The following is a 142,516-nucleotide window of genomic DNA, read 5'->3' as shown; positions in this document are numbered from 1 at the left end:
TCCTCGTGCGCTGCATTCCCAGTCATGAAGGGGAAGCTCAGACAGGAAAACATCCTGCAGATCCCATTTTCCCTCCAAATCTGACAAGAGTGAAAGATTATGCCCTGGCGTACATGTATTTTATTAGGTACACCTAGGAGCCTCTCTTTTACACATTAAATACGGAGAAATTATAATTATTATTATTATTATTTTTGAGAGATGAGGTCTCACTCTGTCACCCAGGCAGGAGTGCAGTGGCCTGATCATAGCTCACTGCAGCCTTGAACTCCTGGCCTCAAGCGATCATCCCACTTCAGCCTCCCAAAGTGCTACAGGTGTGAGCCACTGTGCCCAGCCTGTGATTGATATATCTTAATTACTTTACTCAGACTCCATTATAACCCTGAATAGTATGTTTTAAAAAATACTTAAAATTCAGGAATCAGGTGACTCTCATCAAGTCAAATAAATATCAATGCAGATACACTAACATGTGAATAACATGGCTCTCTCAGTGGGACGTGTACTTAAATGTGTTCCTGTTCATGTCTCGCCACTGTACTTTAGTAGCTCTTTCATGGTGAGAGGAAGCTCAGTTTCTCTGAGCTTCACTTTTATTGTGTATACAATGGGGATTAAAAACAGTATCTACTCCATGGGTAGCACAGAGTAAACAATAGGAGAAGGAAGTAGGCTTCTTGTGACACTTAGCTATTGTCACAACAGTGCTACGTAACAACCATCCCCAAGTCAGTACCGACGGGAGGGGCACTTCTGGAGTGGTGGCCTGAGGGGCTCTGCAGGCTCTCTCCCAACAAGAACAACCATAATTAGTGAAAATTGTTAAAAAAAGAAACAGCTATTGGCCGGGCACGGTGGCTCATGCCTGTAATCCTAGCACTCTGGGAGGCCAAGGCAGGAGGATCGCTCGAGGTCAGGAGTTCGAGACCAGCCTGAGCAAGAGTGAGACCCCGTCTCTACTAAAAATAGAAAGAAATTATCTGGCCAACTAAAAATATATATAGAAAAAATTAGCCAGCCATGGTGGCACATACCTGTAGTCCCAGCTACTCGGGAGGCTGAGGCAGAAGGATCGCTTGAGCCCAGGAGTTTGAGGTTGCTGTGAGCTAGGCTGATGCCACAGCACTCTAGCCTGGGGAACAGAGTCAGACTCTGTCTCAAAAAAAAAAAAAAAAAAGAAAAGAAAAGAAAAAGAAAAAGAAACAGCTATTTAAAGTCTCTGGAAATTCTCCTAAGGGCATACAGCAAATGGAAAAACATTTATTCAAGACTTTTACTAAATGTTGGTAAGAAGAATGCAAGTCTGTGGCACTGATCCATGATCTCCTCTCTTCCCTCCTGAAGCTCGGCTCCAGGTGGATGAGGTCAAGAAATGGCCTCTCTCCCCGCTCAGCTCCTGACCCTGGGCTACGAATTCTCCCTGGGAGGAGAAGACTGCTGGTATCTCTCATCTCTGCCCAGCTCTGTGTTGTAGAGGTTCTATTCCAGGACTGTGTGGCCAGGAGATCCATGGCTCTCTTCCTGTACCTATGAGCACCCACTCATATCGGGCAGAAGCTATACCCCAAGTGTGGCAGCCCAAGAATCCTAGGTGCCAATTACCCTCACCCCAGCTCATTCATTTGACGGAAGTTCCATACCAAGAGAGGCAAGCTGAGAAGACCAGGGGCCACCTCCCTGCCAGTGCCCTGCAGTCGAGCAGGGGTGTCATTTTGAGAGAATGGGGCCACTGTCCCTCCCCCAGAACCAGAGCAGTGGTGCAGAGGTTCTGCAAGGGGGAGAGTAAGGTCAGAACAATGTAGGGCTCTGTAGCTCTTCCCAGGGGGACCAACATTATGAGGAACAGAACATGGAGGAGTTCAAGCTTAAGCACATTGTCAAAAACAATGGATATTCTGGAAGTCAGCAATTAAGAGGAGACTGAAGGCTGGGAGGGGTAGCTCACACCGGTAATCCTAGTACTCCGGGAGGCCAAGGGCGGGTAGATCGTTTGAGCTCAGGAGTTCAAAACCACCTTGAGCAAGAGGGAGACCCCATCTCTACTAAAAAAAATAGAAATAAATTAGCTGGACAACTAAAAATATATAGAAAAAAATTAACTGGGCATGGTGGTGCATGCCTGTAGTCCCAGCTACTTAGGAGGCTGAGGCAGAAGGATCGCTTGAGCCCAGGAGTTTGAGGTTGCTGTGAGCTAGGCTGATGCCATGGCACTCTAGCCCAGGCAACAGAGCGAGACTCTGTCTGAAAAAAAAAAAAAAATAGGAGACTGATAGCAACAAGAGAAATTGTAGACCAGCTACACTTTTAACAGAACTGGGAAAGAGGCAGCTCAGGAGAGCCCGCTGTGCTCAGAGCAAGTGTCAAAGACTGAGCACAAGCATTAGTCCTTTAAAGGGGACCCAGACTTAATTGGACCAGATCATAGAACAATTTGTGCCCCAAGATTTTGTCAAAAATAGTAGAACAGTCAGCTAGTTAAATCTGAAGGTTAAATCTGGCTATGATACCAGTAGAGGCAGATGAGCTGTACACACAACAGGAGGATCGGGGAGAGAGACAGCCAAGGACAGCCCAGCTGAGACCACTGTTAGCCCTGGACAGGGGAGGGGTCAGGCTGACTGTGCAGGCACCAGCCCCTGCACCCTGTGCGGAGTGAGGGGAGGAGCTGCACTGGAGGGAAACGAACATCAACGACACAGTCCAGTCAAGTCTCCACACGAATGAAGGAGCAGCAACAACAAGCCCCGGGGATGGCTGTGGGTGGGCCGTAAGTATCCAGAGTTGCTACACTATATTACCTAAGATGCCTAGTTTTCAACAAAGAATTATGAGTAGTACAAAGAAAAAGGAAAGTGTGACCCATTCACAGGGGGAAAAAACGCAGTGAGTAGAAATTTTTCCTGAGGAAGCCCTGATGTTGGACTCACCAGACAAATATTTTAAATTAGCTAATGTAAACACATTCAAAGAACTAAGTGAAAATATATTTAAAGAATCAAAGGAAAGTATAAGAACAATGTCCCACTAAACAATGTTCTCAATAGTTTGTTGAGAATATCAATAAACAGATGAAAATTGTTTAAAAAGAACCAAATAGAAATCCTAGAGTTGGAAAAGAACAGTAACTGCAATGAGAAATTGCTAGAAGGGCACGGCAGCAGATTTGAATGGATGGAATCAAGAACAGCAAATTTGAAGATAGGTCTATTGAGATTATCCAGTTAGAGGAACAGAAAAAAAAAAAAAGAATAAAGACAAATGAACAGTCTGAGAGGCCCACAGGACACCATCTAGCCTACTACTATAAACATTATAGGAGTCCCAGAAGGAAAGGAGAGTGGCAGAAAGAATATTTGAAGAAATTATGGCCCCAAACTCTCCAAATTTGATGAAAAACACCTGTCTGCACACCCAAGAAGTTTAGCCAACTCCAAAAAGGATCAACTCAAAGAGTTCCACACCAAGGCAAATTATAAGCAAACTGTTGAAAGCCAAAAACAGAATCTTGAAAGCAGTGAGCGAGAAGTGACTTGTCACCTGTAGTGGATTCTCAATGACATTGACAGCTGATTTCTCATCAGATGCCGTGGGGACCAGAAGGCAGTGAGATAGCATAGTATAAAAAGAAAACCCCACAAATTCTACATTCAACAAAACTACCCTTTAAAAGTGAAGGAGAAATCAAGACATTGCCCAATAAACAAAACCTGAGCGAGTTTGTCAGTGGTAGACCTGCAGCACAAGAATGCTAGAGGTCCCTCAGATGGAAATGAAAGGTCACGAGACAATGACTTGAGTCCTCATGAAGAAGAAAAGAACACTGGAAAAAGATAACTATATTGATAAATATAAAAGAGCCTCATGTATGTATTTATTTATTTTTTGGATACAGGTTCTCACTCTATTGTCCAGGCTAGAGTGCTGTGGCATCATCGTAGCTCAATGCAGCCTCAAACTCCTGAGTAGCTGGAACTACAGGTGCATGCCACCATGTCCAGATAATTTTTCTATTTTTTTGTAGAGATGGGTCTCACTATGTTGCTCAGGCTGGTCTTGAATTCCTGGCCTTAAGCGATCCTTCCACCTTAGCCTCTCAAAGTGCTAGGATTATAGGTGTGAACCACCGAGCTCAGCCAGCGTCATGTATTTTTGTTTGTAAGTCTTTCTTATATGATTTAAGACATCTGCATAAAGCAATAATTATAAAAATTATTTACACATATAATTTAATTTAATGATATAATTAAAATGTTATATTTCTAAAACTGTGTTGATGGGTTTTTCCTGTATGAAGATGTAATTTGTATGACAATAGTAGCACAAGAGGGGAGAGGGAACAGAGCAACTTTGGAGCAAAGTTTTTCTATACCATTGAAATTCATTGGCGTTAATGAGAACTAGATGGTTTTAAGTTAATATGTTGGTTGTAATCCCCAGGGAAAATACTAAGAAACCCTCTGAAATATAATCAAAGAAACAGCAAGAGACTTAAATGACATATTAGAAAATTTTAACATGAAAAAGTCAGTAATGGGGGAATAGAAGAATCAAAAAGATATAAAACATGTAGGAAACAAATAAAAAAATGGCACACATAAATCCTACCTTATCAGTAATTACTTTGAGTGTCAATGGACTAAATATCCCAATAAAAAGGCAAAGATTGCCAGGATGGATTAAAAAAATGATGCAAGTGGGCCGGGTACAGGGGCTCACGCCAGGACCCCCAGTGCTTTGGGAGGCCGAGGCAGGAGGATTGCTTCAGCTCAGGAGTTTAAGACCAGCCTAGGCAACACAGTGAGACCCCACATCTCTACAAAAAATTAAAAAATTAAGCAAGTATGGTGGCGCATGCCTGTAGTCCTAGATACTTGGGAGGCTGAGGTGGGAGGATTGATTAAGCCCAGAAGTTTGAAGTTACAGTGAACTATGATCATGTCACTGCATTCTGGCCTGGGTGACAGAGAGAGAGACCCTGTCTCTAAAAACAAATAAACAAACAAACAAAAAACCCCAACTTTATGCTATCTACAAAAGACACAAATAGGTTGAAAAGTAAAGGGTAGCAATAATATACCATGTAAACAGTAACTGAAAGAGATCTAGAGTGGCTACACTAATATCAGACAAAATAGATTTTAAGATAAAAATTTTTAACAAAGAAAGACATTTTATAATAATTACAGGGACAAGCCATCTGGAAGACATAATTATAAACAAATATGCACCTAACCACAGGTAGAAATACATGAAGCAAAACTGAAAAAATTAAATCCAAAACACATGAAGCAAAGCTGAATAATTGAAGGGAGAAATAGAATATTCAACAGTAATAGTTGAAGACTTCAATATCCGACTTTCAGTAATGGATGGAGCACCTAGGCAGATGATCAAGAAGGAGTAAAAGACTTGAACGACACTATAGGTCAAGTAGATTCAAGAAGTATCTATAGAATATTTCACTGAATAATACATAGAACATATTCTTCTCAGGCACATATAGAACATTTTCTATCATTGACCATATGCTAGGCCATAAAGCAAGCCTCAGTAAATTTAAAAGGATTGAAATCATACAAAATATATTTTCTGACTGCAATGGAATGAAATTAGGAATCAGTAAATATGTGGAAATCTAACAACACAATGTTAAGTAACTAATGAGTCAAACAAGAAATCACAAGGGAAATTAGAAATTGAGACGAATGAAAATGAAAACACAGCATACAAAAACTTACAGGATTCTGTTAAAACAGTGCTTAGAGGGAAATTTATAGTTGTAAATGCCTACTTTTTTTTTTTTTTTTTTTGACAAAGTCTCGCTTTGTTGCCCGGGCTAGAGTGAGTGCCATGGCATCAGCCTAGCTCACAGCAATCTCAAACTCCTGGGCTCAGGCAATCCTTCTGTCTCAGCCTCCCGAGTAGCTGGGACTACAGGCATGTGCCACCATGCCCAGCTAATTTTTTCTATATATTTTTAGTTGGCCAGATAATTTCTTTCTATTTTTAGTAGAGATGGGGTCTCACTCTTGCTCAGGCTGGTCTCGAACTCCTGATCTTGAGCGATCCACCAGCCTCGGCCTCCCAGAGTGCTAGGATTACAGGCGTGAGCCACCGTGCCTGGCCCCTACTTTTTTTTTATCAGACAAGGTCTCACTCTGTCGCCCAACCTAGAATGCAGTGACGTCATCACAGCTCACTGCAACCTCGAACTCCTGGGCTCAAGTGATTCTCCTGCCCCAGCCTCCTGAGTAGCTGGGATTACAGGTGTGGTCACCATGCCTAGCTAATTTTTCTATTTTTTGTAAAGATGGGGGTCTCACTCTTGCACAAGGTGGTCCCGAATTCCTGGCCTCCCAAAGTGTGAGGATCACAGGCCTGAGCCACTGCACCCAGCCAATGTCTGTATTTTAAAAGAGGAAAGAACTCAAATAAAAAACTGTCCACCTTAAGAAACTAGGGGAAAAAAGCAAATTAAACTCAAAGCAAGCAAAAGGAAGGAAACAATAAGCATTAGATCAGAAATTAACAAAACAGAGATTAGAAAAACAGAGAAAATCAACAAAACCAAAAGTTTGTTCTTTGAAAGGATCAACAAAATTAGCACACTTTAGCTAGAGTAGCCAAAAAAAAAAAAAAAAGAAAAGAAAAAAGGAGAGAGAGATAATACTCAGATTACACTAAAATTAGGAATGAAAGAAGTATATCACTACCAAACTTATAGAAATGAAAAGGATTATAAGAGAATACTATGAACAACTATATACCACCATATCGACAGTAGAAGGAATGGTGAAATTCCTAGAAAGACACAAACTACCAAAACTGATTTAAGAAGAGACAGAAAACCTGAATAGACTGATAAAAAGTATGGAAATTGAATTAGTAATGAAAAGTAAAGAACGAACAATCATAACAAATAAAACTTCCCATAAAGAAAAGCCCAGGCCCAGATGGCTTCACTGCCAAATATTTAAAGGATTAACAACAATGTTTCACAGTCTCATCCAAAAAAATAGAAGAGGAGAGAACATTTCCCAACTCATTATAAAGGCCCAAACCAGACGATGACATCACAACAAAATAACACCGTAGAATAACATCCCTTATACGTATAGGTGCAAAATCCTCAACAAAATACTAGAAAATCAAATCCAACAACATACAAAAAAGATTATATACTATGACCATGTGGAATTTATCCCAGGAAGGCAAGGTTGGTTGATGTATGAAAATCAATCAATGTAAAACACCATATTAATAAAATAAGAGGCAAAAATTATATGATCATCTTAATAGACACAGAAGCATTTGACCAAATTAAAATACTTTCATGATAAAAACCAGGAGTAAAAGGGAACTTTCTCCCTGCTACACTGACATAAAGGCAGACATGTAGACAAATGGAGTAGAACAGCAAGCTCAGAAATAAACCTTTGCATATATGTCAATGGATTTTCAACAAAAGCGTCAAGAACATTCAATGGGGAAAGGACAGTGTTCAACAAATATTTTTGAGAAAACTGGATACCAACACGTAAAAAAAATGAAGTTGGACCCTGGCCTTACACCAGATACAAAACAACTCAAAAGAGATCAAAGACCTAAATGTAAGAGCTAAAACCATAAAACTCTTAGAAGAAAACACAGGGGAAAAGCTTCCTGGCACTGGATTTGGCAATAATTTCTTTCATAGGACACCAAACACATAGGCAAAAAGAAAAAAATAGGTAAGTTGGTCTACTTCAAAATCAGAAACTTTTGTTCATCAAAGGACACTATCAACAGAGTGAAAAGGCAACCTATGGAATAGGAGAAAATATTCACACACCATTTTCTGTGAAAGGGCCGTATATGCAAAGCGACCCCCATACACAGGAGGAGCTGAGAAACCACAGGAGGAGGCAGACAGATCCAGTGTGTCTGTGTGGAATGATTTATTAGGGAGCTTACTGACAGAGACGTGGCCTTCAGTGGCTGCCAGACAGGCAGATCTCCACACTGCAACCTGCCAGCCCCAGGGCTTACATCTTCGGGAAAAAGTACAGGTGCTCTGGAAGGAATGTGTAGGTGGCTACCTCACAGCCCATGATGCGTGCAGTGACATCAAGGGTTGTTTTAGAGGAAAGGTGACACTTATAATGAATGGGTATCTTTACATAAAGAGGAATACATCAACTATACACTTTGGAGGCATTCCCAGACTTGGGGTTAGTAAGGCAGATTAGCATTTAAAAATAAAGTTACTCGTGTCCTCACACTCCACCTCTCTAATCTGGCTCTTATCATCTCCAGTTTTACGTGCATCGTCCCCGATGGTCCCTGAGCCTTTATAGGGAGGTGTCCGGTGCCAGATGGTGTACAAATTTATTTGACAGTTGTAAGAAAAGACTGCAACAGCCATATGAGCAACAATGAGAAGTGATACCTATGACAAGAACAAGACCAAAAATTAATAACAGCTTTTGTTACGATGAGCCCCCAGAACTAAAGCAAGAGGAAAGCCAGTGGGAGAAAGAAAGGGTGGGGTGAGACATCGTGGGTATCTGGCTCTGCGTGTCCTGCCAGGCTAGAGTGATGTTGCCAGAATTATCTGGACTATATACACAACACTCATGATGGCACAAGGTCCCCCTGTGCAGCAGTTAAGATATCTAATGCCATGTGATTTTGCAAAACAGCCTTCAGAATTTGTTAAAGAAATACTTGGGAGCTGTCACCCAGAGCCCTTTAGTATAGTTACTGAGGGCTTCTACATGCCAGGTCAGATCCTCAATGCCTAAAGCTGGTACAAAGGTTGAAGCTCAATGACCACACCAAGGGAAAACAGCTCTTGCCCAGCTGTTAAACATATGTGGGAGATTAGCAGGTTTGCCGATTGACTGTGTCCATTGTCCTCAGGCCCATGGAAAACCTCAAGCGCATCGTCCTAGCCATCTGGATGGTAACCAAGGCCGGAGGTGGGATCCACATAACCATTCAGTCCTGTTTGGAGCATACCCATTTAAGCTGGAAGCTCGAGACCAGTCTGTGGCTTGCGGGATTATATTAATAACATGCTGGCATTGCTCCTGGGGAGTCCAGCCTGTCCGTCACCTGAGCACAGTTAGGGCATGAGCCATAGGTGTGATTTCGTTGTTCCCAACATTGGAGAACAATTGTCTTAAATGCCCTGAAGTTGGTATCAACCAAATGCAAACATTCCAAATTTGAAGAAAACCCCCTTTATAGTGAGAATTAGAGATTTTTAAAATAGGGACTGATATTTTATGCTCTAGCTGTGGGTGGTTATAGCTTTTATATGCTCTTGTGTGACATTAATTGAAAAGGGCTTTCCATGTCCAGAACTATTAACTGCCTTATTAGTAGGCCGACTAATTACACCATCCCCTGTCACATCAGCTAAGGTTCTACTCCATTGTTGAAGAGCTTTAATGAGTGTGTGTAAATGTCGCCAGTCATTTCCCTGCATAGGTGGTACCCGCCAAGGCAGACCAGAGGTGCTGGAAAAAGGTATCAAGCTGCAAACCCAGCAGAAATCTTTTGCAAGCTGTGGGCATAATGTTGACCCCAATGTAGAAAGAGGTTCATTTCTCCTTTCACAGGGCAGAGCAGCGACAGGAACGGAAGACTATGGTCGGACATACAAATGTTCAGTAGGTACTTGGCAAGGCAGATCTTCCCCATCAAGCAGCGTGACAGTGGTAGCTTCATCCTCGTTAGGACATAGGCAGCCCGGGGATGGTGGGCTTGGGGTGCGTACTACACATGTTGCCCCAGGAGCAAAGGTGGATGTATTATTTGTAAGGTTATGGGGGCAGAAAAAGATCATGTCAGAAGACCAGAATGCCCTTTAAAGGGGGCTGTGTTCCAATGCAGTGATATGTGGACCGTTTCGGCCCAGACTCCAATAGGATCAACAGAGACCACTTTACCTGGCAAGGGAATGCCTCACTCTCTGGCAAGAATACCCTATCCAAGCTGGGGGAAGTTGCCAGTCTAACCCCTATTCAAATGTCCCCTCTCCTGGGTCAAGGTCTTGAGGAGTCCTAAATAATATTTGCCATTGGTCCCTTATCAGCTCAGGTATAAATGCATCTGGTTGGACTTTCTTTGCAACCATGGTTAGTGGACCCTCCTCTATGGTGGTCTTGAGACATTGGTAGGGTGCCAGCCCCGTACGTGTTTCAACCAAATTAAAGTCTTTAATGGCTTCGGCAAAACCTTTGTCCACACATGCAAGGTATTGTATTGTAAAAGTGCTCACAGTTGTGCCTTCAAAATACCATTTTTCCTTTCAGTCCACCCTGCCACTTGGGGAACATAGGGTAAATGAAATCTCCAATCTATGTCCCTGTCATGTGCCAGATCTTGGACATCATGCCCAGTGAAATGTATGCCCTGGCTGCTATCTATGCATTGAGGGTATCCATATGTGACACTGAGTTGTTCCAATCCCTTAATGGCGGCTGTTTGATTTGCCCTGTTGCAAGGGAAGGTCTACAAGCCCGTGGCAGTATCGACACCTGTTAGCGCATACTTTTGTCCCAAGCTTACTGGCTGCAGTCTGATGCAGTCTATCTGCCTGTTGTGGGGAGAAAGTACACTTGCTCTGGAAGAAATGTGTGGGTGGCTATGTGACAGCTATGCTGTATGCAGCAACATCAAGGGTTGTTTCAGACGAAAGGTGAAACTTACAATGCGTAGGTGTTTTTACATAAAGAATAATATATCAACAAGACATTTTAGAGGCATTCTCAGATTCAGGATTTGTCAGATGGATTAGCATTTAAAAACAAAGTTACTCTTGTCCCCACAAGCTAGATATCTGATAAGTGGTTAATATCCAAAATATAAAGGAATCCATAAAGCTAAATAGCAAGAAAACAAATAACATGATTAAAAAATGGGCAAAGAACCTGAATAGGCATTTCTCCAAAGAAGACGTACAAATGGCCAATAGGTATATGAAAAGGTGCTCAGCATCACTAATCATTAGGGAAATGCAAGGCAAAACCACAATGAGATACCACCTCACACCAGTTAGGATAGCTGTTAAAAAAAATAAGTATTGGTGAGGATACGGAGAAAGGGGAACTCTTGTACACTGTTGGTGGGCATGTAAATTGGTATATCCATTATAAAAACAGTATGGAGATTCCTTAAAAAATTAAAAATAGAACTACCATCTGGTCCAGCAATTGCACTTCTGGGTATATATTCAAAAGATTTGAAATCAGGATCTCAAGGAGGTATTTTATAAAATGGCTCTCAGTCTGGGTTCATCTGATGGATTTGGGTTATGTGTTTTTGTTAAGAGCACTGCAGAAGAAATGAGGAGCCCTTTCCGTATATCCTATCAGGGGCACGTGGTGTTGGTTTGGACAATTTCCGGTGGCATTCGTCACCCGGGTGAGGTGGCGTCTGCCAGGTTTCTCTACTGTCAAGTTACTATATTTCCTCTTGAAACGACTAAGTGCCTTGGGAGAGATACTTTGAGACTATGTAAATATCCTCTTACTCCTCAACTTTCCACCCATTAATTTTAGCATCTGTTGTTGACTTTTTTGCCTGAAAAAAACGGGACTCTTACATCATTCCCTAATTCTGTTTTGTTGTTGTTGTTGTTGTTGTTGAGATTGTAATTCTGAGTCAAAAGAATCAAAGAGCTCTGTCTTCTCCAATAAAGTATATGGTCAAGTATTCGCCTGTTCTGAAGTGGCCCATGAGAACAGTCAAATCAGCAAAGCTTAATCTTCCCTATTTGCAGAAAAGAAAATGACATCTTTGTACTCATGGTCTTAAAACCATTTAGATTTTTGGAATTTACACTCTGACACTTTAGACCTGGAGGGGCACATTGATGATTTGGTGATTTAAAAAAAACAGAAAAGAATAGTAAGGTGGTTCTCCCTACCTCACAGAAGTTGCAAGAGGCCTGGACCACTTTTACTTATTGAGGTTCCAGGTATATTAAGATACAAATAGCAAAAATGGGTTATGACTGTGGTAAACAAGATGGATAGTGGTTTCCTATGGGGCTTGTACTGGGGGTGAGTTGGGGGTGGGATGGTATTGACTAGAAGGGGGCCCCAGAACTTTCCAAGGGGACACATTTGTTCAAACTCATCAAAGGATACACTTTAGAGTCAAGCATGACATTATATATATAAGTTTTATTTCCAAATGTTCATAAACACATATGGTTAATGATTTGCATGCTGAAGTGTTTTGGGGTAAAGGATAATAATGTCAGCAAGTTAGTTTGAAATGCATCAAAAAACATGATGGATCGATAGGTGAGCAGTGACATAGATTTGTGATAAGGTAAGTGTAGCCAAATTTTAATTGTATTAATAGAATATAAGTGGTGGCTCCATGAAGATTCACTGGAAATTCTATCAAGTTTTCTATATCTTTGAAATTTTAAAAAATAAAATGTTGGGAAAAAATGGGTTACCAAAAAGTTATGGTATATTTCAGTTTGCTTTTAACAAGTGATGCCTTTAATACACTCAAATACAGTGTAATCAAGTCGTGCCATTTCCAAGATAACTGTAGAGTTTATTAATATTAATTTATCAGTGTAAAGGTATGGTCTAGTAATGGGACACAAGTTTAAAGTTGTATGAAGGACTTTAAAATTTTCAAATCCTGACAGTGCAACTCAGAATTACACTATTTTGTACCAACTGAGACTTTTCTACAAACTTCGGAGATCCCTCCAAAGTGTGAATGTGAGGAGGCCTGAGATAACGTGGCCCTTGTCCTCCATAAGCTCTGACGGCGACAGTTGATTGTCAGCGGGCTCCCCACGTCGTACAGAGGAAAGACATGAACAAGATGCGGTTTGTACCTACAGGACCCCTTCAGCTCTGTGCTGCGCCTGCCAAGAACAAAGCTTTAACATTTACCAAGCAGGAGGTGACAGGTCCTCCCCATCTCTCTCTATTCATGGCTTCAAATTAATAATTAGTGGCCTGAAAAATGAGCCAATCTGTCTCATATAGGGGAGATATGGGCCAAGCCAATTAGCATCTTGGTTCTGGCTGCCTTGGGAATTTAATGTAGTCACACAACCCATTTAAGGTTTCCAAATATTGTTGTCTCCTGAAGAGGGAAGTCATGATTGTTAAATGAGGGGAGCCCCCGGGGACCCATATGCTGAGGACACTCTGCGTCTTTGGCTGGCCTGGGGCACAGGGCTGGGCAGCTTTTGTCGAGCCCACATGCCCGATCTATTCTTCTGCCAGGACTCAGCAGCTGGCTCTGGGCAGCACAGACCTTAACCACCCGCGGAGGGAGTGGCGGCTGCCCCCAAATAGTTGCACACTTGAGCAGGCCTTTTGTCCACTTAGAAGACATTCCAACTGCCCATTAGCAGTTGGCCTCCACACAAAAGAGGGTGGCCACGGAGTGGGGCAATCCGTCTGCACGGCACATTGTTGAGGGGCTGTGAATCCGCGCACCGGCAGTTTGTAAGCTGAGCCCGGTGTGGAGCGTGTGCACGGAATGGATGCTGTGCTGGGGACAGGGCTCAGGGGCGACTCAGGGAGCCCGGATTAAACCAGACAAGTTAATTAGAGAGATTTGAAGAGTCACAGAACCAAAATATGGGGGCTCCAGGGGGAACTTCAGGAACGACCTGGGTCTTTTCTCTTCTCTGTCAGAAAGCACCCAAGCCCAGTGATACGGAATCCTCTTTTAAAGAAATTCCAAGGCCTCCTGAATTTAACAACTGTTGCTGGGAAAAAATTCTTTGACTCATTCTGATTTAAAAGTCTGCTTCTCCTCTCTCAAGTGGCCACCAAGAACAGCTGGTTTTCTGTCTAAGAGGCCTCAGAGATTTGAAAAATGGTCACTGATGGTAACAACAACAGCAGCATTGAGTCCAGACGCTGTCACGGGCCTGGCCTTGCGCTGGACCTGTCTCACCACACGGTCCCCATCTCACGGGGGCCCTGTGGAGTTGATGTTACTACCCACATGTTAGACATGAGGAAACTGAGGCTTTAAAAGGGTTAAGTAAGCAGCCCACTGACACAGGGATCCAAGCCCAGGCTGGCCCCTTTCCAAGCCTCCTCCTCTCCCCCTTCGTAACTGACCTCAGCGGCTGGCTCTCGTCCTTTCTCTGTAGGCCTTGGCTTTTCCCTCCCCTGTCCCCAAGCCATCCCACACCCTGCCTCTGAGCCTCCTCTGGGGGACGGTGCCCTGCCACGGGAGGGCTGGGCGGAGACGCTGTTGACTGCAGGCCTTGCTGTCGTCTACCCAGGTGAACCGCGCCTGGCGTGGGGTCGGCACCCCCGGCACAGAGTGCCGTGCACAAACAGACACCGGGACCTAGGAAGTCAGCACACACTGTTGGGGATGTAATATGAGAACAATTTTGAAAGCCAGACAGAGGTGGGAGAGGGAACTGTCACCAGGAGATTTGGCCTAAGAAGTGTCCTGTCAAAGCACATGAGATGAAGGAGGGGAGGGCTGGGATAATGGCACTGAGAAGCAACAGTCAGAGTCGGAGAGCAAGGCAGAGGTGAGGACAGAGGCCTGAGACAGCAGGCCCCCGGGGGCCCTGCCTGGGCGGAGATGGGGCTGCAAGGTGGAGGTGACAATGGGTACAAGTGCTCTGCCTGGCCAGCCAATGCACCTTTCATGCTGTTATAGAAATAGTCCATGCCCCTGGTGAGTTGTTAGGGAACACTGGACATGATACTTAGACTCGCTGGCCAGTGCTCATGCCCTCCCTTTGGGGACTCATGTCTCCCAGTGGCCTCATCTTTCAATGGCTACGGTACCACTGGTCAGTGCTTGGCCTGGGGAGAGGCTCGGGCTAGCACCCGGATGTGGGACACATGGCAACAGTCTTCAAGGAGTGGGAAATCACAGAGTGGCCTCTCCCAGAACAGTATCAGCACTCTCACCCCCACCATGAATACGTAATTCACTGAGGTCACTTGGAAGTGAGGTGCGAGCCCCACCCATGTGGTCCAAAGGAAGGAGATTCATGGGAACTGCCATGGTCTGACTGTCCAAGCCCTGCCTCACCCTCCCTGGGACGCTGTCTAGGATCCTGGAAAGGGGTTAAGCACAAGCCACAGCTCTCCCAGCAGCGACTGGGGGTTTAGGCCTCACCGTGCCCCATGTCGCTGCACACCCCACCCAACCCCGTGCACGGTCACACTGTAGCCAGCACGTGTGAACTGAGGAGCTCCACAGTAATTTTCCCTTGCGGGAAATAAATGAAGCCACGGAGGGATCTGGGGCCACAGGGGTGGGTGTGTGGCGTGGAAGGTTTGGGAGCAGTTCCTTGGATTTGGAGAAGCAAGGAAGGTGCCCAGTGTCTCTGGTGCCCATTTTGCCAAGGTCTTGTTGGAGCAGGAAACAGGAAGGTGGCTCTAGTAGCTGGGTGGCACGCTGACATCCTGTGGCCATCATGAGGGCCAACACGTCAAGTGGGACCCACGAGTAAACTGAGCACAGTGTCGTGGTTAAATGTTTGGGCCCTGAAACCAGAGAATGCAGGGGTCAAACCCTGGCTTAGTCACTGTTTTAGTTTGGGTTCCCTCGAAGCAGACCCTAGACGAGGATTTGGGTGCAAGTGGTGGATTTGGGATGTGATCCCAGGAATGACAAGTATGGGGGGGTAGTGAGGAGGGACGAGAGCCCAGCCAAGGCGGCAGTGCACCAATGCCAGGTTACACATGCGGCCAGTGGGGCCTGCGCCTGCTGGGGACCTCCTGGGGCGCCCAGTGCAGTCTCACCTGGTGGGCAGGGATGCTGTCATCCACCAACAGGCTGAGGGCTGCCCCTGGGGCACCAGCCCCTCAGCCCTTCCGACTGCCCACATGAGGGCTCGGCCAGCTCGCTGGGCAGAGCCTTGAAGGTGCTCTGTTTGGAAGATGGGGCAGGGGCACTGGACCCGCCCCCACCACTGTCCATCCTCTCGGCCCCTCCTTGAGCCCTCAAGGGTTCTGTGGGTTTTGCCCAGGGCTAATCTGGCCTGGTGTGGCCTCTGCCCGTCTGCCGGGGGCTCCCTGGCTGTGGAGTGTGTGGTGCCTGGGAGGAGCTGGAGCAGTGACACACAGGGGTCCCTGGGCAAGTGCTCCCCATTTCTCCCATAGTGGGGACAGTTCTCAGATGCATCCCCGAAGGCCCCTTTGAAGGCCCCAGACAGACAAAGTGGCCCACCCCCCGTGTCACACCCCAGCCTCACTCTTGCTCCCCGGGGTCCCTCACCAGATGACAGCCTGTATCCAGCCAGGGTCAGGCCCTGCTCTCTGGGACCAGTGGCCATGGCGGTGACTCTGCTGAGCTGTCAGCCTGGACGCTAGACTGAGGGAGACCTCCTAGTTACAGGACAGTGTAGACACACTGATGGTTTTGGTCATTCTGGTACAGGACAGCCAAGGACGCCTGCAGTTCTTTTGGGACATCATGAAATGCTCGAGATTTCAACACCAAATGGAATAGCACTGGTTTCCTCCATATGTGTGCTTTGATGCATTTTTTGTTGGAAGAGTGTGCCTGTGAAGTCCTAGGGTGCTAGTCCTGAGGAGTATTTGGAGACAGTTGTCCCGATGCTTGTGCTTTGGTAGAAAGGGCACGTTTGAGTTCCCGTAGGCCCGCAGCCTCCAGCACGCGATGAGGCTCTCTCCTCTCGCCTCCTGCAGCTGCTGGGCTTGGCACGTCACCCCTCCAGGGAATCCCCTGTTGGCTCATGCTCCCCCCAGCATATGGCGGATTCAGTTGGCTCCAGCCAATCTAGGCTGGGTGTGAAGGTTCCTTTTGGACCTCCTCACCCCCTCCCCACACCACAGGCGCCCAGGCCCACCTGTGTCTCCTGCGTAGACACAGCCCTGTGGCGCTCACCGAGACAGCTCCTTGGATAGCAAGTACAGTTGCAGACTCCAGCCCTCCGGGCTTGTCTCTGCCTTTGTGTGGTTCCCTCAAACAGGCCCCGGAAGTAGAGTAGGGAGCTGGGAGGAGGACAGCCGATTCAGAGGGGCCCTCTGCGGCTGTGCAATTCAGGGTGGTCCCACCAAGGCCAGGGAAGCTGGGTACTTCTCCACGACTTCCTTCCCTCATTGGCGAGGGTGCCCCTGGCACTTCCCAACTTTCCCTGGGCATGGCTGAGAATGTTCCCCAGGTCCCCGGGAAACTCCAAGCAGAGAAGCAGGCTCTGTGGGGAGGCTGGAAGTGCTGTCCCCTAAGGGTAGGCCAAGGCCATATGGGGTGTCAGCCACAGGGCACAGCTAGGCAATTGTCAGGATAATCTGAGAAACCTGTTAGATGAAGGGGTTAAGGTCATTGCGTCTCTCCCTCATGCAGGCGCTGAGCCTTTGGCCCCATAGCAGCCCCACATGCTGGGCCATGTGCTGCAGGGGAGGTGGGAGAGGGTGGGAGCCCCAGGGACATGGTGAGATCGGCAGCCCTAAGAGCAGGCAGGGCCACGCGGCTGAACCTGGTTTGATCCCGTCTGCACCTAGCACTTGTTAGCAACCTGCTCCACGTCATCGTGTCTGTAAAAGGAGATTAATGCCTACTTTATAGCATTGTTATGAGGCTTGAATAAGAATGTGTGTACAAACTGCCAGGCATGCAGAGTGGTGGCACCGTGACTGCTCCTACGGTGTTGCCAGCCCGGCCCTGTGCGCCATCTGTGTGCCGAGGACAGCTGGCTCTCAGGCGAGTCTTCCTGGGTCCTTCCTTGTCAGTTACAGAGCTCAGGGTGAGCCTGGGTCCACCTGGCCTTTCCTGATGATGAGACTCAGCCTGTTTGCGTGGCAGGGACACCTCAGGAAAGAGGCTGCGTTCTTCACCCCAGTGGTGTGTGTGCTGGGGGACAGCCGTTCTCCTCGGAGGGGGCTGGGAGACACATCCCCTGAGGTTTTGCAGGTTGATAACAGTTTATCTGTGACCTTTTTATTTCAAAACAATTTTGCAGGATATAAAATCCTTGGCTCACGTTTTCTTTTCTTGCACCTTAAATATATTATTCCATTTCCTTTTGGAGTAAGTGTTGCTGTCAACAAGGATGGTGTTCGTATTTTCTCTCTCATTTATGCCCCTCATGTTCTTTCCACCCAGAGGAATTACTTACTTCTCTTTAAAGTTCAGTAATTTTACTAGTGTATGTCTTGTTTCTAATCATTCTGGGTTGAGGTTCTTAGGTACATACTGCGCTCTTTCAATACGTAGTTTCAAATCTTTTTTTTTCAATCTATATTTCGGGGAAGTTTTCTGCAATTACAGGTTTCAGTATTTGTTCTGTTCCTTTATTTTAGGTTTTCCCTCCAGGTACTGCTATCAACTGTTCGTAGAATCTTTTTTGTCTACTTGTCACTTTTTTAAAAAATCCTTTTTGTTTCTTCCTTTCTTTTTATATGATTAAAAAAAAATTCCTCTTATCTCTCAAGGCATTAGGTGCTTGTAATTTGCTCTTATAGTCCTGCTAGTTTAGCCTTCATTTCTAAGATGATTTTCTTTCATTTTGAATTCTTTCCCAAGCCCTCTCTTTTCTGGGTTTCTCCAATTACACTCACGTCCTTCTCCCTGCACACACATGTTGTCAGCACACGGGACTGTGGCCATGGCAGTTGTCCCTACTTGCTTGTATTGAGGGTCTAGGGAGCAGGGGAACTCTATCATCTAGTTTTCTTGTAAATTTGTCCATGTGTTTTTGGCTTTGCTATTAATTAACATGTTATTTTTGTGTAGGATCCAAGGGATTCAAAGCCCATGTCACTGCTGCTGTCTTCCCAGACCCCCCTTCAATAAATCCTTATTGATTTGCTGACTTAGGAGGGTCCCGAAAGCACCCCCAGCCTAGGATAATGCAGTGACAGATACAAGGAGAAGCTACTGTGATTTGCATAAATGCACTCACCTCAACATCCTCTCAGCATAACCCCATGGCAAAGATGTGCCGGAGGGAAGTTGGAGGGGCCTCAAATAGCTTCAGTTGCAGTTTACTGCTGCAGATTTTACAAAAGCACGTGACCACTTGAACACATCACAATGGCTCCTCCTAAGACCTGGGGAAGGGCAGGTACCCTTCACTTTGGTAAAGATTAAGTAAACCAGTATATATCCATGAGACGGAATAGTATGCAGCCATGGAAAATAATCGTTTTGAATTTAAAAACAATCTGTTCATAACAATGAATGTGCATTGTGGACAATTAGAAAATATAGACAGTAAAACATACAGAAAATAAGAAGATAACAACATTCCTACCAATCAGAGGTTATGATTAACACTTTAGCATATATCCTTCCAGATTTTGAATTATTTTGATGACAGTTACACTGTTGAATGCAAATAATGCAAAGTGAAAAAAATCAGTACAAGTTGTATCTACAACATGACATTGAGTTGTAAAATTATGCATGTATTGAAAAACATTAAAATGCAATAGCCCTAAAATGTGAACAGGGCCTGTTTGTGGATCATAGGCTTACGGGTGATTATTATTTCTTATTTCCCGTGTTTTCCACAACAGGTATGCGGACTTTTATAATCAGAGAAAAATGAATCATTTTGGAAAGTAATTATAGTTATTTCAAAAGTGAGATTCAATTGTAAGTGTATGTGAAATCGGATAAACAGCTTATTTTGTGTCCGATGATTATGTGGCTGCATTATGTTGTTTCGTGTTCTCCCCCCTCAAAACAAAATCAAATCAGATTGTGATTTTATTCCCTGACATTAACACGTGGCATTGTAGGAGCATGTACGTCACATGGTCACTTCATTGGCACGAGGATTATGTCATCGGGGAATAAATGTGAAATTCTCAAGGTACTTTGCTCCAGTAATCAGGACGTTATCTCTAAGCTAAAAGAGGGATTGAATTCTTTAATGATGATCAGAAAATGCTTTTAGGAAGATTCCTTTCCTATTAAACAATTTCTTAAAGTTGCAGTAAATGCTGTGTGGCCTGTCCCTGCCCAGGGAAGACTGCAGAGGACATTTGCCTTCAAAACCACAGGAAAGACTGTCACAGGAGCCATGGAGGAAAAATAATTTGAAAGAGGCAAAGATTGGATCAAGGGACAGTCAATGTTACTGATGACGTATTGGCAAGGCTTCCTGGCCCCAGTCCCTTCTGGGGGACTTTGGCTTCCCAAGCAAGTGCCACTTGGTGACGAGACTCCCACCATTGGCCACCACAGTGTCCCCTACACTCTTTGGGAAGTTTAGGTCTTAAATTAAAATCAGATGCGTGCAACTTGGTTATATTTGAGCAGTTTGATTTAACTGCAAGTTCTGTGTTTGAAATAAAAGAGTGTGGTTGCTCTTTTAGTGATGTGGATTGGAGGGGCTGGTACCACCTGGTGGCCCAGCCCTGAGGGCCTATAGGCTTCCAGTGAGAAGCCTGGAGACCACACCGCTGGTCCCACTGTCTTTTCTTTGGGGTTGCCTGAGATACCAGGATATTCTCCTCAGCTCATGCCATTGGAACATGATGGTAGAATTGCCTTCCCCTGCCACCCCTCGGAGGAGGGGACCCTGCTTCTCAGAAACAAGCTGCCTCTTCTCCAGGCCAAGGGGCCCTTGTCCATCAGCACGTATCCAGGGGTGCCCTGCACTCTTTCCTCGGCTCCTGGGGAGGCTGGGAGGACCAGGAGCATCCTGGAGATCCTTACCTGGGTCTCTGGATCAAGACCCGCTCACAGGAGAATAAATCTACTCTGGGTTCCATGTTTAGAACTAAAGGGTGCATCTGTACTCAGACCATGACAGTGGACAATCACAACCTTGACTGGAGAAGAAGCCACGGCCTAGGTACTAGTAAGTACGATGCTTGGTTCTTCTCATTTGCAAACGACATGGGAGAAGCTAAGTTGTGAGCCCGGTACCTTACAAATTGCTGTTCTAAATCTTCTTTAACAATTTGCTGGGCACTCCTGAGTATAATCCACCCCTTTCAGGACACAGATAAACTTCAAGACATTAAAGCCTCATGGATGAGAACTAGGTGTCCACTCCTTATGAGAACTGAAGTATCAAGGAATTTCTACACAAATCTCACTGAGTCTTCTGGTGTCCTAGGGACTTGCTCATATATAAGGGACTTTCTGGTAAGAGACTCTCTTTATATTCCTTATAATGTGATACTAGTGGCTTTGTAAGAGAGGTCATGTGGCTGAAAGATCATGCTCTGGGTGTTAGAGTGTCATGTGTTCGAATGCTCTGTGATCTTGGGCAAGTTACTTAGCCTCTCTCAGCCTTAAATGCATCACCTTTAAAAAATAGGGTAGTGAAATGGAGTCACATTATATGACTTTTATAAATATAATTACATGAAGACAGAGAGAGAGAGAGAGAGAGAGAGGAGGAGGACAGAGAGGCAGAGAGAGGGAGACAGAAAGAACCAGAAACAATTCAAAGAGCAGTGGCGATTCAATGAGTGCCCCCAGCCCCAGGAGCACATACCTTAGACTCTCCCTGTGGTTGTTCTTGGCTCCCGTGTTATCCCCCAGTGTGAGCGCGACATTCTTGACGATGTGAAACATGCTGAGTGTAGCCCAGCATTCTCAGGCACGTGATCATCCTCATGGCGGTGTCTGCTGCGCGATCGTTTATCAGTCTTCCACACGGGTTTGCCGGGGCATAGTCAGGGCAGTTTTGACTATATGAATGTTTTCCTTTACTCCAAACCTTGGAACCCCATCAGGTGGAGAGCCATGTCTCCCAGCACTGACTGCACCTCGAAACACGGCTGGGATACATTAGGTGCTCCGTAGCTATGTGTTTTCCCTCCTAGGGTGATTGTATTTTAATGTGAAGTCAAAAGTATCATTAAATAGGACTAGGAGACAACGACTTTGGGCCCCCGTGTGGTGGTAGCCACAGGAGCTGACCACGGGCCCCGCATGACCTGGCATCCCTGCCATGGGGCGTCAACACAGACCTGCGGCCAAGCCCCCACGGCCGCGCTGTTTGTGATGGTCCCAAACGGGAGAGGACTCAATTGCCGGTCCGCAGTGGGTGGATAAATTGTGAAATACTGCACAGCAAAGACAATGAATGAACCTCGACGCGGATGGATCTTACAAACACGATGCAGAGTGAGAGAAGCCAGGAGAAACCGGGAGCGCACATTGTGTGATTCCATTTGTGCGATGTTCAAAACCCGCAAAACTCACCTGCGGTGTTATAAGCCGGGGGCGTGCGGTCCTTGGGTGGTTGGGGAGGGTGCTTCCTCCTCCCTTTGAAAGAATGATCTCTTTTTCCACATATTGGCCCACTATTCAAACTACCCTAATTTCGATTCTACCCCACCCTAGGGTTCTGGTAACTTTCTGTTTCTTGATCTGAGTGTAAACATTTTGTGAAAATTCAATGAGCTGCACATTTATGATTGGTGCATTTATGATTTTGTAGGAATGTCATAATTTCATAAAAACTTAAAAAATATGGTTGTGACCCTTTAGCTTATTTCCTACCAATTAGAACGGAATTGCATGCCGTTTAACGTGTGCGTGTTTGACTTGCTGGCTATACCGTCCTTGAGGCAGAGAGTGTTTTCCGCACTTTGCTGTGACCCAGGCAGGAACCGTGCACACTCGACGAACGTCTGCTGACAGATCACAAACATCTCCAGCTCGTTCCTCAGCAAAATCTCTGTGTGGGGCCTCGGTGAGTTGGAAGAAATAAAATGACAAAGCAGCTGCTTCCCTGCGATCAATCCCGGAGCTTCCTCTCTTTGGCCAAGCCCTCACCTAGTCCTCTCTGACGGGACAGACCAGGGGGCAGAGACGAGTCAAACACAAAGAATTTCCAAGCTGGGTGTTGATAAACACTTGGAGAATTTACCCACGAACACTGTGGAGTCTTCTTTATTTGCCATCACGGGAGGATAAGTGCCCCGTTTGCTTAGAGAGAGATGAAGGGACTGTGCCATTGTGGTGTGGATTTCACACAGAAGGCAGGAGTAATGGTGTGGTTTGAGAAGCTCTAACGACAGGGGTCCCAGTGCTATTTCTTCCACTAAAAAGCCAGGACTCCATGGACCTGCCCAGTGAATTCCGGCCCCACCACAGCTCTTTAAAGCTCTTTCTAAAGCAGGGACACACAGGCAGCAGGGACGTACATGGCCATCCAAGGGCAGCTAGAGCACCGACTCACTCTGCTGTTTCTTGTCACTGTTTCCCACCTGTGCCAGGTGCTGGGACCAGGATGACAAACTGAAATAGACGTGGCTCCTGCCCTTGGGTTGCTGGGTCCAGGTCTTCCATGGTGGCACTCCTGGGTGCTGGTCCTGCCATGGTCATTGTCATGTTTTAGCCTCTCAAAAGGACCCTCAGTGTCCCATGATAACTTTCCACTGTGTTTGAAAAGATTGTATAGATGCAGGCAGCACTTAGGCCTCTGTGCATCAGGGAGTTTGCTTTTCATTTAAGAAGTGGTCGTCTTCCCATTTCTTTCTGCCGATGGCCAGCAGCTGTCTTGCCTCACCCTGCTGTGCTACAGCCGTGTTCTCGGCACACAGGCAGGGAAGGAGAGCAACACAGTGTATTGCACGGTGTATGTCTGCAGTTGCTCAATCATGTGGGCACTCAGCCCTGCTTGTCCTGTGTCTATGGTAGCTGCGGGAAACTCTTATTTACTGATTTTCCATTACATAAATCTATCTTCAGTCAGATTCACTGTTCAGACTCAGACCTAGTGTGTGGTTAGCTGTGAGAGGCTCAGGAGCACAGAACGGAAGTTTAAATCATCAAGAATCCACTTCCCTGATACACCTGGCATAGCTTTCTGGTTATTTCTACAGGTCCAAATTTCAGTGTAGAGGCATAAGATTTAGGTACAGACATCAGACAGGCTGAATAATGAAACTAAAATAAAACTTTAATGTATTTCTAAAATAATTTCCCTTTAGACTTTCAGGTGGAAAACAGTGAAATGCACATTTCATATTGATAAATGTGCCAGCCATGCAGAGGATGTATCATAAACCTTCACGTCTTGAAACACATGCCTGAAACACATATTTGTTGCCTTTTCTAACAGCTGTGAAATTGGGATGTCCATGATCACGATGTCTTTGGGCAGCAGTCTCTGCCTGGGCGCGCACGTACTTGCCTGGGGCCGCAGGTTCCCCACCCCTAGGCTGCTACAAGAGAATACCTTAGACTAGGCAATTTATGAACAACACAAATTTATCGCTCACAGTTTTGGAGACTGGGAAGTCCAGGATCAAGGTGCCAGCAGGTTCACTGCCTGGTGAGGGCGCTGTGTTTCCTCACATGATGGAGGCGCCAGGAGGCTCCTGCCAGCCTCTTTTAAAAGGGCACTAATTGCATTTATGGGGGCAGAGCCCTGGTGACTTAATCACCTCCCAACAGCCCCACTTCCTAATACTATCACAGCGATTATTAGGTTCCAGCATATGAATCTGGGGGGACACCAACATCCAGACCAGAGCACAAGCAAGGGCTTGTCTAGAAACTCCAGCGCCGGAGTCCAGAGGGGCCAGAAGGAGGAAGATTCTGGATAGCAGCATAATCCAGCACGGGAGAGTTTCTCATTCAGTCACTTTGGTAAATATGGAAACGCTGTGTGCAAAGGGTTAATGGGAGTAAGTCACATTTAGTCACACAGTTACTGAGCCCAACACTACTGGAAAATGTTAAATGTTATGAAAGTGGGACAGTTCCAGGGCACACAGAGCCGCTGTGACCGCCTGCGCTGGCGGAGGCTTCCCTGGAGGAACGAGGGCACGATCACAGGAGCAGAGGCCTTGCTGCAGGCTGGGACTCAGGCGGTCTTTAAAACTGTTGCCTACTGACCTTGAAGGCTGGACCGCCAGGTGGAAGGAAGCTGCCGGAGCCAAGGCTCACCCTCGCCCGGCTCCCACACGCGGGCCCTGCCTGGCAGGGAGTCATCTCCTGCAGCCCAGAGCAGCTGGGCACCTTCCCTGGAGACCCCCCCAAAGCCTGAGAGGCCCCCAGGCAGGTGCTGAGGCAACAAGAGGAGCATCCTGCAGGAGCCCAGCTGGTGCAGCGATTGAGACCACGAAACTGTGGGCTTGAGCTCGTGCAAGCTCTGAGCACCTTGAGGAAATCACTCAACTTTCCGAGCTTCAGTTTCCTTCTCTGTAAAACAGAGATGACAAATGTGCTTTTTTAAAAAGCGACGTTGTTGTTAGCATATTAAACACACAATGCCTGGCATAAAAATCAATGACTGATAAACATCATGGAATGGAGTAAAAGCCAGTAAGATACCTAAGCCTTCCATCTTGCAAAAGCTGAAAATATAGACCTGAGAAGAAGGAAGTTGTTAGAAAAGTTTTTCTGGGTACATCTAACTGCAGCTCAGGTAGTTAATCATGTCCTGGCGTCTTAGTCCCTGCACCCCTGACTACCACCCACCCCCTGATTATTTACTGTGGTTTTCACCCTGTGTGGACGATGGCTTCAAAAAGGGAGGGACCTAGAGGGGCAGAATAGAGGCCAAGTTGATGCCCAAAGAGATAAAACTAAGAAGTGGTCAGCAAGGGAGACGGCACCAGAGTCTTCCACATAACAGTGACTTAGCTGGGCCTGGAAGGTGAGTGTCACGGCAAAGAAATGACAACCAGAACGAAATGGCACGAGCTCCAAAGATACCTGTGGAGCGTATCAATCTGAAACCCTCTTAAGAGCACAATTAGATTTACCTCTGCAGATGAAGGCTTTGCTTTGCTTGGGGTTCAGCACTCACCTTTCCGGCTGTCCCTGCTTTTCCACGCACCTCGTCCTCTGTCCCCTCAAGAGCTTTGGGTACACAGGATTCCTTAAGAAGTGCTCTGTTATTGTCTCCAAGGTTTTCTTCCAAGGTGTGCACATCCATTCACATCGACGCTGCTGCTTTCTTGATGTTAGCAAGAAACGCTACCAAAAGGTCTTCAGACAAAGTCCAGGACCCCGTCCCTCCCACATGGCTCGCATGTGGTTCGCGGACAGAGATACAGGGTCGCTGCCATTCATCCGGCCACCAGGCAAGTACGTGTGTGCCCAGACAGAGACTGCTGCCCAAAGACATCGTGATCATGGACATCCTGATTTCACAGCTGTTAGAAAGGGAAACAGATATGTGTTTCAGGCATGTGTTTCAAGACAATGCAGTTCCCCACCCTTTTTTCTTCCTTGGCTTCAACCTTAATCTCCAGTTGCTTCCTCTGAGCCATTTCTTCAGCATCACCCTGGGCCTGTCTCTTTTCTTCCGGAAGGGGTTCCTCTTTACCTAAGACCTGTTCTTCCACTACCTCATGGGTAGGCTCTTTTTTATCTCCTCCATCTTTGGCCACTAATAAGTGACTTTTGTTTCTTTAGCCATGGGGGTATGAACTGAGAAATACTCCTTCTCTTAGATGGCTCCATCTGTCTCTCCTAGCAGTGTACACTGCTTTGGCTTTAAGCTGCAGGAGGTGGCTGGGAACCTTCCTCCTCAGGATCAGATGGCTGATTCTTCTGGTTCGCTGCGCTTTAGGTTGCTCCTTGGATACCTCTGCTAACTGGTCAGAGTCCTTCTTCACTTCAGATGCAGAGCCTACTTTAGTAGTTATGGTTACAGCTTATGCAGGCCCAAGATGTCATTGGAAAATAGAGAAGCACGTGGACCCCAGAAAATTGTCCACTGCAAGACAAACCTCCAAAACAGCCCTTCCTGTGAAGTCACTCTCCGCAGTTCACCTCCTTGTTCTGGAATTCCAGGCAGGCTCTCTAGTTGTGCTCTGGGTAATGGCAGAACCCGGCATGGAGAGAAGGCAAGCTGGCCTTGATGCCCTGACCCAATGCTCCTGATTCTCTCCATGGAACTCCTTGCAGTTCTGCCGAGATGGAGGGAGTGGGGTTGCGGAAGCAAATGGTGTGGGTGGCCAGCATGACCAGCAGTTTCTTGTTCATCCACTGGGGCCAAGTCCAGTAAGGGGCTTCTCCTTGCCTGCCCCTCCCCAGGTGGCCCAGGGGCTCCGCCCACACAACCTGACCATGGGCATCTACAGAAAACCTGCCATTCATTGCACGCCGCTCAGTTGCGGGTCCCTCTCATGCACCTGCTGAGTCCTTCCTTGCCTTCTGCTGTCATGCCCAGGGGCTTGCAGCCACATAGATTTGCAAGGTGCAAAGTGAAGGCCGCGCAGTCCATGAAGGTAGCAGAGACGTGACGTCATCAGGTTGCGCTCCAGGCATGAAAAATCGAGACCTTTTTTTGACAGTTGCTATTGTTTAAGTATGTCCCCTCAAAAATTTGGATGTTGAAAATTAATGGTCAGTGTGATAGTATTAAGAGATGAGGCCTTTAAGAGGTGGTTTGGTGATGAGGGCTCCTTCCCTTGTGAATGGGATTAGGTTCCCTTATAAAAAGGCTTGATAGAGTTTGTCCCTTTCTGCCCTTCCACCTTCCACCATGTGAGGCCACAGCATTCTTCTCTTCCAGAGGGTGCAATGTTTGAGGCACCATCTTGGAGGCAGAGACTGGACCCTCACCAGACAGCGAATCTGCCAGTGCCTTGATCTTAGATTTCCCAGCCTGCAGAACTGTGAGAAATAAATTTCTGTCCTTTGTACATTCCCCGGTCTTAGGTATTCTGTTATAGCGGCACAAAGTGGATAAAGACAAGAGTCTTCCGTAGAAAAAGATCAAGAACTGCATCAGTAGTGAAGAGGCCATTTCTTTTTTCCTCCTATAACTTTCTCTTACTAGAAAGGGGCCAAATCCTGAGAAGGTAAGAATGGGGAAAGAGGAAGAACCACCAAAGAGTTGTCTGGTTTGTAGCTCCCAGTGTCACTATATTGATTTGAAACCTCTTCCTTTCCTCACACACACCCTAACAGGAATGTCCAAGGGAACCAGAGCTGTCCACTGAGCCCACCTTTGTTCCTGAGCCCCCGACAGGCGTGAGGAGGTGGAGGGCAACACCATGGCTGAACCATGAGTTCGGCCAAGGAGGATGAATTTGCGATTCTGTCTACCTGGAATTGCAGGTTCTCAAGGTGTAAAATTCAATCTTTCTATGCTCACCCACTTCTTGGTTTAATACAGTAATCAAATCTTATCTTTATTTAAAATGTTGATGTTTTCTTCCTCATGGATTTTTTTGGTATTAATTTTGATTTTAAGAATTATTTAAAGGCCGGGCACAGTGGCTCACGCCTGTAATCCTAGCACTCTGGGAGGCCGAGGCGGGTGGATCGCTCAAGGTCAGGAGTTTGAGACCAGCCTGAGCAAGAGCGAGACCCCGTCTCTACTAAAAATAGAAAGAAATTATATGGACAACTAAAATATATATAGAAAAAATTAGCTGGGCATGGTGGCGCGTGCCTGTAGTCCCAGCTACTCGGGAGGCTGAGGCAGTAGGATCGCTTGAGCCCAGAAGTTTGAGGTTGCTGTGAGCTAGGCTGACGCCATGGCACTCACTCTAGCCCGGGCAACAAAGTGAGACTCTGTCTCAAAAAAAAAAAAAAGAATTATTTAAGAATTTTAGGATTTTAAGAATAATTTAACAATTGTTGCTATTATTAAAACTGTTATATGTTTTGATTACTGCCTCATTCTAGCGCCTCATCCTCGGCCTGGCGCTGGGTTAAGCAAGTTTGAATGAGGGTGTAAGGAAGGAGAGAAGGAAGAGAGAACAAATGCTGTGCTCTAGTTGAACTCTCAGGATCCTGTTCCTTTTGTTTTAAAAAAAAAATTGTTTTCTCAGATTCAAGTAGACCTACCATTTGACCCAGCAATCCCATTATTGGGCATATACCCAAAGGAAAAAAGGTCATTCTGTAACAAAGACACATGTGCCCGAATGTTTATAGCAGCACAATTCACAATTGCAAAGATGTGGAAACAACCCAAATGCCCATCAATACATGATTGGATTAGTAAGCTGTGGTATGTGTATACCATGGAATATTACTCAGCTATAAGGAATAATGAAGATACGACATCTCTATGGTTCTCCTGGAGAGAGTTGGAACCCATTATATTAAGTGAAGTATCCCAAGAATGGAAAAACAAGCATCACATGTACTCACCAGAAAATTGGCTTCCCTGAACATCACCTAAATACACATCTGGGAATGATACCAATCGGATATCAGACTGAGGTGGGGGGTGGGGGAGGGGATGGGGGTATGCCTACACAATGAGTGCATTGTGCACCGTTTGGGGAATGGTAACGCTTGAAGGTGCTGACTCGGGAAGGGGGGGTGGGGAAGGGAGGGATATATACCTACATGATGGGTGCAACACGCACTACCTGGGGAACAGACACGCCTGGAGCTCTGACTTGGGGGGAAAGGCGGTACATGGGCAACATATGTAACCTGCAATTCTGTATCCCCCATAACAATAAGATGATATAAAATAAAAAAAAATTGTTTTCTTCTTACCTCTTTAATGCTTCAGACTACCTGGTCTTTGAAAAAGATGTCTGATTTCAACGTTTCCAAATTAATCATATTAAAAGCTGTGTTTTGTTCTTCACATCTACTAAACCTATAGGATAGGTATTACTTTCCTCATTTTGTATGTGAAGTAAACAGAGCTGGAGAGAGCGCAAATGACTTGCTAAGGACACACAGCTGGTGGAGTGGATGAACTGGTATTTCCACCAAACCAGACCTCAGAACCTGTGGGGAAAATGCTACCTCTGCCTTCCAAGTGGTGGGCGAGCCACTGTGGTGGAACCTTAGAGAAATCGTCATCAGAGACAGAAGATATTTGCATCATGATGTCATAGAGGCCACGGGGCCCCATGGAAACAGAACCAAACAAAGAGACTGGAGCCCTGGACTGTGGGCTGGGACCCAGGAGAGACAGAGTACAAGGGTGCCCCAGAGGAGCATTCTGGTCTTGTGCTGAGGTGGACCTTTTCTGTTTGTGGAGGACATTTCCCAGAAATGAACACAAAGGATGGAATTAGCATCAGGGCTTTGGTCAGTCCTATAGGGTGAGTCGGCTGGGCCTCCTGTGACTTTGAACATCTGTCAGCTCAGTGACCTAGCTGGGAACAAGTTTGGACCAGACCACAAAGCCATAACAAGGCTAGAGAAGAGGAACCCCAGTCCCCTGAGCAGGGACAGGTCATCTGGGGCTGGCCTGTATGACCAGAGCAGACTCAGAAACTCAGGTTTCAGGCAGGTGAACTAGCTGCCTACTCTGCTTGTTCAGAGCTGCTGGGCTCTAGACCTCATTTCCCAGAAGAGACGGCAGCTCTGGGCCAGTCATCTCCCCTCTACCGAATGCCTGCCTCAGGCCCAATCGAGGAACGGGACGGTACCAGAGGAAGAGGTAAGAAGGGGCTGTATTCTGTATCTATTTTAAAGGTGGAAACTGGCAGGATTTGCCGACTTCCTGGATAGGGTAGAAAGAAAAAGGAATCAGGGATAAGTCTAGGGTATTTGGGGCTGAATAACTGGAAGAGCAGGAACATTAACCAAGATAGGAAGGCCAAGAGAGGAGTAGAGTCATGTGCTACACGATGATGTTTTAGTCAATGATGGACCACATGTATGGTAGTGGTCCCATGGGATTATAATGGGGCTGAAAAATCCCTATCCCTTTGTGATGTCATAGCCATCATAGAGTAGTACCGCAGCACATTACCTTTTCTATGTTTAGATATGTCTAGATTCACAAATACTTGCCATTGTGTTACTGTTGCCTACAGGATTCAGGACAGTAACATACTGTTCAGGTGTAGCCTAGGAGCAGTAGGCTGTACCATGTAGCCTAGCTGTGCAACAGGCTAGACCACCCAGGTCTGTGCAAGTGCACTCTGATGTTTATGCAGTGACGAAGTCACCTAACACACTTCTCAGAACCTATCCCCATCTGTAAGCAATGCATGACTATACACTCATGGAGGTAAGATTGGGTATTTTGTTTGGAATGTGATAATTTGGAAATGTCGGTTAGATATACAAGTGGAAATATTGAGTATCCTGTTCAGGGGAGATGTCTAGGTTAGAATCTCAAATTGAGTGTTTTTATCATATAGCTCTTTTGTATTGCTCTCTTAATGTATCTAGACAAATCAGGCATTTTCCCTTTATCCTGTTGTATTTTGCTTAAAAGTTTTCCGACCCCTAAATTATAAATGTTAGCCTTTATTTTTCCGTAGAATTTTTTTTTTTTTTTCTGTGTCACCCTGGCTGGAGTGCAGTGGTGTTAACCACAGCTCACTGCAGCCTCTAACTCCTGGGCTCAAGCAATCCTCCTGCCTCAGCCTCCCGAATGAGCTACCATACCCGGCTTTTCTGTAGAAACTTATGGGGAATTTTTAAAAATACATTTACTTCAACTTGTTTGGAATATCTGCTGTAAAGTGTGGTGAATCAATGCTAACTGTAAAATTTCTACTTTGAAGACTAAAGTTTTCTTCATGGCAAAAAAAAAAAAAGAAAGAAAGAAAACAGAGTGGAGGCAACTCACAGTCGCTCAGGGGACATGAGCCACCAGCAACTCTGGTGCTAAGGTGATATGTGGCTGGGACAAAACTGTTTCTAGGTGATCTCAGGAAATCCTATCACAGGGAGGGAGGGGACACGTGAGGCCGGGAGGGGAGGAGCCAATACCAGTGCCATCCTTCGAGTTACTGCCTCAGACTACAGGGCTTCATCCCAGCGGGCAGCCCTGGAGACTCTGGAGACTGAGAACACACCTGAGAGGGCGTCCCACCTGGTGGCCAGGAGGCCCGAGCAGCCTCAGGCCTCTCCCTGCCCTCGTGGGTGGAGGGCTGTTTCTAAGGCACTCACTCTCTGGTACTCCCAGCTGCCAGGGGAGCTCTGAGGCCAGACAAAATCTCATTTGCAGGTGTTTGCAGGAATCACTATCAGCGCATACAGGTGCGTGGCGCAGATAGGGCTGAGCCAGACAGTGCCTGCACGGTGAGTGTTACTGGCATGGTGCTGAGTGCACCACCTGTCTTGATTCCTTCAATCCTTTCCGCAACCCTGTGGGATACACACTAAAACCATTTCCATTTTACAGATGAGGAAACTGACCAAGTTGGCCAAGTTCATTGCCCAGGGGACGCATGGCTAGCAAGGTGCAGGGGGATCTGAGCCTGGAGTCGGCCTCGCCCAGAGCTCTTGTCCTACCACTACCGAGCTGCTTGGCATCTAAATCGGAGCATCCCCCGTGTTATGAAGCCAAGGGCAGGCCCCGACTTCTGTGCACTGTGATTACAGACAATGCGTCCCGGGGCCCGTGTGGCTGTGCTCTATGCTGACCCAGCCACCCCTCCAGCCCCAGGGCCTTTCTAACCCCTCTCTTGGGCAGCAGGCAGATGCAGACTGTGTACTCCCCACACCTGGCGCCAGCAGGCCTTGGTTACTCACTGCACTCCACAAAGTGCTGTGAATCTCCACCTGGGAGGAGAGGCAGGTGACCGATTCAAATTCACATATATACGGGAGTGTGATGAAATTCCCCATCTAGCAACCTTCCACCTGATCTGAGAAAGGGAAGGCCACGAAAGGGTTAAACACTTTATTTAGATGGCTTTGCTTGTTCTGGAGAATTAATGGAAGATAAGCTAAAAGTTCATTTATAAGAGTATTAAAGGATAATTATGATGGAGTAAGTGCAGAGGGTCAGGAGGCATTATGATGAACAGACTTATAACACAGCCGGGAAAATAGGCTGAATAGATTCAATAGTGCAGGACCCGACATTTCCCCCCCAGATTCCGCTATATGTGAAAATCCACCCCCCCCCACTCTCTTTCTCTCTCCCTTTTGTATTTTAATTAAAAGTACAGCAATTGCATCCTTGGTTAGGTCATCTGTGAACTTATAATTATAAATTGATCCCAGGAACTTAGACTTGAAGGCAGATCCAAACAGGCGACCTTTTAATAGCAACAAAATAAAAAAAAAAATGATTTTGTAGAAAATCTGCTTCAATCAGATTAGATGGAAAGTGGGTAAAGCTGATTACAATCCTACTAAAGACAGTATTTGGGCAGTATTTGTTCTAAAACAATAGCATTAATTCTTCTTTAACAAGTATTCTCTGGAGCAAAATCAATAATTAATGGGAACTCAGTTTCAACTCACAGCTGAACACCCGAACACCACGCGGCATGTGAGGAAGAAAAGGTGTGAGCCGTGATCAGGGTTGGAAGGAGCCTGAGGTCCTGAAGTTTTGGGTTAGATCTGAGCATGTTTTTGCCTTAAAAAACAACAACAACAACAACAACAACAGCTTAATTGAGGTATAATTTACATGCCATAAAATTCACCCTTTGTAAGTGTTCCGTGGTTTCCAGTAAGGGAGGCTGTCTTGTCACAGATGACGCTCCCGCAATATTTGGAGCTTCTGGACACTGACTCTGAGGAAACAGTGGGACGCTGCTGTGACTTTCAGTGGATGAGTCTGTGTCTCTGCACCAGGGGGGGAGGGGCACAAGTGGAGCAGGATGACTTGTCACCTTGTCACCTGGTTGGGATGTCTTCTCCTAGAGGTCAAGTGGCAGCCCTCAGGTCTCACCCAGTTTCCAGGAGTGTTTCGTTTGGCCCTAAATGTGCTAAAACAAAACTTCAAACTACATTGAAAACTAGGTAGATTTCACATAAAAACCTGGATTTCTGGTCTTTAATGAGAGATCAAAAAGCTACAGACTCCAGGCCCTTTTTCCCACATGGCTGTGATGAGCTTGTTCACGGAGGGGCGTGGCCCCCTTAGCAGAGGTTGTGTGAGCCCCAGTTCACCCCAGCCCCCACCACTCCCTAAGACCCCCACGATGAGGCTCCTCCATGCCTGTGCACTACCTGCCTAGCAGGACGGGAACGTTGCCTTGCACTCTTGCTTCTCTCAAAGTCAGGTAAAACAGTGATAGCTCAGGAGGGCCCATGGTCAGTCTCACACTCGTTGTGTTGCTCATTTATGTCACCTCCCTGGTCCCTATGCAATTTACTGTTTACCTATCTATCATCATTTTAATTAAAAAATTGGTCCAAATTTAATTGTTTCACATCACACTTGCTTTTGTAACAACCTAAGAAACCGGCAAGCAACCACCACCACCTATAGCAAGACTGGAGTGGGGACTTTATTAGAAGTCTGGGCTGGTTAATTGAGCACTAAACATACTATTTAGATTTAGAAAATGGAAACCCCACAGATGTGGAACTTCCTGTGTAAAACGTGACAACCCCAGCAATTTCAGAGAGAAGTTCTCTGGTGTGGCTGGAGGTGCACCACCAAGATCATCATCTCAAGGAGGGACTAGTGGCCAGCAGGGTCTGGGGCTCCCTCTGCCTCGGTTGCAGAATTGCCTCCTCGCTCTTCCCAGGGCAGCCTGTCTCCGATGACTGACTGAGGTGGGGTATAAAGGCCCAGGCTTTGACCCACTGCGGGACACCCTGGGGCCATCTTTGCTCTAGAGCTCTGATCTCTGGTTGGCTGAGGCATCCTCAGTCTGCATCAGAGTTTACCTCTCCCCTGCCTAATCCTGCTGCCTCCCCCATCTTTTACGGGGGGGGGGGGGTCGTTTACTCCAATAAACATCTTTACCTGAAACTCCATCTCAGAATCCACTTTCAGAGAAGAATCCAACCTGTGATATATGGGTTGCTGCACGAAGACTGGAAATAAGATAATATCCTGTGCTTGTTTCTAACAGCTAAGAGAAACAAATCCTTTATTTGCTCCAGAACTTCTAATTCCAAATGCACAGAATAATTGAGAGTCATACAAGTAATACTTTTATAAATAACTATTTGGATTCACCACTTGATAACATTTTGCCACATTTGCTATCTCTCTCTCTCTTATACTTCAGCATGTATTTTCCAAGAACAGGAACATTCTACAGGACCCCAATATGATTGCTGAACAAATATTATAATATTGCCTATTATTCAGTGCATATTCAGATTTCCTAAATTGTCTCAGTAATGTCTTTGGTAATGATTCTTTTTTTTTGACAATCCAGGATTTAGTCAAGGATCATGCATTTCACTCAGTTGTCTGTGGTGTCTACTTTTGAATTTGCAATCCTTGCTTCACACATTTAGATAATTCTATTGATGTTCAGCCTGGCATTATCTGTGTCATTACTAAGATTTATGTATTTTGACACTGATGACAAATCTTTCAGATGAATGGAATGATTTCCATTTTCCTCTCTGCTTTCTCTGTTCTCTTTCTGGAATTCCTGTTATTGGGTGGTAGAAATATTTGATCTGATCCTCTAATTTTCCTACTATTTCTCTCTGATTTTCCACCTCTTTTTTTCTCCTTTCTGGAGTGAGATTTGCTCATTTTTATCTTCCCAACCCTTGCATTGAGTTTTAAACTTAAACTATCATATTTTCAGATACCAAGAGTTTTGTTTTTGTTCTCTCTGTTCCTTTTTATAGTGCCCCTAATATTAGAATAATATTCATACATATATCAAATTGTTCTTTATGCATTTAGCTGTAGATGGACATTTAGGGTGTTTTCCATATGACTGTACATAATGCTGCAATTAACATGGAAGTGCAGACATCTTTTTGAGATACTAATTTCATTTCCTTTGGATATATATCCAGAAGAGGGATTGCTGGATCATATGGTGGTTCAATTTTTATATACCTACTTTATTTGTAGTTATCATGTGGATTGCATTAAACATCCTAAAATTATAACACTCTGATTTAAATTTATAGCAACTTAACTTCAATATCATATAAAAACTCTGCTCCTTTACAGCTCTGTCCCCTTCCCTTTTGATTGTTGATGTTGCAAAATTATATCTTTATACACTGTGTGCCCCAAAACATAAATTAATAAGTATCTTAAATGTATTATCCTCTTAAATTATGTAGAAATCAAAGCGTGGAGTTACAAACCAAATTTACAATAATATTAGCTTTTAGACCAATAATTGTTTTTTATAAAAATGTATTAGTTTCTTAAATCATATAGAAAAAACTGGAGTTACAAACCACTGTCAAAATAATACTAACTTTTATAATTGCCCATGTATTTACCTTTATTGAGATCTTTTTTTGGTACAGATTCAATTTATCGTCTAGTGTCCTTTCATCTCACCCTGCAGACTCCCTTGAGAATTTGTTGCAGAGCAGGTCTAGTGGTAATGAGCTCCCTTGGCATTTGTTTATCTGGTAATATTTTAATTTCTCCCTCACTCTTGAAGGACAGTTTTGTCAGATATTAAATTCTTGGTTCACAATTTTCTTCTTTCCTGCACTTTGAATATATCAATCTGCCCTCTTTTGACTTCCAAAGTTTCTGTTGAGAAATCTGCTGATAATTCTGTTAAGAATCCTGCTATGTGATGACTCACTATTCTTTTGCTGCTTTCAAGATTCTCTTTTTGTCTTTTAAAAGCTTTACTATAATGTCTTGGTGTGGGTCTCTTTGAGTTCATCTTCCTTGGAGTTTGTTGAGCTTCTGGATATTTATGTCTTCCACCAAATTTGGGAAATTTTCAGTAATTATTTCGTCAGATAGTCTCCCTTTCTCTCTCTGCTCTCCTTCTGGGACTCCCACAATGCGTATGTTGGTCCTCTTGATGGGGTGTACCACAGGTCCTTTAGGCTTTGTTCAATTTTCTTCAATCTTTTCTCTTTTTATTCCTCAGGTTTGATAATTTTCATTGTTCTTTCTTCAAGTTCACTGATTATTTCTTCTGCTTGCTTAGATCTGCCTTTGAATCCCTCTAGTAAGGTTTTCATTTCAGTTATAATTTTCAGCTCTAAAATTTCTTTTTGGTTTCTTTTTAGGTTTTCTATTTCTTTACTAATATTTCCACTTAGTTTATACATCATTTTCTTGATTTCTTCACATCTTCATTTAGTTCTTTGGGCATATGTAGGACAGTTATTTTAAAGTTTTTGTCTGGTAGATCTGCCATTGTGTCTTTTTCAGGGACAATTTCTGTTGATTTATATTTTTCCTATGAATTGACCATACTTTTGTTTCTTTGTATGCCTTGTGATTTTTTTTTTTGTTGTTGAAAACTGGACATTTGAATCTAATAATGTGAATAACTCTGGAAATCAGATTCTTTCCCTTCCCCAGGGTTTGCTGCTTTTTTAAAATAGTTTTTTGGTTTTATTTTTGATAGTTGTAGACTGTCTCTGTGCCAAGGATCTGCCCAAGGTGTAAACTTAAGGTCTTCTCTGGTCCTTTTCTGAGCCTGTGCCTTTCCCTGGACATACATGGTTACTTTCTCATTTTCACCTTATATGCTATTGCTTCTGAATGTCTTAGTTTTTAATATCTGGTTCCCAAAAGGGGAAAAATAGAAAAATGAAGGGTGGGAGGGTGCCAGTCCTTTAAATCCCCAGAAGATGAGGGGCTTGCAACAGTGAAGGGAGGTGTAACAACAATCGCCTCCTACATTTTTGTCTGCATCTTTGTGATCAATAGCAGCCCTCCAATATTTGGAAAACAGGGTCCTTTGTGCCCACTCTGGCTCCCGCAAGCTGTGTGTAGGCTGCTCTAGTAACACTGCCTGCCAGAGGGCTGAGGGGATAGGTAGCTGCTATTGTGCTGAAAGCTAAAATGCACTGCAATTAACCATCCAAGTCTTTCCCTGGAATTTACAAGCTGCCAATAGACTCCAAAGTTCCAGAATAGTTACATCAGACAGATTCTGCTAGTGCAATTGTTATCTACGTGGGGAGACAGATTCCTGGTGCTTTCTCCTCTGTCATTTTCACAGAATCCTCCTCCATCCCTTTACTTTTAACTTAACTGTATCTTTAAAGTGGGTTCTTGTAGACAACATATATTTGGGACTTTTTAAAATCCATTCTGACAATCTCTGTTTCTTAATTGGTATATTTAGGACATTCACATTTACAGTGATTATTGATATAGTTGGTTTAATACTCACTATGTTTGTACCTGTTGTCTATTCATGGCACTTGTTATTTGTTTTTCTCCTTCTTTTTCTACCTCCTTTGATTTTAATTGAGCATTTTACGATTCCATTTTCTCTCCTCCCTCAGCATATCAATCACACTTAAAATGTTTTTTTAGTGGTTGCAATATACATTTGCAAATCTAAGTTCATTATCAAATAATGCTATACTGCTTCATGAGTAGTGAAAGTGCCTTATAACAGAGTATTCCCAATACTCATTCATTTCACTAATCTATATACTGTAATCACCCAATGTATTACCATTATTACTTTGAACAAAGAGCTATCTATTAGATCAATTAAAAATAAGAAAAATAAAATATTTTGTTTTACCTTTATTTGTTCCTTTCCTGATGCTCTTTCTTTCTGTATGTAGCTCCAAGATTCTGACCGATGTCATTTTCCTTCTCGCTGAAGAACTTCTAAAATGTCTTGCAAGGCAGTTCTGCTAACAACGAATTTCCCGGTTTGTTTGAGAAAGTCTTTATTTCCCCTTCACTTTTGATGGATATTTCACTAGATGTAGAATTCTAGGTTGGTGTTTTTCTCTTTTAACACTTTAAATAGCCCTCAGTCCACAGGTCAGGGAACCAATGCGGGGGTTCTGCCAGTTGCTGAGTATGTCTGTTACAACTATCCATTCCATACCTCGAAATAACTGCAGAATGAGTTTGAGGACCCACTGTGCCCACTGTGGGATTGCCCTGAGCTAAAATGCCATTGATCATCTGACTTCCATAAGCCCCTACTCTGAGTTTTGGGCCACAGTGATGTTTTGGGTCTCCTGGAATGTGTCACTTCAGAGCCAGTGTCCAGTGGTCTCCAAAAGATCTAATTATGTCCTGTTCCTCAATGCACCCTGGTAAAAGGTTTTTGAGAAACCATCATACTGATTTTCATGGTGACTGCACCATTTTACATTCCCACAAGCTATGCACAATCATTGCAATTTTTTCACATCTTCACCAACCTTGTTATTTTCTGCTTTCTGTTTATTTTTAGTTTTATTATTTTTAAAATTTTCTGTTAGGACATATGTTCAAAGAAGTTTGCTTTTTTTTTAAGTAGCAGCCATCCTAATGGGTAATTAAATGGTATCTTATTGCAGTTTTAATTTGCATTTCCCTAATGATTAGTGTTTTTGAACATCTTTTCATGTGCTTATTGGCCATTTATATATTGGCCATTTATATATCTTCCTTGGAGAAATAACTACTCAAGTCCTTTGTTATTTTTGAATTGTGTTGCTTGTTTTTTTGTTGTTGAGATATAAAATTTCCTTATATAATAATGATATTAACCCTTTATTGAATATGTGATTTGCAAATATTTCTCCCATTCTGTAGGTTATCTTTTCACTCTGTTGATGGAGTTATTTGATGGGAAAGCATATCAAGTTTTGATGTAATCCAATTTCTCTATTTTTTCTTTTTCCTGTGCTTTTGATGTCATATCCAAGAAATTATCACTAAGTCCAATGTCATGGAGATTTTCTCCGTATTTTCTTCTAAGAGTTTTATAGTCACAGGTCTTATATTTAGATCTTTGTTCCATTTTGAGTTAATTTGTGCATGTGTTGTAAGGAAATTTTGCATATCTTGTGCATGTGGATACCCAGTTTTCTCAGTATCATTTGTTGAAAAGTCTGTCCTTTCCCCATTGAGTGGTCTTGGCACCTTACCAAAAATTACTTCACTATATGTGCAAGGATTTATTTATGGATTTTTTATGCTATCACATTGGTTTATGTTTCTGTCTTTATGCAAGTTCCACGTTGCTTTGATTACTATAATTTTGCAGGAAGTTTGAAATTGGGAAGGCACCTCCAACTTTGTTCTTTTTCAAGATTGTCTTCACTATTCCAGGTCCTTTGAGATTCCATATAAATTTTAGGGTGGACTTTTTTCATTTCTACCATAGATGTCCCTGGAATTTTGATAGGAATTGCACTGGCTTTGTCAATCACTTTGGCTAGTTTGGACATCCTAACGATACTGAGTCTTCCAATGCATGAACACTGGATGCCTTTCTATTTATTGTCGTCTTCTTTCTTTCAGCAATGTTTTGCAGTTTTTAGTGTACAAGTCCTTAGCTTTCTTAGTCAATTCCAAGTATTTTATTCTTTTTGATGCTATTGTAAATGGAAATTTCCTTAATTTCCTTTTCAGATTGTTTATTTTTAGTGTACAGAAATGCAACTGATTTTTTGTGTTGTTTTCATATCATGCTACTTTCTGAATTCATGTGTTATTTCTAATGGTTTTTCTGTATGTGGAATCTTTAGGGTTTTCTATATATAAGATCATGTCATCTGTGAACTAGACCTCATTCTTGAAAAATTATATAGGTTGTATAGAATTCTAGGCTGACAGTTCTTTTCTCTCAGCTTTTGAAAATATTATTCCATTGTCTTCAGGCTTCCATCATCACACTAGAGAGGTCTAGCTCTTGTTTCTTCATAGGTAACTGTATTTTTTACTCTACTTGCTTTTTAAAGTATTCATCTTTTTATAAGCCTGGTTGGTGAATATTGCACTTTTTTTTTTTTTATCTGTGGGATTCAAGTCTTTCCTTAATCCTGAAAAATGCTTAGCATTATTAGAGCAAATATTTCCTCTCCTTTGTTCTCTCTAGTATGTCCTTTAGGAACTCTGAAGAGACACAAGTTAGGTCTTCTGTCTTCCTTATTATCTCTCTCTCATATTTTCTGTCTCATCGTTTTCCTGTGTTACAATCTGCATGTTTTCTTCAGCTCTTTCTTCTTGTTCACTATTTCTGTCGTTAGCCGTTGTGGACCTAGGCAATGAGATTTTTACTTTAGTGACTAAATTTTTTCCCCAGGAGTTCTAATTTTAAACCAAGACTGCTAATTTTTAAAAAATTTATTGTTTATTCAGTTTTGGTAGTAATTTCAGTCTTGCTTTTTTTTTGTCTTTTTTTTTTTTTTGAGACAGAGTCTCGCTTTGTTGCCCGGGCTAGAGTGAGTGCCGTGGCGTCAACCTAGCTCACAGCAACCTCAAACTCCTGGGCTTAAGCGATCCTACTGCCTCAGCCTCCCGGATAGCTGGGACTACAGGCATGCGCCACCATGCCCGGCTAATTTTTTCTATATATATTTTAGTTGGCCAGATAATTTCTTTCTATTTTTAGTAGAGACGGGGGGGGGGGGTCTCCCTCTTGCTCAGGCTGGTCTCGAACTCCTGACCTTGAGCGATCCACCCGCCTCGGCCTCCCAGAGTGCTAGGATTACAGGCGTGAGCCACCGCGCCCGGCCCAGTCTTGCTTATTTTTAAACTTCTTTGTTTATATCTCCAAACTTTTCATTCATAACTATTTTGTAGGCTGTGTTTGATAATTCTAATATTTGATGTCTTGTGGGGAAGAGGTCCAAATCTGACATTCATTTACTTTCTCTGGCTTACTGATAAATTTTTATTTTTTATTTTGAGCTTCCCTTTAGCTCAATTCTTAGGAGACTGGATTGAGAATGTTTTTCTCCATAGAGGATGGGTGTTTTCCAATGCTAGGTACCAGAGAGAGTTACTGACCTAGAAATTCTTTAATTTAATTTGGCTATAATTATTTTATTTGAATCTCTTGTGCTTGGTTAGTGTACTGTGAGAACACTGTATCTGGATGTTCCATTATCAGGAGAGACTGTTTTTTTCCACCCAGAGCAGGGAAGAAAATGGAGGGGTTTTTAGAATATTAATTTACCATACTGCCAGAAGGAGAACTCAAAATAGCTCCTCCAGATTTTTACATTTTCCTCCTAATCTTTTACAGGTGTTTTCCCAACATCTAAGTTAAAAGAAACTGTACTTTTGCATTTCTATCTCATTGGTTTACATAATATTTCTATGTAATGATTTACATATTATTTAACTAGGTTACACAATGCAAACAACTACAACTGGCATAAACAGGTTTGGGAACATTCCTACTGGCAGCTGGTGGGCATACTACTTGATTGGTAGGAACAGAAGTAGGAAGTTGTTTTTGAGAGTAGCCATGAACATTCATTGTGTGAGAGGCACCACACTCACAGAGGGGATACAGGATATCTAACGGTCGACCAGAGGTCATTTTAGAGAGCTTTCATTGTAGTTTAAAAACTCAAAGAATTGTTTATAATGTACAGTAGTGTCTTGGTCCATGTAGCAACACTTTTGCTGGCCCTTTGTGTTATCCACTTTTCCCACCTCAGAGTGTGTCTGAAGTCCCAGTGGACAATTCCCATTTACACTGATGACGTCCTACCTCGAGCACCTTCACCTTTCTGCTTGAGGGTATCCTCTGGCCAGAGGAGTCTGCTTGGCCCCTGCATGGAGCAGGCACAAAGTTCCAGGGAGTTGGTGCTTCCAGGAGCAGCCCTCAGTCAGGAACGTGAGCTGTGACAATTCTGAGGTGTGTTCTACACTGTCTCCCACAGTTCCCAGCAAGATTGAGCCCCAGCTGCCTGCAGTGGCGTCTTGATCATTGACTCACGCTGTACTGGCTCCCCTCCCTCCCCTGTCCCACTGTCCCTTCCTCTGCCAGTGTGTCCTGCCATCATCTCCCAAATAAATGACTTGTATCAAATGCTTGTCTCAGAGTCTGTCTGAGGGGGAACCTGGGATGAGATTCCTTTCTAGTGCTCACTGTTCAGAGGCAACCACTTTCAATCCTTTTAGCTGTTTCTAGAATTTATTTCCTTATTACTAAATAATATTTTATATAGACATTTCTTGACTTAACTATTTTAGAAATTATCTTGTATGAGGACTTCACTATCTTCTTTGTTCTCTATCTCATGTCTTCCTTATAATTTTTGTTAAACTGATATTTACATTATTTTGACTATATAGTTTACCATAATTACTTCATTTCTTGTAGAAGTTTTTTCTTCTGGAGTTAATTATTGCATCCTTTTTCATTTGCTTTGTTTTTTTTTTTTTTGAATCTCTAATGCTTCCCTCACCCTTTGATAGTCTGCTATTACAATTTTTTTATGCTGCTAAGTATATCAGATCATCTTTCTGATTCATTGATCTACTTTCCCTACACACATGTCCCCTGCAGCCCTCCAATCTCCTCCCCAGACTGGGCTCTGCACAGACGTCATTTGGGACTTCCCCTCGGACATTCCAGCAGCTCCTTCAGCTTCTCTCTGGGGGTCCCCTGTCTCCTGGGTCCCCTCTTTCCCTCCTCGGTTTGTGGTCTTCATTTTGGTGGAGCACTCCTTCCAGTGGCTTCCTCCAAGAGGATGATTCAAGATAATGTTTTTGGAAATTATTCTTATTTTCACATTTCCCATCACTTCACAATTTTGATTGACAGTTTGGTTGGGGATAGAATTTTAGATGGAAAAGACTCTCCCCTCAGAACTGTGAACGCGCAGTTCTGCTGGCTTCCAATGTCGTGTTGGAAAGTCCTGCCTGATTCCTCACTCTTGGTATTTGACCTGTTTCTTTCTGAAAACTTTTGGGGTTCTTTGTCCCCAGTGTCCTGCTGTTTCTTGATGATGTTCCTTGAGGTTGGCCTTTAATCATTTGTGTTTCTGGGTATCTGGTGGGAAACAAGTTCTTCTCTTGCGGAAGGAGACATTTTCTGTGTGCCTTGTTTGATAACTCCCTCCTTGTCTCCTGTCCTCTCCACCACTCTTCTCTCCACGTGTCGTGCCTCTGAAGTGATTCCCTACTTTCTTCCCTTTCTTCCCTTACTGTTCATCTTCGCGCCTCTCCCCACTCACTTTCTGAGAGATCTCTTTAACTTTACCTTACACTCTTGCTACTGAATTACTTCTGTTTTGGCTATTACAGTTTTAATTTCCAAGAAGTCACTTGGTCATTCTTTCTAACCGTGCCTTTTTTTTTTTTTTTTAAACAGTTCTGGGTTCTAGTTTCACAGAGACAACAGCTCTCATCTCTCTGAGGATACTTACTATAGTTCTTTCAAAGCTTTCTCCTTTCTGTCACGTGTTTTCTATTTCCACTGGGTTTCCTATTTTTTTGCTTATTTGTTTTAGTCTCTGTCTCCAACATTAAAGAGTTTCCTCAGCAAACTTTCCATGAGTAATGAAAACATAAATGGCGGTTCTGCGTGTGAGGTGTCTGTGCGCATGTGATGTGCACGGGAGTGTGAGCTGGGGCTGCCGGCTGATGGGCGAGTTTCCCTACAGGTCACTGGGCACCAAGCTAGTGACCTGGGCCTGGGTCTCACAAGTTTTCCTCACGTTCGCTACTTTCTGTCTGGTGCCTTAGTCCTGTCCCCACTGCTGGGTGTCCCCACCTTGGAAACGTCTCTGAGTCAATTTCTCTATAGAAAAAGCCCCAGTTTCCAGAGGGCAGGGGGAGACACAGTCCTGGGGCGGAAGGCGTGTCTCCCGGGCACCTGCATGTTCCCCCACAGACTGTCCCCCTTGGGCCCCAGCCGTCATGGCCCCTTCCCTGGGCCTCGGGGAGTGCAGGCCCTGAGCCTTGCCGGGTCCCTGTGCAGGCGTGGCCCGCAGTCACTGGGGCCCCTCCTCGGGCACTCAGCCCTCCCTCCCCTGCCTGGGTGCCAGTCCTGTACACTCTCTTCCACTCTCTGTCAGCCTCCCTTGTTACTGTATTCTTTGTGGATTTATGCATTTTTTCCTTTTACTTTTATCTTGGTAGGATTTGAGGAAGCGATGAAAACAAAAACGGCTGCTCAATTAGCCACGTTTAACAAAGTGTCCCATAATTATTGTTTTAAGGGTCACATCATAACCAATCAAGGGAACTTACCATCATTTATTTACCCACCCATAAAAAGATTTTCAAGTTTATCTTAGTCTTTTGCTATTATAGCAAATGCTTCAGTGAACCTTCATCTAACTAGAGTTTTTTATTCCTGTTAAATTATTTCTCTGGGACAAATTCCCAGGAGGAGACTACGATTCCAGGATCTGCATGAGCTTTTCTCCTACTTCTTTCCTTCCTTGCGGCTGCCCTGGGCTGAGGATGTGTTCATGTGGCTTTTATTATCAGCAGTGGTACTATTTGTTCCCCAGTGTCCTCTGGGACGGGCAAAGAGGGGGCAGGGAGGGGGCGGGGAGGCTGTGGTTGGCGCTCACCTCTGGACAAGGCTGACAATGTGCAGGAAACGTGGGTTTTGTGGCAAGCCGTGACACTATGACTGCAAAAAGAAAGGAACAGGTTGTGTGGACGAGGAGGGGCCACTGCAGTGACATTTAATCACGGAACATTAACAGGGGACATCTGTCACGCCACTCAGCGAGAAGTCCAGGCTCACAGCCCCGGGTGGCAATATGTTCTGGGCCTCATAATCACTTGAAAAATACCACTTTTGCAGAGGGTTCTTCCAGCGTTTGTTGCAAATCCTTCTATTTTATTACAGAAATCCCAGGCAAATCCTTCAGGGAGGGGTCTTTCTATTAACACGCAGCTGGTAAGTGAAAAATAAAACGAATGAGAAAACTCAAGCCGGATCCCAAATGATCACACGCCGGCCCTGTGAACACAGGGTAATCGGGCAGACGAGAGGACAGCGTTTGGCACTCTGGTGACGCTCTTTTGAAAGGCACAACCGAAACCACAGCCTTGGCGCCCAGCTGGGCCCTGGGTCCACTCCTTTCCTACCTGCCCTTCCTGTCCCTGGCTCTTGCTTCCCCTTTTTCAACCAAGAAGGAGACTTTAATCAGTGCTGGCCCTCAGTCACCACCAGCGCACCCTGGAGAGACCCTCCTGTGGCCTGTGGTGTCCTGCGGGCACCAGGAGAGGAATACTGGGAATGCAGGAGAGGCTTTTGCTTTTCTAAAGTTCTTTCTCAGTTAACATGTTACGAACAGAGATTTTTCTCCTAGTAATAGCAGTAACTATTTTTCTAGGAAGGTTCCTCTTTTTTTTTTTTTTTTTTTCTTACAGCAGATTTCTTGAGGTATAATTGAAAAGCAGTGAAATCCTCCCTGTCTATGTACAGTTTCACAAATTATAGTCTGTGCCCACCAGTGTTGGAGGTTCATTCCCTCAGTCGTCACTTGGCTTGGGTTCCCTGGAAGCAGAGCCCGAGGCTGGGATTTGGTGCCTGTGGTTCCTGAGAAGGGAGCGTGAGCCAGGCTGCACGGGCAGGCTAAGGAATGAAGGCAGGGCCCTGAGGAAGGGGCAGGCTTGAGGACCCATTCAGGGTAGGGAGGAGAGAGGGGAAGCTGGGATTGCAGCATTTTGGAGCCAGGTGGCTCTGCCAGCCTCGGGCGGTTCTCCAGGGAAGGCGCCCTGTGAGCCCGCAGCTACCAGAGATCACAGCAGCACCGTCCAGTAAAGGCCTCTGGTCATGCCCGGATCCCACAGCCACACTTGCACAGAGTCACAAACATCCTCCGGGGACACCAAGCTGCTAGGAAGCTTGCCAGCTCTGCCACCCAGCCTTCTCGGAGGCAGGAAGGAGCTTGCTGCGAGCCCAGCCTGGGCGGCTGCTGCACATTTCTGTGTCAAGGCAAAGGAGGTGAACATTTGCACCTTTACCTCTGCACGTGAAACGAATGAGCATGTTGTAAATAAGTTCCTATTTTATGTATTTTTAAATGTTGGTTTAATACTTATAGCAGAAATAATTTCATTGACTTTTGCAAAAAGGGTACTGAAATCTATGAAATATAAAATGTAAAACAGAATTTTAAAACTTGGACAACAAGCCTCCTGCTGCTGTTTCTCCTCGCTTTCCCTCTAGGGGAGCGTCGTGGAATGTCCCGTAAATAAGCACTTAACAGCGGTCATCAACGTCCCTGCTGTAAGCCCGGATTAAAGTGCACTCCTACTAACAGAACATACACTGCATACGTGTGTGGGATAAACATCTTCCTAAAACATAATCTAGGAATCAATTCCCTGAATTTGAGAAAACCGGCTTCATTTGAGTAGGATTAAGTTCTCCCTCTCGGATGTGAAGAGGCTGTACGAAATCTGTGGGCAACATAACCATAAAGTCATTTCCTATATTTATGTGTATATAGGTATATCTGTCTCTCTGTCCATCTGTCATGCATTTTGTTTTTAAGGCACTTTAAAATGACATACAAAATGGAAGTAGATTGACTACCTTAGTTTTTGTTCAGAGCTGCCAGAAAAATTTTTAAAATATTACATTTTCCAATTTTACTTCATTTTTAGTTTCATAGTTTTGTTTCTTAAACAAGGTATCTCTAACAGATCTTAATATATGGTAATAAACAAAGTGCCTCTAAGAGGGAGAAAAATAGGTATAATTCACTGTCATTTGATAGGTTCAAGTAAACCCTTTTTGATTATACCTTCTCAAAAATAATCAGATGGAAGTCTATAAAAACTGGATAAGAAATAACCTTGCATGTCAGGTATTTTCTTATTCTTTGTTTTAACAAATTGAAAGAGCACCTGATTAGGATGTCAGCTGACAGATGATCAACTGAAATGGGATTCGGGGCATCAGGAGGGGCTCACCTGTTTGAGTAATGTTGTTACCAAGAAACTGCTTCTAGTTCCATCTACTTCTTGACTTGAACAGGATCTCTCAGTACCCCATGTGCAAAAATGATGTAAAAGATGAAATGGATGCCACAAACTGCCAGGCTAGCAATAAGCAGGATTCACCCACGCGGGCAAGAACTAATCAAAAGAGATACGGTTTTCCAACAAAACGGACGTTTTTATATTTAATGGTTCTTTAAATTTTAAGTCTATTTAGGATTCATTGCTCGATTGTACATTAACAATAATTGTATGATTCAACCCAGATGACATTTTTATATACATAGAATCATGTGGCTACAGGAAATTTATAAAATTAGAATAAAAATGATATATTTCTGTTACAGAGACATATGACAGTGTTCAATGAAAGATCTTCAAGCATAGTACATATGTAATATTAGGATTAAATTCTTCGGAGGAACTGGAATGAAAACAAATGCAAGCTGAAGGAGTAAAAGGAAAAATGTTAGATTTCTGACAGGTAAAGAAATGCTTGTTGATGTATTTTTTAAAATGCATGATGGTGAGGCACAAGTTGTCTCTCATTCGTCTGACCCGGAAGCAGTTATAGAGGATTATAGCCACGTTGTCTTAGTATATTGATATGCACAGTGTGCTGGAAATATTCTTTGTGACTACTTACACTTTTGATGAAAAAAATTAATTGTGAACTATTTCAGTGGTCTATTTTCTGCATGAAAACCCACTCCAGGCCATGGTGGCTTAAAACAACAACAATACATTGATACCAGGTCCCCACTGTCGAGACTCAGGGGTCTACGACAGCCCCACTGAGGGCTGATCCTCGGACGGGGAGGCTGCAGAGCCACATCCACGCAGCACCCAGCCCCAGGAGGGCAGTAATCCAGAGTCCTGAGGGAGCAGTGCAGCCCCGAGGCACACCTCGCTCACCCGCGGTGGTGGTGGGAGCTTCACTGGGATGATGGGTCCTCCCCAGGTTCCTCTCTCTGAGTCCTCCCTGGCAGGTGCTCTCCCAGAGTAAGCAGCAGCAGCTATAACAGGGAGTGTCAGGGCTCCCTGGTTTCCTGCTAACCCCTGCAGGGCAAGGCTTTTAGTTTCCAGCCTGGTAGACCCTCATGCAGGTGGAGCTCTCGCTGACCCCTGAGGTTGCACAAGGTCCCTAGGCCAATGCCCTTCTGGCCCCATTTGTGCCTGAGCCCCACCCCACACAGGTGCTCCCTAAATGCTCCCCTGACCTTGTCCTATGAGGATACAAAATTCTTCACCCAAGCATCAGAAGGACCTCAGGAGAGCAGCACGTGGTGGGAGGGCAGAGGAGTGGGTCCTGGGCAGGTCCTTCTCTCTCCCATTTTCCTGAAGTCTCCCAAGTCCCTAGCCCACTGTCCACCCATCTTAGAAACATCCATCCTCCCTGGCCCCCAGCTGACAGATGTAATTCCTCCTGTGTCTTGCCGGCCTCCAGTACCAGCTGGAGGTGAAGGAGATGCTATTTGCTCAGGCTTTGCTGACTCCAAGGAGGACAGCCCAGTACAGTTCTCCAGACCCAAGACTGGGGAAGAAGGAGGACGGTGGGCCCTGGCCTGTGGCTGGGGGCTGGGGGAGGCTGGGATCGACCTGGTCCAGCCTAGTTCTGAATCGGGTTCACTGTCCCTCCAGGAGAGCTCCAGTTTCTTTCCTCACTGGTTTCTCTAAGAGGTGTCATTACCAGGTGTCATCACATGGTGTGAACACAGCATTACCCAGTCTTACATCAGGGAGAGAGAGGTACCTCTTCTGCCTGACTCCCGGCCCTGGCAGTGACCCATATCCTTCTGGGACCCCATCTGCAGTCTCTGCCTGCCCAGCGAGGGGGCCACCTGTGTTATCTTCCAGGGACATGTCCTTGGTTCACCGTGTCTTGGTAGAACTACTGATGGAGATGCCGCCCTCAGCCACAGCCCAGAGAGCCCAGCAGGGACAGAGGGTGGGCAGCACAGAGTCCCCCGTGGAGGCTGCCTGGAGCTTTTGAACTGCAGCGGCCCCAGCCTGTCCTACAGCGGCCCCAGCCTCTCCTACACTGGCTCATCCCTCTTCCTTTGGTTTCGCAGCCTCCTGCATTCATCCCTTCAGTGCGCTCCTTCCTGTGTTCTGGCTGCAGCAGTTGGGGTCTGTGGCTGACAACCACAGAGCTCCAGCCAAATCTCTCTCCTTCTCTCCCCCAGAGCAGTTTCATCTCATCCTTCAACAGACAGGAGGCAGAAAAACGTGGAAGCCTGGGCATGGTGTGCTCTGTGCCTGCAATGGCCATCTCATTCTCTAAGCGCTCCAGACGGCCCACAGGGGCGGGTGGGCAGCTGGACGTGTGTGGCCCCAGCTGCATCCTGCCCTGGCACAGAACCCGTGTCGGGCATAGCTCTGCAACTGGGAAGAAGGCGTGCCTTGGTGAAGAAGAGCCCGGGAGCCAGAGGGGCAGGAGTCCCCACAGGTGCACCCTGGCCTTCCCTCAGTTACCACATCTGGTGTCCCATCCACAAGCCAATCAATCCGCATTTTGCCTAAATAGGTCCAATTGGTTTGGACACTTGCAACCAGGAGTACCGTGAACATTTTATCTGAAGGAGAGTATATGGTTTCCATTTTTAACAATAATTGTGAACTGATTAAACTGAAAACCTTTCCTAGAAATGCTGAAAAAATATAACAAATGTCCTTTAAAAATATTTCAGGGGAATTTCCAGGGACCAAAAACGAAGGTGAAAACCAGGGTGGTGAGAACTGAGAGCAGGCTCTTCTTTGTGGGCCCTGCCAGCTCTAGTAACCAGACTTTCTCTTTTTCTTTATTTTTTAAAATTGAGCAGACAGTACAGAGTTCCCCTGTACACCCCTCCTCCTCTGCTGTTTCCCTTATTAACATCTTGCATTCATATGGCACATGTGTTCTAATTGATGACCCAATATTGGTACATTTATTAACCAAAATAAATACATGGTTTACATGGAGGCTCACAGTTTACACTAGGGTTCAAGTGTTGTACATTCTGCAGATTTGGACAAATGCACAGTGTTATGTATCCACCATTACAGTATCATTTACAATAGTTTTATTGCCCTAAAAATCCCCTGTGCTCTGCCTGTCCATCCCTCCCTGCCTCCCCCCACATTCCTGCCAACCGCTGATCTTTTACGGACTCCATAGTTTTACCTCTTCCAGAATGTTGTAAAGTTGGAATCCTATAGCATGTAGCCTTTTCAGATTGGCTTCTTTTACTTACCAACACACATCTGAGGTTCCCCCAAGTCTTTTCATGGCTAGATAACTCACTTCTATTTATCACTGAATGATATTCCATTGTCCTGACATAGCACAGTTTATTTACGTCTTCACCAATTGAAGGACCACCTTGATTGCTTCTAGCTTTGGGCTACTGTGAAAAACCTGCTGTGAATATCCCTCTGCAAGGTTTCTGCGAGGGCATAGATCATCAGCCCCATTGGGTAAATACCAACCAGTGCGATTGTTGGATCGAATGGTAAGACTATATTTAGTTTTGTAAATAAACTGCTAAATTGTCTTCCAAAGTGGCTGTACCATTTTGAAATCTCAGCAATGAGTGAGAATTCCTGTTGCTCCACAGCCTGTCAGCATTTGGTGTTGTGTTTTAGTCATTCTAATAGGTGCGTAGTGTTATCTCATTGTTGTTTTAATTTGCAGTTTCTTAATGACATAAGATGTTGAGCATCATTTCACCTAATTGTTTGCCATCTGAATATCTTCTTTGGTAAGGTGTCTGTTCAGATCTTTTACCTATTTAAAAACTGCTTGCTTGTTTTCTTACTGTTGAGTTTTAAGAGCTCTTTCTATTATAAGCGTTCTTGTATTGAATACAAGTCCCTTAACAGATATGTGCTTTGCAAATATTTTCTCCAAGCCTATGGCTTGTCTTGTCATTATCTTAATAGCGTCTTTCACAGAACAGATGTTTTTAATTTTAATAAAGTCCAACTTATCAGTTTTTTTCCCATGGATCATGCTTTTGGGTGTTGTATCTAAAAAGTCATCACCAAACCCAAGATCATTTGGATTTGTTCCCACATTATCTTCTAGGAGTTTTATAGTTTTCTGTTTTACATTTAGGTCTATGAGTTAACTTTTGGGTAAGGTGTAAAGTCTGTGTTTAGGCTCATTTTTTTGACTGCAGATGTCCAATTATTCTAGTACCATTTGTTGAAAAAACTGTCCTATTTTCCAGTGAGTTGTCTATGTGCTTTTGTCAAGATCAGTTGACTATATTTTTGTAGGTCTATTGTGGGGCTCTCTGTTCTGAACCACTTATACATGTGTCTATTCTTTTATGAATACCATTCTAGCTGATTACTGTAGCTTTATAGTAAGTTTTGAAGTCAGGTAGTATCAGTCTTCTAGCTTTGTTCTTCTTCAGTGTTGTGTTGGCTATTCTATGTCTTTTGCATTTCCATGTAAACTTTAGAATTATTATTATTTTTTTTGTTTTTTGAGACAGAGTCTCTCTCTGTTGCCCAGGCTAGAGTGAGTGCCATGGCGTAAGCCTAGCTCACAGCAACCTCAAACTCCTGGGCTTAAGTGATCCTACTGCCTCAGCCTCACAAGTAGCTGGGACTACAGGCATGCGCCACCATGCCCGGCTAATTTTTTGTATATATATATTTTAGTTGTCCATATAATTTCTTTCTATTTTTAGTAGAGACGGGGTCTCGCTCTTGCTCAGGCTGGTCTCGAACTCCTGACCTCGAGTGATCCACCTGCCTTGGCCTCCCAGAGTGCTAGGATTACAGGCGTGAGCCACCGTGCCTGGCCAGAATTATTTTTTAATATCCACCAAATAACTGGCTGGGATTTTGACTGGGATGGTTTTGAATTTATAGATTAAGTTAGGAAGAATTAACATCTTGACAATATTTAGTCTTCCTATCCATGAGCATAGATATCTCTCCATTTACTTAGATCTTTGATTTCTTTCATCAGTTTTCCTTATATAGATCCTATACATATTTTGTTAGATTTACACCTAAGTATTTCATTTCTTTGTGCTAATGTAAATGGTATTGTATTTTTAATTTCAAATTTCAATTGTTCATTGGTGGTATATAAGAAAGCAATTGAATTTTGTATATTAATCTCGTATCTTGCAGCCTTGCTATAGTAGTGTATTAGCTCCAGTTTATTTTGCTGACTTTTTGGAATTTTCTACACAGATAGTCATTTCATCTGCAACCAAAGATAGTTTTATTTCTTCTTTCTCAATCTGTATATCTTTTATTTCCTTTTCTTGTCTTATTGCACTGACTAGGACTTCTAGTATGATGTTGAATAGGAGTGGTGACAGAGGACATGTTTACCTTTTCCCCCAAATTAAGGTCACAGCATCTAGTTTCTCACTATTAAGTATGATGTTAGCTATAGGTTTTTTGTAGCTACTCTTTATCAAGTTGAGAAAATTATCCTCTATTCCTAGTTTTCTGAGAGTGTTTTTTCTTTATCATGAATGGGTAGCCGGCCGGGCGCGGTGGCTCACGCCTGTAATCCTAGCACTCTGGGAGGCCGAGGTGGGCGGATCGTTTGAGCTCAGGAGTTCGAGACCAGCCTGAGCAAGAGTGAGACCCCATCTCTACTAAAAATAGAAAGAAATTATATGGACAGCTAAAAATATATATATAGAAAAAAAAAAATTAGCCGGGCATGGTGGTGCATGCCTGTAGTCCCAGCTACTCGGGAGGCTGAGACAGGAGGATCACTTGAGCTCAGGAGTTTGAGGTTGCTGTGAGCTAGGCTGACGCCACGGCACTCACTCTAGCCTGGGCAACAGAGTGAGACTCTGTCTCAAAAAAAAAAAAAAAGAAAAAAAAGAAAAAAAAAATGAATGGGTAGTGGATTTTTTCAATTTTTTTACACTTATAGGTATGATAATGGGATTTTTTTCTTTAGCCTGCTGATGTGATGGATTACAATAATTGATTTTTGAGTGTTGAATTAGCCTTGCACACCTGGACAAAGTCCCACTTGATTGTGGCATATATAATTCTTTTTAATCCCGACTTGGGTGGGGCAAGGGCAATATACATTACCTAAACATTTGTACCCCCATAATATGCTAAAATTAAAAAATATACATAATTCTTTTTATACATTGTTGGATTCAATTTGCTAATATTTTGATAAAGATTTTTGCATCTATGTTCATGAGAGATACTGATATGTAGTTTTCCATTCTTGTGATGTCTTTATCTAGTTTTGGTGTTAGGGTAATTCTGGCCTCATAGAATTTGTTGTAGGAAATATTCTTTCTGTTTCTGTCTTCGGGAAGAGATTGTAGAGAACTGGTATCATTTTTTCCTTAAATGTGTAGTGGAAATCACCAGTGAAATAATATGGGCCTAGGGATTTCTTTTTTTGAGGACTATTAATTATTGGTTCAATATATTTAATAGATATAGGTCTATTTAGAGTATCTATTGCTCTTTATGTGAGTTTTGGTAATCTGTGTCTTTCAGGAAATTGGTCCATTTCATGTAGGTTATCAGATTTATGGGCAGAGTTGTTTATAATATTTCCTTATTATATTTTTAATGTCTGTGGGATCAGTAGTGATGGCCCTTCTTTCATTTGTGGTATGAGCAATTTGTGTCTCTTTCCTTTTTTCTTAGTGAGCCTGGCTAGCCTGGCTAGCAGCTGATTGATTTCATTGATCTTTTCAAAGAACCATCTTCTGGCTTCACTGATTTTCCCTATTGATTTCCTACTTTTAATTTCATTGATTCTGCTTCAATTTTTATTATTTCTTTTCCTGTGCTTATTTTGTATTTAGTTTGCCCTATTTTCTCTAGTTTCCTAAGTTGGAAGATTGGATGATTGTTTTTAGGTCTTCCTTCTTCCCTAATATATGCATTTAATGTCACGTATTTCCATCTAAGTGCCGCCTTCACTGTATTCCACACATTGGTAAATTGCATTTTCATTTTCATTTAGTTCAAAATACTTTTAGCTTTTCTGATACTTCTTTTTTGATCTTTGTGTGATGTAGAAGCACATTGTTTAATCTCAAAATAGTTTAAGATTTTCCAGCTACTTTTTTGTTATTGATTTCTAATTTAATTGTAGTCTGAGAGCACTTTGTATGATTTCTGTTCTTTTAAGTTTGTTATGGTGTGTTGTATGGCTCAGAATATGGCCTATGTATGGTCTTGAGAAGAATGTGTATTCTGCTGTTGTTAGATAAAGTGTTCTGTAGATGTCAATTAGATCCAGTTGATTGATAGTGCTGTTCAGTTCAACTATATCCTTACTGATTTTATGCCTACTGGACCTGTCAGTTACTGAGAGGGGAGTGTTGAAGTCTCCAGCTGTAATAGAGGATTTGTCCATTCTCCTTGCATTTCTCTCAGTTTTTATGTCCTGTGTTTTGACACTCTGTTGTTAAGTGCATGCATCTTAAGTATTATCATATCTTCTTGGAAAACTGACCCCATCCCTTTATTATTGTGTAATGCCTTCTTTATTCTTGATAATTGTCCTTGTTCTAATGTTTCATTTGTCTGAAAGCAGATTTCTTTAGATTAGTGTTAGCAAGGTATACCTTTCTTCATCCTTTCATTTTTTAATCTGTGTCTTTATATTTAAAGTAGGTTTCTTAGCCAAGTGTAGTGGCTCACACCTGAGTGCTTTGGGAAGCTGAGGTGGGAGGATCACTTGAGGCCAGGAGTTCAAGACTAGCCTGGGCAACATAGTGAGACCCTGTCTCCACAAAAAAAAAAAAAAAAAAAAAAATTAGCCCAGTGTGGTGGTGCACACCTGTAGTCCCAGTTACTCTGGAGGCTGAGGTGGGAGGATCACTTGAGCCAGGGAGTTGAGGGTTGCAGTGAGTTGTGATCAGAACACTATACTCCAGCCTGGGTGACAGAGAGAGACCTCATCTCAAAATAAATAAATAAAATAAAAACAAAAATAAAAATAAAGTAGCTTCCTTACAGAAACATAATTGGGTCTTATTTTCTTTTAATCCATTCTGACAGTTTCTGTCTTTTAATTGATATTTAAACCATCCCCATGTAAAGTGATTATTGAGTAATTAGGAACTTTTGTTTGTTTGTTGGCTTGTTTGTAAGATTCTCAGGAGAAGAGGAATTTGTCACATCTTGCTTTGAATTTGTGCTCTCCCTAAAATCTTTACATTTTTTATTTAGAAATAATTCTAGACTTACAGAAGACTTGAGAAAATACTATAGAGAGTTTCCATGCACCTTTCACCCATTTTCCCCTAATGTTAGCATCTTACATGACCATGGTACTATTATTAAAACTGAGAAATCAACACTGGTACATTACCGTTAATTAACTACACACTTTATTCAGATTTCCCAAGTTTTTCCTCTAATGCTTTCTCCGCCTCTTCCAGAATTCAAGCCAAGATACCACATTGCATTGAGGCTGTTTTGTTTTGATAGGAAGAAAGAACTTGGGCCTGTGTAAGGCTGTGCAAAGGTAAATGAAAGTGAATAAAGGGGAAAGAAGGTATTTTCTTCTCCTCCCCTTGTTACAGTGTCTCTGGGGAACAAAGTGGGTCTGAGTCCTTTCTATAACCTTTGGAATGTACAATAGATACATATCTCCAGGGACTAGGAAGTCCAGCCCAGTTTTACAATGCAGTTATTCCTCCTGGGTCATAGGCCTCAGAGACCTTTGAAATGTGGAGTTAATGTAAGAGCTTATCTCTAGGTGTAGTCATTGGTTCTTCTGGAGATCAAACAAGTTTTATTATTCTTCTGAAGGAGGTTGATTATCTCAACAAATAGCTACCTCAATTCCCAAATGAACCTTGGACCTGCTTTGCTATATAAATTGGTGGAATTTTATTCTGACACATACGTGTACTCTGTTGTGCTTACCCAATATTTAGCCAGTTATGTTTCTTTCTGTGTTGATGTGGAAAGGTCTCTCCGTGCTGGCAGTATTTTTACTTGCCCAACTGCAGATAGTTAGAACCAAGTCCTCTATTAGAAGTGAAAAGCCCACTCTCTGTGAAAGACCATGAGCGAAGGGAGGACATAGAAGGATTGTCTATCCTGGGCTTGGCTCTGGGTTGGAAACAGCCTCCCCCAAGTGCTATGGTTTAAATGTTGGTGTTACCCTGAAATTCGTATGCTGGAATCTAATACCCAATGTGATAGTGTTAAGACGTGGGGCCTTTTGGGAAGTGATTATCGTGAGGGTTCTGCCCTCATAAATGAGATTAGTGCCCTTGTAAAAGGAGCACTAATAAAAGCAGTTGAAAGGAGCTGTCTTGTCCCTTCTGCCATGTGAGGATACAGCCATGTTAGGATGCAGCAAGAGGTACGTATCATTTGTTAAGCAGAGAGTGAGGCTTCACCAGAAACAAAGTCTATTGTCACCTTGATCTTGGACTTCCCAGCCTCCAGAACTGTGAGAAATAAATTGCTATTATTTATAAATTACCCAGACTAAGGCATTTTGTTATAGCAGCCCGAATGGAACAAGACACTAAGAATCTGTAACTGCAGCCTGCATGGGGTCTGAATTTACACCAACTGGAGTCCAGGAAACTTCAAGCCAAAAATTACCATAGAAAGTGGTCCCCTGCTGATAACAGCTTCTTGTCATCTAGAAGATGTACGCACAAATGGAGAGTCAGATGCCTATAAAAACCTATGTAAGAGACTAGAGATAAAGTCTCATGAAACATGAAGACAGTCCTTGATTATTACAGAGCACATGAAAAATCACCGTTGGCGGAATCATCAGGGACAACAAACGGCAGCATCTGACCTCTGAGTCAAACTCAGATAACTAAAATTGATGTAGACTAAAATGAGTATGTTTAAATCAGACACAAGTGAAAAATATAGCCAATGAACTTAAAAACACAGTAGATGGTTTATAAAGCAGATTTGGCATAGTTTATGAAAGAATTAGAAAATACTAAGTTAGATCTGCAGCATGAGATAAAAAAAAAGTTAGAAAGATGGAAAATATAAAAGAGAGGTTTAAGAGACGTGAAGGGTAGAATGAGAAAGTCCAATCTAAGAATAACTGGGGTCCAATAAAGAGGCATGGAAGGAATGGGGGAGCAGCAATATTTAAAAAGACAACATCTGGTCATTTCGCAGAACAAATGAAAGGCAGGAACCTCAAGCCCAGAAACCACGATGAGCTCCGTGAGCAACATGAGGAGCTCGTGGAAGTTCTGCTCAGCCTGAGAAGATGGAGAACATAAACCACTTCAGAATGCTTGCCCTGTGGCTAGTAAAAGACTGGACGATAATTGTAGCTTTAGGAGTAGCAACGCTAAACCACAGGCAAGTGCAAAGGACTCCAAATGCTGTCACTGCCCCATCATGACTTTGTGGCTTCAAGCCTGACAGGGTTTAGATCCTGACCTCTCCTTGCACCGTTGGGCTAGTTCCAGTTCTGTGCCTCAGTTTCCCCACCCAAAAATGGGGGTAATAACAGGACCTCCCTCATTAGAGTTGTCACGAGTACTCCATGAAGCACTTAGCACAATGTCTGGCAGAGAGAGTGCTCCACTGATGGTGGCTATTAGTTTAATCACTAAAATATTTTTGATATATAACATTTTAAAATAATATTTCCTCTTTTATTTTTCCTTATTTTTTGGTGTCTTGATTTACTGGTTCCCTCAGCTCTTCTGGCCAGTTCCCAGATGATGCTGATGCTGCTGGCCCAGGGACCACACTTTGAGAACCACTGAACTATGGTAAGATGAGTGAACAAGAGAGGGGAAGGAAAGGGGGCCTAACTCGCCCTTCCATTGAGAACCCACTTCCATGATAACTAACCCACTCCTAAGATAATGGTGTGGATCCACTCGTGGGCAGAGCCCTCATGACCTAATCTTCTCTTAAAGGATCCACCTCTTGACAATGCTGCACTGGGCATTAAGTTTCCAACACATGAACTTTGGGGTACACGTTCAACCACAGCAGGCAGGGAGAGAGGAGGGCACCTTTGAGAGGATTTGGAGAGGGACACAGGGTAGCTAGTGGCCCAGAGTCAGGCTGTAGGCTCACACTGTTTGGGTTCAAATCCTGACTCTGCCTCTGGATAGTGGGGTGACCTTGGGCAATTTATGTAGTTATTTGACTACTCTAAACCTTTGTTTCCTCATCTGGAAGATTTGGACAATAATGTTATCTACCCTCAGAGTTGTGGTCAAGGTGACATGTGATCATTTGGATGAGGTGTTGATAATGACAGCTGCCCAGTGTAAGAAGCCAAGAGGGGCAGCTGTCATCACCACCTCAGTCACAGGGTGTGAGCTGGTGGGGAGAGGGAGAAGCGAGGACGGCACTCAGGATTCTGTCTGAGCCCCCAGGGGTGGAGGTAAAGAATGGGGAGGGGCAGACTAGAGGGGAAGATGTTGAATTCAGCTCTGGTGGGCTGCATCTCAATCCTCAAGGGATAATCTGGGACAGATGTGCAGAGGCCATTGGATACAGAGGCCTGGGCTTAAGGAGCACCGCCCAGGCTGGACACAGGTTTGGAGTTCTTCTCAGGAGACAATGATGGCACCGTGGGGTCCATGTGAGAAAGAAAGGTAGGTAGGTAGACTCTGAGCCAAATATTCCAGGATAAGTAGTTCATCTGGAGGTGTCTCCAGGGCGCAAAAGCAACTGAAGAGCAGCGAAGAAGTGGGAGGAAATCAGAAGGAGGGAGCCCTGGGGCTCGTGTGCACAGACGCTCCCACGGTGATACATTCCCCCCCCCCCCCCCCTGCGCATCCCACTCCCATTGTATCTGAGTACTTGACACTCTGAAAAGCCGAAAAAGGATGTCTCCGGAGCCATCCACAGCCAGTCCAGTCTCAGCCGAAGGCGCCCAGGCTGGGTAAGCCCGGAGTAGCGCGTGGCTAGGGGAAGTGGAAGGTACTTTGGTGGTTGGCGACAGAGACGGGCTGGAAACTTTCCCTGGAAGATAATGAGTGGAGAAACCTTTACTGATTAGTTAAATTCCAGATAATCCTGGCTGATGAAGGCAGATTCAGAACCCTTAAGGGATTAGGGTTTCCAAAACGACTCCCCGGGTAGCCCGGGGGCGGGGACTCTGGCGGGGGTCCTACACCTCTGGCTGCAGATTTGCATGTGAGGGAAGGAAGCTGGGAGAGGCCCACTCTGCAGACTGCCAGGGCTCAGAGGTGTCGCTGGAACGCTGCACAGTAGACTCTGCACCTGCCCGGCCACAATGGGGACAGGCGGAGTGTAGTGGGCTCGGAGCCAGCTAGCTTTCTCTTACCCGTGTCTCCTAAATAACAGAAGCTGAGCAAAGGCTTCGCCCCGCTCTCGCTGTCGCGCCCCTGTCCCTTGGTGCCGGGCTCTCGCCGCGGGGCTTTCCTCGCAGCGTAGGGAGCACGAGTGGACCCCAGATCCCCCGCAGCAGCTGGGGTGCGGGTGCAGGCGCGGATTAGTGCAGCGCAGGGTAGGAGGCATTTCTCACCGCAGACGGGGCGATGAAAGTGCTCTCCTGCGCTGCGCTCCCGCGGCCACCACGTTGTGAAACAGGAGGTACCCCAGGATCCAGCTTGCTCGCTGCCGGGATCCTGCGGCGCCTTGCCTGCCAGTGGGGCCCAGAGGAGGCGTTAGGGACGCGCTTGTCCAGGAACTGCAGGGCCCCCTTGGAGGTGCGCCTCTTCTCGGTCTCTGAGTCCCCTTAGAGCCTCAACCTGGGCTCCTTTTCTCGGTTGCTGGCTGTGTTTTGCTCTCCTCATTTCTCTCTCCGTGTCCAATGAGACCTGGTTCATAAGTATCAGTTTCTGTCATCTGCAAAATGGGTTTGGTAAGATGCTTCCCAAGAGGTTGGAAACCAGTGTGCTCTCGCTACTGCGCCGCAGTCACCGTGTGGAGTCGCCGAGGTTAGGCTTCCCTGGCCTGGGCAGCTACTTGGGGTCTGTTTTCTAGGTGATCTCCTGCCTCCCCAGGAAGAGGTAGGGAGAGAGACCCCCAAGACCTGGCCGGGGTGAGGCAGCGTCATCAGGCTGCAGGAACAGCCCGTGCGTCTGCTGAGCCTCTTAGACCCTTCCCTTGCTGGTGACCAAGGTTGAGTCACCTTAGAACCGACTGTCCTGCCTGCCTGCCTGGTCGAGGGCTACAAAATGTGTGGAATTGTAGGTATCTCCCTTAACTGCGACCCAAAATTCGGATTTACAAACACCACGCTGCCTGCCAGGTGTTGAGCCAGAGCACTTGGGCGGGTTCTGTATTCCCGACGCCTCTCCCCAAAACTAGACGTAAATTCGGGGGAAAAGTTCCTGGCTAAGCCAAAACAAACAAACAAACAAAAAAACCAAAAACAAACAAACAAACAAAAAACAACAACAACAACAACAACAAAAAAACCCCACGACGCTGGCATCTAAAGCCACCCCCAACCCTGAGCGATTGATTCAAAGGACAATTATCCCAAAGGAAAGTTATTGTTTTGCTAATCCCGGGAACAGCTTGCCAGGGGAGATTTGGATCTTCCTTTAATAATGGAAAGTTAATGCGCAGCCTCTTGTAATTATCTTTATCGGAAGCCCCTCGTTTAATCTACCCGTTTAGCCAAGGCCCCACTCGAAGGCGCAGCTAGCGGGAGACACACTCTGCAGGGCTGGTGCTCAGGCACAAGCAGTGGCCGCTGCCCGGCAGGGCTCTGGGAGTTGCCCCTCCCTCGCTGGGTGACCTCGGACTGCGGTGGGGCCCTCGGGGAGTGGGACTGAGGAGGTTCTGTTTCCGGGGTTCTGTGATCTGGAAGGGTAGGTTCAGGGCTCCGAGCGAAGAGGGTTGGGTGGGCTCAAAGCATGAGTCAGGAGTGGCTTACCCACGTACTTTGGCGCTGACTTTAGCAAATATAGGAGTTTCACAGGAAAAATGGACCTTCTTTGAATAAGTATAAAATTGGACAATTATTTATTAGAACCCATGAAGTGGGGTGCATTCCCCCAACCAGAGATCCTATTTTATTCCAACTTACTCTCCCTCCCCGCCACCAATTTAGGGTTGCTGGTTGAAATACTGGTACACACTCATACTGAAAAACCCAAACCCAAACCCCCTCTCCTCATTGTTTATTTGCAATCCCAATTTCACTTGGCTTACTGTATTTTTATCCACTCTGGTACCCTGCCCTATCCTGTTAGCCCAGCCCAGTCCACTCCTGCTTCTACTTCTTATCCCTTTCCCGGCTCTCAGAAGTTGTGACCCCACTATATCTCAGAGTACTGGGAGAGAGGGTGGATTTGGCTGGGGGTAGAGTGGCCATGGATTAAGTAAACGTTTTTCGTTTTTCGCTCCTTTTGGGCAAGGCCTTCTTAGAGGAAGGCTTTCTTGGCACCAGCGGTGGAGGTGGAGGGCTGGGGTGGGGTGGGGTGCTATTGGCAGTGGTGGGGGGGGGGCTGTGGCTGGGAATGGAGCCCTAGGTCTTAATGGGCGGTTGGATCGCATCAGGGAGGCTTCAGGGCGGCTGAGAGTGGGGCCTCCACCGGCGAGTCTGGAAGGAAGGAGAAGACCACTCCAGGATGTGGAATTTGCGGCTTTTAGAGGACAGGCAGATAGCCTCCCTCCTTTGGTCCCCTCCACCCCCAGGACCGGGGATGGGGTGGGCTGGAGAGAAGAAAGAAGGAAGTGATTGAGGGGACTGCAGCTGGGAAGGCGGCGACCGAGGGGAGGGGACCTGGTGGCGTCCATATTTCGCGGGTTCCGGAACGGTGACGTGCCCGCCCCCCGCTGATTGGAGCCCTCCGGACCTTCCTCGCCCGACTGGCAGCCCAGTGGTATAAAGCTTCCTCTGAGCTGGGCCCCCTCCGCAAACGTGATCCAGGGAGGGTTGCGCCTCGCCGCCTGAGAAACCATGACCGGCCGGGACGCGCTTTCCGACGGGCGCGCCAGGAGCAGGGCCCTGGTGCCTGGCGGCTCCCCCACGGGCTCGCGTCCCCGGGGCTTCGCCATCACGGACCTGCTGGGCTTGGAGGCCGAGCTGCCGGCGCCCGCTGGCCCCGGGCCGGGATCTGGCTGCGAGGGCCCAGCGGCCGCGCTGTGCTCGGGCCCTGGGCTCAGCGGCTCCAGCGCGGCGCGCGGGGCCCTCCCGCTGGGGCTCAGCCTCCTCTGTGGCTTCGGCGCGCAGCCGCCCGCTGCGGCTCGGGCGCCCTGCCTGCTCCTAGCCGACGTGCCGTTCCTGCCGCCCGGGGGCCCTGAGCCCGCTGCCTCGCAGGCTCCCAGCCGCCCGCCGCCCGCGCTCGGCCGCCAGAAGCGCAGCGAGAGCGTCTCGACGTCCGGTAATCAGGCCCGCGCTTGCCGTTCCCGCCCCTGATCCCCGCGGCTTCGAGCCGCGCGAGGGTAACACACCATCGCCCCACTGCACCCCCACCCCCAGCATCCCAGATCTAAGCGAAGTTGGGAGCCCAGAGCGAGGGCCCATCGGGAGAGGCGTATTCGCGGAGCCGAGCCGCCTGCCCCTTGCTGGATCCCGGTCCCTGCCTCTCCGCCGGGATCTGGTTCCCGAAGCACTGCGGGGACCGCCACCACCGGTTCCGGATGGAACCTTGTGATGAGACCCTGGGGGTCTCGGCGCCCCAGCAGCTGTCTCCGGAGGGCGCCCGGAGCGAGTCTCGGCCTCTGGGAGCGGCGTGGATCGGGAAGGCTGGGGCCTGTCTTGTTCACCAGCAGCGCAGAACCTGGTACCGGGTGGAAACGCTTGCTGAACTGATCCAATGATTGATGGGTCGTGAAGACCACTGGGCCCCAAGCCCAGGAACTGTCCGCCTGTCCGGGTGCTGAAAAGGGAGTCTCGGGTCACCGTCCTCCCAGCTCCCGCACGTGAGAAAGGAAGCAATCCCGCCTATTCCACTGTAGTTACGTTCAGCGTTTTGTTCTGAGCCCATCTGTTTGCTCAAAGAAGTCCAGGCCGGTTGTGGGGAAAGAGAAGGGAGCAATGAAATTCTGCAGAAAACAAGGGTCAATAAATTGAGAGGTTTGGAGTGTGGGGGAAGAAAAGGAAGAATTATACAAGAAAACGTAGACTAGTGAAACTATTTCTACTAGTGGTAGGAACTAGAGCTGAGCATCCAGGCAGCCAAAGCAAAAAGAGTACAGTGGGTTTTCTGATAATAGAAGGAAGCATGTTAGATCCGCAGGCAGGTGAGCGTTCACTCAGCTTTAAAAGGACTTTATTTCATGAGCCTCTATGTAAGACAAAAAGAAACTCAATGTTTGTTGTTTCACTAAAAATTTAAAAACCACCTTCACTGGATGGGTTCTTTCTTCTATGAACACTGATAAAATCAAAGCCAAAATGCAGCTAAGTCCTATGCTGTGTGGGCATTTCTGGACAGTCTAGAGCAGAGCTGTCCAGTGGAAATATCATGTGATTGTGTGCTTGATGGAAATTTCTCACAATTTCATTAAAAGGAAAAAGAAACAAGAGAAATTAATCTAAATGCTATATTTTAATCCAATACACGCAAATATTATAATTTCACATATACGTAATATAAAAATATTTTATATTTTAGGGACACTAAGTCTTATAAATCCACTGAGTATTTTATATTGACAGCAGGTCTTAATCTGACTGGCCACACTTGCTCAATAATCTATGTGTCTAATGGCTACCAGATTGGACAGCACAATATAAAATGTTGTGATTCAAGCACATGGTTTTCTAATGAGCTAATTGATGTAGAAGTAAAACTATTATTATTTAGTAGTTATTTTTGCCTTCATTCATTTTTAAAATATTGTGAAACAACTATGCTTTTTAACAATGAATCTGACAATTGTTTTGTCTACTAACCTTCCTTTCTATCTGGATCTTTTGACATAACGGATATTAAAAGATAAATCACAGTAGAGTGGTTCTTAAATTTTCAAGCACATCTATGAATCATCTGGGCACACTTGTCAAGAATAAGCTTCCTGGACTCCACCTCCACTCCAGAGATTCTAAATTGGAACCTCAGGGCAGGGGTGTAGTTCCCACAAGGATTCTGATGTCACAAACCTCAGCCCTTCCTTTGAGAAATGCTGGTGTACAGGTTAAGATGACAAGATTGGAGGCAGAGGGGGTGAATGAATTTGGAAGCTGTGTGGGGATAGAAAATGCAATTAGTGGCCAAGAAGCTTCAGCTTCACAAGATCTGGGATCTGAATCCCACCTTCACTGTGTACTACCTGTGTGATCTTTGGCAAATTACTTAATCTATCTGTGCCTGAGTTTCCACATCTGTAAAAACAGAATAATAATAGCAGCTACTTTGGAGTTTTTTTATTTTATCAAGAATTATTGAGACAATGCATGGACAATGTTAATTTAAGCACAGTGCTTCAGGTCTAGCAAGTGCTAACAATGTAACTCACATTTCCAACAGGTACATAACCTCAATCTTCACATTAAAATCCAGGAAATAAAGTGGAAAATATGCTCCCTTTTAAAGTCCCATTCTTCTCCTTGTGCTAACAGATGAGGACAGCCCGTCTGAAGACAGGAGTGACCTGAAGGCATCCCCCACCCTGAGCAAGAGGAAGAAGCGGCGGCACAGGTACAGTGCCAGGTTGTCCCCTCTGTCTGCCTTTCCTTGGGACACATCCCCAATATTTATGGCTCCAGCATTTGAGTATTTATAGTCCTGGCTTATGGCAGGGCCAGTGGCCTCCTGGTTGGCAGTGGGAAGGACACAGCAGCCATCTAGAAAGATAAGTCTGCAATGCCCAGGAGCCTGCAGGACAATCTGGGTTGCATTTTAAAGACACAATTTTGTGGGTCTATAAAATGGATCTTGGCAGAATGAGTTGATGGAATTCATTAAGAAAGAGCTAAGGAACTGTTTTGTTTGAAACAAACTTCTGGGCTTTCCAGAGGCTAAGCATTCAGAGGTGGGGTGTCCTATGATGAGGTGGCTTTTCCGGTATGGACTGCAGGGGAGGCAGACACCATGGTCGTTACAGCTGGGAATCCTGGCTGCTCCCTGTGGACACGTGGCCACATTCATGTTTTGGGCTCCCCACAGGACAGTTTTCACTGCCCACCAGCTGGAAGAGCTGGAGAAGGCGTTCAGCGAAGCCCACTACCCTGACGTGTACGCCCGGGAAATGCTGGCTGTGAAAACCGAGCTCCCCGAGGACCGGATACAGGTGTCTGGGGTCCCCTTTCTCCTTCTCAAAGACATCAAAGACAGCATGTTATTCCTACACACAGTGAGCCAACCCCAACCCCTTCTCAACAGCCCAACACGTTCCCCTTTGCACAAAAACTGAGGGTCCCTTAGCTGAAGGCACCACAAGAGGCTATTCCTGTGATCCTCATGCTTTATTATTATTATTTATTATTAAATCATTCTTAAAAATTACACAATAATGTGTGCTGTGCCTAGAAACTATATAAAGATCTATCAAGGAAAGAAATAACTTTCTCTCCACCTCAAACCCTCAAAGAAATCAACATAAACAGCCCGAGGTGACCTTTCCGCTTTCTGCACCTTGTGCTGTCTGCCCATCACATATATATGGCTCTGAATATCTATGTGCATATGCATGTATGTGTGCACCATAGATGCGCTCACATACACCCATGGAATTTTGTTCTTGCTTTTGCCAGAAGATACGTCACTTACTCACTATTTTTAAGTTACACTGTATTCCATAATATTCTTCTATTAACATAATGTTTATCGTGAGAAATATCACCGGCAATCCGATAGCCTATGATCAGACGGGGACATTGCCCAGGGGAACTCTGTCCAATCAAGGAGAAAAGTGAGGCGACACTGTAGTTGATCTCCTTACACAATGTGGGAAAGGCACTTTGATTTTGGTTTTTCATTCCTGACTCTGTGGAAACTTCAGCGGACATGGTCAGGCAGTACCCCACCCGAGTCCCTGTGAGCTCCGAGGTCCCCGGCGCTCCCCCTCCAGCTGGGAGGCCACTTGGCCCTTCTGAGAGGACTCCGCGTTCCGCGACGCCGCCTCCGCCTCGAAGCCCCTCTTCACGGTGTCTCTCCCTGTGTGCCCCTCTGCTTCCCCTCCTGCCTCAAACCAGGTCTGGTTTCAAAACCGCAGGGCCAAGTGGCGCAAGCGGGAGAAGCGCTGGGGCGGCAGCAGCTTGATGGCCGAGTACGGGCTGTACGGGGCCATGGTGCGCCACTGCATCCCGCTGCCCGACTCCGTGCTCAACTCCTACGGTGGCCTGCGCGGCGCCTGCGCGCCCTGGCTGCTGGGTAAGGGGCCCCGCAGGGGCGGCGGGCCGGGGTGTTGGGGGGTCCCCAGGAGGGCCGCCATTTGCGAAGCAAAGTAATGTGAATTTACTCAGCTTCAGGTCCAGAATCTTGCATCTGATTTTTAATTAATTACAAGGCTTGGAATTTCTGGACAATTCCCTTATTTTGGCACTGTGTACACATTGTGTGGGAAGGTTCCAGGGGGCTGTTTACATGGTAAACATGTATTTGGGATTGAAGAGTGAAATGACATACTTTCATTATGTGGACTATGTTTCCCACGTGTTGAATGCTATTAGAACTTTTAGAAACCATACAATGTAGGGCACATGATAATACGAAATAGGGCAGGCCAGGACAGTTAAACCTAGAGTCTGTTTACCCCTTACATTACAGCCAGCTGATCGGGTCCCTGGACCTGGCTCTGCCATTAACAACCTGCCATGTAGGTTTTCTGTCCCTTAGATTTTTGGTGCTTACATAGTCGCTGCTGGTGACGTCCAAACCTTGGGGCTGGGTGTGCTCAGGAGGTTCCACCCTATTGGCCTTTTTCTGTTGCCAGAAATCCGCAGGCAGGGATCACAGATTGGAGGGATGAGTCACACATAAGCACCTCAGGGCGTGGTGGGGATTAGTTAGGAAGCCAGTGGTGGTATTTTAGGTTTGGAAGGAAGAAGTTTCTTTGTTCAGCAAACAGTTTTTGAACGCCTACCAACCCCTATGCTGAGCACTGGAGACTCCAATTGTAAGTCCAGTCTTGACTTTGCCCTCAAGGTCTGAAGAAGCTAGAGAGAATTCTGGGCAGGGAACCAAGCCTACCCGTCTGAAATTGCACAAGCAGGTGGGGAGGTGTGTTTACTGGCATCTGCAGGACAGAGGCTGTAGGAGAAAGTGGGCCCGAAGCCGAGTCACTGTGTCATCCCAACAAAGCACTTTTGCTGGATGTGACCGGCTGGCAGACACCAGCTTTCAACTCCTACAGGTGGGAGTTATCTACCTGCCTCTCCTGTAGGCTCCAGAGACAGGCAGTGACAAGGACAGTTCTAACGGGATTTAAACAACAATAAGGAAGAAATTTACTTAACTGCTGAATTTAAAGACATCCATTTTTATTTTTCCTTTCCCTTTTTGCAAGGAATGCATAAAAAATCCACAGGGATGATAAGGAAGCCAGGAAGTGAAGACAAGTTGGCAGGACTCTGGGGCTCTGACCACCTCAAAGAAGGTTCTAGCCAGAGTCAGGCAGGATCCCAGAGAGGCTCAGACAATGCAAGCCCTGAGAATGGCATGGAAGACGTGGCGATTGATCTCTCCAGCTCTGCCCGGCAGGAGATCAAGAAAGCACACCAGGAGGCGGGTGCCCAAGACTCCTCCAGCTCCTCCTCACGGCTGGAGGGCATCCAGCCCGGGAAGGTGGGAGCCTTATGAAACCCACAGGTCCCACTATCAAAGGCTGAAAATGTGCATATTTCTCACCAGCATTTTTCAAATGTCAAAAATGGTCCAAGACAAATACTCTCAGTTCTATTTTCTTCTTACAACGTCAGGATAAAATGCAATGCCACTTGCTTTAAGAGGACTAATGGGTGACTTAGGGAAAATTCCATTTTGTTCTAGAATGGAAACCATTCCTTAAAGGCACTTGAACCAGTTGAATTGGTATAAAATTTTGATTCTGTTTTGTAGAACTTGAGCAGAGAGAATCTGAAGTTCAAAAAGCATTTTTAGTGCTGCGCATCATTTGAGATGTGATTCAGTACACTGTGTAGAGTAATAGGTTAGATCTGATGTCCCTACTCTGAATTAGAAAATAAAAAATTATTTAACCTCCAGGAGAATCAGATGTCTTTATAGTGAAGACTCCATTTGGACAGATGAATGAATTATAGTATCTTCACCTTAAACTTGATTGGCCTTGGACATTTCAATTTTCTTGTTAGGCAATAATTTTGTGTTTCCTTGAGTGTCATTTAATGGGCTATGCATATTGGAATTCATAAACAAACAACAAAGAAAGCCATATGCCTCCCTTCCCTTCTGAAATAGCTTGGAATCCTGTCAAAACAATTGTTGGATATCTGGAAACAGTGTTTTAAAGTCAGACCAGGCTGCTTGGTCTTTTAAAATTTATGTTTGAAAGCACTTTAGTGACTTGGATTTTGTGAATGTTTCCTTTCCTGTATTTCCTTTGCCATTTATTTTTATTATATTATTTAAAAATAAATATTTTGTGGTGTGTTGGCTGTTCTAGGCAATCCTTCTATTACACACATGCACATCTCCACCATCGTTGATCCCCTCCGGCCTCTCCCCTCTTATCCATTTTCAATCTTGGAGCTTCTAAGACCTTTCATTCTTCAGGCTGCAGCACTTACCGTGTGTTGCTTTGCCAATCCCTCTGGGGCAGCGCCTGTGTCTGATTCACCGTTTGGAGTTCAGGGTCCAGAGATCTAGTTGAGGAGAAAACTCGGAGCTTCCTGAAGAAGGCAGAGCAGTGGAAGGAAAGCGTGGAAGTGCTACTTCTGAGGGCCTTTCTCTGAAAACCAGCACAGTGCTGTCAGGCTGGGCTTGGCGCTGCCGTCTCTGCAAATGAGAAACCAGAGGCTCTCTCCTCTTGGCCTGTTTTTCTCATCCAATGTTAGTTCCATAGTAATGTGAAAATTAAATATGACCAGTTCCTTCCTGTAGAAACAGAACACGATGAGCTCTATCTTCTTTTATTCGTTCTGGCTACTAGAGATCACAGCCGAAGCTTGAGACTGAACCTCGAATGAGCAGTTGGGGTGATGCACTCTAGAAGTTCTCCTCCTACCTTTCCTGTCTAGCAACAGCAGCCCTGGCTCTGACCTCTGCGGCCACGCTGGCTCTGCCTCCCAGAGGGTTGTCACATATTTTTTCATGTTCCTTCCTCAGATTCTTGCTTCCCTTCCTCTTCCTTAGTTTATCCAGGACTGAGTTTGGGAGAGGGAGCCAGTGTGCTGTGCAACTTATATACTAACACATTACACTCCTAAGATATTATGCAGCCACTAACAGTTATAACAAGGCATATTTATTTATGTAGAAAGATGTTCACAAAATGTTGCTGAGTAAAAAGTCTCTAAATAAAAGGGAAAAACGGATAAAATTAGAAATAAGTAAATATGTAAAGAAGAATGAAAATGAAATAAATACTCTTAACAACTGGTCCTGCATAAAAAAGATGGACAAGTAGTGGACAAATCTCTATGCAATTTTATAAAGAAAAAGTAGGAAACAGGAAGTTGTACAAGAAAAAGGGGCTGGAACCACTAACGTAAGACTAGATGGATGCTTTCTTAATATAAGAGAACTTATGGCCGGGCGCGGTGGCTCACGCCTGTAATCCTAGCACTCTGGGAGGCCGAGGTGGGCGGATCGTTTGAGCTCAGGAGTTCGAGACCAGCCTGAGCAAGAGCGAAACCCCATCTCTACTAAAAATAGAAAGAAATTATATGGACAGCTAAAAATATATATAGAAAAAATTAGCCGGGCATGGTGGTGCATGCCTGTAGTCCCAGCTACTCGGGAGGCTGAGGCAGTAGGATCGCTTGAGCTCAGGAGTTTGAGGTTGCTGTGAGCTAGGCTGACGCCACGGCACTCACTCTAGACTGGGCAACAGAGTGAGACTCTGTCTCAAAAAAAAAAAAAAAAAAAAAAAAAAAATAAGAGAACTTATTTTAAAGCAACATCTTAATATTTTACAATTTATATATACACACGTATGTGTTAAGGTACATATGTAATATAGGAGCACAGTATTTAAGGCAGCACTGTCCCCTTCTAGCTATGGGACCTTGGGTGAGTTACACAACCTCTCTAATCTTTCAGTTTTTCAACTGTAAAAAGGGGAATAATAATAGAATACTCATTTTTCTGATGATTAAATGAGATGACATGTTTAATGTACTTGGCTCAGTTTCTGGTGCAACAGAGAAAGGGAAAATAAACATTAGCTATTATTATTATACAGCAAAATGCCACCTTGAGAGCAGGGCCAGGTGTGTTGGGCAGGTTGATCTCTTCTTGGCTGTGTAAGAACCAGGAGCTCAACTAGACAGTCCAGTACAGGAGGACCATTGGCTGTCTTGTATAACTTGAATCTGGAGATGGGGACTTTCAAAGCAGCTCAGGCACATCACTGGGAACCCAGGTAGTTTCTGTCCTTCTGTCTGCCATCCATAGACTTTTCCCCTCAACCTTGTCCCTGCAAGGTCACTGGATGCTCCTAAAGGTTCAGACATCACAGCTGAGAACACTTATCATTCCCACTTCATCACTGAGGAACCCCCCATCCCCAAGCAGGCCTCATCTCACTCCTCATTGGTGAGAACTGCACGTCATGCCCAGGCCTGAACCAATCACCAGCCAACTGGGCCAAATTCCTTGTTTAGTCCAATCAAAATTCACCCCTAGGGCTGGGTTGTGGCCTGGCCTCCCCCAAGCTCTTGTTGCTCAATCACTAAATATATTTAAGTTCCTTCTAGCAAAGAAGAAAGGAATATGACTTGATCAGCCAACCAACAGGTCTGCCGCACGCGGAATCTAAATCAGGGTATGTTATATTAAAAAAGAAGAAAGAAATGTGCAAAAAGACTAGAAAATAGATGAAAATCCTTTAAAATATTCAAAGCATTTATCTTTGGATCATGGATAAATGGATACTTTTAATTTATTACCATATTTTCGGGTTTTGTAAAATTAATATGTAAAAATAAAATAATAACTTCTAATATTAATACTTAAAGTATTAATACAGCTTTCTCAATTTAGGGTCAAGTTCATCACACAGGACAAAAACGCTCTTAAGAATACAGTGGGAAAAGTTTTCATGATCAAGAGTCCATACTTTGCCCATGTCTCTTGCCTGGTTCTGACAGGTTTGAAGATGGCGAGGCTAGCGGGATTTTACACATGGTCCTCTTAAACCCTTATGCAAATCGTCCAGCAGGTCAAACTGGAATCTGGCCACAGACTGACAGCAGGACTGAACCATTTCCAGTTTTCAGAATTGTCTGCCAGCTGAGATGTGGCTGTAAAAGTCCAAAAGGAGATTTTTAAAAAAATCACAAGTTTCGTAAGGCCAATTTGGAAAGATTCCTAATAGGAACCCGTGTAACAGTCCCAGCTGCCCTTTAGCAACAGGAGGCAGCAATCAGGGCATGAGAAACATTTATGAATTAAGGAGGTATTTTCAGAAACAACAGAACAAGATATAGCAATGGATACTTTTTCCTTAGATTTAGCAATATAAGTACAATAAACTAAAACTCAGGCTGTTCTCTGTGGTCTATAAATCATATTTGTATTTATTATCTCTTTCAATTCTCATGGTGAGTGAGGAATTGGGCCGCAGAGAAATTAAGTGAACTTGCTAAGCTGACTGTCGAATGTGTAAGAAACTCAGGCACGATGCATTAAAACACTCCTAAAGAAGAGCAAGGTGGACTTAGTCTGTCACAGATCAATACTTTGATAAAGCTGTACTAGTTTAGGCTGTGTAGCACTGGCTTGGGAGAGACAGATAGAGGCATCGGAATAAGGAGCAGGCATCACACACTCATATGGACACAGAGGTGTCACAGCTGACCACTGAGGGAAGGGTTGACTTTTTGATAAGTTATTGAACAATTACTTATCCATATGGAAAAAAAATGAAATTGGACCTCTGTCTCACACCTTACAGGAAAAAACTTCCAGGTGGATTAAGACATAAGTGTGAAAGGCAAAACTATAAAGCTTTTAGAAGTTTTGGTTTAGAAGATGCTTCAGTTACCCCAAAACTGTTGCTTAAAATAATCATTTTATTTTGCTTAAATTATGTCAGTCTGTTTCAGCGAGGCTCACCAAGCCACAGCCTCTCTCTCTCTTTCCCTCCCCCACTCTCTCTTCCTCTCTCTCTTTTCATTTATATATATGTACATTTTTCCTGAATCATTTGAGAGTAAGTTGTATACATAATCTGCCCCTTTATCTCTTAATACTGTGTGTATGCCCTAAGAATAAGGAAATGCTCTTACACAACCTACATAATTATCAGCTTCAGAAAACCTAAGTACAATACTTTAAGTTAAATCTGAATGCACAATATTCTAAACCTAAACAGATTTCTAAATCTAAATACAACAATTTTATCTACTACAATACAGTGTCAAATACAATATCAATACTGAATTCAATACAGTATTCTAATCTGAATATAACACTTTTACCTAATGTAATAAGTATGGACTGCGACATTCTCAATCTGAATCTGACTTTTATCTAATCCACCATCCACATTCCAAGTTTTCCAATTGATTGAATAATATCCTTTAATAGCAATTTTCTTTTTTCTACACAGGATCCAGTCTAGAATCATATTGCTCTTTTTTTTTTGAGACAGAGTCTCACTCTGTTGCCCGGGCTAGAGTGCCGTGGCGTCAGCCTAGCTCACAGCAACCTCAAACTCCCGGGCTCAAGCAATCCTCCTGCCTCAGCCTCCCGAGTAGCTGGGACTACAGGCATGCGCCACCATGCCCGGCTAATTTTTTCTGTATATATTTTTAGCTGTCCATATAATTTCTTTCTATTTTTAGTAGAGACAGGGGTCTCACTCTTGCTCAGGGTGGTCTCGAACTCCTGAGCTCAAACGATCCGCCCGCCTCGGCCTCCCAGAGTGCTAGGATTACAGGCATGAGCCACTGCGCACAGCCTCATATTGCTCTTAATTGCCATGTCCTTTTAATCTGGAACATTCCTCAGCCTTTCTTTGCCTTTCATGACATAGACATTTTTGAAGAGCACAGACCAATTATTTCATAGAATGTCCCCTCATTTTTGGTCTATCTAATGCTGCTTCATGGTTGGATTTAGGTTACACATTTTTGGAGGGAACACTGGTGAAATGAGGGGCTGAAAGGATTGAAAAGACTGATTAGAAGGAGAGGGCGGGAGTCAGGAAGGCAGGGGCTCGATCATTTGCTATATATCCTTCTGCATTACTTGAGTTTTTAATGGGGGTATATAATTATTTGATACAATTTTTTTAAATCAGGAGAACTTATTGTTGGAAGGTGCATATTTTGGAGGTAAGCAGGCATGCCAGTTGATTTTCAAATCCTTGAAGTAGGACAAGGAGGCTGGAAAGGCTATGTACGACAGAAAGGAAGGAATCATTTATGTCTAGGACAGTAAATCAGTCCCTCTACTTAGGCATTTGCAAACTTTTTCAGTTGGTGTCCTGGGAATCCAAATTTTAAGTGCTTTGAAGGCCTAGAGACTTAGCCTTTCTGCCCTGTATTTCCATATTGCCGAGCTCATGCTGGGTGTGGGAGGACTGCTAATCAACTCTGGGCCATTGATTCTGACGATGCTTTTGAGATTCTTGGAGCCTCCTTTTGGAAGCTGAGTAGGAGGAATGCATAGAGGTTGCAAGCCTTTTCAGAATCCTGGGAATGGGACCAAGGGCTTTGCCATGGCTGCAGTGTTTCCCTGAAGCTCTGGGGAAGCCCTGTCTCAACAAGAGTAGTGAAATATTTCCCCTAGTTTCCGATGTAAAGCTCTGCTCACTGAGGCAGGTATTCACGGGATTTTATCAGAGAGCACAGAGGCTCCGTCACACACCCGCGTGGTGCACGATCACCTTCAGCTAAACCCTCTGATGCTGCTGAAGTTTGCTGCTCTGGAGAACTTCTGTTGCTTTGTTCTGCCTAAGTAAGTGTGCCAGTTTCCCTTTGCTGGCATGGACGACCACTGTCACCAGACTTCCCACTTGTAGTGCTCCTTGATATGCAAAGGGTTCAACAACCTTAGGACTAAAAATGTTGGTCTCCTAAGTTTATTATGTCCTTTCCCATATCTGTTACCTAGCTGAGAATAAAACCATATTCGTGATAACTATGTCCAAGTAACAGATGCAGAGACCTGCTCCTACAGAAACACCTCTTCTTATCCTTGTCTATCATTCCGAATTACTTCTGCACAAGATACCTGTTGAAAGGGAACTGTCCATACCATGCGTTGTTCTGACTTTTCCGGACTTTCTCACCCCAGCTCTTCTTATAAGTCCACCCAAGGGCGGCGGCCTCATCTCCCGGTTCCACCACAAATAGCGCACTGGCGCCACCTGTTGGCAAACGTGGTTGATCTGCCTCCGCTCGGAGCTTAGTATCCATCTAAATCCACATTTGTATGTAGAGAAATGTGTTTTTCTACCCTCGTCCTTTAAATCAAAGGGTTTGTCTTTTCTTTGACCGTTGATCTCAACCCTGGCTTTGAAATGTCTTTGTTCACATAATTTTCCTGTTATGCACCCCTTCCACCGCTGCAGAATTTGCCGTCTCATAATGACATTTTAGGACTTCTCTTTCACTCCTTTCCCCTGAAGATCACCTACATCGGCGGTCTCCAACCTTTTTGGCACCAGGGACCGGTTTCATGAAAGACAATTTTTCCACGGACTGGGGGAGCAGGGGAGGCGGAGCTCAGGTGGTGATTCAGGTATGGGGAGTGGCTGTAAATACAGATAAATACCTGTAATACCTCCTGCTGTGGGTCCCAGTCATGGTCCTGGTCCACAGCTGGGGATTGGGGACCGCAGGTGTACAACATGATGTTTTGAAATATGTGTACATTGTGGAATGGCTTAATCGAGCTAATTAACATAGCATTACTTCACATACTTACAATTTTTTTTTTTGATGTGAACACTTAAAGTCTACTCTCAGAGATTTTCAAGCATACATGTTATCATCATGTTATACAATACATCTCTTGAACTCGTTCCTCACGTGGAATTGAAATTTTGTATCCTTTGACCAGTCACACTACCTCTTTTCTATTTCCCTCTTTAACACACAATTTTGGGCAATGACTAAAGTTTCATTCACTCCTGAGCAAAAGAACTAGGGATGCAGTTGAGTGTGGGATGTGGGGAGATTCTGAGATCTCTTTTATTTTTATTTTATTTTTTTCTTTGAGACAGAGTCTCACTCTGTTGCCCGGGCTAGAGTGCCGTGGCATCAGCCTAGCTCACAGCAATCTCAGACTCCTGGGCTCAAGCAATCCTCCTGCCTCAGCCTTCTGAGTAGCTGGGATTACAGGCATGTGCCACCATGCCCGGCTAATTTTTTCTATATATATTTTTAGATGCCCATATAATTTCTTTCTATTTTTAGTAAAGACGGGGTCTGGCTCTTGCTCAGGCTGGTCTCGAACTCCTGAGTGCAAACCATCCACCCACCTCGGCCTCCCAGAGTGCTAGGATTACAGGCGTGAGCCACCTCGCCTGGCCCCGAGATCTCTTTTAATGTCATGTGTAGGGAACCCCTGGAGGGCCAGGGATTCCATAACAATTACCAGTGTAGCTCAATATTGCAAGGGAGAGTGTGTGTGTGTGTGTGTGTGTGTGCACGTGCTGGGGGCTGGGTTCCTTTCATTTTACCAAGTAATACAGTGAAGAATCCTTCAAGAAATTTCTGACTGGGACACTCCTGTCAAGAATCACATCTTCCTGAACATCTTTTACTTCGGCTGTTGCTGCAGGAACTGGTCTTGCTTCCTGCCCTGGGGCTTCCCTGACTTTGAAGTGTGCAGGCAGTGGGATCCTGCCTGGCATTTCCACCTGTGTGACACAGAAGGACTTCTGCGGGGAAGTCCAAGCACACAAGGCCGCTTGTGAACACTGGGAAGAATCCCTGTGATAAATGCTCCTCTACCACCCCTTTGATGGAGAACCCCGAAGTCATTCTATACAGCAAAGTGAAGGTCTTGGTGGGACCCAGCCCTACTTCCTCTCAAGGTGACAGACTGGAGAAGGAACTTTTGCTGGGCATTTCCTCCTTCCCATCTCATGCTATTCCACCCCGCCCCCCCCCCCCCCCACTCTTTCCTGGATCCCCTCCCAAGCCAAGACACCTGCCCACAAGCCTGGTCTCAGGCAAAGCCTGGGTGGGGTATGGGGAGGGGTGGGAGGACAATAATCCTAGCCATCACAGAAAGTATCACAGAATCAGAAAGAACCAATATGACCTAAAATCCTATCTGCACAGATAAACTGGTTTTACTGAATTCAATTTTGTAAACAAAGTTTGAATCCAATCAAACAACCACTTTTGTGAATACAAATGATATACAGTCACTGTGCCAATTTTTAAAAAATGGTTTTAACAGTGTGTATGCCTGGCTTGAAAATATTATGAGGGTTAGTTTGTCAGTTTCTCCATGTATTTCTGTCAATTTTTTGCTCATATTTTTGGAGTTATTAGGGTATGCAAATTAAGAATTCCTAGATCTTCCTGGTGAACATTTACCATATGTATTATAGTTTCCTTCTTTACCTCTTTTCTTACAGTGCATTTTGTCTGATATTTAATTCATATTTATTTGGTAAATATTTTCTGTCCTTCCATTGTCAACATTCTCAGATATGTTTTAAGTTTAGGTACATCTTTTCAAGAGTATATAGTTGGGACTTTTAAAAATCCATTCCATTAATATTTGCCTTTAAGCAAAGAATCTACTCCATTTACATCGATTATAATTGTTGACATTTTAAAATTTATTTTCACGACTTTAATTTTTGTATGTGTCTAAATTTTTTGCTACCTTTTCTTTTTTCCTTTTAAATTTGTTTCTCCTTTATTTTCATCTTTCAGACTACTCAGAGTTTTCTTACTCAATTCCCCCCTACTAGACTAGAAGTTATATATTCTGCTTTTACTTGTGGTTACTCAAACATGCATAATAAATTTAAACTTAACACTATCCTGAACATTAAAAGAATTATAGGGCCGGGCGCGGTGGCTCACGCCTGTAATCCTAGCACTCTGGGAGGCCGAGGCGGGTGGATCGCTCGAGGTCAGGAGTTCGAGACCAGCCTGAGCAAGAGTGAGACCCCGTCTCTACTAAAAATAGAAAGAAATTATCTGGCCAACTAAAATATATATATACAAAAAAAAAATTAGCCGGGCATGGTGGCGCATGCCTGTAGTCCCAGCTACTCGGGAGGCTGAGGCAGTAGGATCGCTTAAGCCCAGGAGTCTGAGGTTGCTGTGAGCTAGACTGACGCCACGGCACTCACTCTAGCCCGGGCAACAGAGCGAGACTCTGTCTCAAAAAAAAAAAAAAAAAAAAAAAAAAAAAGAATTATAGGATGCTACTTTTGATTCCCTCATCATTTTCCATGCTCCTGTTGTTCAGGATTTTGCCTCTATCTTGTTTCTTTAACCCCATGAAGCAGGCATTATTGCTGTAATTTCATATCACTAATGTTCGTTTAAACTTACCCTCGAGTGTCACAATTTCCTTGCTCATTGTCCTTCTTCCATTGCAGACTTTTATTTGGGGTACTTTTACTTTTACCAAAGTAATTCTTCAGTGAGAGTCTAGGGGGAAAACTGTTAGTTTTTGTTTGTCTGAAAATGTATTTTGTACTTCAAAGATGACACTAATGATGCTATTCAAGGTTGACAATTATTTTCCTGAAATACTTCAAAGATATTACTCAACTGTCAGTTGTAAAGTCTAATTACCATTCCTGTATAGGTAATCTGTCTTCTCTCTCTGACTGTTTTTAAGACTTGCTGCTTGTCTTTGGTTTTTGACAGTTTTGCTATGATGTGTATAGGTGCTGCTATATATTTTTTAACTTGCTTGGAATTTGTGTACTTTCTGAATCTGAGTACATCTTTCATTAAGTCTGGAAATTTCACGGCTTTTAATTCATTGAATATTGCCTCTCCTCATTCTTTCCTTCTGAAATTCCAAGTGTGTGTGTGTGTGTGTGTGTATTACATGTCCCATGTCTTCCATCCTCTTTTCCAGATTTTCTGTCCTTTTGACCTGTGATATAATTTCTATATAATGCAGAAATTAATTCATAGTAATTCCTGATATGATGTTTGAACATTTCTCATGATCTTATTTTATATTTTCCAACTTGCCATCCCCACCATCCCACCCATTCCTGTTTTTATTGACCAAATTTTTAAAATATTTATTTTATTTTATTTTTCAGTCTAATCTCATGACAGATTGTGATCAACTTTTGTTGCATTTCTTTCACCGATGGTCTGGAATTTACATTCTTTTTAGTTTTCTAATAATTATGCATAAAATTTAAACATACATAATTAAACATCTTTCTATCAATACCTAAAGTTACCTGGCATTTATTAATATATCACTCCCCCATCCAAGACAAGAAGTTTTGCAAGCCTTTTCTTTCCTCTACCCTTACTTTCTCCTAATTCCCAGCCAAAGAACCTGATGCTTTCCCCAGAGCCCTTCCTTCTGTTCACATCTGCCCTGTCAAGCCAATTCCAAAGTCAGCATACATTTTGAGCTATATATTTTTTTTCTTTGATTCCACCCTGTTTGCCGGCCATCTGCCAGGACCTCTGCCTCAGAATTTCTCTTCAGCCAAGGGTTTCATGTTTTACCAATTTATCAGACTTTAAATAAATCTATTTATTAATAAATTTCATGCACCCTGTCTACCTCCTTGACTGAATATTCATCTCTGCCATCTATTACAGATTTCCAGTCTCCTTAACCAGAGGGTGGGTTCCTTGAGTTCAGGACTGTCACATTGTCCTGGCCATAGTCAGTTTGTGTTGATCAATCAATCAAGACTTTCCCAAAGGGCCTCTTTATTAAGGAAATGCTCCTTTGCAGTGTGTTTTTTTAGTTAATTTGTCCTGTAGAACTGCAGTCCACAATCCCCCACCTCCACTGGTTGCTACTTTTTTTTTTTGTTGAGACAGAGTCTCACTTTGTTGCCCAGGCTAGAGTGAGTGCCGTGGCGTCAGCTTAGCTCACAGCTAGCTCAGACTCCTCGGCTTAAGCGATCCTACTGCCTCAGCCTCCTGATAGCTGGGACTACAGGCACGCGCCACTATGGCTGGCTAATTTTTTCTATATAGATTTTTAGTTGTCCATATAATGTCTTTCTATTTTTAGTAGAGACGGGGTCTCGCTCTTGCTCAGGCTGGTCTCAAACTCCTGACCTTGAGCGAGCCTACTGGTTGCTACTTGTCTGTGGCCTGTTAGGAATCCGGCAGCCCAGCAGGAGGTGAGCAGCCGGCTGGTGCGAAGCTTTATTTGTATTTACAGCCTCTCCCCATCGCTTGCATCACCGCCTAGCTCCATCTCCCCCCACCCAGCGACCCCGTCCATGGAAAAATTGTCTTCCATGAAACCGGTCCCTGGTGCCAAAAATGCTGGGGACCGTTGCAGAATATTACAAACATCACTCTGCTTAGACAGGATAGAAAGTAGCTTCAGAGTTACACGTACCCTTCTATCGCCAGGAGGCAGTGTTGGCCAGCTTTACAATTTCTCGATCATCTGTGCTGTAAGAAACTTACCGATGATACTAGCTCCTGAGTAATAAATACACATCCTTTGGGGTCCCCAGCTGGTGTGTACACTCGGCTTTCTCTGGGGCTTTATGACGGAGGAAGCCAGTTTTCATACACGGGCAGCACGTTGACCACGGCTCAAAGTTCGTACAGCTTTGCCCTCGGAGTGACCTTCTGGTGTCCGTGTGGTCGCAGAAACAGCTCTGGAGCACCACTGAGAGCGCTGTGACTGCAGAGGTGCTGCTGCCGCAGCGGGGACTCCCTCCGGAGAGCAGCTCAGAACTGGGGGAAGGGGGGGAGTTGAGGGTCTTGCTGTGGCCCACCCTCGCTTTGCCTCTGCAGGCCTGGCAAGTAAGAGATTGGCATTCCCAGGTGTCGATGACTCTCATGGTAGCTTGCTTGACCACTGTGGGCTGCGAAGGTCCCCTGGGAAGTCTCTTCTGTGGGTTTGAGGATGGATGTCGTCCCTGGCCTTTCGTGCCCGTGTAGCGCCAGGGCGAGTTATTACGAGCTACTGGGAATCGGTGTTGCTGGAATCGGGTCAGCACGATGCTAAAGCTGAGTGGGAGCGCACCCCACCGCGAAGCCTGGCTGCTCTGTGCCCCGCACCGCCACCAGAACGGTGCAGAGCGGAGGTTCGGAGCTGGGGCGCCCGCGGCTCCGGGAAGCAGGCTCGCTTATGGGGTTGGGCTTCCACCTGGGACTCTTGGAGGGTCCACTTCTCTCGCCCCCTGCTTTGCTGTGCGTTGTTGGGTTAACCGGGCAGAGTGGGGCGACCTGCACGCCCACAGCGTGGTGCGCGGCAGCTGCAGCAGTAAGGCCGTGGGACCACCGCCTCGGCCCAGAAGGACTTGCACAGAGCCCCCGCCCGGCATCGCCACCTCTGAGCTCATGGGAGCGCGGGAAACCGGAGCCCTGTCACCTCATGCAGCCACTGTCAGACTCCCAGCTTTCGGGTCCCTCCTTCCTCCTGAGACCCTTCTCCTGTCCTCTTTAAAGCCCTTGTTACGGGTTTTTTTGTTTTGTTTTGCCTTCAGCTATTTGAACTGGTGTCTGTCTTCCCCTCGCCCCCTTCCCATTGTGACCTAGTTGGGCGCAGGGACTGTAACTGGGCCGTGCTGTCTGGCTGACAGCCCTCGGCTCCGGGCGGTGCAGACAGGAGAAGCGCGCAGGTACCCTTTGAGCATCGTGGCAAAGAAGAAGAGGGGTGGGAGTTGAGGGAGGGCTGGGGTGGGGGCGAAGGGAGAGAAGGAAGCGGACAGAGAGGCAGAAGAAGGGATGGAGGGGAGAAGAGGCAGCGGAGGGCAGCGCTGACGTCACAGTGGACGGGTGGGGACTCTGTCAACAGGACTGTTTCTCAGGGCGTCCAGTGAGGCCTCTCTGAGTGGGGGGGTGGGGGGGTGGCATGAGCTGTGAGGGCAAACCGCGAGGCGGTGTCAGTGGACTGCCCCCTTAAAGATACTAAATTAACAAGCTCTGGAGGCAGAAAGCTGTGGCTCCTACCTGTCAGCTGCGTGGCCTCGGGTGAGCTTTTGTCCTCCCTGGGCTTGTTTTTTCATGACGCAAAGTGAAGACAAGAGCATCTATCTCTGCAGGTTGTGAGGGTCAGTAATCATGGCTGTATTATGGTCTCCGACTTCAACATCAGTCCTGAGATAGACGACAAGGCCTAGATTTCCACCAAAACTCCCCAAGTGCTTCCTATGCCTGCAGCCTGCGCCTGCCAACATGCTGCGCATGCTCAGTGCCAGAGGACTCTTCAAGTTGAAGCCAGGGGCTTTGGGGGGAGGAAACAGGACTTGCGCTGCCAGGACAGCCTGCTGTCCCCACCAAACCTCTGACGGCCCCATGGGAAGCAGCCGTGTGGAGGAGGAGAGTGGTGGGGGGTAGGTTGGAGCTCAACTTTGTTCTAGTTCTGGGAGAGTTGACTACTGGTTGCCAGGGGTGGGTGGGAGCAGCAGGGATGACTTTGGCCTTGGCCACAACCCTCAGAAGGAAGGTCTCCAGGTTGTCTCTTGGGTAACTTGGGCAGCAGGAAGTGCAACTCTGCACTGCCTGGTTGGTTCTGAAGTGTTTTATGTGCACACAATCACTTCTGATCCAACTGGCAGGAAACAGGATGTTTTAAATAGAGTTAATTCTGTGTACTTTTTTCATTGTAATAGAATTGAAATGTAGAAAATGAAGGTAGTAGAAAGAGGGAGATATCACCCATGCACTCCCCACGGGGATGGTTCCAGGTGCCGGGGATACAGTCATGAGCAAAGCAGCTGGCTCCTCTGCTCTCCAGAGCTCCTTCCTGGTAGAAGGAGAGAGAAAATAAACCAAGAGCTAATATATGAGAGCTCAGGACTCCCTGGGACTAGGGCAATGAGGGGTGGAAGTGTGACTTTACGTAGGTGACAGAGAAGGCCTCCTGGATAAAGGGATGTTTGATGAGCCCTGAAAGAAGTGAGGGGCATCTATGTGAGCATCTGGGCAGAGCAGTCCAGGCAGAAGGAGTGGCTCGGGCAAAGGTCCTGAGGCAGGAGCACACCTGGCATCTGGAGGGACAATCGGAGGCCAGTATGGCTGGAGCTGGTGAGTGAGGAGAGAGCAGGGGGAGTCGAGGACCTGGGGGTGGGGTGAGGCTGGATCAGGTAGGGCGGTGCTGCCCAAACTTGAATGTGCACACAGGTTCCCTGGGGACTTGTTAAAATGCAGATTCTGATGTAGCAGGTCTGAGATGGAGCCTGACATTCTGCATTTTTACAAAGTGCCCAGGTGATACCAATGCTGCTGGTCCATCTGCCACACTATAAGTAGTGAGGGGGTGGCCTTGTGGGCCAGGGTAAGGATTTGGCCTTTACTTTGAGGGAACTGGAGAGCCCTTGATGGCTCCAAGTTACACAGCAACTTCATCTGACCTGTGTTTCAAAAGGAGTGCACTGGCTGCTGCTTAGGCTGTAGAGGGCCAGAGGGAAAGCAATTAGAAGCTTGCCAAATAATCGGAAAAAGAGATGGGCGTGGTTTGACTGGGGAAGGGAGAGGGTGGTGATGAGGAAAGAGTCCCTTGCTTCACATATTCTGAAGGTGAGCCTCCAGGATTTGCTGACAGATTGCACGTGGAGTGTGACAAGGGTATATGGTCAAGCAAGCAAATATCATTTCCATGGACTGACATGGAAGAACCCCCAAGGCATGATATTTGAGATGTGAGTTCCACATTTGAATACAGGGCTGAATTTTGGAGGTGAGATCCAGGCTAGAAAACTCAATTTCAGAGTCAGAGAATAGAGAGCTGGCTGCTATCTCCTAAGGGGCAGAAGAGGGGAGGTCTGAGGACTGAGCCCTTGGACACTGGGACTCCTGGAGGGCAGAATATGGAAAGCTCCCAGTAAAGGGGGCTGAGAGGCAGAGGGCAGTGAGTCACAGGAGAGCCATGCATTTTTTTGGTCCCAGTTATTTTATCCCTTACCTATGTGAACTAAAATAAAATTTTAAGGCTCACCCCCTGCTCCTCTCCCCACCCCTCCTACTGGCTGACTGAATGGACCCCTTCATGGCCAAAGGAATATCCTAAAACTAAATTGCCTGCCAGGAGGAAGGTGGTCAGACATGCCATATCATGCCCCCCTCCCTTCTTGGGGACATCCTTTGTAACCCATTAACTGGTCTAAGGGTATGCAAGACAAACCTACAGGTGCTCAATTTACACAACAAATTGGTGGTTTATCTCTCATAAACAGCAACTCTGTTAAAACATTCCAAGCCTTTAGACAAAGCTTCCTGTCTTCAGCCAATTACAAGCCAAAGAATCTTTAAACCCACCTATAAGCTGTAAGCCGCCCCCTCCCCCCCATCCAGATGGCCCACCTTTTCGGGCCAAGCCAATGTATGCCTCCCACGTATTGATTTATGACTTTCCCTGTAACCTCTGTCTCCCTGAAATGTATAAAACCAAACTGTAACCCAGCCACAATGAGTCCACTTGCTCAAGGCTTCTTGGGCGTGGCTCCGGGTCATGGTCCTCAAATTTGGCTCAGAATAAATCTCTTTAAAATTATTTTACAGAGTTTGGTTTTTTTCCGTTGACACTAACTGCTAACAAACCATCCCAACATTTAGTGTCTTAAACACCAGTTTATTTCTTCTCGTGATTCTATGAGTTGACTCGGGGGTTCTTTTGCACCCTGGGTGTTGTCTGGGATCACTCATGAGGCTGTCTTGCTGGGGTGAGAACATCCACCACAGCCTCACTCCTGTCTGGGAGTTGGCCCTGGCTGTGGGCTGGGGTAGCTCAGTTCTCTTATTGGGTCTCTCCTTCCAGAAAGCTAGCCCAGCTTCTGCACAGCATGGCAGCTGGGTTCCAAGAGAGAAGGAGCTGGAGCTATGGGGCCTCTCAGGGCCTAGACCCAGAGCTGTCAGAGCAGCCCTTCCACCAGGTCCAAGCGGTAAGGCCAGCCGGGTTCCTCTTCTTGGTGGAGCGTTGCGACGCCACATACACACGAGGGTTGAATGTTGGTGGCCATCTTTGGGACCACCTGCCACAGGATCTTTCTCTATTTACAATTTTATATGTGCTATTAAAAATGGGAATTTAGGCCAAATGGTGTAGTTAGGGGCACTGGGTACCAGTCTGCTCTCCTTTAGCCAGGGGTTAGGTCTTTAGTAAGTCCTTTCATCTATTTGGGCTCAGTTTCCTCATTTGTTCCACCAGGAGGTTGACAACTGGCAGAGGCTGATAACACTAGATAACTTTTAAATTAGAAAATGCAGGTCAAGTGCTTGGCACCGTTCAGGGCACATATAGTGCTGGTGATTGTCACTGTTTTTCCAGCCTCACAGTCTTCCATTCTCTGGCAGGAAGCAGCATTCCACACCTGTTGGGGGTGGGGGGGGGGCGGGTCCGCTTGCCCAGGCAGGGGCTCCTCCAAAGGGGAAGGGAGGCTCTTTCCTTCTGCACACCTCACACCTAGCAAGAAGGAAAGCTCTTCCCTTGCAAAGAACTCAACAAACCAGTTCTCCAAAATCTCTCTTCCCCTGTGTTTACTTTATCATGTGTTTACTTCTTGGGTGTTGAAATATTTATGTACCAGGTAGAGACCAGTTTTATATCGGTTTCCTTTTATCCTTCCTGGCTCCACAACAGCGAAAACACCGTTTCCATTATTGAACTTATTATGACCCAACTCAGGGGTAGACGTTTTACAATTATCTAATGTATTCTTTATGGCACTTCCAGAGAAGGAAGCATTATTCCAGTTTTCCAAAAAAGGAAAATGAGGCACAGAGAAGTTAAGGAACTTGCCCAAGAACTTGCCCAGAACTAGAAATGCCAGGGTTTGAACCCAAGTCACAGATGCTGGAGCAATTGGAGAAAGTCCACATCGCCCCAAATCAGACAAGTTTGGAGGCAACGTTTGCTTCCGTGATAAACTATCCCCCTGTGGACGCAGGCCTCCACAGCCCCTGGCCTGAGGTCCCCGCCCTACCGCCCGCCCATTTAGCATGCGGTAGGGGGTACGGGCCAGCAAAGCTGAGGGGGAGGGGCGTTGCTCTCAGGAGCGTATAAAGGGATTAAAACCTTGGCTTCGGCCTCTGAGATGCTGAGCTGACCTCTGGCCCTCAGACCTATCAGTGCGCTTGGTTCCACCGGTCCCTTACGTTCTGTGCCGGCTCCTTCCCATCCCAGAGGGTCCCGCGCCCCAGGCCCTGTCCCCGCGTCCCAGGACGCCTGTGCCTCTGCTCTTGCCAGCTTGGCGCAGCTGTGGGGGCTTGAAGAAGAGCGCACAAACTGAAACCAAAACAGCCCGACGCCAAGGAGCGCCAGGGCGGGAACGCAGTGCAGCGGAGCGCGTCACGGCCCCGCCGAGCCCCGGGACCCCGCTCTCCCCGCGCCTCCGCTCTCCCCACGCTCCCTTGCGCCCCTTCCCCAGGCCGCTCCCCTCTTCCTTGGCGGTCTCCTACTCTACAGCTGGAGAAGAAGGGGTGGGGACGGGGCGGGCTCCAGACCGGGAAGGGGCCCCAGAGCAGTGGGTGGTGGCCGGAGGGCGGAGCGGGGGCGGGGCCCGCAGATACTGTAAGGGGCGACCCCCTCCCGCAGCACAGTTTGGGGACGCGCAGACTGCCTCGGGGTGTCGGGCTAGATGGCGGCGCGGAGTCTGGGCCGCAGCGTCGGGCGGCTGCTGGGCAGCCTACGCGGGCGCTCGGGGCAGCCGGTGCAGCCGCTGCAGCCGCTGCGTGGGATGGGCGCGCCTCGCCGGGGGGCCTCCGGGCTCTCGGGCAGCGCCCCCGCCGCCGCCGCGGCCGCCGCCGCCGCCGCGCAGCCTGGCTTGTACCCCGCGCTGAGCGCGCAGGCAGCCCGGGAGCCGGCCGCCTTCTGGGGGCCCCTGGCGCGGGACACACTCGTGTGGGACACCCCCTTCCACACCGTCTGGGACTGCGACTTCAGCAATGCCAAGATCGGCTGGTTCCTGGGAGGCCAGTTAAACGTGTCTGGTGAGTGGGCTTCGGGGCATCCAGGACGCCCCCAACTCACGCGTCCTTAGGGGACTCAAATGAGGGGACTCAAAGAGTCTCCCGCCAGCGGCAGCCGTCCCGGGCCAGGCTGATCACAGCAGCGTCGTGGCAGAGCCCTACAGGACCCCCTCCTGCAGTATTCTGCTCCACTCACTCTAAACCGTGGCTCCAAGTCACTCCCGACACACTCCCACCGGACCCCAGAGGCTCCAGCCCCCGGCCTGCCGCACTCTGGCGCCCCGAATGCACGTTCCCAGCTTGGGCCGCAGTTTGAGATGCCCAGCTGCTGGCCTTGCCCAGCGCCGCCCTCGGTCCGCTGTCTCCAAAGTTTAATTACTGGGGTGCACAGCGCCGCGGGGCGCCCGCCTGCGGGGACTAGCGGGCGACACCCGAGAGCCCAGGAGTCGGGACTTTCCCATTCTCGTACCCGGGGCTGGAGGGAAAAACCGAAAGCCTGTGGCGATTGTCACTGCCAGCTGCTCTGCCCGGAGATCCGTCTGGGGACAAACCCACGTAAACAAAAGGAGTTATGGGGGGTGGCTTGGGGAGGAGAAAATCCGGCCCAGCAGCTGGAATCCGTGACCTCCTTGCTGTTGGGGCTTGTGCACGGGAAGGAAGTAACAGCAGGCCTCCTGTTCTCAGCCTCAGGGAACTGCCCCAGAGACGCACGGCCGGCTTTAGACTGGTGGGGCTTGAGACGCCAGGAAACCAGCCCCAGCAGCCGGCCAACCGTCCGGAATCTGCTGAGCCTGAATCCGCTGCTGTTCAGTTAAGATTTGGGGTTGGGGGACTTACACTGAGCCCTGGCCCCAATCTAAGTAAAGTGCTGACTAGGCGGCTGGGGGGAAGGCCCGGGAACTGCAGGCAGCGGCCACGCTTGGGGTGGGCCCTGGGAGGGGCCTAGCAGCCTGGGCGGACCGAGGGGCTGTGGTCTGGGAGTTCACAACCGGTTCGGGGTAGTTTGGAGGTTGTTTAAAAAAAGAACCTGAAGGTCTTCATGCAACATTATGCCCCTTCCCAAGGTTGGAGCTTGGAGGTGGCCTCTCTGTGACACCCTGCCCATTGTCCCGGGTTCTCCCCTCTCTGAGCCTCAGTCTCCTCATTTTTAAACTGGAGCAATTACTCTCCGCTGTTAGGCTGGCTGTGAGGACAGTGCTGGAAGGCATGGAGCCGGCCCAGCACTAATTAGTGATCAATAAGCATTAGCAATTTTAGTTTGTTACCTTCAGAAATGCCATAAAATTATAGGTAGTATCTTGCAGTTGTTTTTCAAACAAAGGAACTTAAAGGAACTTTGGACCAAAATTTTTTTTTTTTGTACTGTATATCACTTTGCTGGTTTAATTAAAATGAGTCACTTACTAGATGTGTTTTCTTTAAAATTGAGTCAGCAGCAAGTGTCCTTGAACTAGTTGGAAGAAAAACCCCAAACCCTTCATCTGCAGAGTTGGTGGAATGTGCCCTTGAAGGGGACTAGCGCAGCTTGCTAAAGGACAGAGACAGAAAGTGTGCAGCTCCTTTGGGAGAGGTCAAGGCCATAGCTGGCTGGTGCAGAATTGCAGCCTCACTCTCAGATAAGACAGTGGGGCGGGCCTCCCGGGGCACACAGCAAGGCTCTTGTGGGCCTCAGGAGGTCAGGGTTGGGGTGTGCTCAGCAAGCAGTTCTTCTGCCTCCTTTCCCTTCACTCACTGCTCCTGAAGATTCGGACTTATGGCTATCTTGGCCAGAAAATGAGCTTCCGAAAACGGACTTGTAGAAAAGCAGCTTTCAGCAGCTTTCTCACCTTGAATGTGCATGCCCCCCAGCCCCCGTCTGTCAGCACTGTCTCTGCCCTTCGCCAGTGTCTGCAAACCACAGAGGTGACGGTATGCAAAAGGGCCAGACCAGGCCACAACTGCCTGGGAGCCCCTGACAAAGTTATGGGATGGATGGGGGTGTTTTGGCCTGATCTGTCTGTGGTGTGTGATAAAGTCAGTGGCTTGTTCCAAAGGAGCATCACTCTTGAAAACTCCCATTACCCCTTCAGGAATATCTATGCTGTTAGGTCTGGACTGGAGAGGAAGACAAACAAAGCCTCAGGTGTGGCAAAATGCTGTTTATTTGAGCATCTGGGTGCAGACGGGTGGAGACCAAAAACATCCACCCTGAGGGAGGGGAAAGCCTTGGGTTTTATCGAGGTTTCCTTTGTGTAGGGGGTGAGTACTGTGAGTACTTGGGCCAGAACAGCCACTGCAATAAAAGTTTTAAACAACCAATTTCTGGGAGCCCCACATCTGCCTCATCCTGCAGAGATAAGGGAGGGGGTAGTTCCGTCCTTATCAGAGGGGATAGGAATGCCAGCATCTGCAGCTGTCTGTTAGATTTTACCTCCTCCGGGGACTCTCCAGACTCCTGTGGCTATTGTTTTACAAGCCTAAGTTTTCCATTAACCGCATTCCATCCTGCATTCCGTCCTATACATACTTTTCGTGTTCCCACCTGGAGCAAACTTAACATATATCAGCGGCCCTTGAGGTGTATTCTGCAGACCAGCATCATCATCATTACCTGGAAACTTTTTAGAAACCAGTTGTGGGGCTTGTCCTAGACATCTGGAATCAGAAGCCCTGGGGGTGGGGCCCACTCATGTTCAACAAGCCCGCCAGGTGCTCCAGGTGCACACTCAGGTTTCAGTACCACTGACCTGCATACCACAAATCAGGGCAGATGAAGGCACTTCTAAAACAGGCAAAATCTGGATTAGTGTGCTGGAGATGGCTCTATTAAACAAACAAACAAACAAACAAACAGCAAACAAACAGTGGTGTGTGGGTGGTGCAGTACGGTTTAGTGGCTCCAGGTGTGTCTTTAGAATCACAACTTGGTTTGATTTCTTGCTTCCTCATCTGTAAAACAAAGAGAGTGTGTAACTAAATGCTGTTCTAGTCGTACCCCAAGCTCGGTGGTGCGGGATAGCAGTCATTTTAGCACACTCAGTCATTTTAGCACACTCACGGGCTTCCTGGGTCAGGACTTTGGACAGGGCCTGATGGAGATGACTCTGGTTTAAAGATCTTAATTGATGTTATGTGCAATTAATTCTGTAATCCGGCAACACCTCATTCCATAAAACAGGGTGAGTGTTTAATGGGCTGAGCAGAGGAGGTTGGTTTTATAAATGGAAAAGGACTGAAGAAGACAGGCACAGAGAACAAAAAGCAGATTGGTTGTTTCAAAGTCACTTACCTTGTAAAGGTTAAAGCAGAAGGAACTGCCTTAGCACGCCAGCTAAACTGGCATGTTTGAGGGTTTGGCTATGGTCTTGCTCTCCTGAGCTCTCGGAAGGTCAGATAAACAACTTAGTTGTGGCTTGGTGGGACGGGCCTTCAGCACATCCTTTGGGTTTGGTCAGGGGAGCCTGGTGCAGGAGCTCAGTCCACACCAGCGGCCTCCTGTACATTTTATTTACTTCTTCTCCCTGATGTCTGAGCTAGGAGTCATCTGTCCACTTCTCTCTCCCAAGTCTGTGGCCTGGGTTGGGACAATTTGCAGGCTTGGCTCAACTGGAACTGTGGCCCAAAGCTCCTCACAGGGCTTCTCACAGCATGATGGCTGGGCCCAGGGAATGTCCTGCAACCAGAGGTCCAAGGGACCAGCAAGAAACTATTAGGCTTCCTCTGCCCTGGGGAAGGTTACCTGACTGAACCTGTTTTCTTATCAATGGGAATAGGGGCACGCCCATTCCACAGCTGTCATTAGAATTAAAAGAGAAAACACTATAAAGCACTCAGCACTCCCAATTACTGGCCATTTGTTATTTATTAATGAAGCATGTGCGGAGGCTGTGACTTTGAACTTGACCTTCAGCAGTGCTGCTAAGAGAGCTATGCTTCATCTGACATGGACCACATGGATTTGCATCTGATCAGCCTGGGATGGGTGGGGAGTGGGCTTAGGAAGGTGTGCAGGTGGCCAAGAAGGCTCTCAGAGCATCACAGGATCCTGCCAGTTCCGGAGCTCTGATCGCCAGGTGGGGTTATAGTGTCAGGGGCCCACTGGACAGGGCAGATAGAGTCTCCACTCCCTCAGGTGACTTGCCTCTCTTGCGTTTGTGTACAACTGCTATGCAGAAGGTTCTTTGGAAAGCCAAGTTCTAGGAGAGATTCTTGCCCACCTTTGAAATTTGGCTCTCTTTGTCGGGCCCAATGGATGTTTTTGCTCTGTGGCATAGAAACTCAAGCTGTCAGGAAGTTGCAAATGCAGAACCGGAGGATAATGACACGCGTTGCTTTCAAAACTCACAACTAAGCTCTATTTTCTAAGCCCCAAATTTTGAGTGATTTTTTTAAGTGTGTGTAGTCTTACTCAAGCAAGAATGTAAAAAACTATTTTGAACCAAGCATTGAGCACTGAGAGATTTCTTGGATGCTTTCAGAACATTAATTGCAGGGATAGAACCATGTTACTGCTGCTCTCTGCTCTCCGTGACATGCCTGCAATAACTCAGACAGCAGGGACCCTGATGTGGCAAGTTACTGCACGCCTTCGCTCATTTTCTCTCAGCGATTAAAGTAGCTTTTCTACAGTGTTTCAGGGAAATCTAAATGATGGTGTGACCCCTAATCTGGAGAGGAGGGTTCCCCAGAGCAGTGTCTGGATTCTCCGCAGTTGTCAGAGGCATGACTTACTTTAAATAGCAGGTGCTCTGGAAAGTTGGCAAAGACAATTTTTGTGACTGATGTAATATCTTAAAATGTACCAGGGAGGATTACTATTTAAAGAAAACCCTTTTGTGAATATTAACTCCCTAGTTTATTTTGATTAAAATTGGATTTCTGTATGCTGGCTTCACTTAAAGTTGGGGTGTGTGAGGGTAAGGGATGGCCAAGAAGAGTTCTTGAAAATTCCTACATTAGTGTGTGTCATCTTTATAATGGAAACGCAAATGCTCTGAGAGTTCTGTTTTTTTTTTTTTTTTTAAACAAAACCAAAAACCCATGACCCACCCACAGGCATTAGCTAACCGCCTGCAGGCTGTGTTGGGCCCTGGGCACACACCTGGACTCCAGGGAGCAGGATGGAGCACCCTGGCTGAGCCGCACTCTGCTCCCAACGGCTCATCCCATTCTCCCGGCACCAGTCTGGAGGGGTTGGTGGTTCCATTGCACAGATGGAAATAAAGATTCCAACTCATATACAAGTAATCCAAAAAATGCTTGCATTCTAACGAAGAGCTGGACCATAAGTCAGCAAATGAACAAATCCACACTGGGGTAACTTGCTTAAGGTCTTTGTAGCTGCTGGGGGACGGCATGATAAAGGAATCTCGGGCACATGGTTCTTGCCCTCAGCAACCTTGTGGCCCAGATGGGGGCATAGTTAGCACTGTGTCCCAGAGTGGGCCCGGGCAGAATAGGGAAGTAAATGGTGTGGGCCACTGAGAGGTGGAACAAGAGGTCATTGGTCATTGTGTGCTGGGAAATTTGGAAAAGCTTAAATAGGAGGCGGGGTTTGAGCTACACCCTATATTGTACTGGGCCCTTGCCCAACTGTTCTTGGAATTTTCTTGTCCCACTGCCCAGTTCTTTGGACAGAAGGTTTTTTTCTTTTTAATTTCCTTTTCTTCTTCTCTCTCTTCCTTCCCTTCCTTCCTTCTCTTACCTTCTCTCCTTTCCTCCCTCCCACTCTTCCTTCTTTTTATTCCTGCAATTGATGCAATGGCAGGAACCATAAATATGTGCTAAGAACCAACATGTACACGGCATTTTTGGGCCACTGTCCCTCCCAGACCCCACACTGTGCTTTCTCTAGGTGCTCCATTCACCTGAGCATCAGCCACCTGAGCATCGACCAGGTGGCTGTGAGCAAAGGCTTATTGCATTGCCCCTGGCAACACAATCTGAACCCACAACAGGAAAGTCTCAAATGGCCCCTAATTCTTACAGTCACACCCAGAATCTGGGATCATATACCCACCCATGGATTAGGAAACAGATCTGGATTAAGTAACATGTGTATTGTCTATGGTTGGTGAGTAGGACAGGGGCCGAACTCTAGACCTTGGGTTTTTAACTGTGACCTCAGGCTGCCAGCCAGTGAGGCTGTGGCCAGATATGCCACAGGGCTGGCAAGTATGTGTAGTTACCCAGCCCAAAAGGAAGAAGACCCTCTGGAATGTACACACAAGTACATGTGCCTGTGGACACATGTACACACGTCCCTCCGTCAGAGTGTGGTCCTGGGACCCTGATTGAAATGCAAATGTTCAATCAGACTGGGGTGGGCCCAGACTTCTGCTTGTTCACAAGCCTTGAGGGGGGGTCCTGAGGCCACTTGAGGTTGAGGAACTCCACTTTAGGTCAAAGAGAAAACATCTACTTGAGGGACAAAGCCACAAAGACAAAAAGGTCTGTTTCCTCCCTTGAGCTGGGGGGACAACCTGGTGCCAGTTAGACCCCAGTGTGCCCCACCAGCTCAAGGATGTGGCCTTCTGTCCATTGTCCAGAGCTTGGCACTTCCTCAGCTCTGTGCTCTGGGTTAGGCTGGCTGTATACAAGTGTGAACCGATATTCGGCCCCTGCCCAAAGGAGGGCCGCAAGCACTGAACAGCTCGGGCAGAGTTAGAGGGAGGCTCGGGCTTCACAGGAAGGGAGGTGCTCAGTGAGAGAGTGAGAAACGCAGGCTGAGACCCGCAGCATGGGTGGGCAGAAGGGACAGCGACCCAGGCAGGGAGAAACCAGAGAAAGGCTCTGGGGCAGAAGGAGCTCGCCAGAGTTGGCACAGCCAGTGGGGAGAGGTAGATTACGGGGGCCTTGGTGGCCACTTTTGAGCACCTTCTGTGTGTCAGAGACACCTGAGGACACTGCACATGGGCTCCATGATGACCTGCCGGCCTCGTGCCGTCTGTCGGCCCCGGAAGAGATGGACACATGGCTGATCTCACCGGCCACCTAGCTTCACCGTGGGTGCTATCCGTCCTGTGGCAGGGCTCCCCTCACCTCCTCAGCTCTGCCTGCCTGCTGGCCATAAAACAGGCACAGGATGCCCTGCTGGGCTCTGAGGCTGTGAGGGTCTCAGCTGGAAGTTGGGCAGCCACCCTGGGTGAGAAGGTGCCGGGCTGCCGTGGGAGCAAGCCCCGTGATGAGATGAACTCTGGGCGTGGTGTCAAACAGGTCTGAGCCCTTCCTGCTGCCTCCTGCTGGGGCCTTGGGCAGGTCACGGGAGCACTCAGAGGCTGTCTGCCAATTTACACTGGGCAGGCCTCTCTACAACGTGACTCCAGGTCAAATTCAGAGTGGAGAGAGCGTGTCAGAGCAGAGCTTCTCAGACGCTAGCGTGGGCACAAATCTTCTGGGGACTTCTTATGAGGCGGTTCTAACTCAGCAGGTCTGCGTGGGGCTAAGGATTTGTACCTGTGACCAGCTCCCAGGTGATGGCTACAGGGCCCCGGGACTCAGGCCCCTGTGCACAAGCCAGCCATGGCCTCCTTCTGCAGGGCCACTTCTCCTGCATGGTCTTCCCCAAGTCTGGTCCTCCTCGGAGTCTTTCTGCAGTGTCCGTCCTCGGCCAGGCCTTGCCAGGCTTGCCATAACCTACCCAGAGTCACTGAAGGGGACAGGCCGGCAGCTGGGGGACAGGGCCACCATGAGGGGTGGCCTCTCTGCTAATTGTTCAGAAGCCAGAAATCCATAGTTTTAGTGTGAAAACTCTTGATTTTAAAATATTGGACTGGAATAGCATGCTCACACATACATACACACACACGTGTGCACACACAGACACATACACGTACACGCCAGTCAGACTCGGCACATCTGTAAGCTGAACTCAGCCTGTGGGCCAGGCTGCCTCATGTTTGCTACGCCAGCTACTAACCTTCTCCCTGGCAGCCTTGCTGTTCTTCCATCTCCGTCCTAGTTTCCTTGTTCCTCTCACCTACCTGAATTGTCCTTGCCTTGCTGGCAGGGCTCACCCTTCTCCCTCCTGTTCTTAGAGCAGTCTTCACTGCCTGGCTGGACTGTTACAGGCTGGCAGTGGAGGGCAGGGTGTCGGCGTAGACTCTGGAGCTGATCTGCCTGCGTTGAATCCAGCTCTGCCACTGTGTGGCCTTGGGCAGGCTGCTTAACCTCTCTGGGCCTCTCTTCCCAGCTGTAAGAGATACTGATGGTCCCTTCTTCTGGCCCACAGGGGGCGCTGTCTACATGGAGCCACTTATGGTCATTATTGTTTCAGTGTCAGGTGGCTCTTCCTTGGGTTTGCCTTCTCAGGGTAGATTCAGCTCCGTGCTCCTGTTTGGTCACGATGCCTGCCGCAGCGTACCTTGTGTTTGTTGGTTACTTTCACATGTTTCTTGGTTGCATCTGTCTCCTGCACCCATGGCAGGGGCTGAGCGTCTGTCCCTGTGTTTCCCTTTGCACTCCGCAGGGTGCCTGGAGCAGAAGTGGCGCCCAGGAGACTGGTTGAACAAACCATTGCAGGGTTTATACGCCCTCTCCCCCGTGCTCCTAAAAGACCCCCCGTCACCCAGAAAAATCATTTGGGAAAATGGGGAAGGCTTCCAGGGGGTGGAGTAATAAACCATGTTGTGCTGGAGCAGAGAGCAACCACCCTGCCCACCTGCTTGATGGTGGCGAGGTCACAGAGCCTGGGTGCCTGTGGGCTGTGGCTGCAAACGTCACCGGAGACCCTGGTGAGGGCCTCATGTGGGGTTTACACGTGTGCGTGTGTACACATGTTGTGCGCACACACACACTCACACTGATGGTGGATTTGGTGTATAAATCCAGGTCTGCCACTGAGCCCCTTCCTCTCGGTTTTCTTCTCTTCTACTTTTCTGGCATTCCTTCTCTTCTATTTTTCTAGTAGTTCAAAGAACTTTTCTCCTCTGTCAGTTATTAGTATTAGTAATTTTTTCCCCTGGCATCTATCTTCATTTATTAAATGTTTGGGGGGCTAATTTATATATGGGACACTGGGGTGACCCTGAGAGACCAGGTGAGGTGGCTGCTGACCCCGAAGCTGTTCACAGGACTCACTTTCTCCACACACCTGGGGCCCCGCTGTGGGAAAGTGCGTCGTGATCACCTGGCTTTGGGGTGGAGAAGGGCTGAGCATTTGCCGGCCCGAGCCAGGCTCACCTTTGAGACCAATGAACACCGAGCAGGGTGCCAACGCACGCGAGCCGGCAACCCCCAGGTTTACAGTAAACGGCAGAACTGACCTTCTGTTTCTGTGGGAAGTCATGTGATCTTGGGTAATGGAGAGCAGGGGAGCAGAGGCTTCTGGAAAACCAGGATGGCATTTCCCTACTGTTGAGTCACTTCTTGGAGCAGGGGCTGGTTTCTAGGGTTCTGGTCAAACACATGAGAGAGGACCCGGCCTCTCATCTGGGCTTGCACCTCCACCCTGGGGCAGACCCCCCTGGGTCCCGGGGAGCAGCCGCAGCAGCCGCGCACTGGAGCGGGAGCGTCCTGCGTGCCCCGTGCTCTTTCCAGCAGTGCTGCTGTGGTGTCCGCCCCTGGCCACACATCAGAACCATCCAGGAGCTTTGAAAGCCCGGGGCCCACTGGTGGCGGGGGGTGGCCCAGGGGAGGCCAATGTACAGCCAGGGTTGGGACCACTGGCATGAAGTGACCACTTCAGAATATTGGTGGGAAATCACCTCACGCCTTTGGGATGGTGCTTGTGTAGTGACCATCTTTGTTTTCGCAGCTCTGACAATCATCCTTCTTGCGAAGAGGTAGAAACCTCTCCATGGATAAGGGCAGAGTCCCTCTCAGCGGGTGCAGAGCAAGGCTCCTCAGCAAGCTAGAAACCCCCCACCACCCATCTGGATTCTCACTCTGAAAGCACCAATTGTAACATCTGCAAAACCTGTTTTTGTACAGTCAACTGCTTGGATCAGCATGTCCAGAAGTCCCCTGAGAGTGTGGCTTTGATCTGGGAGCGAGATGAACCTGGAACCGAAGTGAGGATCACCTACAGGTACTGTGTGTCCCCTGGTGGGGTCTCGGTGCCCAGCAGGCAACCTGGGCCGCCCCGTCTGTTTGCTGGGACAACACGCCCAACACCCCTGCTGGGACAGTTAGCTGCAGGATCACCCAGCTTGGGAGGAGTCCTGGCCTTCTCAGTTCACTTGGCAGCGCTTAATGTCTGTAGATTCCCATAGAAGGAACTGGGGCTTTTGCAACAAACGTCATGAACGCTGGAGGTATAGAGGAGGCGTTTGGCCCAGTCTCCCGTGCCTGTGTCTGGCTCCGGGGGAGGGACTGTCTGAGTACCAAGGAGTGTGTTTCAGCTTTGGAAATGTTCTCTCATCCCAGGAAAAGTAAACACGACACAAGCTGCACAAAATATGTGCTGGAGCAATAAAACCAGCCCAGTCCACTCACCCTTATGAGAGTGGGACAATAAATACCATTGTCTTTGAACAGTTTTTATTAAAAGCTGATATTTCTATTCTTTGATTCCTTAAGCAGATTGCATGTGCCAAGAACCCTTCTGGACACCGAGCATGCGTCGTAGGCTTAGACGGGGCTTCCCAGAGCTGCTTCCCACAGGGGACTGCCTTGCTCGGAGGCTTTGGGGTCCCTCTGTGCAGGATGTCGGTTCTCCATTAAAGCCCCCTTTGCTTAGGGCTCCACTTCTCTTACGTGGATATCTCAGGCCCATGATGTCCCCAGGTGTGTCCTTTATTGCCACATCTCTCCGTCTACCCCAGGTCACCAAGTGGCTGCTTGAGTTTACTAGCAGTTCGACTGCTTCCCTATCGCTGGCGCACCTCCGTCTGTGCGTGAACAAACCTCTGGAAAGGAACTGGGGGCTGCAGCCGTGGGAGCGATTCCCTAGTAAAAGATGAAAACCATGTGTCGGGGGCTGGGGGTGCTGAGGGGCTACCTGGACACCCGGAGGCCCGGCAGTGAGCAGGTCCATCCATGGTGCTCCCCGAGGGCTAATTCCCTTCCCTCACTGTCTCAGGTGTGCCTGGACCCCATGGCAGGCAGACCGTGTGCGGCAGCCCCTGGGCTGGATGCCACCATGTGCACACCGAGTTAGTGTGAAGCAGCCTCAGGCCGTGTGTGAGCTGGGCACGGGCCAGCCTGCTGAGGTGTGCGGTCACATGCCAACCACGTGGGAGTTCTCAGGCCTGCAGCCAGTGCACCGAAGCAGCCCTGGGCCAGAGACAAATTTATGAGTACAGCGAAGTATTTATTATTCTCTCTCTCTAAAAATAAACAGACTTAGTCCAAAATGGTTTTGCAGACCTTAGACAGGCGTGAGACCAGGTGACTATTTCTATTTAGTGTTTGAGTGAAAAGTGTACATACAGCTCGTATTGAGGGACACAGGTTAATTATTTTCCTCGTCATTTTAGGTTTTGACATGAGGTTTTCTTCTTCCCCTCTCCAAGGAAAGCCCCCAGACACTGGCGCTGGTTGTCCTGCCAGCAGACACACACACTGCCACAGAGCAAAGTGCTTTCCTGCCCAGGTGCCTCATGCGGTGGCACCCAGGGTGCCGCAGGATGGTCACAGCCCTTGTCAACTGGAGATCAAAGTCCAAACCCACAGTTAAAGAGACCCTATGGACTGACAAAGGTTGGGATGATGGTGGCAATGCAGTTTCCTGGGTACCAGGATGCTTGCAAGTGTCCAGGAAGTCTGTGTGTCAACAAGCCCCCAGGAGAGTCTCTGGTGACCTGGAGAAAGAAACTGCCAACTCTCAGCCTCACAGGTGGCTGTTCAGCACGGGCGGCTGCACCCCTGGGAAGGCGCTGGCAGCCTTTGCCCTGTGTGTGGTGGATCTGCAGCCTGCACTTCCTCAGGCCCTCGTGGCACCCGGTCAACAGAAGGAGGCACATTCTGGTTGAGCGCCATCCTCCTGGCTGGTGACCTTAGGAAGCGCGTGATCTCCCAGGGCATGATTTTCCTAGCTGTACAATGGGGGTGATTATCATAACTGAAATGGGGGACTCTAGAGTGTTGGCACAAGGAGAGGAGGGATTGTGCTGATTATGCTGTAGCTGCTGTTTGTTACTTACCAGATTCCAGTACTGTGTTAGGCATCATAGCTGGGCGATGAGGCTGGGCCTTGTGCCGGCGCTGGCTGCGGGACTCTGGAAGGAGGAGAACCTCTTCGACTGTGGTTTTGTCCAGCTGCCTCCTTCGTAAATGTGGTGCTCACTCCCCACTGGGAGGTGAAGGGGCAGGAGCCCTTGGCCTTCCAGGGGCTCAGCCTGGGATGTCAGTGCCCATCCCCAGGAAGAGGGCAGTCTGTGACCCGAGGCCAGAGCCCCGGCTCCATTTCCAGCCTTCCTCTGCCCAGAGCCGCCCAAAGCAGCTGCTCCCCCCTAGTGAACCGGTGGGTCGGCAAGCCCTGGGCAGGGCAGGGGCTCTGGAGGGTGAGAGGTGGGTGCAGATAATCTGGGGCCCCCGAGGCTGTGTGGCCAGACAGCACCCTGGGCAGCAGCTCCCTCTGACTGTCCACATGCACTTCTCCAGCAGGTGCCTATTTTAGAAGATTGTTTTTCATACCTTAGTTCAACTGGGCAGACTCTAGAGACCCTTGGGGGTGGGCATGCAGAGGAGCAAATTCCTGTCTTTCAGGAAGATGGTGGTGGGCCTTGGCAGATTAATGAGGCTTCAAGACCTCTGCCTGCCCACATCCTGGGGTGCCTCTCCCTGCCTGGAGCCTGGGAGTTTAGGCCAGGGGTTTCCAGGCTGGGGACGGACCCAGGGCATGGAGCAGGCTGTGGGTGCCTGGCTGAGGGTGTCGGCCAAGACTCTGAACCAAGTACATCTCTTGTCCAAGGATCTCTGCAGAGGGGTCTGAACTTGAACTGAGCCAAACAAGAGTATCTTAATTAAGCCAGAAGACCAGGTTTTAGCTCTGGCTAGCCCTGTGGCCTCAGCCTCAGGCCTGTCACTCTGGGCCTCAGCGTCCTTGTCTGTAAGAGAGAGGAGAGATGCTCCCAGCCTTCTCCGACACCGGTGGGCTGTGTGTGGTGGGGTGGCAGAGAGCTGGGCCCCTGAGCGTGTGGTGAGGAAGCAGCAAGGACAGGCATCATGTGCCCTCCCGGGGGGCTGAGTGTGGTCTCCAGTGTGGAAACTACTGGAGGGGGTGATTTCTGTGGCTGTTTCGTCCTGGTCTTCTTATTGGGTGGGGTTGTGCACAGTGAGAAACTCCTGTCCAGAGGAGCAGAAGGGACGTCAGGCCTCCCCTGACCCTGCCCGCCTTAGAGCCCTTTGGGGGGGGGGTGCCAGGAATTTGAGGGAGAAAACCTTCGAGAAAACCCAGGAGGGCGTGCTGGGCCGGGCACTGGGCCTTACTGAGTCTACACAGCCTGGCGCCTGGTGTAGAGGCCCTCAGGGAAGTGCAAGACGGGCCTGGCCCTTTATCTGGGAAGAGGGAGCCACCTCCCTGGGAGGCTTGTTTCTGCCCTTGGCCTTGGTGTCTTTACTTGGCACTTATGAAGGTCACAGAAGTGGCAGGTCCCTGGGGTACAATGGGAAGCGGGAAGTCCTACCATAGGCATCCGATAGGAGAAGGCTGGGGAGAGTTGAGTTTTGAGAAGCAGAGGAGGGGAAACCTGATGAAGGCAGGAATGGGGACGGGTGGGCTCACTGCAGTCACTGCAGACATGGTGGAGGTGGGAGGCCATGCTCCACGCTGCCCTGTCCCCTGGCTGTGGACCTAGAGGAAGAATTTGCTTAGCTGCACAATGGAGTCACGCTTCTCCTCCTCTGTGCTGCGGAGTGTTGAGAGGGACACACGGGGTGAAAGCCCGGAACGGTGTCTGGGAGGATGAGGGTCTGTTTCAGCTGCAGGTGAAGCAAGGTCAGCAGAGATTTCAGACTGAAGAGGAGCAGGGCACCGGGCGGCCCTGTGGCTGCTGGGACCAGGAGGGGTGGGGTGGCGTTTTCAGGGGCCACGACACTGAGTAGGATGTCACCTTGCGGGAACAAGTGTGGCAGCTAAAATGCACCCCTGCCTCATCTCCTGAGAGCCTGATCCTTGCACCTTGCTCTTCTGCTCCCCCCAAACTAATACCTTAGTGAGCAAACTCCTCTGTTAAAGTATCAGGGCAGTCAGGGCGGCGTTAACTGCCGGGAGGCCGACAAGTGATCCTGTGGGGAAACAGCTGGGCTGACCCCGAGGAGCAAGGGGTGAAGAGGGGCCCTATGGGGGTCCAGGCGCAGCTCCCACCTGAGGGGAGGGAGCCCTGAGCAGCCTTCGGAGTGGCTTGGGTTGCAACGCCTGGTCTGCAGTTGGCGCCTGGGAGCCAGAATGGGGTAGAAACCCCGGGTTACTTGGAACATGCTGGTGTTAAACCAGAGTCTACCTCTCCTTAAGACTTGGGCTCCAGATGTTGACGCTGGGAAATGTTTTAAGTCTTTCTATATATGACCCTTTATGTTCCTCTGTCATTCTTTTGGGCAAGCTAAGGTTCTCAGAATTTCACGTTAGAACGGCCGTATCTTCAGACTGCAGCGAGCAGCCCACACTGAGTGAGTTTGTCTTTGTGTCCGTGGAGATCTCTTTGATGGGGACTTTTCTGAGCATTCTCTGGGGCAAAGTGTGGCAGAGGCTTAATCCCAGGAGCACACACGTGAGCAAACACCTCCCTTGGAGCTGGAGCCTTGCATTTGTGAACCCTGTTCTGCCACACCGGGGCCACTGGGGAGCGAGAAGCAGCTGGCTGGGGGAGGGGCAAGCTTGGGGTGGGGGCGGGGAGAGCTCCCCAGCGGGAAGGACAGGCCGCTAGTGCCACCTCTGGTGCTGGCTGCTGCATGGAGATGACAGGCCTTTGTCAGCAGCAGGCTTACTGAGACAGCGGCTAAGCCTGACTCACAGCTTTGCTGTGGGCTGCACCGTGGCATCCCGTGGCCTGGCGGTGTCCAGTTCCCATTAGGACAGCTCGGCCAGCACAGAGGCTGGTGGGTGGAAGCTTCTGGCTTGGCTTGTCCATCCCTCCCCCTCCTCCCCCACCCTTCCCCCCAGGGGGCCGCATTTCTGTTCCTCTGTCTTCCGCCTCCACTTCCTCCTGCGTGCTAGGCAGACACAGAGCGAAGGCGTCACCATGGGTTAGACTCGGTGTTCAACACATGGAATGAAGACCAAAGCCCAGACAGAAGCGAGCGTGCCCTGTGGCCGGCACCCAGTGCAGCCCTGGGCCGGGGGCTGTGGGGTGAGGGTGTTCAGGCCTCCTGACTGGGCACCAGAGCTCCTGTTTCCCTGTAAGCAGCCTGCATGCAGGGCTGGATGGGGGTTCCTGTGCCAGCCCCCTGTCTTCCCGAAGCCACGTGGTGTCTCCTCTGTGTCCAGTCTCCCGCCTTGCTGCCCTCACCCCTGGCTCTCTGGGCAGGATCGGACACCGATGATCTCAGTTCATATTCTTGGTCACCCTCGGTTTTAAAGCCCAGGACCCTGACGCCGAGAGACCTTCAGGAACTATGGAGTTCACACAGCTGGAAAGGCCGGAATTGGCTCAGGGGTGTGTTGAGGAATCTGATATCAGGTGCCATGAGAGGGAGGAGGTGCAGGTGTGCAGGGACCCTGCCGCTCTGCAGCCCGGGCTTCCCAACCTCCACAAGGCTCTAAGTAAACATGATCCCGGGGGCCCCGGACTAGGCTCTGCCGCATGCAGACCATATGCGCTGTCGCTGACCAGGGCCATGTCTTCCACTTGTCTGCGGGCCCCAGAGGACGAGCGGACACTCATTAGACACTGATGCCAGCTGGGGAAGGAGCTTGTCGGTGCCGGGGGCTCCAAGCCCCCTCATGGAGGGTTGCAGGTTGGCTGCAGGAGGTGGGGCCGAAGGCTGTGGAGTCACTGGTGCCAGGGGATGGGTGACAGCACAGTGCTGGCTGCTCCTCAGAACGGGGGCCTCCCCTTCATTCTTCTCCTGACCCCCCCTCCCATGGCTGTCTTGACTTCATCTGAACACAGTGACAGTAGGGGGTCGGGCTGGGTGAGGAGGTTGAATTTCCCATCAACAAATCCAGCCAAACTCCTCTGAGAAGCCTGGAGACAGGTTTTTGGGCCGCTGGCAGATACTATGGGTTCCTCTGTCCCCTGTTTGGCCCTACACGGTCCCATGCCGGTTCTCTGTGGAGGAAGGCTTTGGGAGACAAAAGCCTTGACCAAGGGAATGAGGCAACGTAGATGTGGAATTTAGAAAAGGTCACATAGAATCTCACCAGATGTAAACATGTTCAGGACTTCCTTGTGGTCTCTGGACAGGCCAGAGAAATCGGCCAGGCAGCTTCAGCCATATGTATCTCTGGCTGGAATCTAAAGCAGTGACTTCTAGCCACAGGCTGTGCCTCAGCGTCCCCAGGGGAGGGTTTCTGACAGTTCAGTGCCCAGGCCTTGCTTGGGCCCTGCTGAGTCAGGATCTCCGCGTGGGCCCCGGGAACCTGTATCTGAAATGCATCCTTGGCAATGTGGCTGTGTGCCCCATTGGAAACATGTCTGTCAGGGTTCAGTTGCAGAAAAGGGAAGTTACCGCCTCTCTTTTAAACAGAAAGGGCATTTAGGCAGGGTGCCTACAACACTCTGGAAGGCAGGACGAGCAGCCTCTGGGTGGACCCTCAGCACCCTCCTCTGGCACAATCAGAAGGGACTCCAGAGACCCCACTGCCACTGCTGAGTTTCCAAACAAACTGCGGTGGCTTTGGTCCTGGGGTCAGGAAGCCACCGTGTTGCTGGTTTTGCTGCACCCTCACAGCTAGTGGGACTTCTCCAGAAGAACCCAGCGTCTCCCAGCCACACTGAGCAACAGCAAAGCAGCGGCACACCTTTTAGCCTCTCCCGTGTGCAGCTACGTGATGCAAGCTGGTTCATGTGCAGAACCCCAGATGCAAGGGGAGGATGCACCCTAGGGAGGCTGGGACGGATGCCAAGTGAGAAGAGGCCATGGCAACCACAGGCAGGTCCAGTGCAGTCATGGGAGTGGGGGTGTGTTTGCAGCCCCACTGGGGTTGCCTGGGCAGTTGACTGCTACAGCATGAGCAGTCACCTGTGGCTTCCCAGATCCCAGGCCACTGGATACGTCCTGGTGAGCCTTCCTCCTCATACAGGGACGGAAGCCTCAGGGCATTCCTGTATGCAAAGGCCTTTGGCCACCATGGCTGTGCAGGGCTATAACTAGCAGGCTCTGATCTTTACCCTGTAACTTAGGATTCCAGCCCTGGTGGGTTCCTCCAGGTGGGGATTCATCGCAGGCCAGCCGTGTTCAAAAAGGACAGTCTTTTCTCTCGCATTATAAACCTATTAGTTTTCTGGACTTTATGACTAAATTGTGGCACAGTTTTCCAATCTAAGGTTTTGCGAGAGGTTTTTGGCATATTTTTCACTGGTGCAAAAGGGGACACTTTTGTGGACTTACAGAAGGGCACCCTGTCCGAATGGGTGCATGGCCTGGCGTGGATGCCAGTGTCCTTGGGCTGGCACCTTTGAGCTGGCATGAGCTGCAGAGCCACGTGCAGTGGCCCTGGGGACAAGGGCTGCCGATGTGAGTGTGCTCTCTGCCCTTCACTCCATGCCCAGGAGCAGAGCGCAGTCTATGGAAGTCCAATCCCTGAGCTTACAGTGACCCTCAATGCCGTCTTAAAGCCAGGCCCAGAGGTACTGTGGCCCAGAAGTGGCAGTAACATGGGGTGGAATGAAAAAGAGTCTCCTCCCCTCCTTCCAAATTAGCTATTTAAATTTTTATTAGAATTATTATTAAATGGAGTTATTAAAAGGAATGAAATAAATTATCAACAATTATTGTTTTTATGAAGGGAAAAATCAGTTCAAATGAACTTTAAGGGCAGCCCCTGTTGGGGTTACAGGCAGTTTTTGGGGTGTGGCTGCAAGGAGGGAGGAGCAGGCTGCCCCCGGGCGGGTGGGCGTGGGTGGTGGTGCTGCAGCCCCCGGGGCTGGGGCCGGTGTCCTGTGGGCTCCTCAGAGCCACTGTGAACTTATCTTCCCGAAGCCTTGTCCAGCGAGTCATACTGGTAGCCTGAAGTCAGCCAGGGTGGAAATATTTGCACCATGGTAACTCATAAATGCTATAAATCAGGGCTTTTTCCCTAAGAAAACTGGTTGTTAAACATTTGCCAGCACAATACTGGGCTGTGGAGCCTCCTGTTCTTAAGAGTTTTATGCTTCTGCAGGCTGGGACCTTTGGGTCCCCACAGTGTGACCCTAATCCGGAGCAAACCTTCCCTCCAGGGCTTACTCTCCTCCAGGTGTTAATCTGGAATATTCTATGGACTCACAGGAAAGCATGAGAAATAGGACAACCGCCAACTTTCGTCTAGGGTCTGGAACTTTCTGTGTGAAGTTAGCTAGCGGCCCTGCGTTTTGTTGTTTCTGTGTAGAGTAATCTAGAGAGACCAAACAGATGGCACGTGGGACGTGTAGACCTGGAGCACAACCTCGAAAACATCCTGTGACTTTTCTTTTTAACCACAGGGAAAAGTGAATGCTTTTAGAAGGTTAAAACCCACATCCTTTTCCAAATTCCACCAGGGAAAGGACTCACTTCTGTGGCTTTCCCTGGGAGGTAAACAAGTCTGTCCAGCCAGTGGCGAATGTTCTGCCAGGGCACCAGCTGTTTTCGGGGCTGGCTTCCAGGGCTGGAGTGCACCAGCGAGCCCTCGTCTGGGCTGCCGGCCTGCGGGAGCCCCCGTGGCTCTTCACGCATTGGCACCCGCTTCCCTCAGTGCTGGGAGCTGAGCTTTGTGTCTGGAAGGAAAAGAACTTCTTTTCCGGAGACAAGACTCGGGCCAAGTGCTGAGGTCCAAGGGGAAACCAGGCGTTAATTAGGAACTAGGACAGAGCTTGTCCTGAGTGTGACCTGTTACTAACATTCTTCAAGGGTTTCTTCAGAGGCTGACCGCATGCTGGGCTCCCATTAGAGGAGAAGAACCTGGACGTACCTGGGGAGACTGTCCCCTGGTACAGGTGGTCCCGACTGCTGGAGCCAAACACTGATTACGAAGGAAAGCGCCTCCCTCACCCACCCTCTCCCCTCTGGACCAGTTTAACCCCCGCGGTGAACACGCTCTTAGCACTGGCGTTGCCATCTTCCTTGTGAACAGTCAGCCTCAGGGTCAGAGCCTTTGGTTCATTCTTAAAATAAATTTGCATTAAAAAAGTAAACTAACCCAAGAAAATTGTTACATAAATAGTGGTAGCGCTGGCAGATGGCAAAAATTATAAAGTTTGGGAATCCTTACTGTAGAAAATGAGTTGTTCTGATCCGGAGAAACTGGGTAAGAGCAAGGCCCTCAGAGCCCAGGCCTGGGTTTGAATCCTACCCTGACCTACGCGGTTGAGAAAGTGGCTTAACCTCTCTGTGCCTCGGGTTTCCTCATCTGGAAAATGAAGAAGGGAATGACCGCCAGAGCCCATGGCTGCTATTGTGAGAGGTAATTGGGTTCTTTATGTGAAGATTCAGAACAGTTCTGGGTGCAGGACCCTTGGTCGACAGCTGCCACTGTTGTCATTGCATGGGAAGGAACTATGGATGGGCGGTGGGGAGAAGGGAGGCAGGAGGAGGGGCTCAGGGAGGGAATCAGCCCCCTTGATGGTGAGGAGGTAGGAGGCTGGGGGCGGGGATGGGGTGGCCATGGCTGGCCTGGGGAGGAGGCTCCCTGTGCTCACAGTGTGGGGCAAGCTGGCTGGAGAGGGTGGGGTGACACAGTGGGTGGTGGGTGGGTTGTGCAGAGCACGTGGGGTGGGCCTGCCTTCCCTCCGGCCTCTTAGGGCCACAGGTCCCAGGCCAGGTGCCCAGAGCCTCCAGGCAGGCAGCAACCCCGACGGTGGGTGAGTCTGCGTCCTTCTCAGACCCACTTCCTCCATCAGCACCTGCCTGGAGAGCACAGAGCAGGTGGGCTGTGCAGGGAAGGGCTTTGTGCAAGGCATCCGCACATACCTGTGAGGTACATTCACCCTCAGCTGGCGACACAGATACTGCGGCTTACACAAGGCAAACTGGCATTTTGCATTCTCCCTCCTGAGGAGGCACTTGAGGTGCCCACCTCTCTTACGGAAACATCAGTGTTCACTAACCCTCTTTTTCCCATTTCTCATCCCGTCATTTCCTGCAGTCATTATGGCTGCTGTTTACAGGCTGCCTCAGCGGTTTCTGGAAGTTCGCATTTGGTCCCCACAACCACCTTGGCAGTGGGGTCTATTGTGCCATTTCACAGACGAGACAATCAGGGCCCCGGGGTGTGGGGTGCTGTGTGGGAACCGCCTCTCTGATCCGTCCTTGTTCGGCCTCCAGTGAGACTCTCCTGGGGGATAAACTCAAGTTCAGTACTTTCCACGGAGTGGAGCAAAACCTCAGGGAAAATATATTTATTTTCTGTAAGAAATTTAGAAAACACACAGCTCTAGTGATCCAAAGTTCACTGGCTGGCCTGGCATCACCACTGGGAACCCAGCTCCTGTCCCCTGGGAACCTCCCTGTGTCTGGGTCTTCCTTGGCAACCAGCAGCTTTGGGAGTTTTGCGTTTAGGGCTGCTGCTTTACATTTTCACCGCAGCTTCTCTTTGCTAAAGGTCATGATCATAAAATCCAATAATGACACGAAAGGAATTTCATACTTGGTTTATGAGCCTATCCAGCTGATTTCCTGGGCTTCCCTCAGTGGTAGTAAGTTGCAGAGTGAGCAAATTTCATTACTATTAAGTCAGATTTAGTGGCTATAGTAACGTTATGTCATGATCAGAGGAGCCTGCCAGGACGGAAGGAGTTTGTTCCCCAGGCCTGGTTCCGTCTGTGTCATGTGGCCCTCCACACTCTTCCTGTGTGAGCAGGGGTCTGTCTCGCCATGTGTCCCTTCCCTAAAGCTGACCCTTTCTTCTGTCACCACCTCTACCTTCCAGAAACAGTACACTGAAGAAAATATAAAACTCTAGAGACAGCGTAGGAGTGTCCTTTCAAGCTCTGCATCTAGACCGTGGAGCTGACACCCTCGTCACACATGAGCTTGGAGGGGGAGGCGACTGTGCCATGAAATGCTTTGTGTCTGTCCCAGGCCTTCACGTATCGACATGATGACCTACGTTTACTTCCTTTATTGGCAGAAGAAAATGAAAAGTATCTGTGAGCTGGTTTATCAGACAAGGTGGTCCTACCCATTTGCTTCTCAAAAGTGCAGAACATTTTCATGCCACTGTGACGCTGAGGTGACAGCAGCTTTGGCCCCTCTCGGGGGCAGAAGGAGGCAAGATGTCTGCAGAGTGGGCCTCGCTTAGTTGAGAGCATGGGCTCTAGCTGCCCTGTGCCTGCTGGCTTCTCATTCCACACTTACCTGCTGTGCCAATTAGCTCAACAAATACTTAGTGAGTACCTTTTATGAGGTAGGCTTAGTTTAGATGCTGGGAAGGCAATAAACAAAACGCAAATCTCTGCCTAAGTAGACCTTGCACTCTAGTAGTGCAGATGGACATCAAGAAAGGTAAGTCTGTTAGCCCGTGGGTATTTCATGAACACTGAGAGCCAGAGTAATTGCAGGACGCAAGGAAATCATGCATTCTCAATTTATTTCTTAAACACAACACACACAGATGACCATGTTACTTCCTTCCTTATTGGGAAATGTCTAGAAGGGAAAGGTATTTTCAAATATTAACCATGAAAAAGCAGCTTTGATTGGTAGATGAATAAATAAATAGTAGTATATGATTTCTTCTTCTCTTTTCTCTGAACTCTGTTTCCAGCTGTTTACTGTTTTGGACTACTCTTACATTCTGAGGCTAGAGGGTAGGGGGTCCATTTATATCATCGGAGTTTAGGCATCATGTTGGTTACAAATGCTTGCAGTTAAATTGTATCTTTAGCATCAGATAAAAGTTATTCTCTGCTGATGTTAAGAGTTGGCTATAGAAGGTCTTCTTCCTTCCCTCAAGGCCAGTTAACAACATTTTACTGGTATTGAGCACCAGGAATACAAGGCCAAATTTGTGTTTTTGTGTGCTTCATTTGCATACGTCCACACTGAAAGCTTGGCCTTGAAGAGTCAACATTGCAGACAAACTTAAATACCCCGCTTAGCATCTGAACAAGAAGTGTTATATTTCTCTTTGGACATAAAACTCTGAATCATTTTAATGACTCAGAAAGCTGCAGGTTCCCATGCTTTGGAAAGTCCTCTGGGCTACTAAGTAAGATTCTGCAGGCAATGAGGAAGCTAGTGTTTTCTGCAGATACAGCTCAAAGCTCTCGATGAGTGGCTGCATTTTCTTATGGATGCAGAAATAGTAGCCTTTTGGTTTGTGGAAGTCTTTGAGAAGTCATGAATATCCAAGAACATGCGTTTGAACCGTTCCTGAGTATTTGGAGTGACAGAATCACTTGCACAACATTTTTCAATTATTTGAAGACTTAGGTTTCTTGACCATATTTTCCAACTATACAAGTCTTAAGAAGATTGTAAATGAAAAATGAGAGCTTAAAATGAAAAATCTGAGTTTAAAAAATAGTGGGTTAGCTGGAAAGGTAGGTAGAAATTGAGATATGGATAAATAGAATGTCTGTTTTTAAAAAAACACTTCCATGACTGTAAGGCCCTAGTAAAAGAGAATCTCTTACTTATATTGGGGGATGGCGAGGGGCGTATTAGTGACCTCATGTTGAATTTGAGCCACCTGTGTCAGGTATTTAAAAATTAATATGCTCTTAATTTACATGATTAAATATAGAGTTGAGGTCAAGGGTCTGGGTACCCATATTCTGCTCTGGGCAGATACCATGGGAATGTGGGGGTCCATTTAGTAATCTGGGAAAGGCTTCAAAGAGGATGGGGTGGGTGGATTTGGGAATTTGAAGACCTGTCATTGAATGACAAACTGGATTTATTCTGGGCAGCTTTAAAGGGCTGAGCTAGGACTAAGGGGTGGAATTTGAAGATCTGCAAATCTTGGTTCAATTTTAGGTAGACTCTTTCCCTATAAAATGACAAACAAAGAGGCAGCCCCATGGGGTGACCTCTGGCAGTGTGACGTTTAAGCAGTGGCAGGACTGCTTCGGGCTGGAATGTGGCAGCCCAGCCGATTCCAGAGCCCTAGGAGGATCCCTTCCACCTCAAGGTTTATGACCTTGACAGAGTAAATAGGAAGTGGATCAAGCTCTGAGATTTTCCTGGATGAAATTCTTTATCAGAAGCCTCTCCTTTGGACTTAGCAGCAAGAATCTGGGACCCACCAGACCCTGCTCCAGCTCCTGGGCACATGTTGAGGACCCTTGGTCCTCCAGGAAACACGTGGTCAGCCTCGGCCTGGTCTCTAGACCCTCCCTCAAGGCTGTAGTTCAGCTGTCCAGCTCCAATGGCTGGGCGACTTCTCCTCCCGTAGAGAAAACCCACTCATTCCCTTTTGCCTCAATCCTCCACCCACAGCCAACCTGTCCAGGAAGCTCTCCCTGCTGCCCTTCTCTGCTGCCCTCAGTGACCATACCAGCAGGCGGAGGTGCTCAAAGTCCTGCACATCTTCACACGTGCCTCATTTTCCCCAGTCAGAGCTGTGCTGGAGGACAGTTTCCCTCTCACTTCCTTTGTCCAATGCCAACACCCCACTCACCCCCATGGGCTAGAATGGGATTTTTAACATCTTAGGAATTCATGGGAGTTAGCTAGTTTTCATCATTTTAGAAAATGATCTCAAACAAAGATTCCTGGGAGTTTCCATCTAATAGGAAAGAGAATACCTACTGAATCTTCGGCAAAGGCTCCGGTGTGTCCTGCTTCTCATTAATATTTTTTAAAGTTATAGCCCTGGATTCTATGGAGTTTGGTGTTAGGGGCTGTCAGAGGGCGTTCTTTCTTTCATCATAAATTTAGCGACACATGAGGGTGGTGCCTTTGTCCCCTCCTTCTGAAAGCTTTAAGGAGAAAAGATGTAATCCAGCAGAAGAGGCACGTTGGAGCCAGCCTGGGCAGGAGTCTCTGGCGGTGGGGCGAACTGCAGGCTGAACTTGTGATTTGGTTCTCAACTCGTCTCTTTTGCAGAATGGCTTTGGGAAGAAACAAAGGCCTCCTTGAGGTCCCTGCCTGAGATGGGGACCATTCATTTTCATTCCACTGTGGTTTCTTGGGCGGTTGCTAGCTGAGCTTTGCTGTTCTTGGGAGCTCTTTCCTTGACTACCCTTTGAACACAGGGGAACTATGCAAACACGCTTGTAAGGGGCCTTGAGGAGCCGCCTGTGGGGCAGGGCTGCCCTGCTGGGGCCTCCTGGAGCAATGCAGAGGGCATGGGAGCCCGGCTGGCGGCCCGCCCCAGCCCAGAGGGAAGGAGCCCTGGTCTCCCCTCTTGTTATGTTCTGTATTAGTTCTTTTTATTGCAAATAATTAAGATCAAACCACGTACAGCAAACGTGGGAAAATGACTGGATAATGCAATTGTTAAGTACAGATTCCGCCAAACAACGTTGGCCTTGCTTGCACTGTCTCCACTTCCGGCCCCACAGGGACAACTGGGCAGCTCTCGCGTTCTCCTGGCTTTCTCAGAGTTGAGTATCATTAGCTATGATTGGGCTGGGTTGGATCATGTGTCAACGCCAAGCCCATCAGTTTGCCCAGAGAGAAGCTGCACTCTGATTGGGGGACTAACCCTCGCGATAGGCCCGTGGTGAGTGGGGTGGCCACACCCACACCACGTGGTTGTGGATTTGGGCGTGGGCGGCTGGCAGTGGCTGCGGGCGCGGTGTCTTCTGTTGCCTGAGTCCATTCAGCCTGGGGAGAAAGTTGGGGTGTTTGCTCTAACCACCAGTGCTGCCTCGGGGCTAAAGGGAGGTGGCTGTCCTGGCTGTCACCTTTCCTCCGGACTCACTGTGGCTTCGCAGAGTTGGGATCTGTTCTACCTGGGCGTGGGGCCCTTGCCTCTGTTCGTTCAGAAAACTGGGCCTGCCCTTTCCCCGCTAAATGTGTTACTTTTCAGATCTGTTTTCCGGAGGTGAACGTTTTCAGAAGTTGCGGGAATATGATGATCTGTGCCTCGGACACTGGTGGTCTCTGAGAAACCCTGCTCTAAATGGACACAGTACAGCCATATAACCTCAGCAGTGTGGCAGCGAATCTCTGTCAATACCAATACCAACAACTGTTAAAAACATTTCTTTCTGCAAAAGGACTTTCCACACAACAAGTATGCAAATGTCTGTTATCCTCCCTGCTCTGGGCTAGGTGCACAGCACATGCAGATTGCAGAATTGTTCCGCCCCAAACTGTTCTGCGCTTTAGCCCTCCACCATCTCTGATGGCCTTCTCTTCCCTGTACTGCAGGGAGCTGCTGGAGACCACATGCCGCCTGGCCAACACGCTGAAGAGGCATGGAATCCGCCGAGGGGACCGTGTGGCCATTTACATGCCTGTGTCCCCACTGGCTGTGGCATCAATGCTGGCCTGTGCTAGGATCGGAGCTGTCCACACAGTCATCTTCGCTGGCTTCAGTGCAGAGTCCTTGGCTGGCAGAATCAATGATGGTGAGTAGGGGGTGGGGGAGGGAGGAACCCGGGAGTCCCCTGGTCCTTGTTGCTGGGGGTCTGGCCATTAGGGTGAAGACCATCAGAGTGGAGATAGACATTAATTAAAAGTCACACGGACAAATGACAGATGCTACTAGGGACAGGCATGTGGCTGAATGAACATTTGTTTTGTGGGCTGAGATCTGAGTGCATTGGACTTAGCCAGGTGAAGAAGAGAGGGGAGAGTTCCAGGTGGAGAGAACAGCAGAGGTCCAGGCCAAGTGGTGGGGAGGAGGCTGGCATGGTGCAGTGCAGGAGGGAAGGAGTGTGCAGGGTGTTATGAGGCTGGAGGTGAATGGAAGGTCCCACAGGTCAGCAGCTGGAATCCTTCTGTTGTGAGGAATTAAGAGATTGACCATCTTCGGAGGCCTGGAGTCAGGTGAGGGGAGCATGTGGTACATCTTTAGGGATTTCTGTCTGCAGGTGGGTCAGTGTCTCCTGGACAGTGTGTAAAATGGTAGTGTTTTCTTGCTTTTGCTGTTGTCAGAGGACCAAGTGTCTGATTGGTGGGTGGTCCCATATCTGTGCAGTTTGATTCCTGCTTCCTGCTCTCTCCTAGAGAGAGTCCCCTAAACTGGCTTCTCAAGTAAGGTGCCAGGTTCTGGAGGCTGTTGAGAGTTATTGTGTCTCATAGAAGACTGCTTGTGGGTGGTAAACAGCTAATGGGCTGAGTTCTCAGACCCCTGCTGAGTACCCTCTGGAAAAAAGGCTAGAAAGCCCTTCCACTCCCTTTCAGGGTTTCTCCCTCCACTTTGAAGGGTTGAGGCTGCCACCCCTTCTCTCTCTTCCTCTGTTTAAACCCCTGTAACATCTACCGTGTGCTAGGCACTGTTCTAGGTACTTTGCAAAGGTTATATCTCCTTTAATTTGCCTTAGTCCTCATAAGTATTATATGAGATAATACTCTTATTATTCCTCTCCCCCTTTTAAAGTTACCACTGTAACCATTTTAAAGTGTATAATTCAGTGGCATTAAGTATGTTCACAATGTTGTGCAACCATCATCACTATCTAGTTCCAGAACTTTTTCATCACTCCTGATGGATGCCTTATACCCATTAAGCAGGCATTCCCCATTCATCTGTGTTGTGGCATATATCAATACTTCATTTTTTATAGCTGAATAATATTCCACTGTATGGATGTAGCACATTTTGTTTACCCATTCATCAGTTGATGGCCATTTGGGTTATTTCCACCTTTTGGCTACTGTAAGTAGAGGTGCTATTACAGGGACCTTACTTTCAATTTTTTTGATATATACCTAGGGGTAAAATTGCTGGCTTATATGGCAATTGCATATTTAACTTACTGAGGAACTGTAAAACTGTTTTCAAAGGAGTTGCACCATTTTACATCCCCACTAGCAAAGTATGAGGGTTCCAGTTTTTCTTCATTCTCATCAACACTTGTTATTTTTCATTTAAAAAAAAATTACAGCCATCATATTGAGAATGAAGTGGTATCATTGTGGTTTTGATTTGCATTTCCCTGAAGACTATTATTATGGGCTTGTTGGCCATTTGTATGTTTTCTTTGGAAAGATGTCTACTTAAGCTTTTTGTTCCTTTCTTCATTCCTTGTTTGCCTTTTCATTGGTGAGTTGTAAGAGTTCCTTATATATTCTGAATATTAGACCTTTATTAGATATATGATTTGCAAATATTTTCTCGAATTCTGTGCATTGTCTTTTCACTTTCTCTGTAGTATCCTTTGGTACACAAAAGTTTTAAATTTTGATGAAGTCCAGTTTATTTACTTTTTCTTTCATTTCTTGTGCTTTTGCTGTATTGTTTGAGAAAGCACTGCCAAATCCAATGTTGTGAAGATTTGCTCCTATGTTTTCTTCTAAAGATTTTATAATTTTAGCTTTAGTCTTTGATATTGTACATTTTGAGTTAATTTTTGTGTAGTGTGTGAGGTAAGGGTCCAGTTTCATTCTTTGTCCTATGGATATCCAGTGGTCTCAGCACCATTTGTTGAAGAGACAACTATGAATAGTCTCCCATTGAATATCTTGGCATCTTTATTGAAAATAATTTGACCACACATGTAAGGGCTTATTTCTGTGCTCTCTATTCTGTCCCAGTTATCTATATGTTTATCTATATGTCTACTCTTATCTCAGTGCCAAACTGTTTTGATACTAGCTTTTATAGTACATTTTGAAATGGGGAAGTGTGAGTCTTCCTGTTTTGTTCTCTTTTTTCAAGATTGTTTTGGCTATTCTGGGTCCCTTGCATTTTCATATGAATTTTAGGATGGGCTTTTCTATTCTTCAAAAAATAAAAAAGGCAGCTGGGATTTTGATTGCATTGAATCTTTAGAAAATTTGGATGGTATTACCATATTAATATTAATCCATGAACAAGGAATGTCTTTCCATTTATTTAGATCTTTCAGTGGTGTTTTATAGTGTTCAGTGTACAAGTCTCACGTGTCCTTAAATTTATTCCTAAATATTTCATTCTTTTTGAAGCTTTTATAAATGGAATTGTTTTCTTCATTTCCTTTGCAGATTGTTCATTGCTAGTATAGAGAAATACAACTAATTTTTGCATGGTGGTCTTACAAATTTGATGGATGATTTATTAGTTTGAATAGTTTTTTTTTTGTGGTTTAAGATTTTATATGCATTAGATCATGTCATCTTTGAGTAAAGATAGTTTTGCTTCTTCCTTTCCAATTTGAATGCTTTCAATTTCTTTTTTTCACCTAACGGCTCTGGCTAGAACTTCTGTAACAATGTTGAATTGCAGTGGTAAAAGTGGGCATCCTTGTCTCATTCCTGATCTTAGGGAGAAAGCATCAGTTTTTCAAAATTGAGTATGACTTTAGCTGTGAACTTTCATAGATGCCCTTGATCAGGTTAAGTTCCCTTCTATTCCTAGTTTGTTAAGTGTTTTTATCATGAAAGGGTGTTGGATTTTGTTAAATACTTTTTCTGCATCAGTTGAGATGTACTTTTTCCCCTTCATTCTATTAATGTTGTGTATTATGGTGAAGGATTTTTGCATGTTGAACCACCCTTTCTTCCTACGGTAAATCTGCTTTGTCGTAGTGTATAATCCTATTAACATGCTGCTGGATACAATTTGCTAGCATTTTGTTGAGGATTTTTTCATCATTGTGTATAAGAGATTTTGGTTTGTAGTTTTCTTTTCTTGTAGTATCTTTGTTTGACTTTAGTATCAGGGTAATTGCTGGCCTCCTAAAATGAATTTGGTAGTATCTTCTCCTTTAATTTTTTTGGAAGCATTTCTTTTTTTTTTTTTTTTTTTGTTGAGACAGAGTCTCACTTTGTTGCCCAGGCTAGAGTGAGTGCCGTGGCGTCAGCTTAGCTCACAGCAACCTCAGACTTCTCGGCTTAAGCGATCCTACTGCCTCAGCCTCCCGAGTAGCTGGGACTACAGGCATGCGCCACTATGCCCAGCTAATTTTTTCTATATAGATTTTTAGTTGTCCATATAATGTCTTTCTATTTTTAGTAGAGACGGGGTCTCGCTCAGGCTGGTCTCGAACTCCTGACCTTGAGCAATCCACCCGCCTCGGCCTCCCAGAGTGCTAGGATTACAGGCGTGAGCCACCGCGCCCGGCCTAGAAGCATTTCAGAAGGATTGATGGTTTTTGTTGTTGTTGTTTGTTTTGTTTTTTGAGGCAGAGTCCTGCTCTCTCACCCTGGCTAGAATGCCGTGGCGTGGCGTCAGCCTAGCTAGCTCACAGCAACCTCAAACTCCTGGGCTCTAGCGAACCTTCTGCCTCAGCCTTCCGAGTGGCTGGGACTACAGGCATATGCCACCATGCCCAGCTAATTTTTTCTATATATTTTTAGTTGTCCAGCTAATTTCTTTAGTACAGATGGGGTCTTGCTCTTGCTCAGGCTGGTTTCAAACTCCTGAGCTCAAAGGATCCACCCGCCTCGGCCTCCCAAAGTGCTAAGATTACAGGTGTGAGCCACCGCGCCTGGCCCAGAAGGATTGATGTTAATTCTTCTTCAAATGTTTGGTAGAATTCACCGGTGAAGCCATCTAGTTCTGACCTTTTCTTTGTTGGGAAGTTACTATTCCCTTGTTAAAGATGAGGAAACTGAGATACAGAGAGGTTAAGAGACTAACCCAAGGTCACAGAGCTAGTAGGTGAGAGAGCCAGGATTTGAACGCAGGCATTCTGTGTTCATGCTTTTAGCATTACTCTAGGCTGCCCCTCTTCTCTCTTGCCAGCGTGGCCATGGTTACCAGGCGTTCGCGTTAAGATTCTTTGAAACAAGCAACAGCAGTTGACTCTCGGTGACTCAGGCGTGTGGGGTTTAGTAGCTGGTTGCTGTGGCAGCTCCCAGAACCTCAGGACTCCTAAACAGCCAGGCCCTGGGAGGGACTGGGCCAGATCTGAGGACCTCAGCAGGGACACACCTGTATGTGTCTCCAGGACTTTGTCATGAAGAGGACTTTGCCCTGACACCCTTCAGCCTCCAAGTGCAACTCTTCAGGTGCCAGGTTCCTGGGGGCAAGACTCTATTGAGATGGTGTCCGTGTCCTCTTGGGTCAATGAGGGGCTGTTTTGGGTATCTGTTGCTGTGTAACAAAACTACTCCAAAACTTAGTGCATAAAACAACAGCTGAAAACAGTAAATTATATCATTATATTTCATGATTCTGTGGGGCAGGAATCAGATGGACACAGGGGCATGGCTGTTCGCTGCTCCGTGACATCTGGGATGTTAGCTGGGTTGACTTGAATGGTTGAGGGCTGGCCAAGCATCTCTCTCTCTTCACGTGGCTTCTCCATGTAGCTAACTTGGGCTTCCTCACAGCAAGGCAACCTCCTTGAGGCAGGCTGTTACGTGGTGGCTCATGGTTCCAAGAGGAAGAAGTAGAAACTGCCAGTTGTCCTAAAGCCCAGGCCCAGAATACCCAGAGCATCACTTTTGCTGAGTTACATTGGTCACACCAGTCCCTGGCCATTCCACATTCAGGAGGAGGGGACCTGGATCCCACTGCTTCATGAGAGCAGGTGAAAGAATGTGCAGCTGCCTTCAGTGTGGGCATGACTGCCAGGTTGTCACCGTGAGCTGGCAGCCACCTCAGTAAGTATGTGCTGTTGTAGGGTTCCAGCCCTGGCCTGGCTGCTGGGCTCTTACCGTCCACTCTCCTTTTGTCTTCCCTCTTGCTTTAGGCTGAGTGAGGAGTGGAGAGAGGGAGGCATGGTGGGGAGGGTGGAGGTCAGAAGAGTGGCTTTGAGAGATGTTCTCAGGGCAGATAATGACCCCCTCAAATGGCCATGCCCGAATCCCCTGGAACCCTGGCCTGTCGCCTTGCGTGGTGAAAGGACTCTGCAGATATAAGGAGATGGACCTTAAAATGGTGAGCGGACCCTGGACATCCAGGTGGGCCCCATCGAATCACACAGCCCTTGAAAGCACAGAACTTTCTCCGACTGCAGGCAGAGGACAGGAGGCAGAAGGGGAGGTCAGAGAGATGCAAAGTGTGGGAAGGACTTGTCCCGCTGTGACTGGCTTTGAAGACAGAGGGGACCACAAGCCGGGAGTGGTGGCTCTAGATGCTGGGAGCTGCGCTGGCTGACAGCAAGGGAAGGAGGACCTTGGTCCTGCAGTCTCGTGGGCCTGAGTTCTGCCAACCACCAGCTCCCCTAGAGCTCCAGATGGGGCCCAGCCCTCTTGACACCTCAGTTTTGGCAGTGTGAGACTCCAGGCAGAGACCCCTGCTGAGCCCATCTGGACTACAGAACTGTGAGCTAAAGATGGGTGCTCTGAGCCTCTGAGTTCATGGTCATTTGTGATGGGAGCAACAGAAAACGAACTCAGATGCTGGTACCTGCTCAAAACCAGGGAGGGAAGATCAGATCCTCCCAGACGCAGTGGCACGCAGTTCCTGCCTGCGTCCATGCTGTCGCCTCGCCTTGGAGGGCACCAGTGGGTGAGATGTGCTCGTGGTGCTCGGATGCTCCCCTGGGGGCCTGCCCTGGAGAACTCTTGGGTGGGGAGCCCCGGACAGATGTGCGCCAGGAGCGAGGTGTGTGCTATGGGGACGGGGAAGGCACTGCCTGCTGTGTAAGGCGATTTCCGCATGTTGCGCAGGCTGGGATCACTGCTTTTTCTCTGGTGGGTCCTGACCCTGTGAGCTTCCTTTGTATCTCATTCCCTTGAGGAAGGTTCATTTCCACCTGCTGCATCATCCCCCTTCCTTGCCCACAGGAAGCTCCCTGGGACCAAACCCGGTGGGGGCATGGAGGCCCGGAGAGCCTCTGATGGGCTTCACCCAACTGACTTGGTTTCCCTAAGTCCTGAAGGACAAAGAGTGTGTGTGGCCAGGGCCCCTGGGGATGTCCTTGATGTCCCAGGCAGGGGTGGCTGTTCCTGGGCAGGTCTAGGGTATCTCTGTGGCCTTGCTGGTCCTCCAGCTGCAAAGGCCTGTGCTGGGGAGTGCAGGGGCCCTCAAGGCCGTGACATCTCTGGGGATCCTAGGAGGAAGGAGTGTAGGCATGTTGCTCGAAAGTGCTTTGAGACTGGCTGAGGGAGACCGGTGCCTTAGTCAGGGCTACCCCAGAGAGACCCTGACGAGCATGGTCCTGGGAAGCTCTGTAGGGCAGTGGGGAGTGAGGCCACAGCCGGTGACCAGAGCTTAGTCCACAGAGAACCTGGGCGATAACGTAGCACACCTGCTCGGGTGATTGCACATGAGGGGCCGGGAGTGGGAGTACTTATACCCCAACTCTTGAGAGCCACTGGGTAATTCCCCAGCACTTCCGCCCATGGCTCTGGAAGAGGCCCTTTGTGCAGAATGATTGAAAGGCCCGAGGGACATGAATGAGGCCCTGCCAGTCAGTGCTACAGCTGGATATATGTCCCAGGCACTTCCCGGGGGCTGACTGAAAATCCCCGCAGCCTTGACCCCTCTGGGTCATCCCGCATTAGGGCATGGCGTGGGCGGTAACCCCATTTGCCTGTGGCCCTGAAGCCCAGTGTGTGTGTGTGCCTCTCATTCCCTGCTCTGGGCCTCACCCACAGTTAGCCCCAGCTCGGGTCCCCCAGCTCAACCACCCTGGGCTGGTCATTGAAGAGCTGGTGTGGAGCCAGGATGCCCTTTCCTGAAGGTGAGGGTGGGGCAGGTGGCTCCTGGGCATCCCCTGGGGCATGTGCTGGTCTCCAGGTAGTGAAGGTTCTTGGCCCACACAGGTCACTCCGGAAGGGCCTGGCTACATGGGACTGTTGGGGCGTGGCCTCTGGTTGTCCAGCTCCTTGGTCTTTGCCTCTTGCTGTTGCTCTGCCAGTGTGTTACTGTGGGCGGTGCAATAGCCCCTCGCCTGTGGAAGGCTCCCAGGAGATGGGAGGGAAAGGTAGCAGTTTGGCTGGAAATTGTCTTCGTGCTGCTAGCCCCAGGAGGAAGAGTGGAGCCAAGTAATTTATCTCTCCTTATCCTCAGAGCTGGGGAAAGGCCTGGCGCTTCTGCACGGCACACAAGGGCTGCAAAGCAGGTACACCCTCACTTATTGTTGGCTCTTTTACTCAACGTTGGACTTTCTCTATCGCACTCTTAGGCCTGAACGTGCAGCTGTACATCCAAGGTGTGAGGGTCAGATGGGCAAGAAACTGATCAGAAATGTGTTGTCTCTATCAGCCAAGTGCAAGGTGGTCATCACCTTCAACCAAGCGCTGCGGGCAGGACGCGTGTTGGAGCTGAAGAGGATTGTGGACGAAGCCTTGAAGAGCTGCCCCTCCGTCCAGCATGTCCTGGTGGCTCACAGGACAGAAAACAGGGTCCACATGGGGGATCGGGACATACCTCTTGAACAGGTGGGTTTTGTACCTCATTTGTACAGTTTGAGAAAGAGAGATTATTATTAGGTGAATTGGGTCTGGGGCATGTTGGGTTGTGCTTCTCAATCTGGTTCCCTAGAGGTGCCCAGGGTTCCCTTGTGATATTTGACAAGCTTAAGTCCTGACTGGGAAGATAGAACTCAAATACCACAAGCGTGTTGGGACACTTAATGTAACAAATGATTGTGTCCATCCTTTGGTATCTTCTCCACATTTGGAATTGAATGTGGGCAGTTCAGAGAAGGTGAACTCTGAATCCTGTCTGTTGAATCCTGCAACAGCCGGGGGAGTGGCATCCCCAGGGTTGGGGGATTGAAGAGCGGAGGCTAAGTGCCCTGGATGGGCTGTTTGTTTCTTCTTGCTTCCAGGAAATGGACAAGGAGGCCCCTGTGTGTGCCCCAGAGAGCATGGGCAGTGAGGACATGCTCTTCATGTTGTACACCTCGGGGAGCACCGGGACGCCCAAGGGGCTCGTCCACACCCAGGCGGGCTACCTGCTGTATGCCGCCATGACTCACAAGGTGCGGTCTCCTGTTGGGGGTGCCATGCCCCAACAGGGCTCTGGGCAGGGGCACGCCAGATACAGAAAACCACCCAAATCAAATGAGTGGCTTAATGAATTATTATAAGGCAAATGCCACTTTGGGCAAGAAATGGAATGCCGCCAGGCTCTTGGAAGCCCCTTCCGTGGCTGGCTGGGCATAGCCCCCACCTCCACATGCTATCTTGTTTAGTTTTTTTTTTTTTTTTTTTTTATAGTTTTGTCACTCAACTGTGCATCTTTGGACATCACGGCTTACTGTTGCACATTAAAATATTTTTGATGTCTGTGAAGTCTTTTGTAACCTATGGGTCCCTTCCATCCCTTTCATTGCCTTAACCCTGGCTGTTGTAGTGTCTGGCTGTTTGTCCCTGGTATCCCATGTCCTGGCTCAAGTCACTTGTCCCCCTGTCCTCTGTGTTTCGTGCTAACAGGCTGTGTTGGATTCTGAGATGGAATCAGCCTCAGATCGGACCCTGTGGCAAGAATGCGGGAGATGCAGATGTCTCTCTTCTCATGCTCTTTGAAGCTAAGACGTTTGATGCGATTCTTGCCCTTTTTGGCTATTTTTTTTTTTTTTTTTTCAGTTTTTAAGGGATTTTTTTTTAAAAAAATTGTGGCATTAGGTAATACGGAAAAGTGCCCATATCTTAAACATACAACTAGATGAAGTTTCCCTCTGGTGTACCCCTGTGACTTCCCACCGATGCCTCCAGCCCCGGAAAGCTCTGCCTGCCCCTCGCAGGCTCACCCAGCTTGAGCTCCCTTGTGTAGATCGGCTGTGTCTGGTTGTGAGCTCCCTCCATGGGCTCGTCCGGCACACGTTCTTCTGTCTGGTTCATCCTGCCTTTCCGCTGCAGCGCACGCACTCACCCCTCTGCTGGTGGCTGCATACGCATGCCCATTTCCTAGTGAGGCGTGAGGACAGGCTCCTTACAGCTCTCTCCTGTGTCTGCAGCTTGTGTTTGACCACAAGCCAGGCGACATCTTTGGCTGTGTGGCCGACATCGGGTGGATCACAGGACACAGCTATGTGGTGTACGGACCCCTGTGCAACGGAGCTACCAGCGTCCTTTTTGAGAGTACACCGGTTTACCCCGATGCTGGTGAGGACCCAGGACCATGTTTGGGGCCCTGTGCTGGGTGTCGGGGAGGGAGCTTGAGGCTTCAGAGGTTCACAGAAGGGTGGCAGCCTGGATTCTGGGGAGGGTGTGGTTCCTGTGGTCCGTTGACTGGATGCTGAGTTGACACTGCAGCTACTGGGTGAACTGGGGTGGTGCCATGTCTGCAGGAAGGTCAGACGAGCGGTAGCAGGGAATCTGACCTGGAGTCAGGAGACATCTCAAGCATTCCTGTCCTCCTCCAGTATTCCTGTCCCTCTAACTTAAGCCACCTGCCTTGGGCCATCACCTTGGCATTGCCCATCTCACCCATAGAGTCACCTGACCAGATCCAGCCTTTCCTCAAAGCCAGGGCCAGCTGCCCAACTGCTCCACTCCCCGAGCCCTGCTGCCTGCGCCTCTGGGGCTGTCCCCCCAGACCGCATTGTGTGTGACCTGGAGCCACCTCCATTAAATTGAAATCACTCTGAGGACAGGAGCACATCTTATTCCCTTGGCATCTTCCTCCCACACAGCACAGTGTCCCCAAATATTTGTTTTAATGTAATTGAATGAAAGTGGCTCTGCCCAAGGGCTCTTGCTGGAGCATTCCACATGGCTGACAGTTATGCATGGGCTTCATGGTCACCTCCCTTTGCCCCGTCCGTCCATTTGGTGGCTAGATGTGCTTGAGGAAGAAGGTGTGGGGGCAAAGCTAGGAGTTAAGGGCCACGGCTCGGGTGTGGTCTCAGGCACCACTTCAGCCACAGGGAACTCAGCATCCTATGTAGAGTGAATGGTGTGAGGTGTGGGGGTTTACGGGAGTCAAGGCTAGGCATGCTGGGCATGTGGCCCTGCTCCCTGGGACATGTGTAGTGGTGGTGGCACTGTCCCCAGGGGAAGCACCAATTAGCACTTTAGTGGTCGTTTAAGTGTGACTGAGTGAAAGTTCTATGTTAATGCCACATGGGTTATTTTTTAAATTCAGTAATATCCCTCTGAACTAATTCCTCGCTAGGTCAGGTGGGTCACACCATGTAGATGCAGTCATCCAAAGCCAGGTGGAGACTGTTCCCAAATGTGCTGATGCCTGCGGATTTGGGGAGCGCTGGGCCGAGAGCTGCCATCAGGAACCCTGTGCCCGGGTCTCCCTTCCAACTTTCTGTGAACACAGGCAGATGTCTGCGTGCACCCAGCACTCAGGAACTCTTGGCTTATCTCCAGATAAGTCTGAAGTAGATCATGTTTGGTGGGCTCTCCCGCTGACAGTGAATTTGGGCCTTTTTGTAGGTCGGTATTGGGAGACGGTGCAGAGGTTAAAGATCAACCAGTTCTATGGCGCCCCGACAGCTGTCCGGCTGCTGCTGAAATACGGCGATGCCTGGGTGAAGAAGTACGACCGCTCCTCCCTGCGGACCCTGGGGTCAGGTGAGTGGTGCGCTCTGTGGCAGGTGAAGGTGTGCTTGCCGTAGTCCGCCAGCACACGTGTACATGGTGGAGAATTCACACAACGCCAGACCTGGCTGGTGGAAAGCAGATGTTCCCACCTGTAAGCCCCTCCCTGGAGCTGGCAGCTGTTACCAGTCTGGGGAACATCATTCTATACGTTTTCCGTGCCAGCGTTTCTGTGCCCAAGTTCTATGGCTTAATCTTTATTATGAATCCTTCCCAACTCGGTAAGTTGAGGGCCAAGTCATTTTTTCAGTTGCTGTATGGGATTTAACTGTGTAACTGTAACTTACTAATCATTCCTCCATTGCTGATGTTCTGTTTTTTCCCAAGTTTATGTTATAAAGACCATGCTGCACTTTTGCACGGCTCTCCCTGTAGCCATCTCCAGCCAGAGAGTTAAGAAATGCTGTAATTTCGATAGATAGTGCCATGTCACGTGGAAGTGTTTTGGAAAGGTGAGGGCGGGGTTGGTTCAGACAGCGGCGAAAGTGGGATGTACATGTCCTTCGGGCCTCTGCTGGGAGGGGCCGGGCTCCGTGGGCTGCTGTTCATCTCTTTTCCCTGCCGTGTTTCATTTCTGCCTTAACACACGTCACATGTGGTCAGCAGGGAACAGAAGAGTGGGGCCCCTCCATGCTGCTTGGGAGAATACACCACGTGCTTGGTGTTTTGCAGAGGGGAAGCATGCAGGGTGGTGACCATTTCTGCCTAATGCATCCTTAGGAAAGGGGGCGTGGTGAGCGTGTGCTTCGTTACTAGTGGGCGACCAGTCGCAGGGCTGTCCAGGTGCAGGCTGAGAGGCACCACTGCTGGGGCCGTGCCCCTCATAGCCCACCACTTGCTCCCAAGCGTGAGATGGGCTGGGACCCGCCCTGCGGGGTGGTGAGGATGACACAGGATCTGCGTGTAGCCGTGAATTAATGTGTAGGCGTGGAAGTGAGGACCAATGGGAGAGCCCCTGCACGTGGGGGCACCCAGAGACTTGCCTTCTCCTCTTGCCTCTTACTTTTGCCTTAACAGTAAAAACCATCTCTGTTTCTCAAAGAACTTTCTAGATTAAAAAAATGGGAGGGGGTTGAATACCATTAATAAGAGCTAATATTTACTAAATGCCTGTATCTTCACATCAGCCTTGTGAGCTAAGCACTAATGTTGCCCCCACATCACAGAGGAGGAAACTGAGGCACAGGGAGGTCAAAGGATTTACCCAGATCACTCAGCGAGTAAGTAGGGGGCCCTGTGTTGAGCCCAGTGCCTGGCTCCAGCGCTGGTAAACTTCACTCACCTCTGCCCCCACCCCCAGCACCCCAGTGTGTCTTGGGGTCCTGGTCCACACCACTTCTCCCTCTTGCAGTGGCTCACTACCCTTGACCACTCAGCCAGGGCCCTGGGCTCCTTTCTATACGGGGGTGTCTTAGTCTGTTTTGTGCTGCTGTAACAGCATCTGAGACCAGGCATTTATAGTCAACTTATGGAGGCCGGGAAGTCCAATATCAAGGTGCTGGCATCTGGCAAGGGCCTTCTTGCTGCATCATCCCATGGCACAAGGCCAAAGAGAGGGTGAGACAGAGCAAGAGGGGACCAAATTCACCCCTTCTACCACAAGACTTATCCCACCCATGAGGGGAAGCCCTCCTGGCCTAATGACCTCTGAATGCTGTTACAGTGGCAGATTTCCACATGAGATTTGAGGGGATGAACATCCAAACCACAGCAGGTGGGGAGTCTGAGGCCTCTTTCGGCTTGTTGGAGCTGTGGATGGCGAGGCCCCTGGGTTTCTGACTGCCCTGCCAGGCTCAGGGGACCGTGATCTGCCCTTGGACTCTGGGCCACACCGTGTTCAGGGACCAGGAACAAACGGGGGTGGCCAGGGCCATGGAGACTCTCCCAGGTCCTCCAGGTGTTGTCTGCAAGGTCACCTAGGTTAGGTGAGGATAGCGGTGAAGGGCAAGATTTGATTTTCCAGATGCACTCACGGGATTTGGTTGCTAAGGAAACTCACAGGGTCCAATGACAAGTGTATTTCCAGAAAGGATATGCTCTGGTGACTGCATTGGAGTGGGGTTGTGCGTCCTGCGGCTTCCTCACCCAGGTGTCCCCAGAGACCACGTGCAGGCTCCTGTTGTCCTCCCTGTGGAAGGGCTTTGGCCAGGTGCATGTCTGTCTTGGATCAGGGACCACTGATGTGTGCATAGAATACCTCTGACCCGAGAGCCAGCCCCAGACAGAGGCTCAGCTGGGTTTTGTATCTTTAGCTGGTCTATAGGGACGTTACAACTGCACGACCAGTGCCAACAGCAGAGCCCTGTGGGAGACCAGTTGCAAATCACCGGTCTCACCGTTACCAGTACGTGGTGCTGGCTGGCAGGTGTGGAGCCCCTGAGACATCTCACACGTGGGAGCAGAGCGGTGCTGGGGATCAGTGTGCCTCAGGCCTTGACTAGTCTGTTACCGCAGGACCGCAGCTCAGGCCGATTCCTGGCCGCTGGATCAACCCTCACTGCACACCAGGCTCTGGGTACGCGGCCTTGGTGTGGTCCTACCAGTCGTCAGAATCCAGCTCACTCAGGACAGGATTTGTCATTCCCGAACCAGTTTTTTAAACCTTCAATTTCATGAGTAACACATAGATACATCCTAGTCGTAAATGGAATAGGGACATCGCAATTCAAGCTGACATCCCCTTGGCCGCTCTGGGGGACCCTACTGCTCCTACATCTTCTGGCCCCTTCTACGCATTTATATTCCTTTACTAGGTACGGCTCTGTGCAGAGACGTTTGATTTCAAGTGAAAGTTACCGCGCTGTGCTATTATCCTGTAATGTTTCTTTTGAGTCAACAGTCTGCAGTTTTCCATACATATCAGCCCTAGTTTTTGAAAACTCGCTTATACCTTCCTGTGGAGATTGCCGTGGTTTGTGTAGACGTGTCTCTGAGGTTGGATGTGTGGCTGTCGGCTCTTTGACAGCATGTCCGCCAGCGCTGCAGTGGGTGTCTGGCCCCCTCGTGGATTCACAGGTGCAGGGCAACACACAAAACACCGAGCCACCGCGTGACAGCCCTGGCCACTCAGCACAGACACACAGCACAGACACGGGAGGCCCCTGCCAGGAAAGGCGTAGGATTGTGGGTGGTCCCGAGCAGCATGAGAGTATTTCACTATTTTGGCAACAGTATGTCTAAACTGGTGAGTTCCGGCTGAATGCCAGCCGTGTGTGTGTGTCTGTGTGTGTGTATTTCATTAGGGTACACACTGAGAAGTTGGGATGTAGAGTCCTAGGACATAAGCATGTCTTTTTCTTTTCAATAAGGTATAACATATACTAAAATATACAAACGTCAAGCACTCACCTTGAGGAATATCTACATACATACAATGCCACCACCAGATCAAGCCATAGAAATGCCAGTCCCCAGAGGTTCCCTCACACCTCTCCCAGTCAGCCATCCCAGCCATGACCCCTGTGACCTCCTTCACCATGGACTGCTTCATGGATGGGGTCACACGACATGTGCTTCCCTTGCTTTGTGTCATAACTGAGACCCGTCTGTGCTGCCGTGGGTAGCAGGGTTTTGCTTTCTTCCTTGCCCTGCGGATTCCATTGCATGAGCACACCGTGATTCATGGACCCATTCCGCTCTGGAGGGGTGTGTGTAGTTTCTGGCCATCGTGAACAGGGCAGCCATGAGCATCCTTGCACGTGTCTGCTTTCCGTGGTATCTGCCTCATTTCTGTGGAGTGTATGTCAGGGGTCATATTTTTGGGTGATAAGGTAAACATATGTTTGGCTTTCGTAGATTCTGCCTTGAACAGCTGTCTAAAGTAGTTGTATTAGGTGCGTGTACTTGTAAATATTAAGAGAGGCATCCAAATTGCTCCCCCAAATTGCTATACCAAGTTATACTCCTACTGTGTATATGAAATCCTTTTTTTCATTCTTGCCCACTTTTTGATTTTTGGTCACCTAATGGTGAGAACACCTTACTGTAATTTGTATTTCTTTGATGACCATAAATATGATATGTCTCACTGCACTTTCAGGTCTCCTTGTATGTCCTTGAGAAAAACCTTAGAGATGTTTTCCCCTTAAGATCTGTTCCTTTTGGTTTCAGGTTAATTTGAAGTCTGTTAACATCTTTTTTCTTTCCTGCGTGGTGTCAGTGGGAGAACCCATCAACTACGAGGCCTGGGAGTGGCTCTACAGGGTGGTGGGTGACGGCAGATGCACGCTGGTGGACACCTGGTGGCAGACAGGTGAGAACGTCTGTGGAACGAGTCAGGACATGCCTGGGGAACGGCTGGAGGGTTGAGTGTGAGGCTGGGCCTGGGGTCCGAGCTCTCAGCAGCCAAGTGCGAGTGAATACCCTCGTGTTGGGCTGAGGCTGCAGTAAACCTGGTATCTGGAGCGAGGGAGTGCTGAGGTCACCCGCTTCCAGCTGTCAGACGGTGTGTCATGACTTCCGTGAGCCTCAGTTTCCTCCTTTGCGAGGTGGGACTGTTCCCCCGAGGGGTCTGAGGGAGGGCGGAATGGGGTGCTACGGCTGTGGTGTGTTGCTCAAGGCCTGGCGTGCAGGAAGAGTTCAATGTTTACTTCCCTTTGTAGGGGACCCCTTCTGAACACAGGTGCATCTGATGAGGACAGACCCTACTGTCTAAGGGACCATGAGCCTAAGTTTAAATTTTAGTGGGAAAGGAATTTTTTCTGTAACATTTTGTTTGCATTTGTCCCCCCTTCTCTTGGGTATGTGACTTATTAGGATGTTTGGGACAAGAGACCACCACTGCTACAATAAATGTAACTCCTGAGGTCTCACCCTTAAAAAAGCCAGAAAGTGAGATGTTCTGATGGTACAGTTCCCATTGTTCAGGAAGGCACAGGATGGAGTCCCTGCAGCCGAGCCCCATGGGGCACGTGCATGCTACAGGCTGGCAGAGGCGCTTGCTGGAGAGAACCTGGCGGCAGTGTGCGAGGGCCTGTCTTTGCATTGTCGGGTCCCTGTCGAATGGGCACCAGCTCAGGGGCAGTTCTTTTCCGCATGTTCCTACGTAAGTGGGTGGACTCTGCTCTTTCCCATTCAAGCGAGGGCCGACACTGCCAGGGGCTGCCTGCACGTGCTGCGGGACGCCAGAGCTTCTGAACTGAACCTGCCATGGGCCCCTCTTGTTTCTGCAGCGGAGGGGACCAGGACCCACATCTGGTTTGCCTCAGACAAAGGTCCTTGCACCCCAGACAGGGACAGTCCTCCCCAGCCCACTCTGGGAGAGTGCCAGTGCCCTGTGACGGCAGGGCTGGATGAGTGTGTCACTAGCTCCTAGACCAATCAGGGTTTCTTCCTCGTCCTCCCCACAGAAACAGGTGGCATCTGCATTGCGCCGCGGCCCTCGGAAAAAGGGGCAGAAATCCTCCCTGCCATGGCGATGAGGCCCTTCTTTGGCATCGTCCCTGTCCTCATGGATGAGAAGGTGAGTGCCACAGGCCTCACAGGGGGCGCTCCATGCATGGGCCCTGCGTGCTCATCCTGCTCCCTCCCTGCCACCTCCTGGGACCTGGAGGGAGGGCTGGCGTCCTCAGGCAGCATTCACTGCAGCAAACACCTTGAGTGACATCCTCAGGTGGGGTGAGCCCAGGGCCCTCTGCAGGAGCCCTCAGGAGGCTCCTCCCAAAGCAGAAAGGTGTGGACGGTTCAGTTCAGGGCACGGCTTCTTGCTTTCCGGCCTCAGGTCAAGCAGTTAGGAGAACGACTGTTCCTGCCTGGAACCTGCCCTTTTGCTCACGTCTCCCTGTTCTGTAGGGAGACGTCGTGCAGGGCGGCAACGTCTCCGGGGCCCTGTGCATCTCCCAGGCCTGGCCGGGCATGGCCAGGACCATCTACGGTGACCACCAGCGATTTGTGGACGCCTACTTCAAGGCATATCCAGGTGAGCGGGTGACACGGATCCTCTCAGCCTTCTTGTTGACTGCGGGAGTCACATGCTCAGAAAACATTTCCAACTTCCCGGCAGCTGTGAGTGCCGTGTGGCACCGTGGAGGCCTGAGTCTGCCTCCGGCTCCCCTCCCCCTCCCTGCCCGTCCCTGGGTCTCCTAGTCTCTGAGTCAGTCACCTCGGGCCCCTCCTTGGGGCGTGGGTGTGAGGGTGAAGCTCTTCAGCCCAGCGCCTGGCCGGGCTGGGCACCCTGTTAGCTGTTAGGAAGGAAAGGCCACAAAGCCACCTTGGACAGCTGTCACGAAGGCTGGGAGTTCTTCCAGTTCACTTTTATTTTTCCCGGTCTGCTTTGTGTCATTGGCTGGAAGTTTACGTAGACGCCGTCTCCTCTACCTTGTTGGAACTGGCAGTTTTCAGTCTGAAGCTGGTAGACAAGACTCACTGTTGAGCGTCTTGAATGTGGGGCTTGTACCTTCTGCTCGACATCTTGATGTCTTCTGTGTTCTGTTGTTTTGGAGCTGCTAGAATGTGGCCAGGTAGTGCTGTGTAGAGAAGCGTCTCCATTAGGAGCTGCGGGGGGACCCCAGCCAGGAATTGAGCAGGTACTGAGAGTGAGGAGGGTCGTGGGTCCTATGTGTCCCTCAGGGAAGGACAGGGCCTGGGGGTTCAGGTTCAGAGTTCCCAGTGTTGAATTCCCGCCGTGGGGCAGGCTATTACTTCACTGGAGACGGGGCTTACCGAACCGAGGGCGGCTATTACCAGATCACAGGGAGGATAGACGACGTCATCAACATCAGTGGCCACCGGCTGGGGACCGCAGAGATCGAAGATGCCATGGTGAGCACAGGCCAGGCTTTCTCCTTTGCCCCATGTCTGTGTGATGCCTCTGTGGGGCCCAGAGCTGGGGGTGGGCACCCCTGCCCCGCGTCACCTCCAGCACCCCCGGAGCCTGCCATGTTTTGCCTTTTTGTTCTCTGTTACACACAGGCTAACCACCCTGCGGTGCCAGAAACTGCCGTCATCGGCTACCCCCATGACATCAAAGGAGAAGGTGAGCATCGAGAGAAGAATGCCTGTCTGCTTCCTGGTCCCAGGCCCGGGACAGACTCCAGAGCGCGAGCGGGGTGCTGGGGGTTTCTGTGGGTCAAGCTGTTGCTTCTCTTCTCTCTCAAGTGGAGATTGTGGGTGAGGAGGCTGAGCAGCACATGTGTGAGGTCAGGTTTCTGAGATGCCCCGGCTCTGCTGTCCTCTAAGGACACTCACCCACAAGCAGTCATGACCCATTTGGCACCAGCTGAGCCTGGGAGTGTCTTCCTCTGTCCATGGTGCCTCTGGCTGGGACACCGTCCAGCCCTGTTACAGCGAGTTTATAACAAAATGTCCAGCCACACACATGTCTTCTTTGCTCACGGGCTGAGTCACAGCACCTGAGCCAGCTCTGCAGCCGTCACACCTGCATGCCAGCGTGCCCGGTGATTCCCGCTGCTCAGCGACATGTCGGGGATGCAGAATGAGTGATTGGAATATTCGTCCTCACCATGGACACGCTTTGTTCCAAAGTCCACCAGTGTCTCAGTGCTGGGTCTGGGAAGGGCAGGAGCACCCGAGTGTTGCAATGCCAGGTCCACAGCTACCGTGCTGGCCTGGCATGACCTGGACACACGCTGACCCTTGGCAAGGGTGCTGCCAGGCAGACTGGCCTCTTCTGCCCTGCCGGTGGTCTGGGGCTAGACCTACCCTCCTGCTGTCGGGAACACGGGATTGGGCCTGTCCTCCTGCTGCCAGGAACATCCTGTGTCCCAGATGTCACCTGCCTCCCTGCCACATCTATGCCACTGTTTCATTATTCACTCTCTTTAAATTGACCCACTGTGAAGTTTAGAATTTAACTGCTTTAGAAACTGAATTTTCAGTTGCCATGAAAAAGGGTGTGCCGGTGGGGCTGCCGGCCACGAAACAGGAGGCTGGGGTGTGGGTGAGCTGTTAGGGGCCGGTGTCCCTCGGGGGTGTCTGGACAAGATCAGGAGGATTGGAAGAGGGTGGACACAGGAGCAGTTCCTCACATATGACTGGGGGTGACTTAGTGTCCCCCTGAAGGCACCTCACACTGGCAGGAGTCTGGGCCCCTCCGTTGGGGACCTCTGTGTCTCACAGCTCTGGGGGGGCCGGGTTTGGAGGCCCTGCATGTGTCTGAGCCTCTGGCCAAGCCAGTGCTTCCTGCTTAGGGCCTGGGGCTGGGGCCTATGACCCCAGGCATGTTCTACCCTGTCTGGGGGCTTGTCGGCCCCTGGATGAACCCCAGGAAGTAAGTGTGAGATCAAGGAAGGCACACTGCTAAGCGAACTTTAAATAGCATGTCAGGGACATCACAATGACTGTGTTCCGCAGGGCAGCCTCAGGCTGGGGCGGGCGTGTTGGGCTGTGGTCTGCTGTGGGCAGTGCTACCCAGGACGCGCTGTGTGTGTGTAGGGCCGTCTGCGGGGTCTCCCGAGAGGTGAGGGTGCTGGCCGCAGGGCAGCGGACACCAGTGCTCCCGGAGGCCTCAGGCCGCTTCCCGCTCCCATCAGCTGCTCTCAGCAGTTCTCCCCGCATCCTAAGCAAGGCTGGCACCGCAGGGCCTCTTACCGTCTGCCAGGCGGGTGGGGAGAATTTGTCCATCATGGGTAGGATGATGTGCATTTTCCTGATTTCTGACAAATTTGAGCATCGCACTTGTAATTCATGAGTGTCCCATTAACAGTTCTTGGTCAGCTCTAAAGCCACATGTAAGTGCTGTTGTGCATTTGTCCCCACCCCTCTGTTCTGAGCTAGATCTGAATAAGGGGAGTCCCTGCCTCTTGGACCCAGTGAGCCTCTGGCGCTTCTGGCCAGGCTCTGTCTTTCTCGTCTCCAACATCCTGGGCCTCACATGCCTCTCCTGGCTCTTAACCGCTCCTCCTCCCATGTGGAGGGTTTCCTCCCTCCTCTGCTCTCAGAACTCAACAGTCCAGGCCCACTTCTGATCCCATCTCAACTATCAAAGAGAGAGAAATGTGGTTCTTTCTCTCAGAGATCCCACAGCCTGATGGGGTGGCAGTGGGGCCCTGACAACGGTTCCCACACAGCATGTGCCATAGCTAGATCTGTAACTAGGAAAGGCTTCATAGAGTGGAAAGTGGCTGAACTGGGTTTTGAGGGATACATAGGAGTTTTCCGGGTGGACATGGAGAGGGGGGACTTTTCAGGCAAAAGCTATAGGTCTTCATAGCTTGTTCAGGAAACAATCATCCATTGATGAATTTAACAGACATTTGTTGAGCACCTACTGTGTTCCAGGCATGGTTCTAGGTGCCGGAGACACAGCAATGAATAAAATAGACAAAAGTCCCAGCCCCCGAGGAGCTGTCATGCTGGAGGGGTCGGGGTAGAGGGAGAACATGACCACTGAGGAAGCTACACAGTGCGTTAGGCGACGTGCGCCTGTGGAAGGATGAGTGAAGGTGGGTGGAATGGGTGCAGATGACGCTAGGAGAGCCGCGGGTATGCAGATCCGTGTGTGAGGGAGGGCATGCTACAGGCCAGGGGGGAAGGGCAGGCGGTCAGAAATGGTGCAGGGACAAGTGACTGCTCACGTGGGGAACAATGAATTAGATCCCTATGTCACAGCGGGACACACTGGAAGCCCTTCCTGGAACACACCAGGGTACTTGTGCTACAATGTGGACCAGCCAACAGAACTCTCTGCTCTGACACAGTGGCACTGGCCACCGTGGGGCTGAACAGCACTTGAAATGTGGGTCATGTAGCCGAGGAGCTGCAGTTTAATTTAAACAGTCCCTGTGGCCTGTGGCAACTGCGTTGGACACACGTGCCTGTGTGGCTGGTGCCCACTGGCCGTGTGCCTGTGCACTGTCTCACGTATGTCTCCTCTCAGCCCACGTTTTGGGTTATTTCACAGATGAGGAAACAGAGGGGCAGTCTTGTGTTCAGGTCACAATGGCCAGTCAGCACCAGAGCTGCTGTGCCAACCCCTCAACCATACCGACCACCCACCTGGGACGCTTGCGGAGCTGTTAGAATTGCTTCCATTTTGCACAAGACAGAAGTGCGTCTCTGGGGCTGCAACCAAAGAAACCAGCTGCTGCAATATCACTAACATGATCAAAAAATCCTTTTGATTTATGGCAATTTGTGCACAACACCCTGCCTTGGGAGATGATTTGTGGTCTGACCCGTCCCAAACCTCTGCTTTCCTTCCAGCTGCATTTGCTTTCATCGTGTTAAAAGATGACACCAGCGACTCAGACGCGGTGGTGAAGGAGCTGAAGTCAGCAGTGGCCACCAAGATTGCCAAGTACGCCGTGCCTGACCAGGTCCTGGTGAGTGGCCCCGCAGGTGGGGCTGAGCAGCACTCCGTAAGCCGCCTCCCCCGCCTCCCACGATTGTCACGTAGCAGAGATCTCTGATGGGCATATTGCTCTTTCCCCATCGGCATCAACATCAGCTGTTTGGTTTTTCCTGGGTGGCAGGTGAGGATGGGGAGGTCGCTGTGTGTTGGAGAGGGGGCCGAGAGGATGGGAGATGTAGCACCAAAAGCTGACACCACTGGCCTGTTTGGAAGGTGGTTCTAGGCAAGACCAGATGCTCTCATACTTTGGCATCTGGAGGCTAGTTACAGGAACAGGCTGGGTGGTGAAGAAAATTAGGGATTTTAACTAGAGACACATGGAAAGTACCAGAGTTCTCTAGCTCCCGTGTGGTTTCTGAGCACATTCCTGTTACCAGCACAGGGGACCCCCCAGACTCCCCTCTGAGAGTGTCAGTTCTGGGGGAGGATTGGGCCACCATTGCAGCACCTTTGGCTTTTTTATTCCTTCATTTGTTAACATTTCCCACAGCGGGTCCTGGGTTTGGTGGTCCTCTGAGGCAGGAGGGCCCCCCAGCTTCACTTGGGATTGTACAAGTTCACACTGTCGGCCTGGAGACCAGAGCTTTGGGAGACCTGCACTCCCCTTAAATGAACTAGGCTATTTCAAAAGACAGGGTCACTATCAAAGATCTCAGACACAGCTCTGAACGAATGTATTGCCATTTGCACCGAATGGGCCATGGTTGGTGGAAGTGTTAAATTTGCAAACACCAAGTAAGACAAAATTTTCCTCTTAAGTTGCTCTCACCTCTTATGTAAGACAAAACCAATTAAGTCCCAAGCCAGGGGATGGAGATGAGGTGCCATGGCATGTGCTTGGACCTGTTGCTACCTGGGCACCTGCACATGGTGTGGCTGACGGGACAGGCAGAGGTGTCGGCATGGGGTGAACCTGGCGGGGCAGACCCAGGCTGATGGAAGGCTCAGCAGTGTCCCTGACTTGTGGTTGGTCCTGCCCTCTGGGTTGATTCCAGCTTTAGGTCCGGATTGTAGAAGGATAAAGCCAGAGGCCACGGCTCCCCACCATTTTCGGGGTGGGCCCTCCATGTCAGCCACCATTTAGTCCCCAGTGAGGGGCATCAACCTGGAGCAGAGTGTCCCTGCCTCAGCGCACTCGACACGGGTGCCACCCCACGCTAATGCTGTGTCTGTTCCTTGCCAGGTGGTGAAACGTCTTCCAAAAACCCGGTCTGGAAAAGTCATGCGGCGACTCCTGAGGAAGATAATCACCAGTGAAGCTCAGGACCTGGGGGACACCACCACGCTGGAGGACCCGAGTGTCATCACAGAGATCCAGAGCGCCTACCAGAAGTGCAAAGACAAGCAGGCCGCCGCGAAGTAACAAGGCGCCTCCGCGTGGGCTCTCAGAGAGACTGAGTGCCATGCCCCGGCCCATCCTCAGAGGTGGCTTTGAGGTTTGGCTTCGTCCTGTGTCCCAGAAGCAGCCCCAGCCCAGTAGTAACCCACGCCGCCCTAAGGTGAAATTGAGCCGAGAGCCCGTTCTCCCTTCCCTTGGAGATGCAGAAGTGCAGCCCGTGAAGAGGCACTGCCAGACAGGGTTAGAGTTGCTCCACTTGTCCTGAATTTGGTTTCCTGGAATGAAGAGTCATGGTCATCTCTGTTTCTGTACCCTCTTGAGACAGCACAGGAAGAAGAGACACCTGGTAAAATGCGCCTGCTCAGATAACTTGGAACTAGAAGCAATTGTGTTTTCTCTAGATGTTTCTAGATGAAATGGCAGAGATTTTATTTTTATACTTTTGTATTTTAGAAGTTTAATGTGCAGGAACTCCAGTGTAACATATGGATTGACTCATACATGCTCTTTGTAACATTTAGAGTTAGGAAAATCTCCTTTTTTGCCTCTACTGCGGGGAAACGTGTTGAGGATCAGAGGGTGTGCTTTTAATTATTGTTAGAGTATTTGGAAATCTGAACTGGAGATGTCTGTGCCTCTGTCTAAACAGCTATCTTGAGAACTTCCAGGCCTACAGCATCCTTTCCTGGTGTCTGTTTCTCTTGTGCCTGGCTCTTGTGTAATGGAGCTAACTCCTAAATGTTGGGGTGAACGTGCTCACCTTTTAGTTCTGGAGCTACTACAGTCATGTTCTGTTTCTTGAAGCTGTGATCTGGAAAGATTTTTCCCCCAGTGCCTCTTGCTGGGCAGTTAACACACTCCAATAGGTGGGGTTGTTCATGGAAGCCCGTGAAAACTCAGGTGATTTGCTAGAGCACTAATTTGGCTAGAACCGGGTCCTTGCAAACTCTGCCTGTCCTTCATCCTGTGGTTGGGGCAATAGGAACCATTGAGGTCCAACGGTGAAACTTGGAGCTCTGAATCCAGTCTCTTTCTCTTTTTAAATGTGCCTTAAGTCCTCTGAACAAGATGACATAAATTGTGAGGCCACCAAGTGCTTACTTCTTAGCTAAAAATGCAGGGGCTGGTGGTGTGGCCACAGGGCTAGGTGGCCCTGCAAGCTGGGTGCTTGAGGGCAGGAAGAGGCCTTCCTCCTCTCTGCCTGCAGGTGACCCCACACGGCCTCGTGGCTGCCGGTGTTCCAGGGCTGCCTGGGGTACTGAGCACCAACTCTGGGACAGGGCTGTGCTGGCCTCTTGGGTGACCAGGTGAGTACACCTGTGACGCCTGGGATGTGGCGTTGGCTGCAGCACGCACACATACTGAGTAGTGGTCTTTGTCACGGGCTTAGCAACAAAGAGCCGTGGCCCGGACTTAGCCAACTGTAGTTACGGCGCTGTTTACGAAGTGGCTTAGGTCCCACAGTGCTGATAGAAACTTGGACAGTGGTCCAGGGCCTCAGAACGATCTGCAGGGGAGGTCAATAAAGCTTTATTTTGTTCATTTACTCTGTGGTGATTTTTTTTTTTTTTGATCAAATAATGGTACTCTTTTTTGCTAAATACAATCCTAGGGACGAAACTGGAAGGGGCCTGTTCGTGAAAAATCCCGCCTTCTTGCAGGGAGGGAATGTGCACTAGCAGCTCTAAGACTGTTATTTGGTAAACTTACCTGTATCTAGATTACTGCACTGTCCAACACACTAGCCACGTGTGGCCATGTAGCTATAAATTAAATTAATTTAAAAATCAGTTCCTTGGTTGCAGTGGCCATGTTTCATACACTCAGTTGCCACACGTGGCCAGTGGCTACCAGACTGGACAGCACGGATGAAGGCGTTGCCAGCACCACACAGAGGTCCAGTGGATGTGCTGGTCTAGAGCCAGACAGCACGAGGCAGCAAACACCTTCTAGGCAGCCACAGGCCGTCTCAGCCCATGTGTGGGGGGAGCGCCGCCTACCCCGGGCCGTCCTCTCCCTAGCTGTGGGCTGGTCTTTACCAGGATAATATACTGAAGTGGTGCCCTGAGAGGTGGAATCCATTCCTTTGAGGCCAGTTATTGCCTCCAACGTGGGATCCAGGCATGGCTGTCCCCAAAGGGCAATGTCGTCTTGTGCCACTGACGGGTGAGCACAGGGTTGAGGGGAAGGAAAGCTGGGGAACCTAGGTGCCCATCTGAGATAGATTCTGAATGCACAAAGGGCAACTCACTGGGAAAAGACACATTTTTGCAGCTCCAGATCCTGAGGGAATTCACAGCAGGATTTGCTGTCTTACCAGAGTGGTCTGTAGCTATGCACTTCCCCAGGGGAAGGGCATCGTGACAGGGTTACATGTGTAATTTTAACAAGTTAGGTTGTCCTGCTTCCCCTCTTCTGGGAAAGCCACCCTCATTTCTCTTGGAAACCATCCTCCCCACCACTTGTCAGCGACCCCGCCCCTGGCTGCAAGGGTAGGTGCGACGGTCCTTCCTGGCATCACAGTCCCCAGCCTAAGTGACAGTTCAGGCCTGGCCGAGGGACACTGTCAGGGCCACTGAGAAGCATAGAGACACTTGGGAAAAGGACTATGGCTCTCCATCCACTGGACAAGGTAGGAGGTGGCCACTGCAGGGAGGGCCTGAGAACAGAGGAGCCCAGAGAGGCACACCCTGCCCCAGGCTTCACTTTTTGCTTTTGCTTTTCTGTGGTGACCAAGACCCCCAGCAGGGCCAGAAGCAGAGAGAAGAGCAGGTAGCTACAGCCACAGTGGAGCGGGGCCATCAGACCGGATTCAGAGATGGCCTAACTGAACACTAAGTGCCCCTCCAGGCCAGCGTGAAAGATTACATTTGTGATGATTCAAGTCACGAAGGCAAATTATATTCAGATTCAAAAAGAAGCAGTATGCAGTACCTTCCAAGAATAACCTTTTAGAGTGGCTAAAACAAAAGCTGTCATACTCAAAGGGAAAATTGGGCTTTTCGGCATGATTAATTCCCAAAGGGAAATACATCACCATTAAATATTAAAATTTTAAAAAGAAATCATGGCTAATATTCATGAGTTGACAGCAGACATTTGTCTCAAAGCTGATGTTGGGTGTGTGTTCATCCCTGGTTCACGCACAGCAGCTAAATTATGGTGAAGAAAAGGTATCGCAAATTCTCTCCCCATTTTCTCTGCCCAACTGAAGAATGGAGAGTAAGTCATGGAATGTGGTGAGGTTGGCTTGAGGCCTGGGAGTCCACGTACTGCATCACCTGCCCTCACACCACCCCCGTCAGGGAACAGTGGCAGAGGCTCTCACATTTACTGAGTGCCGTGCACGAGAAAGGCCCTGTGGCAGGTTCTACATTGCATGACTCCATTGCACCCTCACGGCACCTTCTGAGGTAGACCGTGTTCTCCCACTTTGCAGAAAAGGTGGGAAAACTGGCAGAGGCGGGGTTTGGATGGAGCTTGTCTGACTGCAGAGCCTGCGCCCTTGGCACCTGTGCTCAGCCACATGTCCTGCCCCTTCCTGGGAGAGCTGTTAATGAATATCGACAGCCCTTTACTTTGTAAGGTAACGTACTGTTGAACTTTAAATAGTTCTATGAATTGGTATCTTGAGTAGGGTAAATGAGAAGCCTAAATGCAAGCCAAGAGGAAGCCTTCCTGGAGACGGTGATTTTTTTTTTGAAGGGAGGTGTGACAATTTTGAGTTTTAGTGTCCTCTGAATCTGAGTTATACAACTTTTCTCTTCATCATTGTTTGGGAATTTTGCTGCATAACAGGATTAAGCCAAATAAATATGTCATTTCTGGGTCTGTGAATACCAGATGGTTTGTATCCATGTTATCAAACGTAGGTAGAAAGAACTTCTGCTATGGTCTGAAGGTTTGTGTTCCCCACCATGCCCAAAATTCATACGCTGAAATCCTAACCCTCAACCGGATGGTAGTAGAAGGTGGGGCCTTTGGGAGGTGATTAGGTCATGAGGGTGGAGCCCTCATGAATGGAATTAGTGCCCTTATAAAAGAACAGGAGAGAGCTTGCTTCCTCTCTCTGCTCTCCACCTCGTACGGCCACAGTGAGAAGATGGCCATCCGCACAGTAGGAAGCGAGCCCTCAACAGACACTGGACCTGCCAGCACCTTGCTTTTGGACTTCCTAGCCTCCAGAATTGTGAGAAATGCATTGAGGTTTAAGCCACCTGTCCATGATACCTTGTTACAGCAGCACAAATTAAAAAACTTTCTTCCTTCACAATGTACAGAGGGTGTGAAAAAAAAAGAAAGGGCATGCTGGACTGTCCTGCATAATACATTCCTAACAGAGTTTTCAGGATGAGCTGCCTCCCTCAAACTACAGATACGGGAAGAAAAACAAAGATGCTGTGAAAAACTGTCGGGTTGTCTACTCGCCCGCTTTGATGCTTCCTTGTAGTTACTCTGGGGCACTCGCCAATGCTCCCTCGGGTACTACAGAAACAATTAGCAAACAGGGCTGCCCCAGGTCTTCTGGGCAAGGCTCCCGCTTTTTCCCGCTTGCAGAACTCCTTTCCTGTATGTGCTTGGTATTGACGCAATACCCCTCTGCTACTCCACAAAGAACTGCTGCAGAGCACACAGACTAGCCGACCTCCGGCAGGCCAGCTCAGGAGAGGCAATGTGCCCTTTTGGGAATGCAGGTCTGGCTTTTCTACTTGGCATTGTGACTTCTTTGCCTCATGGGTTGTTTAGAGGAATATTTTTAAAATTTCCAAACATACAGTTTTTGTTATTTCTAGTTTTGCCAAAGGTGTTTAGCTTATTGCACTGTGGTCAGAACCCTACGCTATTATTTCAGTCCTCTGAAATCCTTTGAGTCTTGCTGTGTGACTCAGCCTATCACCAGTTTTTATAATGATCTCATGTGAGATGGAAAAGAAATACATTCTGTAGTCACTGGGTACAATGTTAGTGTGTGCATGCAATATTTTTTCTATCCCTTTAATTTTGATCTTTCTATATCCTTACATTTTTTGGTGTGTCTCTTTGAAACAGAATATAGTTGCACTTTGTTTTTTAAACCACTCTGGTAATCTTTGCCATTTAAATGGTCCATGTTGTCCATTTACATTTAATAACTATTTATATACTTGGGATTTAATCTCTCATTTACCTTAGTGCTTTCTATTTGTCCTGCCTGTTCTATGTTCTCTTTTTTGCCTTCCTTTAGAGTGACTATTTTTAATTATTCCATTTTCTGCTCTCTCCCTATTGGCTTGAAGTTATAAACTTTTACTATTCTTTTAATTATTACCCTAGATTATAAATTGCAGCTCTGACATATTAAAGTTCAATATTAATTGGTACCTTACCCTCTTTCCAGTCAATACAAAGACCTAAGAACACTTTAACAACATATAACTCCCTCTCAACTTATAAATCATGCATTTTAATTCTCTTTATATTAATATTTTAATTCCATAAGGCATTATTATTATTGTTGTTTACATCAATATTGTTCTAGATAGACAATATTAATTTAGATTTACTCACATATTTATCATTCTGTTGCATCTCTTTCCTTTCCATCTATCTTTTCCATCTCCAAGTTTCCATCTAGAATCATCTACCTACTGCCTGAAAGAATTCATTCAGTTTTTGTCTATCTGAAAATATTTACTTCACTGTTACTCTTGAAAGGTCTTTTCACTGGGTAAATAGCTCTAGCTATTTATTTATTTATAAGCACTTTGAAGATTTCCTTCCCATTGGTATCGGTTTTCCCTTATTTCTGTTGAGAAGTCAGCTGTCAAACTAATGAATGGTCATTTAAAGCTAATCTACTACTTTCCCTCTGGCTGCTCTTACTATTTCTCCTTGTCTTTGGTTTTTGCAATGTTATTTTTTGTAGACTTGTTTTTATCCTGCTCTGTAGATCCTAGCTCAGTAACCTTGAAGCCTACCCCTGATCATCACGTCCTTGTTTAACGATCCCTGGGCACCCTATCTTCCCTCTTAGTCTATTTCTTGTCCTTCCCTGGGCCTCCAACCCACCCATTATAAACTTGCTTATCCAAGTGCACAGGCCACTTCCTCCAAGAAGCTTCTCTGGCCACTCCCATCTCATGGCACTTGCCCTCAACACACACACACTGTGGTTCTTCCAAAGAAGTGCTTTACAATTCTCCCAGATATAATGCCCACGCAGGCTGGCTCACCTTATTTCACCTTTGTTTTGTCACAGCACTGGGCACCTGGCAGGCTTTCAGGCGATCTCTGTGGAAAGAACTGAAGCAACATGGGATTGGGAAAAAAAGTGGACTAGAAATAGAGTTTGTTTCCAGTTTTGGCTGCGAGGCACACTGTTGGCTGCCTGCCCAGCACCATGTGCCTTTTCTTCCGTGCTGGCAGAGCCCTGATTTTGTTGAGGTAAATGCCATCCAAGTGGGCATTCGAAGGAAGCAGGCTTCATCCAGTCCCAGGGTGGAGGGTGGGTTCTGGTTGGTCTTACCCAGTGGTGCTCAACCAGGGGTCATTTTGTCCCCCAGAGGACATTTGGCAGTGTCTGGAGACATTTTTGATTATCACGACCAGGTGGGATACTACAGGCATCTAAGTGGGTGGAGGCCAGGGATGCTGCCAAAAATTCTACAATGCACAGGACAGGTGGCCCTCTACCCCCTAATGAGGAATTATTTAGCCCAAAGTATCTACAGTGCTGAGACACCTGATCTAACCAATCATAGTGGTCCTATTCCTCTGCCAACAGCTGGTTTTGGCATGATGAGAAAAAGATGTCAACCTGGTTAGCAGCTGGGTTGGAGGGTGGGGTGGGAGGACCAAGAACTGAAACAAAATATAACAAGCAAAATGGACTTCAGCATGACTCTAAAACAGAAGAACTATATAAAAACCATGCTGTGCAACACAAATGACCTAAATTCAGACCATTTTAACACCAGCTCATGCAGAGCCATGTGCTTCAAGATAAGACCACCAGCGAACTCCAGTAACTCTGCTTGGACTCTCATGTTCCAGAGATAAGACCACTAGCTTCTCTAGCGACTTTTCTTTACAAATTCTGACCAATACCTGCCAAGACTATTTATGACTAACTCCAGCTCCAAACCCCATGAGGACCTTTCCATAACTTCTCGATTTTGAGGAGCCTTATAGGTCTTCTGGTGCATTCCTATGCTGCAGCAAGTTCTATAAACCCATCTTTTATTATTATTTTTCTTATGGATGTGTTCCTAGCTATTTTCCTTCAGTAGGCTTTAACACTGGGCATGGAACACAAATAGCCCCAATGCAATGGGCTTGGTGCTACAGTTGAGGCATGTTCCAAGTACCTTGGAAACAAAGAGGAAGATGTTCTTCTTGGGAAATTGGAGGGAAGATTTTCAGCAATGACACTTGAAGTGGTCCTGGTTTTGGCCAAGTGGAGGTGAAGGAAAGTGTACCACAGGAAGAAGGAATGATATGGACAGAGCAGGGAGGCATGGAATTAGAAATGGCACGCAATCCTGAGTGTCTGAAACAGGGGATGCAGGCCAAGAAGGGGCCAGATCATAGAGCACTTTGTTAATAGCTATAGTGGCTATATTCAGCCACAAGGAATGAAGGAAAATGTCGCTGAGGCCTGAATCTCCATAGAACTGGATTGGCATGAGAATTCTTCATTTCCCTCAAGCTGGTTCTTTAGCTCTTAGAATGAATACCTAACATTCATGTGGAATTCTAGTGCCATCTAGCACTGGAAAAGGTAATGGCACGTTTGCATCAGGAAAGCCTCCAAGTGCAATAAGGAAATTAATTCTTAACACTGCATTTTGAATGAGGCTTTTCCAGAGGTGGTTCCAACTGCCACTGATAACAGGCCTTGGTTTCCTCTGCCTGGAAATCCTCCTCACTGTCCCTCCCCCAAATTCTATTCATCTTTCAATCCCTTCACCTGTAAAATCTCTTCCAAGATCAAGTTCTTTCCCTTTGAAGTAATCATTAAAAATTTTACAT

The 142,516-nt window shown here is 47.8% G+C and overlaps 2 protein-coding genes across 6 annotated transcripts; both read left to right on the top strand.

The window, feature by feature from the left end:
* The first annotated feature begins 62,159 nt into the window (after positions 1-62,159).
* Positions 62,160-72,018, top strand: VSX1 (visual system homeobox 1). 3 transcript variants are annotated; one of them, XM_069496080.1, is made up of 5 exons: positions 62,160-62,628; positions 64,812-64,890; positions 65,359-65,482; positions 66,387-66,571; positions 71,921-72,018. In XM_069496080.1, the coding sequence occupies exons 1-5, from the start codon at positions 62,205-62,207 to the stop codon at positions 71,949-71,951; spliced, it is 843 nt and encodes a 280-aa protein (XP_069352181.1). In that variant the 5' UTR covers positions 62,160-62,204; the 3' UTR covers positions 71,952-72,018. The 3 variants fall into 3 exon arrangements, with proteins under 3 accessions (XP_069352181.1, XP_069352180.1, XP_069352182.1); XM_069496079.1 differs by lacking the exon at positions 71,921-72,018 and adding an exon at positions 67,700-68,804 and having other exon boundaries at positions 66,387-66,564; XM_069496081.1 differs by lacking the exon at positions 66,387-66,571 and having other exon boundaries at positions 65,359-65,491.
* A 14,029-nt stretch (positions 72,019-86,047) lies between these two features.
* On the top strand, positions 86,048-136,023 carry ACSS1 (acyl-CoA synthetase short chain family member 1). 3 transcript variants are annotated; one of them, XM_069495440.1, is made up of 14 exons: positions 86,048-86,405; positions 96,294-96,390; positions 111,687-111,886; positions 119,563-119,738; positions 120,131-120,283; positions 121,262-121,409; positions 122,694-122,831; positions 127,018-127,110; positions 128,207-128,319; positions 128,649-128,775; positions 129,490-129,617; positions 129,768-129,831; positions 133,020-133,138; positions 134,351-136,023. In XM_069495440.1, exons 1-14 carry the CDS (start codon positions 86,054-86,056, stop codon positions 134,528-134,530), a joined length of 2,088 nt encoding a protein of 695 aa, XP_069351541.1. In that variant the 5' UTR covers positions 86,048-86,053; the 3' UTR covers positions 134,531-136,023. The 3 variants fall into 3 exon arrangements, with proteins under 3 accessions (XP_069351541.1, XP_069351543.1, XP_069351542.1); XM_069495441.1 differs by having other exon boundaries at positions 86,054-86,405; positions 128,213-128,319; XM_069495442.1 differs by lacking the exons at positions 129,768-129,831; positions 133,020-133,138 and adding an exon at positions 129,954-129,961 and having other exon boundaries at positions 129,490-129,576; positions 135,373-136,023.
* Positions 136,024-142,516: the final 6,493 nt, after the last annotated feature.

The sequence above is a fragment of the Eulemur rufifrons genome, chromosome 20 (assembly GCF_041146395.1).
Source record: "Eulemur rufifrons isolate Redbay chromosome 20, OSU_ERuf_1, whole genome shotgun sequence".
Classification (NCBI taxonomy): domain Eukaryota; kingdom Metazoa; phylum Chordata; class Mammalia; order Primates; family Lemuridae; genus Eulemur; species Eulemur rufifrons.
The sequence above is the reverse complement of the archived record's forward strand: the minus strand, read 5'-3'. Positions and strand labels throughout refer to the sequence as shown.

Excerpts from the sequence above, each read along its gene's own strand:
- ACSS1 (XM_069495440.1), top strand. The coding sequence starts at position 86,054 with ATGGCGGCGCGGAGTCTGGGCCGCAGCGTCGGGCGGCTGCTGGGCAGC. Across the intron at positions 96,391-111,686 it reads GAAGTGAGGATCACCTACAG|GGAGCTGCTGGAGACCACAT; the intron begins GTACTGTGTGTC and ends CCTGTACTGCAG. Across the intron at positions 128,776-129,489 it reads CTACTTCAAGGCATATCCAG|GCTATTACTTCACTGGAGAC; the intron begins GTGAGCGGGTGA and ends GCCGTGGGGCAG.
- VSX1 (XM_069496079.1), top strand. The coding sequence starts at position 62,205 with ATGACCGGCCGGGACGCGCTTTCCGACGGGCGCGCCAGGAGCAGGGCC. Across the intron at positions 65,483-66,386 it reads TCCCCGAGGACCGGATACAG|GTCTGGTTTCAAAACCGCAG; the intron begins GTGTCTGGGGTC and ends GCCTCAAACCAG. Across the intron at positions 66,565-67,699 it reads CTGCGCGCCCTGGCTGCTGG|GAATGCATAAAAAATCCACA; the intron begins GTAAGGGGCCCC and ends CCTTTTTGCAAG.